The sequence below is a fragment of the Silene latifolia genome, unplaced genomic scaffold, assembly GCF_048544455.1.
Source record: "Silene latifolia isolate original U9 population unplaced genomic scaffold, ASM4854445v1 scaffold_20.1, whole genome shotgun sequence".
Lineage (NCBI taxonomy): Eukaryota > Viridiplantae > Streptophyta > Magnoliopsida > Caryophyllales > Caryophyllaceae > Silene > Silene latifolia.
The window spans coordinates 9,699,228-9,830,076 of NW_027413163.1; the positions used below are offsets into that span (position 1 = coordinate 9,699,228).

The 130,849-nt window shown below is 39.2% G+C and overlaps 6 protein-coding genes, 2 long non-coding RNA genes and 2 other non-coding genes across 11 annotated transcripts in view; 5 read left to right on the forward strand and 5 right to left on the reverse strand.

The window, feature by feature from the left end:
• LOC141638403 (uncharacterized) overlaps positions 1-160 on the forward strand; it is a 1,420-nt gene extending 1,260 nt beyond the window's left edge. The window contains exon 3 of the long non-coding RNA XR_012542082.1: positions 1-160. This exon is cut by the window's left edge and continues 99 nt beyond it. This is a non-coding gene — a long non-coding RNA (uncharacterized LOC141638403).
• Positions 161-14,155: 13,995 nt separating this feature from the next.
• On the forward strand, positions 14,156-21,820 carry LOC141638391 (mitogen-activated protein kinase kinase kinase YODA-like). Its single transcript, XM_074447803.1, has 12 exons — positions 14,156-14,270; positions 15,627-16,253; positions 16,554-17,177; positions 17,396-17,483; positions 17,641-17,703; positions 18,322-18,482; positions 18,658-18,733; positions 19,257-19,316; positions 19,406-19,513; positions 19,888-20,082; positions 20,906-20,997; positions 21,203-21,820. The coding sequence occupies exons 2-12, from the start codon at positions 15,742-15,744 to the stop codon at positions 21,576-21,578; spliced, it is 2,355 nt and encodes a 784-aa protein (XP_074303904.1). The 5' UTR covers positions 14,156-14,270; positions 15,627-15,741; the 3' UTR covers positions 21,579-21,820.
• Positions 21,821-22,068: 248 nt separating this feature from the next.
• LOC141638392 (short-chain dehydrogenase TIC 32, chloroplastic-like) lies at positions 22,069-25,263 on the reverse strand. Of its 2 annotated transcripts, none has more exons than XM_074447805.1 (8): positions 24,999-25,263; positions 24,447-24,678; positions 23,987-24,066; positions 23,701-23,854; positions 22,827-22,905; positions 22,604-22,688; positions 22,448-22,494; positions 22,069-22,368 (listed from the first exon to the last, which is right to left on the reverse strand). In XM_074447805.1, exons 1-8 carry the CDS (start codon positions 25,111-25,113, stop codon positions 22,207-22,209), a joined length of 954 nt encoding a protein of 317 aa, XP_074303906.1. In that variant the 5' UTR covers positions 25,114-25,263; the 3' UTR covers positions 22,069-22,206. The 2 variants fall into 2 exon arrangements, with proteins under 2 accessions (XP_074303906.1, XP_074303905.1); XM_074447804.1 differs by having other exon boundaries at positions 22,803-22,905; positions 24,999-25,244.
• Positions 25,264-27,537: 2,274 nt separating this feature from the next.
• On the reverse strand, positions 27,538-35,388 carry LOC141638369 (signal peptide peptidase-like 2). Its single transcript, XM_074447764.1, has 14 exons — positions 34,911-35,388; positions 33,842-34,000; positions 33,647-33,758; positions 32,500-32,619; positions 32,189-32,340; positions 31,679-31,852; positions 30,869-30,903; positions 30,606-30,762; positions 30,456-30,509; positions 30,090-30,182; positions 29,854-29,996; positions 28,707-28,777; positions 28,387-28,470; positions 27,538-28,110 (listed from the first exon to the last, which is right to left on the reverse strand). Exons 1-14 carry the CDS (start codon positions 35,040-35,042, stop codon positions 27,986-27,988), a joined length of 1,611 nt encoding a protein of 536 aa, XP_074303865.1. The 5' UTR covers positions 35,043-35,388; the 3' UTR covers positions 27,538-27,985.
• TRNAD-GUC (transfer RNA aspartic acid (anticodon GUC)) lies at positions 29,009-29,080 on the reverse strand. The gene has a single exon. It is a non-coding gene; the product is annotated as a tRNA-Asp (tRNA).
• A 1,454-nt stretch (positions 35,389-36,842) lies between the features above and the next one.
• TRNAA-CGC (transfer RNA alanine (anticodon CGC)) lies at positions 36,843-36,915 on the reverse strand. Its single transcript has one exon. It is a non-coding gene; the product is annotated as a tRNA-Ala (tRNA).
• Positions 36,916-40,363: 3,448 nt separating this feature from the next.
• Positions 40,364-41,107, forward strand: LOC141638304 (uncharacterized). Its single transcript, XM_074447707.1, has one exon. The coding sequence runs from the start codon at positions 40,364-40,366 to the stop codon at positions 41,105-41,107; it is 744 nt and encodes a 247-aa protein (XP_074303808.1).
• A 14,687-nt stretch (positions 41,108-55,794) lies between these two features.
• LOC141638305 (uncharacterized) lies at positions 55,795-57,462 on the forward strand. Its single transcript, XM_074447708.1, has 3 exons — positions 55,795-55,900; positions 55,982-56,166; positions 56,830-57,462. The coding sequence occupies exons 1-3, from the start codon at positions 55,795-55,797 to the stop codon at positions 57,460-57,462; spliced, it is 924 nt and encodes a 307-aa protein (XP_074303809.1).
• A 646-nt stretch (positions 57,463-58,108) lies between these two features.
• On the reverse strand, positions 58,109-69,448 carry LOC141638526 (kinesin-like protein KIN-14J). The gene is made up of 22 exons (XM_074447936.1): positions 69,228-69,448; positions 67,317-67,448; positions 67,001-67,143; positions 66,785-66,883; positions 65,723-65,966; positions 64,564-64,619; positions 64,385-64,468; positions 64,218-64,295; positions 64,051-64,140; positions 63,936-63,965; positions 63,278-63,619; positions 63,085-63,166; positions 62,914-63,009; positions 62,645-62,824; positions 62,416-62,522; positions 62,136-62,314; positions 61,264-61,428; positions 60,917-61,170; positions 60,621-60,784; positions 59,424-59,923; positions 59,014-59,114; positions 58,109-58,505 (listed from the first exon to the last, which is right to left on the reverse strand). Exons 2-22 carry the CDS (start codon positions 67,417-67,419, stop codon positions 58,423-58,425), a joined length of 3,180 nt encoding a protein of 1,059 aa, XP_074304037.1. The 5' UTR covers positions 67,420-67,448; positions 69,228-69,448; the 3' UTR covers positions 58,109-58,422.
• A 23,614-nt stretch (positions 69,449-93,062) lies between these two features.
• Positions 93,063-97,136, forward strand: LOC141638247 (uncharacterized). Its single transcript, XR_012542058.1, has 3 exons — positions 93,063-93,145; positions 93,606-93,656; positions 95,662-97,136. It is a non-coding gene; the product is annotated as an uncharacterized LOC141638247 (long non-coding RNA).
• Positions 97,137-130,849: the final 33,713 nt, after the last annotated feature.

The following is a 130,849-nucleotide window of genomic DNA, read 5'->3' on the forward strand; positions in this document are numbered from 1 at the left end:
TGTATATAATTTGAAGGGACATATGTCTCCCTTTTCTATTTTTGGTTTGTATCATTCTATTTTCTTATTTAGCTATGGCATGTAAAGTAGTTCATTAGCAATGCAGATTTTGGCACCCGCTTCTGGGAATGTTGGAAATGTTGTGATTGGTTTAGAAAAATTTTTGAAATTATAGGTTTTTGGCTAGTTGAACCAATTACAAACATATCCTACCAGTTTTTCTGTAGAATTTACGTAATTAATTAAGGCTAGATTTAAGGGTGTCACAGTTCATCTATTCTTTTAGTAAATAGGGTGTTTAAAAGGTAAAAGAGGGAAATAAAAATATCTAACCAATTTACGATTATGCCTCGGGGAACAAATAATATTAGCTTTACAATGAGGGAAAAAAACCCGACTTCTTACTCAGGATGTTCCCTAGAACTAGAAAGTATTTTTTAAAGGTTATTAATTTTTAAATTAAACCTATCAAATGGTAAAAACATTTATCTTATATAAGTAACCAAAATTTTAACCGATTTCACTTTGAAAAGACAAACTCTCATATATCACTTTGTTAGTAAGTATGTAATTTTGTTTTAATTATGAGACATTTGTTCTTGGCCAGTAGGTAGATTATGCCACAAGTTGTAATACAATTGTATCATAACTGGCGGTTTAGTTATTGAACTTCATAAGTACTTCGTATTTGAGCATAAGTGTAAGAATTATGAATTTTATTGTAAAGTTTATGAGCTCCTTTGTATATATAAAATTATAAATATTGAGTTCACAAAGTGAAAATTATAAATAATATATATGCATGATAATTATAATTATATACTTAGTTTTACCATAATTAGTGAGAATATTATATGAATCTTGCCATATTTGATTTATTAACGTGTGCCCTAAGGGCACATTAGAAAAACACATAATATATATATATATATATATATACTAGTATTGGTGCCCGGCTTCGCCCGGGCTACCTCTACTTACCATCAAAATTTTTTTCATTAAATAAAATTACTTAAAGTTGCATAACCCATAAATTTGTTATTAATATATTTTTTATAACATATCCTAAAATTACGATGAAATAAATTTTGAGTCAAATTCACTACTTCCGGCGCTATTAATATTTTACTCTTATTAATGAAACAATAGTAATAACATTTTACTACTTACCCGTAATCATTGTTACTTTCACTACTCCCGCCTTAATTATTGTTACTGTAACTACTGCCGCATTAATATTGATAATTTCACTACTTCCGCCGTAATTATTGTTACTTTCACTATTACCGCATTAATATTGATTATTATTTCACTACTCCCGTTGTTGTTTCTACCACTCTCACTAATCTCGTTGATAATATTGTTACTTTTACTATTCAAATGAGTGATTACTATCATATAACTATATCAAATGTTATTACAATTCTTTTCTTTACTGACGAAATTACTTTTACTACTTAGGCATGCAATTTTAAGAGGATTATATATTTATATAAATATATTACATATATGCATTAAATCAAATCGAAAGATTATGCAATATTATATATTTATGGAATCTAACTTTAATTATTTATAACCTACTTATTATATTTTTGTATGTTAAATAATTAACATCTCTATACATCTAATAAACTATAAAGTTTAATAAAATTGCATAGTTTTTAAATTTAATATATAATTTTATGATGATAATAACTAATACCATAAGTGTGCATGTTTATACTAATTAATTATTTTATTTTAACGAAATTGACCATCTTAATTAATTATTTTATTTTAAGGAAATTGACCATGTTTAGGAAAATTACCGAGCTTCTATATAATTTAGTTTTAACCCAAACTATATAATATTTGCATTGAAATCCCTTAATCGGGTCCATCACATAGTGCTATTGATTTAAGAGTAAGTCTTGCTTAAAACGGGTCGGATTTTAAGACGGGTTGTTGTGTGAGAGGAGATGGGTAGAGGGGACAAAGGTGGGACCTCCCATGTGCTTCTCCACTCACCCTAAATGGGTATTTTGTGAGAGAATATGGTATCCGTCTTATTAATAAGACGGATACCTTGGTCTGAAATAAGAATTGGGGTTGATTTAAAACTATATAGTATAATTAATTTGTATAACTTTCTTTAATTACATTGAAGACCCTTGGTTTCTGGATTTAATATATAGTATTGATAAGCCCAATTAGATTTTAGTCTTAATGTTAAAAAATTAAAATATAATCCAAAAAGTTTCAAAGTTGAAAAAAAATACATAAAAGCTCAATTAAATTTGATATATTTGTACAATGCTCCTATATAACTAATGATATAATCATTTTTCCTGATCTGGGCATTACAGGGAAAAAAAATGAAAAGGGCATGCAATTTTTTCATTTATTAGAGCAAGTCCAATGGTGTAGTTTAGGTACTTACTTGCAATTTCTTAAAATTGCAAGCTAGTTGCTAGACCTTGGAGAATGCCATGTATAATAGTTTGCCTTAAGCAACTAGCTTTATTAGAGCATCTCCAATGGTAAGTTAGTTTCTACTAACTTACCTTTACCACATAAGATTTTCAAGCTAGATTATTTTTAAGCTACAAACTACTACGATGGTAAGCTACTAGCTTATTGTTGTGGCTTAAATGCACCATATGTCAACTACCTTCCACAACACCCTTTTAATTAATACATTTACTTATTTTACTTAGAAAATAAAAATTAAAAATATTCAAGTAATGTTTTAATTGGTAGATTTTTTCTTGTAGGCCCATTTGAGCTACTAGCTCCATGGAGCTACTAGCTCAATTTAAGCTAGTATACGTAAAGTGCTCTAATGGTTAAGCAAGTAGCTTGAAAACTTTTTTATTTGCAAGCAAGTCCTTTTACTTAACCATTAGAGATGCTCTTAAGCTAGTTGCTTAAATTGGCCTATACAAAACAATCAATAGGAAAATTAGTTTCATAAATTAAGTTTGATTTATTTTTAATTTTTGATCTATTGGAATTTGTGATTCATCTCAAGCTAGTGTAAAAGATAGCTAAGCCATTGAAAGAGTTTAGTAGCTTCAAATGGTTATATAACTTAGGATATGACGTGGATTTATCAAGCTAGAAGATATCCACCTACCATTGAACTTGCTCTTAAGTGTTTGTTTATAGTACATTTTTGTTACTCATTTACATTTTTTAAGACTACTATTACCCCTTATTTCCACAAATAGATTCCTCTACCCTTATGGGTTTCAACCGTTACCCTTATTACCTTCATCACCAGCCACTACCCCTCTAATCATCGACACCCACCAACAATATCACTAGCATCGGGCCTCACCCTGGGTCGCCCCATGGAATATGGTATTTTGGGGGTTTTGACTTGTCCACTATTAACACCCTCGCTTTTCAAATGCCCAAAGATAATAATTAGGGATAATTGTGCGTGTTACGATAATATATAGGACTTGAACTTAACAAATAATTTACTACAAGTTCATTAAAAAGTAAAAAAGTAAATTTGAATCGAACTGAACTTATAAGAACTAAATCAAAGTAGATTTAGAGAAATTGGAATTAAGTCCATAAATTTAGGAGCATAGGGTTGAAAAACTTTTATCAACCATTGAGGAGCATATTGGAACAACATTTATAAAGATTTTTATGTAAACTAACCTAAGATAAAAAGTTAAAATAAAAAAAATAATAGATTTTGAGCTTTTTGTCCAATTCAGCGCGGATCGGAAAAAATCAGATCTGGACCGAAAACCAAAATCCTTAAAAAGCTTGGATGGAGTCATGGAGACTAGATCAGAACTTTTAATTTCAGTTTCGGTCCAGTCGATTCCGGTCCGGTTTCTAGACATGATTGTTGGAAATCCTATTTGTACATTTTGTAGGAAACTTAACTGTAAAAATCTTGTCCGTTAGATGAATTACTGTGTGACATCACCACCTCACATACACAAACGTCGGCGGTGATGTTACTACTTGCTCTTAATTACCAAATTGCCACTACACAATTACACATCGTCGTCTTTCTTACTTGGGGAAGGGTCTTCCTATTTTCAAATCAATTTCATTTTCATTTTTAATTACCATTTTTCCTTTTTCCTTCCTTTAACAATCATTTGACTACTGTTGCAGATATAAAGTTTCAATCTTTTTAACCTTTTACTTTTTCCAATCATCGAGTAATTATTATGTAAGACGGTCTAAAAACACCCATTTGTTGTGATGATTGGAATATAAAGTGGACCTGCCCTCTGGATATTGAGGAGGCTTTTCTATAGTGGAATGATTCCCATTTTTCTGGTTTTGAAAAAGGGATTTGGGAGGCGATGTTCGTTGCTATAGTGACCCTTATTTGGGAGGTGAGGAATGAAAGTATTTTTGAAAACAAAGCACCAAACTGGAGAGGTCTGTCGGACAAAGTAGTGTTAAGGGTGGAGATGTGGTGCAAAGCTTGGAAGGACAAAATGCCGTACTCGTTAGAAGTTTGGGTGAACAATTGGAAATCGTTAAGGTCGTGGAGAGGACAAAGGTCTTAGAGCCGAATAGCTTATGCTTTGTTAGGATGTTTTTGTGTTTGATTTTCTAGTTTTGTCGCTCTCTTTTAGAACTCTACTCACTGTAGGTCTCTGGGTTCGTCCCGTTTTTTATCAAAAAAAGGAGTGTAATTTGTACTAACCAAAGTTAGGGTAATCTAACAGAAATAACAATTATGAACTCAATGGTTAAATAAACAAGAAAGAATGTGGATGAATTATTCTCGTATAACAATACCAACAACGCCATATATCTAGTACGTATCACATCCATGGGAATGATTGTCTTTCACTTATTTTCTTTTTCCGCATAATAAATTTATGTTAAAAATATTTTGCAATCGAATTTAATATTAGTTAATTCATTCGCTTCTTTTATATTAAATTGATTGGCCTTCTTGAGTTAAAAGGGAAATAAAAAATTCCTAATTTACCCTTTATTATCAATTAATTTGAAACTAGTTTAGATCTCGCGCAATGAATGCGCGGTATTTATATTGTTTTTTTATTTTTGTATTACTTAATCATGTTAAATTAACACATCATTAATCTTTTTTTTATATTTCCCATCATTATATTTTGATATGAGGGAAAAAAATTGAACTATAAAATTATCCAACAAAATTGAGTAATATTCCAATGTAAAATAATAGTACTATCTCATTAGTTATTCATTTTTCTCGTTATGTATTTTGTTTCGAGCAAAAAAAAAAAATAAAACTGAAAATGAATCAAAGAGAATTGAGTAATGTGTTGAAATATATTATTTATATTTTAATTAAAATATTATAGTTTAATGTTTGGTGAAAATTATATAATTTGATGAATTGAATGCAATTAAATTATCAATAGCTTCCTTATTTAAAAAGATGTATTTTGGAGGAAAATTTGTGAGTTCATCTATTCTTTTAGTAAATAGGGTGTTTAAAAGGTAAAAGAGGGGAAATAAAAATATCTAACCAATTTACGATTATGCCTCGGGGAACAAATAATATTAGCTTTACAATGAGGGAAAAAACCCGACTTCTTACTCAGGATGTTCCCTAGAACTAGAAAGTATTTTTTAAAGGTTATTAATTTTTAAATTAAACCTATCAAATGGTAAAAACATTTATCTTATATAAGTAACCAAAATTTTAACCGATTTCACTTTGAAAAGACAAACTCTCATATATCACTTTGTTAGTAAGTATGTAATTTTGTTTTAATTATGAGACATTTGTTCTAGGCCAGTAGGTAGATTATGCCACAAGTTGTAATACAATTGTATCATAACTGGCGGTTTAGTTATTGAACTTCATAAGTACTTCGTATTTGAGCATAAGTGTAAGAATTATGAATTTTATTGTAAAGTTTATGAGCTCCTTTGTATATATAAAATTATAAATATTGAGTTCACAAAGTGAAAATTATAAATAATATATGCATGATAATTATAATTATATACTTAGTTTTACCATAATTAGTGAGAATATTATATGAATCTTGCCATATTTGATTTATTAACGTGTGCCCTAAGGGCACATTAGAAAAACACATAATATATATATATATATATATATATATATATATATATATATATATATATATATATATATATATATATATATATATATATATATATATATACTAGTATTGGTGCCCCGGCCGCCCGGGGCTACCTCTACTTACCATCAAAATTTTTTTCATTAAATAAAATTACTTAAAGTTGCATAACCCATAAATTTGTAATTAATATATTTTTTATAACATATCCTAAAATTACGATGAAATAAATTTTGAGACAAATTCACTACTTCCGGCGCTATTAATATTTTACTCTTATTAATGAAACAATAGTAATAACATTTTACTACTTGCCCGTAATCATTGTTACTTTCACTACTCCCGCCTTAATTATTGTTATCGTAACTCATCGCCGCATTAATATTGATAATTTCAGTACTTCCGCCGTAATTATTGTTACTTTCACTATTACCGCATTAATATTGATTATTTTTTCACTACTCCCGTTGTTGTTTCTACCACTCTCACTAATCTCGTTGATAATATTGTTACTTTTACTATTCAAATGAGTGATTACTATCATATAACTATATCAAATGTTACTACAATTCTTTTCTTTCTTGTGAAATTACTTTTACTACTTAGGCATGCAATTTTAAGAGGATTATATATTTATATAAATATATTACATATATGCATTAAATCAAATCGAAAGATTATGCAATATTATATATTATGGAATCTAACTTGAATTATTTATAACCTACTTATTATATTTTTGTATGTTAAATAATTAACATCTCTATACATCTAATAAACTATAAAGTTTAATAAAATTGCATAGATTTTAAATTTAATATATAATTTTATGATGATAATAAATAATACCATAAGTGTGCATGTTTATACTAATTAATTATTTTATTTTAAGGAAATTGACCATCTTAATTAATTATTTTATTTTAAGGAAATTGACCATGTTTAGGAAAATTACCAAGCTTCTATATAATTTAGTTTTAACCCAAACTATATAATATTTGCATTGAAATCCCTTAATCGGGTCCATCACATAGTGCTATTGATTTAAAACTATATAGTATAATTAATTTGTATAACTTTCTTTAATTACATTGAAGACCCTTGGTTTCTGGATTTAATATATAGTATTGATAAGCCCAATTAGATTTTAGTCTTGATGTTAAAAAATTAAAATATAATCCAAAAAGTTTCAAAGTTGAAAAAAAAAATACATAAAAGCTCAATTAAATTTGATATGTTTGTACAATGCTCCTATATAACTAATGATATAATCATTTTTCCTGATCTGGGCATTACAGGGAAAAAAAATGAAAAGGGCATGCAATTTTTTCGTTTATTAGAGCAAGTCCAATGGTGTAGTTTAGGTACTTACTTGCAATTTCTTAAAATTGCAAGCTAGTTGCTAGACCTTGGAGAATGCCATGTATAATAGTTTGCCTTAAGCAACTAGCTTTATTAGAGCATCTCCAATGGTAAGTTGGTTTCTACTAACTTACCTTTACCACATAAGATTTTCAAGCTAGATTATTTTTAAGCTACAAACTACTACAATGGTAAGCTACTAGCTTATTGTTGTGGCTTAAATGCACCATATGTCAACTACCTTCCACAACACCCTTTTAATTAATACATTTACTTATTTTACTTAGAAAATAAAAATTAAAAATATTCAAGTAATGTTTTAATTGGTAGATTTTTTCTTGTAGGCCCATTTGAGCTACTAGTTCCATGGAGCTACTAGCTCAATTTAAGCTAGTATACGTAAAGTGCTCTAATGGTTAAGCAAGTAGCTTGAAAACTTTTTTATTTGCAAGCAAGTCCTTTTACTTAACCATTAGAGATGCTCTTAAGCTAGTTGCTTAAATTGGCCTATACAAAACAATCAATAGGAAAATTAGTTTCATAAATTAAGTTTGATTTATTTTTAATTTTTGATCTATTGGAATTTGTGATTCATCTCAAGCTAGTGTAAAAGATAGCTAAGCCATTGAAAGAGTTTAGTAGCTTCAAATGGTTATATAACTTAGGATATGACGTGGATTTATCAAGCTAGAAGATATCCACCTACCATTGAACTTGCTCTTAAGTGTTTGTTTATAGTACATTTTTGTTACTCATTTACATTTTTTAAGACTACTATTACCCCTTATTTCCACAAATAGATTCCTCTACCCTTATGGGTTTCAACCGTTACCCTTATTACCTTCATCACCAGCCACTACCCCTCTAATCATCGACACCCACCAACACTATCACTAGCATCGGGCCTCACCCTCGGTCGCCCCCATGGAATATGGTATTTTGGGGGTTTTGACTTGTCCACTATTAACACCCTCGCTTTTCAAATGCCCAAAGATAATAATTTGGGATAATTGTGCGTGTTACGATAATATATAGGACTTGAACTTAACAAATAATTTACTACAAGTTCATTAAAAAGTAAAAAAAGTAAATTTGAATCGAACTGAACTTATAAGAACTAAATCAAAGTAGATTTAGAGAAATTGGAATTAAGTCCATAAATTTAGGAGCATAGGGTTGAAAAACTTTTATCAACCATTGAGGAGCATATTGGAACAACATTTATAAAGATTTTTATGTAAACTAACCTAAGATAAAAAGTTAAAATAAAAAAAATAATAGATTTTGAGCTTTTTGTCCAATTCAGCGCGGATCGGAAAAAATCAGATCTGGACCGAAAACCAAAATCCTTAAAAAGCTTGGATGGAGTCATGGTGACTGGATCAGAACTTTTAATTTCAGTTTCGGTCCAGTCGATTCCGGTCCGGTTTCTAGACATGATTGTTGGAAATCCTATTTGTACATTTTGTAGGAAACTTAACTGTAAAAATCCTGTCCGTTAGATGAATTACTGTGTGACATCACAACCTCACATACACAAACGTCGGCGGTGATGTTACTACTTGCTCTTAATTACCAAATTGCCACTACACAATTACACATCGTCGTCTTTCTTACTTGGGGAAGGGTCTTCCTATTTTCAAATCAATTTCATTTTCATTTTTAATTACCATTTTTCCTTTTTCCTTCCTTTAACAATCATTTGACTACTGTTGCAGATATAAAGTTTCAATCTTTTTAACCTTTTACTTTTTCCAATCATCGAGTAATTATTATGTAAGACGGTCTAAAAACACCCATTTGCTGTGATGATTGGAATATGAAGTGGACCTGCCCTCTGGATATTGAGGAGGCTTTTCTATAGTGGAATGATTCCCATTTTTCTGGTTTTGAAAAAGGGATTTGGGAGGCGATGTTCGTTGCTATAGTGACCCTTATTTGGGAGGTGAGGAATGAAAGTATTTTTGAAAACAAAGCACCAAACTGGAGAGGTCTGTCGGACAAAGTAGTGTTAAGGGTGGGGATGTGGTGCAAAGCTTGGAAGGACAAAATGCCGTACTCGTTAGAAGTTTGGGTGAACAATTGGAAATCGTTAAGGTCGTGGAGAGGACAAAGGTCTTAGAGCCGAATAGCTTATGCTTTGTTAGGATGTTTTTGTGTTTGATTTTCTAGTTTTGTCGCTCTCTTTTGGAACTCTACTCACTCTAGGTCTCTGGGTTCGTCCCGTTTTTTATCAAAAAAAAGGAGTGTAATTTGTACTAACCAAATTTAGGGTAATCTAACAGAAATAACAATTATGAACTCAATGGTTAAATAAACAAGAAAGAATGTGGATGAATTATTCTCGTATAACAATACCAACAACGCCATATATCTAGTACGTATCACATCCATGGGAATGATTGTCTTTCACTTATTTTCTTTTTCCGCATAATAAATTTATGTTAAAAATATTTTGCAATCGAATTTAATATTAGTTAATTCATTCGCTTCTTTTATATTAAATTGATTGGCCTTCTTGAGTTAAAAGGGAAATAAAAAATTCCTAATTTACCCTTTATTATCAATTAATTTGAAACTAGTTTAGATCTCGCGCAATGAATGCGCGGTATTTATATTGTTTTTTATTTTTGTATTACTTAATCATGTTAAATTAACACATCATTAATCTTTTTTTATATTTCCCATCATTATATTTTGATATGAGGGAAAAAAATTGAACTATAAAATTATCCAACAAAATTGAGTAAAATTCCAATGTAAAATAATAGTACTATCTCATTAGTTATTCATTTTTCTCGTTATGTATTTTGTTTCGAGCAAAAAAAAAAAATTAAAACTTAAAATGAATCAAAGAGAATTGGGTAATGTGTTGAAATATATTATTTATATTTTAATTAAAATATTATAGTTTAATGTTTGGTGAAAATTATATAGTTTGATGAATTGAATGCAATTAAATTATCAATAGCTTTCTTATTTAAAAAGATGTATTTTGGAGGAAAATTTGTGAGTTCATCTATTCTTTTAGTAAATAGGGTGTTTAAAAGGTAAAAGAGGGAAATAAAAATATCTAACCAATTTACGATTATGCCTCGGGGAACAAATAATATTAGCTTTACAATGAGGGAAAAAACCCGACTTCTTACTCAGGATGTTCCCTAGAACTAGAAAGTATTTTTTAAAGGTTATTAATTTTTAAATTAAACCTATCAAATGGTAAAAACATTTATCTTATATAAGTAACCAAAATTTTAACCGATTTCACTTTGAAAAGACAAACTCTCATATATCACTTTGTTAGTAAGTATGTAATTTTGTTTTAATTATGAGACATTTGTTCTAGGCCAGTAGGTAGATTATGCCACAAGTTGTAATACAATTGTATCATAACTGGCGGTTTAGTTATTGAACTTCATAAGTACTTCGTATTTGAGCATAAGTGTAAGAATTATGAATTTTATTGTAAAGTTTATGAGCTCCTTTGTATATATAAAATTATAAATATTGAGTTCACAAAGTGAAAATTATAAATAATATATGCATGATAATTATAATTATATACTTAGTTTTACCATAATTAGTGAGAATATTATATGAATCTTGCCATATTTGATTTATTAACGTGTGCCCTAAGGGCACATTAGAAAAACACATAATATATATATATATATATATATATATATATATATATATATATATATATATACTAGTATTGGTGCCGGCCGCCCGGGGCTACTCTACTTACCATCAAAAATTTTTTCATTAAATAAAATTACTTAAAGTTGCATAACCCATAAATTTGTAATTAATATATTTTTTATAACATATCCTAAAATTACGATGAAATAAATTTTGAGACAAATTCACTACTTCCGGCGCTATTAATATTTTACTCTTATTAATGAAACAATAGTAATAACATTTTACTACTTGCCCGTAATCATTGTTACTTTCACTACTCCCGCCTTAATTATTGTTACTGTAACTACTGCCGCATTAATATTGATAATTTCACTACTTCCGCCGTAATTATTGTTACTTTCACTATTACCGCATTAATATTGATTATTATTTCACTACTCCCGTTGTTGTTTCTACCACTCTCACTAATCTCGTTGATAATATTGTTACTTTTACTATTCAAATGAGTGATTACTATCATATAACTAAATCAAATGTTACTACAATTCTTTTCTTTACTGACGAAATTACTTTTACTACTTAGGCATGCAATTTTAAGAGGATTATATATTTATATAAATATATTACATATATGCATTAAATCAAATCGAAAGATTATGCAATATTATATATTATGGAATCTAACTTGAATTATTATTATTTTTTTTTGGTAGAATGTAAGAATTCTATTAATAATAATGAGCTATTACACACTAGTTTATCAACCCAACAACAATTTTAAGAATGCACATTGCACCTTTACAACACAATTCTGAGACGACAAAAAAACTCAACTATTTAGATTAGTCCATATCAATTTCTTCCTAGATTTGTTCTGACTCCCAATGCGAGCCTGAACCTCTTGCTTAATCCGAGCTCCAACCACCTCTGGTCGCCATATCACCTGCTGAAAACGACAGTGATTACGTGCCCACCAGATATGGTACACCAAAGCCATCACTACCAAAGAGGTGAATACCCCCTATTCTTGTCTTGAGCCTGCCACCAGCTCAAAACTTGCCTCTCAGGAATTGCCAACTTACTCCAGTCTTGTACTTGCTGCAAACATTTTCGACTGTAGGAGCAATGAAAGAAAAGATGATCATGGCTTTCATCCTCCTCACCCACGTAACACACTCGTATCACTTGCTCAAAAAAATGACCTATGAACCCTATCCTTGGTTAGAAGACGCTGTTGAACATACAACCAGTTGATAACTTGAATTATTTATAACCTACTTATTATATTTTTGTATGTTAAATAATTAACATCTCTATACATCTAATAAACTATAAAGTTTAATAAAATTGCATAGATTTTAAATTTAATATATAATTTTATGATGATAATAACTAATACCATAAGTGTGCATGTTTATACTAATTAATTATTTTATTTTAAGGAAATTGACCATCTTAATTAATTATTTTATTTTAAGGAAATTGACCATATTTATGAAAATTACCAAGCTTCTATATAATTTAGTTTTAACCCAAACTATATAATATTTGCATTGAAATCCCTTAATCGGGTCCATCACATAGTGCTATTGATTTAAAACTATATAGTATAATTAATTTGTATAACTTTCTTTAATTACATTGAAGTCCCTTGGTCTGGATTTAATATATAGTATTGATAAGCCCAATTAGATTTTAGTCTTGATGTTAAAAATTAAAATATAATCCAAAAAGTTTCAAAGTTGAAAAAAAAATACATAAAAGCTCAATTAAATTTGATATGTTTGTACAATGCTCCTATATAACTAATGATATAATCATTTTTCCTGATCTGGGCATTACAGGGAAAAAAAATGAAAAGGGCATGCAATTTTTTCATTTATTAGAGCAAGTCCAATGGTGTAGTTTAGGTACTTACTTGCAATTTCTTAAAATTGCAAGCTAGTTGCTAGACCTTGGAGAATGCCTTAAATTGGCCTATACAAAACAATCAATAGGAAAACTAGTTTCATAAATTAAGTTTGATTTATTTTTAATTTTTGATCTATTGGAATTTGTGATTCATCTCAAGCTAGTGTAAAAGATAGCTAAGCTATTGAAAGAGTTTAGTAGCTTCAAATGGTTATATAACTTAGGATATGACGTGGATTTATCAAGCTAGAAGATATCCACCTACCATTGAACTTGCTCTTAAGTGTTTGTTTATAGTACATTTTTGTTACTCATTTACATTTTTTAAGACTACTATTACCCCTTATTTCCACAAATAGATTCCTCTACCTTATGGGTTTCAACCGTTACCCTTATTACCTTCATCACCAGCCACTACCCCTCTAATCATCGACACCCACCAACACTATCACTAGCATCGGGCCTCACCCTCGGTCGCCCCCATGGAATATGGTATTTTGGGGGGTTTTGACTTGTCCACTATTAACACCCTCGCTTTTCAAATGTCCAAAGATAATAATTTGGGATAATTGTGCGTGTTACGATAATATATAGGACTTGAACTTAACAAATAATTTACTACAAGTTCATTAAAAAGTAAAAAAGTAAATTTGAATTGAACTGAACTTATAAGAACTAAATCAAAGTAGATTTAGAGAAATTGGAATTAAGTCCATAAATTTAGGAGCATAGGGTTGAAAAACTTTTATCAACCATTGAGGAGCATATTGGAACAACATTTATAAAGATTTTTATGTAAACTAACCTAAGATAAAAAGTTAAAATAAAAAAAATAATAGATTTTGAGCTTTTTGTCCATTTCAGCGCGGATCGGAAAAAATCAGATCTGGACCGAAAACCAAAATCCTTAAAAAGCTTGGATGGAGACATGGAGACCGGATTAGAACTTTTAATTTCAGTTTCGGTCCAGTCGATTCCGATCCGGTTTCTAGACATGATTGCTGGAAATCACCTATTTGTACATTTTGTAGGAAACTTAACTGTAAAAATCCTGTCCGTTAGATGAATTACTGTGTGACATCACAACCTCACATACACAAACGTCGGCGGTGATGTTACTACTTGCTCTTAATTACCAAATTGCCACTACACAATTACACATCGTCGTCTTTCTTACTTGGGGAAGGGTCTTCCGATTTTCAAATCAATTTCATTTTCATTTTTAATTACTATTTTTCCTTTTTCCTTCCTTTAACAGTCATTTGACCACTGTTGCAGGTATAAAGTTTCAATCTTTTTAACCTTTTACTTTTTCCAATCATCGAGTAATTATTATGTAAGACGGTCTAAAAACACCCATTTGTTGATAGTACTATATGAGTGTTTAAACAATGAAATGGCCGTCTCACATAATAAGACGGTCTTATTCTATAAATTGCATTTATAGTAAGTTTAGTTACATGGGTTCCTTATTATACTTGATAAAATTATGGGTTTGTGTCAGAATACAATGCTGTGTTTTCAATTGGTTGGATAATTATGTTGAAATTAGTCATAATTGAGATAATTAAGAGATCATAGGCTATTTAGTGTTTACTTGGTTTGTTGTTTGACTGAAATTAGTCAATATGGACCATTTTATATTTGTGTTTGTTGGGTGCTGACCAAGTCCTGTTATTTGATTTAAGGGTTTGTTTGAATTTGTCAATGTGATGCCCAATTTTTATTATTTTTTGTGTTTCTGTACTTGTATATAATAGGAGGAGTATTTATATGTCATTATGGGAAAAAAGTTTACTTATTGTGAAGCAGGTTCGTTTCGTATGGTTTATTAGTTAGGTATTTAGTGAATTCTGTTATAGTTTTAGTTGATTAGGTGCTAGTGCATTTGAGACATGTTTGGTAATATGGGTAGTTTGGTGATTAGATGTGAATTTTGAAGTGTTTAGCTTTGAACTCTCAATAGAATCAGAAATTGCATTACATAAGTCGGTACCAGTTCCGTTATCATATCAATGTAATGAAAAGCAACTGAGTTTAGTTTCTATCAGCTTTTCGCTTTTCGGGTGTTTCAGAAGCATTTTCACATTTAAGGGGGTTAATTTTTGTATACTTCGTAAATACGAGTAGTAGCTTAACACAGAGCAAGAAAGCTGAAGTAAACTACTCAAAACTTCCCCGAACAATGCATCCATTGAGCTTGGTGCCTTGGTTGGGGTTTTGTGGGATATAATGTGTGAGTGGGGTAATATAGCTGAATATTTGCTTTATTTTTGCATTTCTGAGTTTTTGATACTTAGATACTCGCGAGACCGTAGCAGTGCAACTGTGCTGAAATTCAGTATAGAGAGCTTTACCGTGCTAGTGGTCTTACCCAGCTATACTCCAGACTAAACTATTAACGATGGTTAGATGCTGGGTGCTAATTTGCTGCAAGGCTAATATGCCCCTTGAGTTGTGATCACTGTAAAATATTGTTTCACAGCTTATGCCTGTCTTTTTATATACCTCCAGTTATATCTGTATATGAAACATTTGGTGTAAAGTCTCCATGAATATTTTTTCTCAATTTCTCTTGTTATCTAACTAATATTCTGTTCAAACCGCGCTCATTCTCTTTTATTTGATGAACAGGCTCTTAAACAGTTGGCATGTATTGAAATCCCATTTCTCCTACGTCCCATCTTCTAATTTGCTGCCTACGACTCTTATTCGAGGTTCTTTATCGAATACTCCCCAAGACATAAATATGCGTTCATGGTGGGGGAAGCCTTCACCCAAAGAGGTTAAACAAAAGACCACCAGAGGACGTTTCTTTGATGCATTAATGCACAGGAAGTTTAAAAGTGGCTCGGAAGACAAGAAGACTGCCATGTCTGGAGGGGTTCCTAATGGTATACCTTCAGAAAAAGGGTCAACTTTATCAGTATCAATCTCACCCTCCTTAGAGGTATCACGGTGCCACAGTTTCGCTGAAGAGTCTCGTGCTCAACCTCTTCCCCTTCCGGTGCAACTTAGCAGCGTTGAAAATGCAAATTCTGACATTAGGACATCTAGCAGAGAGTTATTAATTTCTCCTGTTTCTGATGTGTATGATCGTAGAAAGCCAGATGCTGCCGATGTTTGGGAGGACTTGGAGATTGCCTCGGTCTCTACTAATAGCTCAATGGACACAAATGATCAAATTGACTCTCGCCTCTTCAGCCCTCAGGCATCTGACTATGAAAGTGGGAACGTAACTGCTATTAACAGCCCTTCTAGGTAAAGCATATACACCGCCCTAACTAATTCACAATCTTACATTACTCATTGTCCCATCTAGTTATTTCAAAAACACTAGTAATTATTATTCATTCCTTAATGGCTAACAAAACTGGTCACACTTGTTTTCATTGTGAAGTAGCATTCATTTAATTCAAGTATCGAGGCAGTTTCATTATGGGTCATTTGTAAAACAACCTCAGCCTCTTTGTGTTCTTAACATAAGGAGCCCTTGAGTCATTCGAGTGTTGTTGTTGTTGCTGTTGATTCATTCCATGATATTTCTTTTTTGTGTAAAAGGTTAAGGGACCATCCTCCAGTTGTTGTACGGAGACAGTTGAAGGACCAAAGGAAGCCACTTAATCAATCATCCAATAATACATTAAGAAGACGTAGACCTTTAAGCTCTCATGTTACAAAATTACAAATCCCTCCTCATGCTGGTTTTATCCGTGCTTCAGGCAATTCTGTATCATGTCCTTCACGCAGCCCAGTGAGAACTAGTGCCCAATATCAAGTGAATAAGCCTGATTCCCGTGTAAGGAGAACATGTTCAGATAACTCAATTGGAAATGAACTTTTCATTAGGCCAGGTTCTGGTCAGAATTTGGAACATGATCCAGTTGGAGATATGCATCTCCTATCGCCTCAAAATGGATGTAGTGCTGAGTGTTCACCGATACTTAGCCCAAAAATGACTAGCCCGGGTTGCAGGTCTCTGATGCAAAGTGGTTGTGTGACTCCATTACATCATTCTGCTGGCCCTAAGAGTCACAAGCTGCCTCTGCCTCCAGTATCATTATCTAGTTATTTCCCAAAAAGTCGTGGTCAAGGAGAAAGTTCGACGAGTCCTGTTTCACGTTGGAAGAAGGGGCGAATGATCGGAAGTGGCACATTTGGACACGTCTACCTGGGTTTTAATAGGTTTGTCAGTAAATCTTCCACGTAGTTATTTGAATTTGTGTGCTCTAGTGATACTTATCTGCTCATGTTCGTTATAATCTGTCAAATGTTTTTTTTTTTGCTCATTTAGTGTACATGTTTGATAGGACTTGGACAGTAATATACTTGTGTATTTCTCATTTAGTTATATATCTCAGATTCAATTGCATCTAAGTCTGTTCTCAAATGTTGAATCTCAGTGAAACTGGTGAGATGTGTGCTATGAAGGAGGTAACTCTGTTCTCAGATGATACCAAGTCTAAGGAATGCGCACAGCAGCTAGGGCAAGTATGTCTTCACACTATTAAATTTTGCTGAACTGAGTTTGCATGCTTTCTCCTTTTATTCTATACTCCTAGTTACTCTGGATCTCTTTACACTCTATTAATTTGAGCCATGTGATTCTAGTTCTGCCACTCAATTTGCGTATCTGATAACTTGACAGGAGGTCGCTTTACTGAGCCGCTTAAGACACCCAAACATCTTGCAGTATTATGGATCTGAGATGGTAGCGACATTTTGCCTTTATTTTTTATTGCTTCCTTAGAAGTAGTTCCTTTTATCATGAGCCTTACTGTTAATTTCGAAGTTATGTACATGTAAATGGAAAGGACAATTATGTGTTTTTTTTTTTTTTTTAATCGTGGCATCCTATAATGCACAAAAGAAGTTCGTTTTCCGCTGTCCCAAAACCCGGTTGCTATAACGTGCATCTGCCCCTAGAAAAGGATGATTTAGTGGTCTTATCATTACGGAGATGTTTCTTTTAGTTGTGAAGTACTTCCTCCGTCCCGGTCATTTGTTTACCTTTGGTTTTGGCACAAAGACTAAGGAAAGAGGAGATACCCCAATTACTAGATGACAACTGGACCAAAATTGAGTGTGGATGATCATTCGATGTGATTCTTGACGCAATTTTCATTTTGGGGCATTTGGAAAAAGCTTCTCCTTGTTTGAGAGTCTAGACTGCGTACATGTACGCCCTACCCCCTCCACCTCGCAACTTGTGGGTTCCCTTGTGGCATTTGGATAATGTTGTGGCTGTATTCGTCATGTATCTCGATGTGGGAAAGCAATTACAATTGTCTTCTGTACTCATCATTTGCGAGTTTTAAAATTTTTACAGGTTGAAAACAATCTGTATATATACTTGGAATATATCTCTGGTGGTTCCATCCATAAACTTCTTGGGGACTATGGGCAGTTTGGGGAATCAGCTATTCGTAGCTTTACACGGCAAATTCTGTCTGGATTAGCATACTTGCATGCTAGAAATACTGTTCACAGGTTAGTGTTGTTAGGCACGGTTAAATGCTTTCATTAGCTTGGTTGTGTGCTTCATAACACAAAAGATCTTGGATGAATTAGATTAATTCATTAGCTTGGTTTAGCTAGTTGCTTCTTGTCTATAAAGTGCTGTGCGTGCTCTCTCTCTGAAATATGTTACTGGTATGTCCTGCAGAGATATAAAAGGGGCGAATATACTCGTAGATCCAAATGGCCGGGTCAAATTGGCAGACTTTGGCATGGCAAAGCATGTGAGAACCTTACTCCCATACATTAGATACTTTGTATTTAATTTCCCTCCTGAAGGCAAATTAAAATCCTTTCAACATAGGAACGATTTGGAAGAAAAAGACATTGCTCAATTCCCCTCTCTTAACCATCCCTCACTTCCCCTCCTCTCCATCCTCCCTCCTCTCTTCATAACCAAACAAAGGGTAGAGTAGCAGATGTCCGAAAGTCAATGAAAGGTAATACTTATGACCCAAGGTCGAAACCCCTATCACGGCTATTAGTATCAAAATTGTCCATATAGGTTCCCTTTAGTCCTTTACATTAAAGAAAATGAATTTGAGTATGAAACTACATAATACTAATGTTTCAATTTTAGTTAGATGGCTCATAAACGTGAGTTTGATTACTTTGAAGTTTGAATGATTGGAGATCCTGTGCAATAATTTATGCCAATTTGGTCTTCATTTGGAAGGTCTGATTATGAATGTATATGCATGATAACCATGATGAATATGAGTTAACTCACTCCTGAAAATCTTGCAGATCACCGGACACTCTGGTCCATTGTCCTTCAAGGGAAGCCCGTACTGGATGGCTCCTGAGGTCAGCAAGCCGTGTATATTTCTGCCTCGTTAAAATATACAATTGGGGCATTAGCTCTTGATGTGATTTATTCTTGTTTATAAATTCAGGTAATAAGAAACTCAGATGGGAGCAATATTGCTGTTGATATATGGAGTCTTGGCTGTACTATCATAGAGATGGCAACAGCGAAACCTCCTTGGAGCCAATATGAAGGGGTAAGTAGCTACATGCTAAAGCTCGAGAGTTAAAGGCAATATATTTTAGAGAAATGTTTTTATATATAAGGATCTGGCATTGATTTTATTGATGTTACCTCTATTGTTGCATGGTTCGTCAAATTTGCGTTCATAGAACACTAGTAAGTCCAAATGCCAAAAACTGTGCTATCTTGTACTATATAGTTCACAAATGAACTCTCATATGATTCATTTCGAGGATCAACCTACCGATCCCTGAGCCATGCAACTGTAGTTATCATTTTTATGTATACAGTGAATACGTTATTAGAGTTAAACCAGAAAAATGGGCGTAAACCAAAAAACTTGACTTGTTAAGTCTAATATTTTTTTTCAATTTGATTTCTGTGAAGGTTGCAGCTCTCTTCAAGGTGGGGAACAGCAAAGAGATTCCTGCAATCCCTGATCATCTCTCAAAGGAAGGTAAGGACTTTGTGCTCAAGTGTTTGCAGCGAAACCCGCTTGATCGCCCCACAGCTGCCCAATTGTTGGACCATCCTTTCGTAAAAAATGTATCTCCTGCTGGAATCTACTTGTTGAATTCAGAGGTATGCATTTTTCTGTGTTAGTGGAAATATCTTACCTGCAAAATATTGAAGTCCGATAACAGTAGGTTTCATGAGAGTTCCTTTTCTTCAGAGATGAAATTTTATGGTTGTTTATGGATGTTCGGTGCTATTTATGAATGTCCCCCGCTCCCCAAATAAAAATAAATATAAATATAAAAGTTACTTTTGCAACTAGATCGAAGGCATAGGATTGGATCAAGACGACAGTTTGTTCTAGTTTATCTGAACAAGATGTTCACAAAATCACAATTCTTGGGGATACTAATGGGGAAGTAAACGCAGTACATCTAGCGGGTATGAGTAGTGTTTTGGCAAGTGGCGGAGTGGATATTCGATTAAACATTACACCTGCCATAAGTGGTGGGAGGAATGAATTCTGCATTGTACCCACTTCATCCCTACCTATCCCTCGCACATAATAAAACTCGATATCATTGATATTTAATTTTAAAGATTAAGATTGATTTAAGTTTCTTTTTAAAAATTAATAAAAATGATAAATCACACACTCTGTAGCAATTAGCAAAACCTAAGAAGTTATTTTACTTTTAAACAATCAATTTTGACTAAAAAAGTAGTTCATAATGTCGAAGATTAGATAGATAGTGGGAAGTCTGCCGCAATGGTTTCAAATCTTCACTCGCCGGGACTTGGAGGGTAAATGTGGTTTCCGACACTTTTACCTGGGGCGGGTATGAGTGGAAGCTTTGCTTTTTGGACGCTGATCCTAGCAACTTTGCTGGCTGCTTTTCTTTGTGTTGTCGATTGTGCTGTTGCTCATGTTTCCAAACACTGGTTTCAGGGCTCAGGCTATGTAAACAAAGTTGCAGGCTTAGATTTGGAAGGAGTTGCTGAACGGTTGCCTAAAGGTCTCAAATTTGCATCAAAATCCAGGTTGCTCTCTCACTCTCTCTCCTCCCGAGTTCTGAATAATTTTTTAAAAAAATTTCAAAATTATTTTTACAAAGCTATGAAAGCAAACAGACGATGTTGTGTTACTGGAAAGTTTCCTAGTTTTCTCTGGCGGATAATTTGCAGTCAAATCATGAATGCTAAAGTTCTGTGATTGCCATGTTCTTTTTTTTTTTTTTTGGTGCAGAGGTCCTTCAAAACATCTATCGTGCCCAGTTTCTCCTATCAGTAGCCCACTCCGGAGTCCAAAATCTTCACAAAAAACATGCACAAAGAGGCCGCCTTTTAATTCCAACCCTAGAACCGCTTCCAGCTCATCTGCACATATCGACTGTCCAAAGATCCAAAAGAGTCTATATGATGCCCCGGTTAACCATCGATCAAGACAAGAAACTTCAACTGGCACACCTGAAATCTCTCGCGCGAATCAGGGGACAAGTAAATGTCAAAGTAATTTAACTGGTTATCAAATTATGCATCTTGTTAACGGGACACAAGAATCCTTCAATCGACAAACTCGAATTAAACTGAAGTCCTCATTTGTCCGTCCTTTGACTTACTGACACGGCTTTTGTCATCATGGTCGATAATACTGTACGTATGTAGAGTTGTTCAGTTCTTTGGTAGATCATACTGTAGTACTTACTTCTTCCTCGTATCTTAGAAAGCAGATAGCCATTGTATATAAGCTGCAGAAGCGTGTTTAACAGATACTAGGTAGTATAGTTCTCTGATTCTAATGTTGGTTCATTGCTGATTCATAGACACTTTGATGAAATATATCATCTCAAAGGAAATCAGTCTTTTTTTCCGTGTTATTTATGATAAACTTTACGCGATAAGCAAACTAATATCCTACTATGTTGAAGTACTACGGAGTAATGAATTAACAAGAAGGCGTACCCCATATAACAAACTCGGAAAAACCGTAGTATAATTCCCTTGCAAACATGACCGACATTATCTCAGTACCTCAAGGGCTCTTGCAACTCGGAGAATAAAAAAGAGTGACAAAGATGAAAGATGGACATCAATAAACAAAAAAACAAAAAAAATCGTCGAATGAGTAGACTTTAAAAACAACAATGGTTGCGAATCTTGTTGCCTTTAAAACAAGAATATGACAGCTCCTTAGTAATCACATAGTTTACAGTCAGTTATCAAGACGGGAACTATGCGACTGTTCAAAAACTAAGCTTGTGTGAGATTAGAGCTGAAGTCCCATAGTTTCTTGGCCAACTCTGTATCTTGAGATTGCGAGGTCGGCTGAGCAATATTGCTGTCCATGAAATATTTGCCACTTACTCCCTGTATCTGAGGATGCAACGCCACAAAACACGTTGTTGCAGCTCCCTATAGTATGGACTTGTTAGTCATTGTTCACCAATTGTAAGATTTTTAAAAGGGTATATAAGAATCAAGATAAATTTACTTGCTCGACGTCTTTCAGAACAAGTTTGCCAACTGAGTGAACTATTCCTGCACAAGAAGAAAACTTGGCAGAATGCTTAAGAAATAAATAAGAAAAATACACAGATGAAAGACATCACCAACATGGCGAGTGGCAACAAGAATACTTGAAATTTACCGTTGATGAAACTGTGATGACGCAGGAGATTGGTTGAGATGGAGCCAGGGTGAAGTGAATTCACTATTATGTTGATATCTTCGTCCTAACATAGATAAATCAACAAGGAAAATCCAATTTATATGGCATTCCATCATGGTTTTTGACTCATAAGCTAAATTGTACGAACTAGTAATGATAATGCCAAGTGATGAACTACGTGATTGTTGACAAACACAAATACCTTTAGTCTCCTTGCGAGTTCATTAGCGTGCAAGATGTTCGCAAGCTTAGACTGGCCATAAGCCTGCAGGCTGCTGTATCTGCAACATTTATCAACTTCAGAGTTATAAATTCTACAATTACCACCAGTCCACTACTGGCGGATCTATATACAACTATACAAGTACTCTTTTTTGTGCATTTTGTCCAATTTTAACCTTCAAATATGTAAAGTATTTAGTTTCTATATAATAATAGCTTTGATATTTTTAATGGGACACTTGAAACAAAATTTATTAGGTCCATACTAATGCTCCCATTGTGTGGCAGAAGTAAGATGTTAAATGCTACGGAGATCTGTGAAAAATATTAGCATAACTCTTGAAGAGTTAAGAACGATAAACACCTAAGAGGGGGAGGGGGTGAATTAGGTGTACCTTTTAAAAATTTTCTCGTTTACTTGGTTAATGACTAACACAAGTAAGATCTATTAGGTACGAGTTTGAGAAACTTAATGGATTGTAAGTTCACAAACGGTACAAACAGTCTATGCAACAAGATGATGATGAATGCACAAAGACGGCATGAGATAGGTAGATAAAAATGCAAAGGATAAACGAATGTAAAAGTAATTAAACAAACAAGACGATGTTTTTAAAAATTGGTTCAGCTCCTACTCCGGAGCCTACGTCCAACCGTTATTTTATTGCTTGTTTAGAAATTTACTCAAACTTAACTAAACCCCTTACAATGAAAATAACTCGCCAACCTACTCCGGTTGCAATTGCTTGAAGCTACTAAGAAATGAAACTTGACATCATCAACCAAATGTGTTCTAACAACTCTCAACAAGTAAATGGAAATAGAATGCCAACATCAAGGGAGGTAATTGTTACCCTGACTCGTCATTTAATTTATCGAACTTAATCCCTTCACCATATGCAAAACGATGTGCCTCAGAAGAAACAATGACAATCCTTCCTTCCCTTTTGCTTTCTTGAGCAGTCTTTTTCATAACATCCAATAACAGATTTGTCAAATGAAAATGTCCTGGCAAGCAAATAACATTAAGTTGCCGATATTTGAGCTCCGTATAAAAATTCCAACACTCGGAACATTACTTGAAAAAGACTAACAAGCTATCAAGAATTCAGAAGGTAGAGTACAAAATATATCACCTACCTAAATGATTGGTAGCAAACTGGAGTTCTATATTGTCTTTGGATAACTGATATGGGACTGCCATAATACCTGCATTGTTGCTATAGCGAAAGTGGTCATCATCTACTAAAATTGCTCATCAAGTTCATTCTTAAAATAGAAAGAACAACAAATGACTGAGACACCCAAAATAGAAAAGGACAACAAATGACCGGGACGGAGGGAGTAATTGCAAATCACTTGAAAAACTTATCCCACTTAAGGTGATGCAAGATATGTTTTACAAACATTTTTACGGATATGCTGAAATAAATACTACTCCCTCCTATACGCTGAAATTACCCCTTTTTCCTTTCGTGTCCAATTTCAATAGAATTGGCCCATATCTTAATTTGGCCAATTTTCGGATTCAAAATCTTTATTACCCTAGTAGAGTTGCAGTTAAAATACGGAACGCGTTAATTTAGATGAGCATGCTCACATGAGAAGATTGAGAGGGAAGCTCAGTGACTTGTATTCAGATGCAAACTTCTCTACTGATGCTAGTGAGCTGAGATCCAACTCCATCACATCAATTTTAGCAGTTGGGATTTCTTCAAGTATTTTCTCTTTAACCATAGTGCCGGCACTCACATTTCTCACAGCCATAACAACATGAACACCACGCATAGCAAGAGTACGTGTTGTTTCCACCCCAATACCGCTTGATGCACCTGAAATTATAGACATGAAACCTCAACTCCTGGAGACTAACATCACCTACTTAAGAGTCACAATGAAATTCCGAAACTTTTAGTCAAAATTCTCGATTTTTCTTCTAGTTTACCACCATGGTATTACTTGTTAGCTCTTTTAAGTACAAGTCCTGGCTCCGCCCCAAAGTGGTTCAGCACTAATAGTAGACAATAGACATACTAGAATTAGAGTAAAGAAGAGCACTAGCCTATATATAAAGGTCCGTCTGAGGATAAATACGAGTAATAAGTTTATCACGAGACCGTCTCATAGAATTAATAAAAAGGAAAAAGAATACCAGTAACAATAGCAGTGAGGCCATGAGCATCAATCCCATGAGTAACTTGTGTAGCAGTTGATGCTGCTGAGAACCCAGATGCACCCTTTCTTGTAAATGGCCATATTTTCATCATTTTTATAATTCTTATTCCCAATTTCACAAAACCCTCGAAAATATTATGTTGATCCAAGCACAAAGTTTGTGGCTTTATGCTGTTTCACCAACTTTGAATGTGTATGCGATGTGATTGTGATTACACAACTGAATAATCAATGATTATTATAAAGAATAAATACACCAACGCCAGTGAGCATTTTAGGGAGAAAAAGGATTGTACCTCGGATGTAATACATCATATTTAGGCTCTGTTTGGTAGCGTATTTTAGGTACATTTTTTCATCGAAGTACTTTTTTCAAAAAAAATTCAGGTAGCTTATTTTCTTGAACGTGTTTGGCAAGTAGCATTTTATAGCAAAAAAGTACCTGAAATGAGGGTAGCATTTGGGATTTCAGGTACCTAATTGTATTTTGCTTACCTTTTTTACCCTTCAACTTTTTATATGTTACTCCAATATTATTATTTTTTATATTATGATCTCAAATAAACCCAATTAAATAGTTTTTACGGAAATGAAAAGCGTCCGTGATAATATCAATACTTTAATTTAGAGTGCAATTTAATTAACTATTTTTATGTATGGTTTAATAGAAAACTTACTTCGTATACATAAAATACATTTTTTTGATAAACTGTTTGATAGGAGTATTTTTTTTTTTACGTTATCGTGGTACTTTAATTATTGTTTCCGTCATTTTGAAACATGTTAAAGACTTGTGCAATTATAGTAAAAAAAAATTGCATTTTTTTCTAATTACTAACAATGCCAACGACAATAACACAATAATAATAATAAAAACATAAATGATAATAATAATAATAATAATAATAATAATAATAATAATAATAATAATAATAATAATAATAATAATAATAATAATAAGTCATGTCCTTTTACGTCATTTGACCAAATATTAGCTACCTTTTCAGCTAGTCTTCCAAACAGTTTTAATAAAAAATTAGGTACCTTTTCAGGTCATAATTTTCAGCTACCTTTTCAGTTACCTTTTCAGGTTTCAGCTACCTTTTCAGGTTTCAGGTAGTTTTTCAGCTAGTTTTACCAAACGGAGCCTTAATGACTTTTTAAGTTTTTGTGTATTTTTTTCGAGTATTATAGAGTTTATAAATTATATTTTAGTTTTATGATGTCAAAAATCAAATTTTTTTGAGCTTATATGTAATTTTTTTGAGTTATAATGTAACTTTTTGAGATTAAAGTTTAAGTAAATAAACTCAAAAACTTTAAAATAAAACTCAAAAATTTTAGATTAAAACTCAAAAATTTTATATTAATGCTCAAAAATTTTATACTACATCAGATGTATAATCCACTTAGACCCCGTTTGGATACTTGAATTTCATTTTAAATGACCAATTTGAAATTAGGAATGTGAAATCATGATTCTCAAATTCAAATTCTTTGTTTGGGAAACAAAGAATTTGAAATTTAGAATTTGAAATCCAATTTCTATGTTTGGCAATACAAAGAATTTGAAAATCCAAATTTGATACAAACTCAATTTCCAAGTAGTTAACTCATATTGCAAGGTTTTAGGCTAAAATTTTCCGCAACACAAAATAATCATTCGACATAGATTTTAATTACAAACGTGTTATTGCAGCAAATTGTCCAACTATAATCAAAATCGATGTATGGTTCCAACTAGAATGCTCTACTACGCTCATCAAGACAAAGCAAAAATCCAATCTAATTTTTGATCACTCGGAAGGTCTTTGAGAACTTGAAATTTCACCGGTGCCTCCACGAACATATTTACAGCTTGTAGAACTTGAGGACGGAGGATGCCAACAACTTTGGAAACCTCATCAAATATCTCTTTCCTCCCAAAGTTGGAGTTGCTTTAAGTCTAGCTTCAACTTAACATTTGAGTGTGTTAGCAACCTGAGTAACCGCATCCGCTAGACTGTCACTTTTTCGCTTCTTTTTGGAGCTTGTTGAAGTAGTATCAATGCTAGAAGTTGAACCATCACATGCTTCCTCATCCATCATAGTAGCACCCTACTAATTATTATTCACCTGTGACTGTCATTAGTCGCAGCTGGGTTGGCCCGACCAGTTTGACAGGTCTAATTGAGCGCGCATGGGTTTTCCTGTGCAATATCCATATATCCGAGTATAGGCACAGGGCGGTATCATACTCCTCGATTCACTTGTAATTGGAGCTTTTCGGCCATGGTCAATGCAAGGGTGGCGTGGTAGGCAACTAGGCATGAGTGCAGCGCGATGATGTATGTGTACTAACATATTGTGGTTTTAGCCTTGATAGAATTACTCATGGAGTCATGGTGTATTGGGGTGTAATTCGTATCTGGCTGAATTATTCACAAAAGTTTTCATGACGTATTCGTACGAGAACATCTCATGCAAGACCTAGAAAAAATCACAGCAACCAAAAGATACAGAAACAATAGAAGGTCTGCAAATTTCTTAATCTAGAAATACCTTACACAAGCTCATTTTCATGAAAAATAACAGCAAAATATTGTTCGGAAAATTAGGCAAACCGTATACATACTTTCCTAGGCCGAGGCACCATAAGATAAAAGCCTCGGGGGCCAGGACTAACGAGCTTAGTAGATCAGCTATACAAATACTATTAGAGCGCAACCGAATGATGCTCAGTTTTAGTACCTACAAATACTAATATAAGTGGAAGGGTCAAATTTATATTGATATAACATTATATTTCAGTTGCGGTACTGACTGCAGCACCACCCGACCACCCGGTGGCACAAACTCATCTTCCAATACTACAACAACATTACTCAAGCCTCAATGGCTCCCGCAAATTGCTGGGTAGGGAGGTCGGATGTACTAATTACATAAAATTGACCGCCTCTCCTGCAAGTTTCTGTGCAAGGCCGTCTACGAATCGTGGGAAGATTCATCAGCCATACGCAAATGCACATGAGGGCACGGTCTTTCAGGATCTCCTTTTGTCCATAGACGCTTGAGTTCGCCCCTCTTTCTTCCCAGCATCAGGAAAGTACCTGATAATCACATAAAATCATTTCATATGATATATACTTCTGTTTGTATGTCCAAATTGACCAAATTATGTTAATAGAACCCCCAAGCTTTATCAAAGGGTAGGAGGTTGATCTAGCTTAACAAGATGTCGCAAGTTCGGAGGAGGAGCATTGCCTCTCTTGTGGGCCTACCCGGCTTAATTCGGACTATACCAAATGGTGCAAAAAAAAAAATGCTAGTAGAACAGAATTCAGATACAAGCTTCTCCAGAAAACAAAAAAAAAAAGATAACTTGCCTAACGTAGCAGGCACGATGTAAAGTAGAGCAGGTTGGCCATGTCCGTCCATCAAATTCAGTGCGACATAAGTTATGAGAAGACCTGTTGATGAATTATGAAAACGGCTTCAGCCATAAGAGAAACAGGAGAATGATAAATTATGCAACTTGAGTCAAGGAACAGAAGAGAGCAAAATTACCATCTGAAGATATGCAATTTTTCTTTTTCAAGTATTGAAAAGTTTAGGTCAAACGGGTAGGCGTAGGCCTACCCCAGTCCGAGGCCGGGGCATACCACAGATGTCTAAAACGATAATACTAAAAAACTATCTTGTTTACCTAATCCATATGCAAGCATTGCCCACAAGAAGTATCCCGCTCTAAGACTCTTCTTGGCCAACCAGTCATACCTGTCAAACACATAATAGTAGGTACAGTATCAGATATAGTATCTTCTAGCTTACAGTGAAGAACTTTTATTCTTTTAAGCCAATTGCCCTCCTGGTAACGCCTGGTCACAAGTCGTTTTTAACTTCACTTGCATTAAAATGTCAAATTTATTAAGTTAATTCGCATCTTGCATGTGTTGTAAAATTGTGAGTTTAGCAGTTTGAGAGTCAATAATCAATATCATAAAAAAACGCCGTTGCCGGGGATCGAACCTGGGTCACCCGCGTGACAGGCGGGAATACTTACCACTATACTACAACGACCCTGTTGTCTATTTTATCACAAGGTATACATATATAGTGTCGTTGTATATAACTAGTCGTTCGTTGAACTAACACACGGGACTAACGTAAGATAATTTTGTAAAGGGTTTTAAGTTGAGTTTATATGTTTTCTAAAACTTGTATTGTAATTTATTATCGACACCCGATGATAAACTTGTATTCTAAAACTTGTATTGTAAGAAAGACAAAGACACATCTTTTGTTGCTAAAAGATGTGTAATTAACACCAACTTGGCCTAACAAAGTAACATTGAGTCACCCTTTTAATAAACTAGTTTAAATTAGACTTTGTCTTATCAAATACCACAAAAAGACATAAAAAAAATGTAAAGATACGGAGTATGTAGTATTTTATTGTAGAATACGTATTATACCTTAAATGTGATTCCATGTATGAGAGAATGTTTAAGATTTGCTTCTTCATGTAGTTGGTATGAAGGTATAAGGACTACGGAGTACGGAGTAATCCAATGGGGATTTTGAGGGGGTGGATGTGGTTTTGATGGTTGGGAGTTAACACTAGCTACAATGCAAGTTATATGATATGGGAAACATATGGTTGGGAGTTAACACTAGCTACAATAGCGATTGAAATTGAAAAATTATTTTTGAAACAAAAAATATATATATATATTTTTACAACTTGATTACTCCGTATTATTTAGTTCCCCAAATCATCAAGCATTGTCATAAGACTATAAGTTAAAAGTCCATGTTTCGCTCAAAGAAATGAATAGTTCATAGTTTCGTACCTGAGGGCAAAAGCTACAAGCAATCCTGGCAAAAGGATGTCACCAAAACCAACAATGCTATAACCACCCCAAGGGTCAAACATGCGCGGGATCTTTAGCAGCATTGGAATACCATCCTCTCCACTTTTATCGCCACGAGCTACCTAATAAAAAAGAGAGCTTGCAATTAAACCTTGGGTAATAGCAATTCAGAGATTTTTTTAATGTTGTTTTAACTAAATAAGAGGATAACTTACCACAATCATCACACTCTCATGGAACAACTTGTTTGAAGCAAATACCCAGAAGATGTCGTACAGAAAAGCACATGAGAGGAGAACTGTACCCACCTGATTCGCAGAACAAAAAGTATAATTTCAGTCACTTTCACTCACCGTAAAGTTACTCATGAACAGCACAGTGATAAACTAAAATTGTCGGTACATTTAAAAATAAAATACTCGCAATAACGCAAAACTCCTTGTCTCATAGTAATATTCATACTTTCTATTTTAGGTTGTCTCGCAAATAAAGTCCCGAACTTTTTTAGGTAACCTTTTGACAGTTTTGTACAAATAGAAAGGTAATGCCTCACATTCAGTATATTTGATGCAAGCAATTACCTTGAGATTGGGAATTCGAACAATTTGGATAACTGTCATTATCAGGGCAATTCCCTGTGACCAAGAAAAGAACCACAATTAAAAATTCACACTAATTGACAAAAGTATATGACCAATAGGTTTTACACATTTCAGGAATGAATTCCTTACAAGCACATCTTGACCAATCCAAGCAAAGTGACGGTTGCGATAAACTCCCCAAAGGACCGCAAATGTTATGCAGAAGGGCGAAACAGCCAAGGTAAGGTATGACACAGCTCCGAGAAGAGGTACTTTCACATATGACCGCGCAAAGGGTTCACACCATCTGCATCGTAAACAGTCAATTACTCATGTGATGACATTAAAGCTAGCAAGGATGAATTGCTCCCAGGTCGCATATAGTGATAAGCTCAAAGTTTTAGCAAATATACCTTGAAAGCAAAGCAATTAGACATGTTTGTAAACCCTGAAACATTCAAAAAAAACAAATCTACTTAGAATCAATGAGTTATTGAGTTTATCAATGAAGATAGGACATATTTCATCTTTGTTTTGTTTACAAATTATTTATTTGGCTATTGAACATCTGGTGACATCAGATACCTGACTATATTCATTTTAGACATAACCCAAACATACTCTGTATATTGTAATAGATGACAGAAAGAGTACAAGTCAACTACCATGCACAGCTACAAGCAGGACTCAGAATAACCGTCAGTCTCATGAAAATCTCAGCATTATACTGGTCTTGTTTTTTCTTGAAAATGAACGCAATTTGTGTTTGTAACAAGTAAATATGATATTCTACAGCACTCCAATTTTAATAAAGATGGCTTCCTTTATTTTAATGTAAATCAAATGACTTTCTAATTCCTGAGAAACTGTCTTAACATCTACATAGGGTCGAGTGACTTTCTAATTCCTTTATTTTAATGTTCGTAAAATGCAATATGGACATCTAAAATGCTACATTGCACAACGTTCCTATTTTAAAACGAGCTAAAATTTTAAAGTCGGCCATCATTATAGCTAACTTAAGATCACAACCTTCCTATTTCGACTTCTATATCAATGTAACCACAAGATCACAAGTCAAAATGATCCACATGGATGCCAAGAGCTAGCAAGTCAGCAAACTAAGTTTATGAAATCAACTCACAGAGAAGTGCTACAAATGTCTTATACAAGAGAGACACGAAGATTGCTCCTATAATAGGTTAGGAAAGCGAATTTCTCACCTCTGCACCGCCAATGCAAAACAGTACCACCAAAACCAAGATTAACCAGGACGACATCAGCTTATACAAAATAACAAGAAAGCACGAAGCCACAACAACAAACAGGACTGCTGACTTTGTGCTGATGATCACCGCGCCACCTGAGCCCACATTTGAGAGTTCTTCTGAAGCATCCTACAATTAATATTTAAAAGGTAAAATAAGCACAGACATCAGAAAGGCTATACTAAGGCTGGAACTTTTTCTATGCCTGCATGTTATGTTACTTCGATTCTTCACTTTGGCTGTGTGCCACATGCCCGACACTCTGATATGATCACACTTCATTTTCGGCCAAAGATGAGGAATTTTTCACAAAATCGTTGTGTCTGACACTCCAACACCATGTAGCGTACGACACTTACTGGCAAGTCGGAGTAACATAGTTGCATTCAAAAATACTCAGCCACTCAGCAGTAAATTCACCAATGTGAAATACTAGCCAATGACAATAAATGACTAACCACTTACCTTTAGTAGCTTCTCATGTTCAGTAGCGGCTTCCCTAGCACTCCAAGCAGACCAGTACGATGAACAGAGGATAGTGCCCACTGCCATTAGCCATAAGAAAACCTCGGCAATGTCGACTACTGGACGCTTCGGAGAGTACAGCTGCACAGATACTGGAAAAGGGCAAAATTGTAGAAATTCAGAAATGAATGCAACGTTATTCCTTTCCCCGAGTGGCTTAAGAAGAGCTTGGACACAACAGAAACATGATAAAGAAGAATAATTTATAGCTCAAATCGTAGCTCTTGCCAGACTAGGAAGGGGAAGCTAACCTGAGGAGTTATTTGATAGCATTTTTTCCAGCCTTGTACCGGCAACTTGTGGCAACATGACAGCCGGGATATGTATATCAAGATCAGTCTCATCCGGTTCACAAACCATCTTGTAAAGTTCTATGCGGTAAATAGAAAAGGAGAAAAGGTATTATAATATAATTCATTTGAAACTTGAAAAACTATATGGTCTTAGAGCATTCTTATTTCTTAGTGATCCGTTGGTTTACAACATGTACAAGATATGCAATCAACTATCCAAACCATCATAAAAATCAGCTAGCAACAGAACTGTCATAAGGGGTAAAGCCCACAAATTTGCCAAATGAAATCTTCCTCCTCCCAAACTAATACTTCGTACATATACTTTTCCACAAGAGGGTCATCTTACAATCACCATAGCATGTGCAGATCTACACCTTGTTCCTACTAGGATGTAACGGGAAGCCGAGACCAATAAAACTAATTCCTTATGTTGAACAATAACTGCCCCAATTAACTCCAGTTTCTATTAGCAACTCTTACAGTACCCTCTTGACAGCGTCATTAATTTCTCCTCTTCCCAACGCCCCAACGAAATTATAAGTAAATAACTGACAACTAACTTCTGTCTAAGCCAAAAGCTATTTCAGCGCCACAGATACCATAGGTAACAAATAGTCGTAGTAAACATTTGCTCATTCCAGCATTAGATCAATAAAAACATTAGCAACGACAACAACACGTCAAAGTCAAAGCAAATTTTTAGTATGACCACCTTAATCCTAACATTTTTTATCTTGAAATGAGCCCTTATGAGGTGGAAACATCAACCAACTAACTGCACGACCACTCAAGTTCAGTTGCATGCATACTAAGCGTCCAACACTTTTATCTTTGGCATACAACGGTAATTCAGTAATTGTGAGCAGTACCAGGGCATGTACAAATCATGTGTAAGCTACTAGCCTATATAACCTATGTTACCCTCATGCACCTGCGTTCAACACTTCCCACTTTGATATGACCGTGACTCTTGGACATTTCCTTTTAAACCAAAACCACGAAAAATTTTCACATAATAGCTGAGTCTAAGTAGCGAAGCCTATAACATGTTAACGCTTAGGAAATGTCTCAGCTAATTATGCATTAAAGACGTGTGTATTACCATTTTGGTCATTTATAATGAGAACTGCAGATGCACCAGCATCTTCTGCAATATTTGCTTTGGTGGTGAACTTGCAGTGCCCTCGGTGTACCATTATGACGTCTCCAGAAAGCTATTAGACAATAATATGGTCAGCCTAGAAAGATGAAAAGTGCATTTTCAAAGTGCAACGATAAATGGGTGATTGAAGGGAACCTTAGTCTTTGGTTTACTGCAACAATCGGGAGGGTTAGATAGAGTGAGGTGAGAGTAGTTAGCATTTTTTTCCTTGGAGACAATGGTCTTGCCAAATCTTGCACCAACACCTACAAATTCATCGGCTTCTTTCCCATCAACCCATGTTTGCACTTTCACCTAACAAGTAACAAAGAAACATAAGTGATCACTAGTATTCACCACCATCGAAGCGACTGCAACTCAGTTTTTAAATAGTCTAGAAAATTCCTCATCCTTTAGGGCAAACAGTCAACCAGCTTGTATTACAACAACAACAACATCAGAGCCTTAATCCCAAAATGATTTGGGGTCGGTTGACATGAATCATCCTTTAGAACCGTCCCTGGGTGAACGCACACCTCACAATGCGAAAAGAGAAGGGAAAATGAAAAACAAAAAGGAGAGCGAAAATGTAATACATACCAGCTTGTATTACAAAGAATATTAAATATGGGATTGCATAATATGAAATACACACTTGACATACATAGGACCACAATGATACTCATACTTAAATACAGGACCTCTGACATGATACATCAAAGAATATATGAAGCCATGAGTATACCACTTCCTCATTTCAGAAGTAAACAAACAGGTGTGGCACTCATGATCTAGGTTCGAAACTCGTAAACTAAAAACTGTCATCATATCTCCTTCTACAAAGCACCAGGAAAAAAGTATACAAACAGCCATCCAATACACAATACACAAAAATCAGGTTTTTGACAGAACTATCCAAACAACTATGGTGAATAATCAAAACCACAGCATGAAAACTAAATACTGCAACAATTCAACAATTATATTGTAAGACAGTCTTATTCTATAACTTATTGATACTAATAAATGAGTGTTTAACCAATAAACGACGGTTTCTTACCTTGAGACGGTCTTATTCTATAATTTGCGACAAACAATTATCAATTCACATCTCTAAAGCAGGAAAGTTCAAATTTTGAGAAACACCCAGATGAAAACTCACCAAAATAGCAACTGGGTACAGCATAAAACAAGGAAATTCCAGAAAATAAAAAGAAAAACTCACCAAAATAAAATCATTTTCACAACCAGGTTTTTTAGGAGTGTTATCATCCTGATGAACTATATCTCCAGCTCTAACAGTCACAAACAAAAGAGCAGAAAGAGTGATAAACAAGCTCACTCTCTGCAGATCCATTAACTTTGATTCTATCAATCCTCAGAAATCTGTAAGTTTGATGATAATTCAGCACAATTCTCTCAAGTTGCATACATAGTCTTGAAAAATGGGAAAATAGATAGATATGAAGCAACAGAAGTTGGAAATTTTGGTACAAAAAATGGTTAAAGTTTAAGAAACAACAATGAAAAGAGGAAAATAGAAAGATTAGGTATGTGAAATCACAATATTGCTTTTTGAGGGAAGTGTTACTTTTCCTTGGGTTATCAAGAATGCTGCTTTTTTGGAATACTGAATTTTTGGGATGTTTGGTGTTTGTCTACTTGTATCTTGTGTGTTTTCATTGTTTATTAGTATTTCAGTTGCCTGAAGAATAAACTTTGACTACAAAATCAAGACTTTTATCATTGTGTGTACTATGGACTAGTATAAAGATTGGAAAGGGTTGGGGTCAATTAAGGTTGTCACTTTATATCGAAGATAAAATGGTAGGATCGGAACGAAGAATTAGATTAAGATTCTACAAATAGATTGGATAAATAAGATTATGTAAAAAATTGGGTATAGTACGTGATGTATAACATTAAAAGTTTATTTCATGATATGAAAATCTTTATAATCGTATATACATTAGTATACCTATATTTAAAGTTGTAAGTACAAAACAACAATCTCTCAATTAGAACACAAATAAGCCTTTTACGAACCTACTATCGATCTTATGCGATCCTACCTGATTCTAAACGATCTAATAACATCCTACGATTGATTTTAACACCGAAGTCAGTAGTTGTACATTGCACAACATGGTTTTTGTCTATTTTGTAGAACTCATTATTTGAAATACTCTTCTATATTGGGTTGAAGCTCGAATTTGATCCCCTCTATAGCACTTGTACAACTTGTAATAAGGGTTCACTTTTATTTTAGCCGGTTTCTTGGGTTAATGAGAGACAATATCCAATAAACGGAAGATGCTAAGCATTATCCGCCTTAAGATGAAAACGGTCAAATATATTTCCACTTATATATAGGACAAACTTTTTGTTAATTCTTAAGTATCATATTTGACTCGTTTTCAATCTAAAACGGATATTGTAGTTTTAAATAAGGATAAAAAGGGTAATGTATGTAACAGAGCAAGAGCAGGCCCCAGAGGATAATGTCTCACATGGGATTGTGTCAGATCAAAGAAACACAAGAACATTTAATCAAATCTCCAGATCATACCCCTGTATAATCAATCAAGTTTACACACTATTTCTGGTGGATGGAGGAGAAAGCATTAAAGGCATGTTAAATCTAAATGGTGGTTAAAATCAAGATTTAGTTTAGTACTATTAGTTAGATGCTGCTAAACACACACTTAATTCAGTTGTTCTTCTGGTCCAAAATTGTTAGTTTTAGAATTATGTTAATTTATTTCAAACTCTGTGCTGAGATCACGGTCTGCAGATCATTCGAGGGATAAAGTAGGCAGTAGGCTGCTTATTTTACATTTCCCGACAATCTCATATCGCTCAGGGGTACGAATATACGACAAATTCTTGTATGTGACAGTTTTATAACCGTATTTTTATGACAATTGACAACTCTTGCCGGTAATCCAACCACGGTATGAGTATCAATCATTCCAATCGAGAATTGAGATGGAAATTAATGGAAGTTCAGAAGCCGTTTTTGTGTAAGTAACATTTATTTTTAGGCTTTAGCCCTGCATAAAAAGAAATTTGATAACGCATACACTACTCATTTAAACAAGATGTATCATCTGTAGACTGTATGTAGGGCTTCTGCATAAAATTTTCATTAAAAAAGTGGAGGTGCGGGGAATCGAACCCCGTGCCTCTCGCATGCGAAGCGAGCGCTCTACCATATGAGCTACACCCCCAGCTTGTTATCAGCATGATTTGTAATATAATTATTCTTTATAGTACAGTATAATATCAAACGTCCAACTGCAAATGTCAAATTATTCTTTTCTTGAACTCTTGATGTTTTAATACCAAAAACGAAATTGAACCAATGTATATTCGTTCTTTAATTTCCTTAATCCATATGTATTCGATCTTTCTTTTCTCTTGATATATTCGATCTTTCTCTTCTTCTGATATATTCGATCTTTCTTTATTCCTATAGTTTTTTTTTTTTTTTTCTGAAAAAGAAACTATTTTTCTTATCCAAAAGCAACATTTTAGTAAGAAATTAAATCACTAGGATCTCATTTTAAGAAATTACCAAAAGGAGACCAAAATCCAAAGAGATACATCTAAGGGTGTCCAACATAAATCACAATCTGAATCTTTTCAATTACTTTCCCTCTTTATTACCTTTCAACGATCTAGATATTATCCAAAAACGATCTAAACGGAGCTAACTTTAATAATGGTTGGTGATATATGGAGAAATAATATATAAAAATAAATTTATTAAAGATAATAAACCATCCATTACTTTTAAGGTAATGAAGAGGATCCTAACTACATAAATCACTAGACTATATATGTTGGCAATTGTATGCTAAACTTACACAAGTACCTTAACTTTTAAGAAAATGGATTCCTTAATTGTACTTGTATTAAGAATCCTTACTGTTTTATTAGTTAGTCTTGCTGAAGACAGGTCGGAGCAAGTGACGGGTAATACCACTCACAAAACGGATAGGGGAGATAAGGTGAGGGCACCCTCATGTGCTTCCATCTCTCCTCTATTTGGGTCATTTGTGAGAGAAAATGGTATCCGTCACTCCGAAGTGACGGATACGTGCCGTCTTCAATGAAATTTTGGGCTGTTTTATTAGCTATTAGCTTAGTACAAGTTTCGACACGAGTTCAACAAACGGAACTTGAGAAGCAACTACGAGTTATGAAGTCAAGTTTTTTCAGGCTTGCTTATGTGATTTTTAAATTACTCCCTTCAATTCATAATAAACCTCACATTTTATTTTGGCACAAAAATTAAATTTGGACCACACAAATACACTATCCCACCATACAATTAAATTTGGACCACACAAACACTTACCAAAAAAAGAAATAGGGAGGTTATTGTGAATAACCGAAAAAGGAAATAGGGAGGTTTATTGTGAATTGGAGGGAGTATTATTTTTTAAATAAAGTTAAAATTAAGCACGTACTTTTGAGTTCCTACTTTTTATATATTTGTAACGACGACGGTTGATTAGCAAGTTCAAAAGGTTTTTAAAAGTACACTAATAACGAAATTTTAAAGTAAAAGGAAATTCATCGCTTTGAGTGATTTTCTAATAATTTAGGACCTCAAATTGATATATTGAACAATGAACATGACCTCTCAAACTCATTAGACGACCTTGTTTCTGACGACCTGCGAAAACTAGTTGCATAGTTCCGTCAAATTTCAGAGCAGATCCTCTATCCCATTTTATGTCTCATCTTGTGTCCCATTACTTCTCCTAATGACACATTAGCACTTTAAGATATAATATTACCATTTTTATTATTTCAAGTATGATGTGTCAAGATCTTAAGAGAATATGACATAAGATGGGACATAAAAATGGGAGAGGTAATCTCTACCGGTCAAATTTGACCATTTCAAATAAAGAATAATCAATGTATTTTTCCTAATAAACAATAACTGATGTTTGTGATTAGGATGTTGAAAACGGAAATTGGTGGATCAACTTGGAGGCATAAATTTCGGATACTACCCAAAAGAACTTTTCAGAAGTTTAGCGGGTGGGGCGGAATTATTCAAACCTCTAAAACGGAACCTGCTCCACCCATGGGAAATGGACATTCATTTCCGTAAAGAAGGATTAACAAAAAGTTGTTATATTAGGTAGGGCTGAGCAAAATTATGTGTAAGTCTTGCTTGCGACGGGTCGCGGGTTGCGACGGGTAGTTTGTGAGAGGAAATGGGTAGAGGGGACAAAGGAGGGTCCCCCCATGTGCTTCCCCCACTCAAGGCAAATGGGTAATTTGTGAGGGGATATGGTATCCGTCTCTTATTTGTGACGGATACCTTCCGTCACAAATAAGAATTTGTGCAAAATTATACGATACGGTTTTATTATACGTATTCGATACGCTATACGAATTTAATTATACGGATTTCCGGATATCCGATACGAATTTCCGGATATACGATACGGTTCTTTAAAAACCGTAACAGCTAAGGATCGGCAAAATATAAAACCGGATATACGGTATCCGATACGGTTGCCTTTTTCTTAGAATAAAATATTAAAATATATACATAAATCACAAAATATCCAATCTGTTGGTGATTAAACCTTATTAGTATTAAATTTAATAACTTATTTACTCCTATAACTTTTTGAAACACTTTGAAGTTACTAAAAAAATCAACAATCACACATAGAAAAGAAATAAAAATATATTAAATTACATAACTGAGGTTGAAAACCAGATACCGGATATACGGTTTCCGTATATACGAAAAAAAACCGTATCGGATAAGGATACTAAAAAATGAGCTTTAAAAAACCGGATATCCGATACGGTTTCCAAAACCGTATCGGATATCCGGTTTTGCTCACCCCTATTAAGAGGTTACATTATTATTACAAGGCTCGCGAAAAACTCGATCCTGAAGGAAATCAAGTTAAAGCATTCAATATTAAGCCGGAATGTTATAAGGTCTCGGATCTTATAGGTGGTGGGAGTTATAAAGGGCAATACATTTTTGTTAGAGGGCCTCCTAATTGTAAACTTTGAAAAATAAGAGAATTGTTCATCTCTAATATTCGATTTAATAAAAGAAACCATCTTTTATTCGGTGTTATTAAACATATTTATAAGGACATTTCGCTTAATCGGATCAAAAACAGCCTTGCGCCAATTATTGTAAAACGGATTAGTTTGATAACTTCCTTTCCACAAATCTGCATTGATACAGAATAACTAAATAATAGACTTGAATAACAGACTTTGGGTTTGGCGCCAAAAGTTGTTATGAAAGTTGTTGGAAGTGAGCTGGCAGTTAGTTAGGAATTAGCTGTCAAATTGTGATATATAAGCGATACTCAGAAATTGTAATTGATTCATTCATCATTTTATACACAAACTCAATACAAACTTAATCTTTCAACTATTTCTATCTCTCTCTATAATTCTTCTATGACTGTTGAGTGTGTATAGAACCTCGAAACTCCTAATTCTTCCATCAATTCAAGGTAGTTTCCTGCATTCTATATCATTGGTATCAGCTTTTTGATCCTTTGTAATCGCTTCCGCACAATTCACATTACAATTACGATTTTTCCCCAAATTTGTTAGAACCCTAAACTGGCACCTGCAACTAGAAGATTGACAGTACAACAATTAAAAACAGCAATGGAGGGACGAATTTCGACTTTAGAGCAGAAATTGGAGCAGCAATCTTCGGTTCTTGGAGAAATCATGGCGTTGTTAAAGGCGCAGGAGCAAGAAAAGGGGATTAGTGGTCGAGATGTTGTAATTGAAAATGGCGAATCTTCTCACCACGGTAATCAAAATAATCTCAAATTCACTCCAAAACTTGAGTTTCCTTCTTTCGATGGTAATAATCCTCGTATTTGGATGAAAAAGTGTGAGAAATATTTCAATTTGTGCAAAATTCCTGAGAATCAACGTGTTGATTTAGCTAGTATGTACATGATAGGACGAGCTGAATCATGGTTTAACAGTTATATAGTTGTTAGACCTCATGTGGATTGGGATGATTTTATTGTGGATTTGTGTGCAAGATTTAAGGAAGAAATTGCTGGCAATGTTGTTGAAGAGTTTAATAAATTGCATCAAATTGGTTCCATTGATGATTATTTGGATGCATTCGAGAATTTGAAAGGTTTGATGTTGCAGAGAAACCCCTTGTTACCTGAACAATACTTTCTTGACAGTTTTGTGAGTGGTCTGAAAGCTTCTTTGAAACCCTTTGTGCGAGCCTTCAAACCAAGAACTTTAGCGTCTGTAGTTGAATATGCTAGGCTGCAGGAGGAGACCTTGTCTGCTTCAAAGTTTACCCCTAAAACTTTTTCACATACTGCAACGTCTGTCCCAAAGTCCATACCCTTCCAAAACTCTTTTGCGAGCAACTAAAGGGTTACTGCCTACCCCAACAACCCATAATTCACAGTCCAAACAACCTGCTCAGCCTCAAAGACCCACACGATTTATTAGTGCAGCAGATAGGGCGGAAAAACAGAAGAGTGGAGAATGTTATTTCTGTAGTGAGCCTTTTGACAGGAACCACAACTGCAAATTTAAAGGAACACAATTGTTTGCTGTGGAAATTGTGGGAGAGGATTGTGACGACCAATTAGAGGTAGGACTGGAAGAGGAAGCTGATGTGACACCCCGCGATAAAGCGGAAAATGTAACTAATAAATTAAAGCGGAAATTTATGAGATTTTAAAATATTTTTAAAATACTAGTTAAAGATTAGCACGCGGGTGCCACTAATGAAATAAAACCAATACGATACTAGGCAGACTTAGGTTATTACAACCAAAGTCTAGAAAACGGGAAAAAGATATCCCACGAATAAACATATAAAGGGTTTCTAAACTAGAAACTAAGGTCCAAGGGTTTAGTTCTCGCTAGCCCACACGTCTTCCCCACGTAAGCGTCTTCACCACCTACCATTCATGTAAACATGAACGCCACAGTCAGTGGGGAGTAACTCAAGGTTCTCCCAGCCACAATATGTCGAAATGCAAGTAACAAACACTTAATTAAACATATTAATTAGGCATCATATATGAACAATAACGAACAAGGAGATATAATGAATAATCAAGATGAGATAGACATAGTACTTTCTTAATGGGATAGGCATGGTAGGTTAGAATGAATATGCAATCAAGGGTGTAGAACAACCAAGTTAACCAACTCATATTGACACGACTCAACAAGTGTAAGACATATACTTAGTATGAACTCAAGACAAACCATCTAGACTCCAACCTCTTGGTAGGACGACGATCATAATACGGTCCTAGTCTAAACCTGGATCCAGACTCTCGGGATGGACGTCACCCGATTCGACAAACGATACATACCAATCGTATCCAAGACTCGAAACATGGCACACACTCGTAACCAAAGGTCGAGTAACCTCTAATCGGAAACATGGCACACACCCGTAACCAAAGGTCCGAAGAAAGGCGGAAGGATATCCTAATTCGGAAACATGGCACACACCCGTAACCAAAGGTCCGAAAGAGGAAAGATAACCCAATCCGGAAACATGGCACACACTCGTAACCAAAGGTCCGAAAGAGGTAAAGATAAGGAATGTCAAGTAGTCACACAATGTAAAACGTCACACTTGAGTCACAATAGGGGTAAGAATGATCATGCAAACATCATATGACACGGGATCTTTTAATGTCACATTCATACTCATGGCTTGCATCTCACCATGAGTACGGATGGGAACATCAATCCCGACGATCATATCGCAACTAGAGGGCTTATAGCTCGGCCCTAGTATCCGATAGGACCAAGACTCTCACAACAGAACAATACAAGGCATTATCAAGAATGTGACTCTTACAAGTACTTATAATGAATATCTCATACTCGTATTATATTAATGAATGTTCCATTTTATAATTTAACATGCCGGTTAAATAAAATATAATGAGTGATAATGCATAATTTACGTTATGTGAAATTTACGGGATAAAATGTGACAAGTCCAAGTGACCCATTCATGAGCCCAATAAAGAAACCATGTGAAATTCAATGAATGGACTAGAATAAGTCCAATTAAATAAATATTTGTCACAATAGTAATAACTATATATACTTGGTAATTCGAAGACGCAAATTGGGTCTTTTTCAATTCAAACATTGTAATTAAATACTCCGTAATAAGTAATCTAAATCAGTCTCAAATTCCACAGTCAAGCTCACGAACTCATTGATAGGCTTACTAACATACTCCTTAACTACTAAGAGATGAATATAGTATAATCGTCAAGAATATGGGTATATATAAAACGAGTAGTATATTTGCTAATTATGCTAAGATATGAATACAGTACTTCAGAGGGTCCTCATATTGGTAGCATAAAGGGATCCAATGTACACACCAGTAATGAAAGTTCCGTCAAGAATTATACCAACCAACTTCTATAAATATCGTTCTACTCCACGTTATATAAAATACGAGACGGAAATTAACTAGCTATTTCGAATATAACTCGAACTTGCGCCAAAACCATACTTGACGAGTCCCTAAAATGGCCCAACCAAACCTTAGCTCAACAATTATTTCACACCCCAAAACAAAGCCCCAAAACTGGTACCACACTGTCCCAAAATCAGTATCAACTCCACCATAACCACCTGCAAGCAACCTACTCACCCGCATACCCGTTCACATTAGACATGAACTACCAGGTACTCAAATCTTCGCAACACAGCCCACACCACCCCTATTCCAACTGCCCAGAACAGAGGACGAGACCGTCCCAAAAACAGACCATTCGACTCAAATTCCAGACGGAAAAAGGTACGACTATAGCATGAAAGACTACCACAATTCTACTATAATAAAACTCAGAATACCAGAGGAAGGGCAGCCAGCAAAAGCACAATTTCAGACGAAAACCAAAAGGCGAATTCGAGATGAAAAGAGTACGACTAGAACAGGGATAGCGCCATTAGTCTCTGCCATAAACGAGCCCAGAACCAGCAAGGAAAGCATATGGAAAATTCGAAATGACAACAGGCAATGCTCGTGTTTCGAAGACGACAAATTAAAACCACGACAAATAAGCCATGGGAGCGATTAATCACCAAATAAAATGACCACAAGCTTAACACAATTAATTCCACACATGAGAAAACATATAAAGGTTGAAACTTTACGATAAATGAAGGCAAAAACCGAGGAAGAAGGGCGAATTCCCGACATATTGTCGAGTAACCTATCACCGTTACCTGTTTATGAGCTCTTAAACGTCCAAGGAACCATCAAAGGGTGATTCTAAACCCAAAAATGGAAGATATTAGCCCAGAAACCGCATCCTTGAAAGATGGTCGAAATGAAACCGGACGAAAGCTGGGTTCTTTCTTGTATATAAAGGAGGAGGACGAGATGGGGAAGCTATTGGTGCAAAAATAATGAGATTTGGTTGAGGAATGAAGTCGGGATCTGAGGTGGGAGGAGCGTAAAAATGGCGGAGCTGCTATGTCTGGGTTGTTGTTGCTGCGTTTTTGTTGTTTGCTTTCCGGAAGAAGACGAAAAGTAGAGAGTAAAGAATGAGGAAATGTGGGTCACGCAGTATGACAAGTTGACAACCACAACAATATTAATAGTAATAATAATTGTTCCGGGTATAATTCCAGAGCAGATTTGTTACCACGTAAGCTTGTAGAATGATGGCTTTGCTTGACTCTTCCTTTCGGTCTCTCCTGAAACAATGAACAAACTGAGGGCTCAGCTTGGTACCGAGCGAACTCACTCCGACGCTCAAGTCAGTAAACTTAAAGGGGATTAAGTTGTGTGTTACTTGGCACAAAGTATATTGTAGAGAGATAAGGGACTTTATACCAGATTAGTGTGTTTAACTGATTATTTTCGGATCCTTTCCTCAATGAGGATTGAGGAGTATTTATAGGCTTTCACCTTTTGTCACGTAGTGGCCAAGTGGCCAAGTGACAGAGCAGGTGGAAAGACTGTTCTACCCTCGGCCGAGGGATCCATGGCAGGCCGGCGGGCCCTATTGACTCCATGCCGAGGGGTCTTGGATGTGAGTACGCGGATGTGCTTCCCGGCTGGCTAGTTGCCCAGCCCGGACCCAAGTGACAGGCCGACAGGCTGCGTCGGTTAGGCTGTCCAAGGTGTTGACTTGCTGTGGATATCTTTGACCTTGCTCAATATGTTGACTCGGTCAGCGGGTGCAGAATATGCCCCATCAATTTGCCCCCAGCGTAGTCTATGCCGTGGTATGGACCTTCGATGAGTGTTGAGCGTATTCTGCGCAAGTAAAATATTCTGCCCCGGCCTCTTCTTCTTCGGCTTGGTTCTGCTTAGGCCGTACCGCATCCCCCCTCCACATGGATGTGTAATGGACATCAAATGTGAAAAGAGAATGCCGCTGGCCGAGACCGAGGTTGTGAGTGCCGTCTGCTTTTGATTGCCCCCAGCCGGTGCTGCCAAGCTTGGTTGAACAGCGGGCCATTTGGCAAGTAGATACCAAGGATCGTGTTTGAAGAAGATACGTCGATTGGCATTCTGTCAAGGAGCGTGTTGAAGAAGTTTTGTAACTGTTTGTCGATTGACATTCCATGGCTGCATGCCTAACACGTGGCTCGGCGTTGATTGGTTGACGCTTCATGGGCTTTGCCCTGATTGGTCGGATTGAGTGGGCTTTGCTCTATAAATAGGGCAGTTAGCCCCTCATTTTGGCCTTCCACATTTTATTTTCAAAAAATTTTCTCTTGTTTAGCTTTTCTTTCGCAAAGTTCCTTTCTCTTTCTAATTTCTCGAAGCGTTACTTGGTGTAACATTTCTTTCCAAGGTAATCAAACAAATTCTTCAATCTTTTTTCTTGTTAAATATTCGTTGTCATGTCTTCTGCTGATGCCGGACATAGTAATCCTGCGCCGGGGGGTTCCCCGTCGCGCCCTGATGAAGAGGAGGCACTGGCCGCCATCTCGATAAGGTCCGGGGGCCCTAGGTCTCCTTCTCCTGAGGTTGATGATCAGTATTTGGAGGATTTCTCGGATGATGATGATGGTGATGATGACGGTGATGATGTTGATGATGATGGTGATGATGAGGAAAGGACTCATTCCGATGAGGAGAGGCCGCATCTCCTGGATCACGGCGATGCCTGTAAGATCGGCCCTGATCGTGCTTGGACCAACAAGTTCGCCAGTTGTTCTGGTGCTGAGCTTTTCGAACATCATTTCTCCTTCGACAAGGAGTATAGGATTGTTATTCCTAAAGAGGGTCAGGCCGTCTGTTGCCCTCCCCCGGGTTGTATCGGCGTATACATGAGACACCTGGAGTATGGGCTCCGGTTTCCGCTCAATGCATACGTTGCTGCCATAATTAAAGCAATGAACGTCGCTGTGGCACAGCTGCATCCGTTGGCCATCAGAACGATTGTTGGCTTTGTGTGGCTATGCCAGTTTAATGGGGAGGCCCCAACGGTGAACCTATTCCCCCGGCTTCATCACCTTCGACTGAAAGTCCAAGGTGGCAAGGGGTGGTATAGCATACAGACCGAGCCAGGTTATATCACCATCCCTAAGCTTACTTCCTGCAAGGACTGGAAGGCACGGTGGGTATATGTTGAGGTTCCAGGGGATTATCCACTGCCCCGGCCCTTCCAAAGCCGCGTCAATTTGCGGTGTGAGAGTCGGGGGGAGCGTGAGAAATATGTCTCCCGGCATAAGCTTAAGATGGACGCCTTTAGGGTCCATCTCAATGAGGACGAAAGGCGGGCGATGAAGCTGTTTGAGGCTGAGAAGGATGGGACGCCGAAGGGATGGATGCCCCCGACGCAGATCATTCTTCAGGATGAGCCGCTCTGCCACGTCGGCCTCATACCGGCCCTCGAACAGGGTGAGTGGGGTCGGTGTGAGGCCTATCTCTGCTTTTAATGTTGTTGTTTTTTAACCTTGATTTATTTCTTTTACTTAACTCTTGCTCCGTTTCTTTTACAGACCGTTTTGGCCCGGATCTGTCTGCGGATATTCTCAAGAGGATGGGACTTGACAAGGACAAAAAAGTTGTTGAGTTGCATCCGAAGGCCGATACACGTGATCGCAGACCGGCGCCAAATGACCTCATGGATCAGCAGTTGAAGGCCCTAGATGTGACGGCGGCCCAGGCGAAGGTTGCCGGTAATGTGCCGCGCCGGAAGCGAAAAGCAACGTCTTCGGCGGCGACGGCGTCAACTTCGGTTCAACCTCCAATCCCTGCAGTCCAAAAGGAGACGGTGGTGGTCGTCGATATTACCGATGAGGAGGTCACCGTGGCAGAGGAATCTCCTCTCTTACGTAAGAGGAAAGAGACAGCGTCTGCTTCTACCGCTGCCGCTGCTGCTACTGCTACTGCTGCTACTGCTACCGAGACCAGCAAAGAAATGGGTCCTCCGGCCAAGAAGGCCAAGCCTGGTACAGATCTAACCTGTGGTTCAGATTTAGCTGGTTCATTAGGCGTTCACGATGACAGGCTCTCGGCATGTCAATGAACGTTGACATGGATGTTTTGTCTCGAATTTTTGTAGATCAACCACCGCCGTCTCACCGGTCCCCACTGAACGGCGTATTGAGAAGCGACTGCGCAGACGGGTGATAAAGATGCCGCCATCGTCTCCTCCTCCCGAAGCCTTCCCCGCCCGATTAGAAAGATCTTTGGCGAAGTGGGTGATATGGCGGTGCTCATATTATGGAGCAAGAAAAGGTCATGGCGTCGCCCCTCGGCTTGAGCGGCTCAGCTTGAGCTCATTTGCTGCGAAGAAGGAAGCTGAGAGGGCCAAGGTTGAGGCTGAAAAGGCGGTCCTTACCGAGCGAAAACTTAGGGAGGACGCTGAAAAGGCGTCCTTCCGAGAGAGCCAAGGTTGAGGCCGGGGAGGCGATGCCGCTAAGATCTTTGGAGGAGCGTGACAAGCTTCGAAAGCATTTGACTTCTTTGTTAAGAAGAGGGAAGAATGGAAGTCTATGTATCGGCTTGATCGAAGTCACACAGAATACAAAGGCTATCCTCGCCTAGAGGGAGGAGGACATTGAGACGCTCCAAAGCGTCGTCCTCCTTAACATGTGCGCCCAATACCGGGACCTGGCCGAAGAAGCCACCAGGGAAGTGATCGGAGAGCTCTTTCCTGAAGGCTCTTTCCCGTGGCAAAAATTTGACGAGCTGTTTGATGATAAGCTTGATGCTAAGGCGAAGGCCGCGGAGGAGAAGGCTGCGGAGGAGGCAAAGGTGAAGAAGGAGGAAGAGGAGGTTGCGGAGAAGGCGGCCCATCGAAAAGGCGAAGGCTGTCGGGGAGGAAGCGAGAGGCTAAAGCGGTGAAAAGCCGAAGCCGCCAAGTCGGCTCGGGTCGCCCACCAAAGATGATCTGCCGATCTCGCCGGTGGCGAGCAAAGCAATAGGCATAGGGAGACGGGCGGTCGTCACGAGGTTCACCCGGCATCTCGGATAAGCCGGTGTTCGGGGCCAATTATTAAGCCTTTCCTCCCTGCCATCTTTTGGCACTTCATGTCTTATGTCTGTACCCTTTTGCTGTTCCTTCTTTTTTGTAAACTTTGGTAGGTAGTGTTTAGGCTATCCCTATGAGGACGGCCGTCGACTTCTTCCTTGTATTACCTGTAAACATTTTTAATAAGAGTTTGTTTATTTTGCCTCTGGCTTGGCCGAGGTCTTTTTCTCATTTTTGTCTGAGTTGTCTTCCTTCGTTATTAATTGAGCGCTTTTTCTTTCGTTTCTACCTTTGGTTTTGGCCGAGGCAGTTAGAATGCGTATCTCAACTGTACTTAACGTTTTTAAACATGTTGACGTGTCGGTCGCTTCCTCCACCGCCCGAGGCGGTCAGATTTGCGTTTCCCAACCGCTGTTGTGAACATGTTAGCGTATCGGTCGTTGTGTCCCCGTCACTCTCGGTTTGGCCGAGGCAATCGGGGTTACGGCGCGACAGCGTTCGTATCTGTAGACGTGTTGATCGCTTCCTCTTTCACTCTCGGCCATGCCGAGGCGTCCGATTTGCGCTTCTCAACCGTACTTATACGTTCCTAAGCATGTTGGATCAACTGCTGTGGGGCAAGTCGCGTTTCCCTCGTCACTCCCGTCTTTGGCCGAGGTGAACGAGTTTACGTTTTGACTGCTGTTGTAAATATCTTGGTATGACTATGGGAGGAACATTTCGTTTTGATAGAAAACTTGGAACAATTCTTCATTAGATATAATCAAGCGTTGGGGTGCCTACAACGGTCTCGGACACCTCCGCCGCTATACAAAGTATTTTCTAAGATTGTCGGTGTTCTAGTGGCTCATTAGAGGCACTCCCCCCATGTCTGTTAGCCGGTATGTACCCGACCTCATTTCTTCAACCACTTTGTAGGGTCCTTCCCAGTTGGCCGTCATTTTGCCATGGATGTTTCCTTTGTTGGTGGCGGCTGACTTTCTTAGGACTAGATCTCCTACTCTTAAGTCTCTTTTGTGGACCCTACGATTGTATGCTCTTCTCATTCGATTTTGATATACTGCCAAGTTAAGCCGTGCCGTGTCTCGGCTTTCTTCGACCAGGTCTAGGGAGACTCTCGGGCCTTCCTCATTCTCGATCGGGTCAAAGGTTTGCCTTCGAATGTCGGCACCGATGCTTCAATTGGCGGGACGGTTTGAGACCCATAGACTAGGTGGAATGGATGTACCCCGTTGCTTCTTTCTCCGTGGTTCTAAGGGACCACGGGGGCCGGACGGAGTAGTTCATCGGCCCGCCTTCCCTTTAGATCTTCAACCTTCTTTTTCAGCCCGTTTAGGATTGTTTTATTAGCTGCCTCCGCCTGCCCGTTGCTCTGAGGGTGGCAGACGAAGGAGTATGCAAACTTGATACCGAGCTCTTCTAGCCAGTTCATCACCGTGTCACTCCAAAACTCTCGGCCGTGGTCAAACACCATGACTTGGGGTAACCCAAATCGAGTTATGACGTTCTCCCAGACTACCTTTCTTACGGCCGCCGTGGTTTTGGCAGTACCGCGCTTGACGCCTCGACCCATTTGGTGAAGTAGTCAACGGCGACAATCAGGTACTTTCTTCCTCCGGAGGCCGTTGGAAATGGCCCTAATAAATCCATCCCCCACTGTGCAAAAGGAAGGGGACTAAGCACCGGTTGTAGGTCTCGGGAAGGTGCATGTATCACCGGAGCATGCATCTGACAATTTTTACACTTCTTGGTCTTAGCTCTGGAATCCTCAAGCATGGTAGGCCAGAAGTAGCCGGCTCGGAGAGCTTTGTGGGCTAGCGTTCTTGCCCCCATGTGATGTCCACAGATGCCTTCGTGAATCTCTGTCAGTATGAGCTCCGCGTCGGCTGGGCCGACACATTTCAAAAGTGGTCTTATCACAGACCTTCTGTATAGTTCTCCTTCGAACACCAAGTACCTTGCGGCGATCCTTCTAATCTTCTGGGAGAGACTGCGGTCCTCCGGTAACTCATTTGTAAGTTTGAATTTCATTATCGGAGTCATCCACGTCGTCTCGGCTTCGATGTCGCCCACCATGACGACGGTCTCAGTGATGCTTTTAGCATTCCTGATATCCACCAGCACGGTTCGACTGACATTCTTGATGCTTGAACTGGCAAGTTTTGAGAGAGCGTCGGCTCGGTTGTTCTCAGACCTGGGAATGCATTGGATTTGGAAAGATTTCAATTTTGCTGTGTCGGCTTTTACCCTTTCCAGGTATCTTACCATCCCGTCGTCCCGAGCCTCAAACTCTCCTCTGATTTGGTTAGTAACCAATAGTGAGTCTGTCTTGACAATGTGCTCTGCTCCGCAGACTCTAGCTAGCTCGACTCCAGTTATCACCGCCTCGTATTCGGATTCGTTGTTTGAGGCCGAGAAGGTAAACTTCAAGGCATACTCAAACTCGTCCCCGTTTGGGTTGATGATAAGGATGCCGGCTCTGAGTATTCGCCGTGGAGGACCGTCGGTGTATACTTCCCAAACTCCGGGGTTTGGTTCTTCTTGGTATGTGCACTCGGCGAGGAAGTCCGCAAGTGTACCGCCCTTTATCGAGGGCCTCGGCTGTATTGGATCCGAAGTTGGATAGCTCTCTTGCCCATTTGATGAGCCTGCCGGATTGTTCAAATTTTTCCAATGCTTTCTCCAATGGTTGGTCGGTTAAGACCGTCACGGGATGTGCGTCGAAGTAAGGTTTCGGTTTCCTTGCGGCAACGACGACAAAGAAAGGTGCTTTTTCAATCGGCGGGTAATTTCTTTCGGCGGCAACAGTGTATGGTGACAAAGTAGATTGGGTGTTCTTTGCTTGTCTTCTTCTCGATGATTACAAGACCGACCGTGGCCGAGGTAATCGCTATGTATAGATATAGCGTCTCCCCAAAGATCGGCACGGACAGGGTCGGGAGAGTTTGAAGATGATCTTTCAGTTGCTGAAAGCCGTGCTCTGTTCCTCCCCCAGTGAAGTCTTTATTCCCCTTCAACACTTTGAAGAATGGGGTGCTTTTGTCGGCTGACCGAGAGATGAAACGGGCGAGAGCCGCCATTCTCCCGGTCAGCATCATAACCTCTTTTCGATTCCTCGGCTCCGGTAGGTCCAGTATTGCTTGGACTTTCTCCGGATTGGCATCAATTCCCCTGGCGCCGACAAACGCCGAGGAACTTACCCTGCCCGGACACCGAAGTTGCATTTCATTGGGTTAAATTTCATCTTGTATTTCCTTAGTGAACAAAACGTTTCGCTCAAGTAGGCCAAGTGGTCATTCGGACTTGCTTTTTACAATAGCATCGTCGACGTAAGCCTCGATGTTTCGCCCTTTTTGATCTTGAAACACTTTGTCCACCAGCCTAGTGTAAGTTGCGCCAGCGTTTTTCAAACCGAACGGCATCATTTTATACATGTATGTGCCGTGTATGGTGATGAATGCGCACTTAGGCATGTCTTCTTCGGCCATGAATACCGATGGTACCTGAAAAGGCGTCGGCGAGGCTCAACATAGTGTAGCCTGCCGTTGCGTCTATTAAGCTATCTATTCGAGGCAAGGGATAGCAATCTTTAGGGCATGCTTTATTAAGATTTGTAAAATCAACAGACATCCTCCACCCCCCTGATGATTTCTTTACCATTACAACGTTTGCTAGCCATTCAGGGTAAGTACAAGGCATGATAAAGCCCGCCTCTAACAGTTTGTCTACCTCGGCCTTGATGGCCTCATCTTTCTCGGCCGAGGAGTTCCTCATCTTACGCTTGACGGGGCGGCGTTGGAGAGTACGTTCAGCTTGTGAACGATCACCTCTCGGCTCACACCTGGCATCTCGGCGGCTGAGTACGCGAAGACGTCTTTGTTCTTCCTCAGCAGGTCCAGGAGGTCGGCTTTGAACTTTGGCTCCAGACCGACACCGATAGTTACGGTGTGCCCTGGGTCAATTTCTATTTGTTCGGTTTCGGCCCCCTCGACCATGCTTACGCTGTTGGTGCTCATCGGATCATCATCCTGTTGTAAGGATGTGCTCTTCCCCTTCTCTGATTTCTTCGCCACTTTGAGGGATTGCATGTTACACCCTCTGGCAGATATTTGGACATTGACAGTTTTGTCTCTTTCGTCCTTTGAGACGAGCTTTTGCGCTTCCCTCCGGTCCGAGACATACATCAATGTCAGAGCCCGGATGGACATCACAGCATCGGCCTCACTCAAGGTGACTCGACCTATGGGGACGTTGTAGGCGGATGAACCGTCAATGACAACGAACTCGGAAAAAACATTCTTGGCCGCACCGTCTTGGCCAAACATCACCGGCAGTCTAATGGACCATTGGGGTACCAAACCGGCCCTCGAACAGGGTGAGTGGGGTCGGTGTGAGGCCCATCTCTGCTTTTAATGTTGTTGTTTTTGAACCTTGATTTATTTCTTTTACTTAACTCTTGCTCCATTTCTTTTACAGACCGTTTTGGCCCGGATCTGTCTGCGGATATTCTCAAGAGGATGGGACTTGACAAGGACAAGAAAGTTGTTGAGTTGCATCCGAAGGCCGATACACGTGATCGCAGACCGGCGCCAAACGACCTCATGGATCAGCAGTTGAAGGCCCTAGATGTGACGGCGGCCCAGGCGAAGGTTGCGTGAATGTGTGCCGCGCCGGAAGCTTAAAAGCAACGTCTTCGGCGGCGGACGGCGTCAACTTCGGTTCAACCTCCAATCCCTGCGGTCAAAAGGAGACGGTGGTGGTCGTCGATATTACAGATGAGGAGGTCACCGTGGCGGAGGAATCTCCTCTCTTACGTAAGAGGAAAAAGACGTACCGCTTCTACTACCATTTTGCCGCATGCTACTACTATCTCACTGCTCTCGCTACCGAGGCGGCAAAGAAATGGGTCCTCCGGCCAAGAAGGCCAAGCCTGGTACTGAGATCTAACCGTGGTTGATTTAGCCGGTTCATTAGGCGTTCCTAATGACGGGCTCTCCGGCATGTCAATGAACGTTGACATGGATGCTTTGTCCGAATTTTTTGTAGATCAACCACCGTCGTCTACCGGTCCTACTGAATGGCGTATTGAGAAGCGACCTGCGCAGACGGGTGATAAAGATGCCGCCATCGTCTCCTCTTCCCCGAAGCCTTCCCCGCCTTGATTAGAAAGATTGGCGAAGTGGCCGATATGGCGGTGCTCATATTATGGAGCAAGAAAAGGTCATGGCGAAGGCGCCCCTCGGCTTGAGCGGCTCGGGCTTGAGCTCGCTGCGAAGAAGGAAGCCGAGAGGGCCAAGGTTGAGGTGAAAAGGCGGTCCTTCTTTGAGCGAAAACTTAGGGAGGACGAATGAAAAGGCGATCCTTCTTTGAGAGAGCCAAGGTTGAGGCTGGGGAGGCTGATGCCGCTAAGATGCTGGAGGAGCGTGACAAGCTTCAGAAAGCATTTGACTTCACTGTTAAGAAGAGGGAAGAATGGAGTTGGTAGGGTGAGCTTGTTGTCAAATTCTGGTTGCTCCAGATTAAAGTGGGTACAAAGTGAAATGTGACGGTCTATAGCTAGACGGATGTTAAGACGAAGATTATTATTATTATTATTACTGTCACTATTATTATCCGACCAAAAATATGTATACATTTATTCTTACATAAATTATGCCTCACGAATATAATTTAATAATACGTATTTTTATATAAATGAGCTTTAAAATATTACTTTTATATAATACGTTTATAAAAATCGTGTTTGACATAAAATTAATTAAATTGAATAATTCAAATTCAAAAAATACATAATAAAGTGGTTAAACGGTTTAATAAATTTTTAATGTCAAAATGGGAAATTCGCGGGTGTTGCAGCTGAGGAGACTGATGTGGGATATGAAATGGTTGGATCTGATCCCTGCATTTCAATGCATGCACTGTCTGGAAGCCCTGGGTTTCAGACTATGAGGGTCACGGGTTATGTAGGAAAAAAAGTCATACATATTCTAATTGACTCAGGGAGTATACATAACTTCTTGGATCAAGGAATGGCAATGAAGTTGGGATGTAGGTTGGATACTATTGAACCACAGTCTGTGACAGTGGCTAATGGGAGCCAATTTCCATGTCAACTTATGAGTAAAAAAATTTCTTGGCAATTGCAAAATACCCAATTTGAGACGGATGTGCTAATTATACCATTAGGTGGTTGTGATATACTATTAGGGGTACAATGGCTCAGTACCCTAGGCACAGTTAGCTGGAATTTCAAAAAATTAAGAATGGATTTCACCTTTAATAACAGGAGACATGTACTGAGAGGGTTAGCTCCTCAGAAGGTTAGAGCAGTGGCAGGCACTCCCCCTGGAAAGTTGATGGATAATGCTGCTCACTTGTGTTTCTTACAAGTAAGCAACAATGGGGGAGAAGAGCCTTAGATTCTATGTGCAATCGGGAAATGACAACAGGGACTGAACAGCCTGTGGCACTCAAGAATTTGTTGCAAAAATATCAAGATATATTTGCAGAACCTACTAACTTACCACCAAGTAGAGGGATATATGATCACAGAATTCCTCTATTGACTAATGCACAACCAGTCAATATTAGGCCATATAGGTATCCCCTTAAGCAAAGGGATATCATTGAAAAATTGGTGCAAGAAATGCTAGACCAGGGTATCATACAATCCAGCTGCAGTCCATTTGCTTCTCCAGTAGTATTGGTGGGAAAAAAGGATGGGTCTTGGCGCTTGTGTGTTGACTACAGGGAATTAAACAAGAGGACTGTAAGGATAAATTCCCAATCCCAGTTGTGGATGAGTTGATTGATGAATTGGCAGGATCTATGGTCTTTTCAAAGTTAGATCTTAGAGCTGGTTATCACCAACTAAGCGTGCATGAGAGTGATGTGTTTAACACTGCATTTAAAACCCACGTTGGCCACTATGAATTCTTGGTTATGCCCTTTGGGTTGACAAATGCCCCCGCTTCTTTTCAAAATTGGATGAATAATGTGTTCAAACCCTTGTTGAGGAAATGTGTTCTTGTCTTCTTTGACGACATACTGGTGTATAGTAAGTCCTTGCAAGACCACTGGCATCATCTAGCTGTTGTGTTTGAATTAATGAGAGGAAACAATTTATTTGCCAAAGGAAGTAAGTGTTCCTTTGCTATTGATAAGGTGGAATATTTTGGGCATTTTATTTCTGGAAAAGGGGTGGAAACTGATGGAAATAAGGTATTGGCAGTGGCAAACTGGCCTGCACCCAAGAATGTCAAGGAGTTGAGGAGCTTCTTGGGTTTGGCAGGGTATTACAGAAAATTTGTGAGAAATTATGCAATAATCAGTCAACCCCTTACTCAGTTGTTGAAGAAAGGGGAATTTGCTTGGAATAGTGCAGCTACCATGACATTTCAGAAACTTAAAGATGCCCTTAGTAGTGCTCCTGTGTTAGCATTACCCGATTTTGATAAACCATTCATTGTGGAAACTGATGCATCAAACAGTGGTATTGGGGCTGTGTTGATGCAAGGGGGACATCCTTTGGCTTTCATTAGCAAAACCTTGAGTCCTAAATGGCAAACATTATCTCTCACGAAAAGGAGTTATTGGCCATAGTTTTTTCTTTGTTAAAAAATGGGAGCAATATCTCATGGGTCAAAAGTTTATCATAATGACAGATCAAAAAAGTTTAAAGTGGTTATTGCAACAAAAGATTTCTACACCATTTCAAAGAATTATGGTTATCCAAACTCGTGGGATTTAACTATGAAATACACTATAGATCTGGAAAAGAGAATGTAGCTGCTGATGCTCTGTCTAGGCTACCAGCACGAGTTGCTTTGTCTAGCTTTGTCGAGCCCAATCGATTTATCCGAAAGGATTCAACACGATTATGCACTTGATGGTTTTCTCGAGCAATATGATACATCAACGCAAAATGAACTTGCCACGATTGCCAATTATAAGTTGGTTAATGGTTTACTAAGGAAAAAAGGAAGAATTGTGGTTGGACCTCGATCGACTTGAGGACTAAAATTTTAGATTGGTTGCAGTTCATCTCAAAGTGGCCATTCGGGAAGGGATGCTACCACTAGGAGAGTCAAAGCATTGTTCATTTGGAAAGGGATCACCAGAGATATAAGTCACTATGTCGCATCGTGTTACATGCCAGGCAAATAAATATGATCATTTACGCTTATCCAGGGTTATGCAACCATTGCCCATCCCCTTTGAAGTGTGGTTAGACATTTCCATGAATTTTATCACATGGTTACCTAAATCTCAGGGAAAGGAAGTCATCTTTGTTGTGGTTGATAGGATGAGCAAATATACACACTTTATGGCTTTATCCCATCCTTTCTCAATTTGTGGATGTGGCTCGGTCTTATTTGGACAATGTGTTGATTACATGGTTGGCCAAGAAGCATAGTAAGTGATAGGGATGCAATCTTTACTAGCCGATTGGAAAGCTTTATTTAATTTTGCAAAGGGTCTGAATTGTTGTTATCATCTACTTACCACCCTCAAACAGACGGTCAAACAGAGGTAGTCAACAGATGCATAGAGTCATATTTGAGGTGTATGTGTGGAGAAAAACCAAAGGAATGGGTACTTTGGCTCCCTTTGGCTGAGTGGTGGTGTAATACCACTTACCATTCTGCAATTCAGTTAACCCCTTATGAGGCAGTATATAACCAACCCCCTCCCATTCATCTTCCTTACTTACCAGGAGAGTCTCCAGTGGAGTCTGTGGACAGGACTATGCAACGAAGAGAAGCTATGTTAGCTTTGCTCAGACAACAATTGACTAAAGCACAACACAGAATGAAAACTCGGGCTGATAAAGAAAGAACAGAAAGAATGTTTAAGGTTGGAGATTGGGTGTGGTTGAAATTACAATCCTACAAGCAAGGGTCAGTCCAACAAAGGATGAGTGAGAAGATATCACCCAAGTACTATGGACCTTTTCAGGTGGAAGACACTGTGGGCAAGGTTGCGTATAAATTGACTCTTCCTGGCACTGCTAAAATTCATAAAGTATTCCATGTGTCTCAGTTGAAAGCATTCAGAGGAAATCTTCCTGTTGCACCTCATATTCCAAACTGGATGCAAGAGCTTTCTAGTGATGATATTATTCAACCAGCAGATGTGTTGGAAAGGACTGTAAAGAGGCAAAACAAAGCTACAGTGCAGTACTTGGTACATTGGGAAGGGTTTCCAATACACGATGCCACCTGGAAATTTGCTGAAGTAATTGAGCAACAGTATCCTGAGTTTATCCAGAAGATAGCTGAGACTTGAGGACAAGTCTCTTCTGAAGGAGGAAGATATGATACAGAATAACTAAATAACAGACTTGAATAACAACTTTGGGTTTGGCGCCAAAAGTTGTTATAAAACTTGTTGGAAGTGAGCTGGCAGTTAGTTAGGAATTAGCTGTCAAATTGTGATATATAAGCAATACTCAGCAATTGTAATTGATTCATTCATCATTTTATACACAAACTCCATACAAACTTAATCTTTCAACTATTTCTATCTCTCTCTATAATTCTTCTATGACTGTTGAGTGTGTATAGAACCTCGAAACTCCTAATTCTTCCATCAATTCAAGGTAGTTTCCTGCATTCTATATCATGCATCATGACTTCTTGGTGATTAAATCCGCTTTATACACTGTAACACCGCCTTAGACAAGACCAACTACTCCATACTAGTTTGGCCAAGGCAGGATCGGAAAATATAAATCAATGGACGAAATAGAACAAGTGATTCAACAACTGTCAGTAGGCTTAGCATATCCCCAAAATTAAAATTGATTCACCCTAAATTACCTCGTGTGTTCATGCAGCATTTCCATCATTCTTCTGATCCTTTTGGTTGATAGCATCGTCACATCGTGACTGTTGTTTATCTATACAAAAATACTCTTAACAGTACAATATCATGATCTTAAACTACCAAAGCTTTCATGAAGACAATGATATGCATAAATTACAACAGTCCTGAAGCCTGTGTCAGGATTAAGTAGTAATGAACTCATAGCCTCATGCTTAGAGCACCAAATCGGCGGATAAATAAACCGCAATTAAATAACACCTATAATACACACAACTTGTTACAAGACAAGGAGTTGAAGGATTAACACTACTGGCATTATGCAAGAGAGACATAATTAAGACCAAGAAAGCTTAAGGTCGTTAGGTGACGGGTTAGCTACAGAACACAGGTTGCTGCAAGAGAATTGCATCATGAAGGTGCTCACTGCCACCGCTTGGAGCCGTTGGGAGGCCTGATTTTTGGCTTCACTGATGAAGAGCTTGTACTTGTAATCTTTTTAGCACCTGTTCAGCCGAATAGCAATCAATAGATTAACAGAGATGAAGTAATAGCTAACATGAAGACTAACATGACACCTTGACTGGGCAGTAATATTGCAGGATTTCTGTCAATCTTACGGAAACTAATACATAGAACATTCCATAGGAATTTCTAGTATGTTGATGACCTTAGAATTGATTATTCTCGAATTAATGCTTCAAAGGGATATTCTTTCTGAAAGCCAACTTCCAAGGTGATGTGAAAGCTCTAAACTTCCTCTCTGCTTACTCATCCACAATGATGGGACGGGTTAATCCTATATTAGGGTTACTTGCTTTTGTTGTTGAAGAAAAATATACCCGGGTTATATAATCTATTATAATTCTTCCCTTTTTCCAAAGAACAAGTCGCAACTCAGACAGGAAATAAAATGGCAAGCACCAAAGAACTTTAATAAGAAAGAAAAAAGCTCAGTTTGAATGAAGAACAAGCAAACAAATATCATATTTAAACTTTTGAATATAGACTTACTTGATACTACAGCTTTGGAAGGTGCTTTGCTAAGTGATAACCGAGAAGGCCCAGTTTGTTGTCTCAATGGAGGCTTGGGAAGTTTGGACGGTACAGTGGACCTGCAATATTCCAAAAAATATTGGTTAAATTGCTTTATGGCTGGATATGTTCTAATCGCCCTTGTCAGAATGCCATAATATCTGTCAAAACAGTGTAATATGTAAGTTGTGACCCTACTACCAGATGTCCAGATGTATTACTAGATTAAGATAACAGAAAAAATCAACTTCCTTATCTATGTTTCACATCCCGTCATGAAAACAAATGTGAATAAAATACAACGGTGTAACCTTGATTTAGTATCATGGTGTAATTTGTGCAATTTAAAACCAAACACAAATATAAACTTGAGTGATAGATGCACATACTTATCCGTATTTTCAGATGGTTTTGTCGCTTCGGGAAAAAGTGTATATTCCACGACACTGGAAATAGAACCATCAGTTTCAGTCCCCATAGAAAGGCCACTATCAGATATATCACTTAGCCTTTCTTCAGAATCCACATCACCAAATCCCAGAAGATCTATGTCATCATTAAGATTTTGACTTGCATCAGATAAAGGAAGATTGGAATGCCTCAGGATGTCCCTTTGATTTTTTAGTTCTTCAACTGACTGCTGTGAACCAGCTTCTGAATGTCTATCACTATGTTCTGAACAATAGTCTTGATCAGAAGCTGCTCTGGTACTCTGACCAGGTGATCTGCGCGTATTCCTCGCTGGCCCAACCGAGTGCCTTCTCGGAGAAGAAACCCCAATCCTGAGCGAGTTCATACCTCGTTTCTCGCTGCTTGCAGTGGCCTTGGCAAGACGCAAGCGCTCAATTTCCTCATCTTTCTTTGTAATAGTATCTTTTAGAGATGACACCTTCAAAATATTAAGAAAACAGAATAAAAAAAAATAATACTAACTGCAAAACAGGGTTCAAGGCCAACTTATCCTATCAGCCATGAACTTAAAATAAGTGCACTGATAGCTGACGAATATAAAATTAACCAAAGAATGCGGTAACATGAATCATATCAACCAAAGAGTATAGAAAGTGACATGATATACCATCAAATGTTGGCATAGTAACTTGGTGAAAGAGTTGTGTATGATAAGAATCATTTTTCTATTGATTACGCCAAAGCGGAGACAAATCTGATATCCCGAAATTATTTCAGTCATTTCAAAGGTGAAAAGTTGACAATTTCACCGCGATAGGTGATCCAGCATAGTATCAACTAACAAGCATTTAAAGCACGCAATGATGCTTTTAAATTTGCTTTTCACAAGTGTAACATTCATTTTTAAGATTTATCTTTTATAGTATACCTCGTAACTGCAAGCGAGTTGGTTACAATACCGCTTCTAATCTCCTAATCAAAAAGTCAATTTAACAACTTCACAAGACAGTAACCTAGATCAACTAAAATACAGTGTGAAAATTTAACATTTTCTTCAAAGTAATGTCTTCTAAAAATACTGAAACTGCATCACATCATTCACAAGTAACACTATATTTCAGGCTCACAGGTGTTCTAGATTAATTAAATGTAGTAGACATCATAACAAACAGAACCTGATCCATTAGTTCTCTGACATCTCTTCCCTCTTTGTTTGTCCGTGCTGCACCCAACTCCACCCCAGATACCCTCTCAGCAAACTTCAGAGTACTAACAGTTTCAGAATAAGACTCGGCGTCAGGATTAAGCTGGACGAACATCAATGTCTTTGCTTGCCCACCTATGTCACAAATATATATCCCAGCGTCAATATCTAACCAAAGGAAAAATGATCTCTGGATATACATTAATTAGTGTAGGATCATGAAATCATTTAGTAATAAGCAAAAGTGCAAAAGAGATCAGTGTATACCTAAAGAGCTTTGGAGAACTTGGGTAAGTTTGCTATTTCTATATGGCACATGAGAGTTCTTCTGGGCTAGCGCAAAAATGACATCTCCGAGAGCGGACAACGATTTGTTGATATGTTGAGCCTCCTTCAGCCTATCTCCTGTTGCTTCAGAACGATCAACCCTTTCACTTCCCGCCAGGTCAACCAAGTGAAGACAACCACGCAAAGCCGAGTTGCTTTTTAGATCAGTGCCACGGACATGGACGGTAAGAATGCTGCAAATATTACCGCAAATTAAATAAATAAATAAATAATAAATAATAAAAAAAAAATTGCAAGAAATTTTGACAAAAATCAGCAAACCAAACCTGTGAGATCTGCTGCTGCGTTCATTTAGAGCTGTGGCACCAACAGCTCTGTTCATGAATCCAATATTCATGAGTTCGAGCACATCACTAGTAGCCTTAACCGGATGCATACTTGCATCCGGTACAGCCAAGCCGTTGGGTTGTGTAGTGCTCCAAATCCCAAGCGTGTGCAAGTTAAAGAAAAATTCTCATATATGAAAAGACAAATAATAGTACCTTTTTAATCTAAAACATGGACACAAAAGATAAATTTGTGAAGTAACTTGTGTCAAAAACAGCATTCAATCAACATAAAAGCATGCAAAGCATGCAATAGAAAAATGTGTCATACTCTGTAAGTCTCAATTCTTAAAAGGTCAGTTCAACCAGATTCGCTATGAATATGCCCTTACTGATTCACGATTCGCTCTTACAGAATGTGTGTTACGTGTATTTTTATTGAAGTACAAAATAAAATTCGCTCTTAACGATTCGCGATTCGTAGGGTACCAAGCGAATCTGGTACACCCTGAGTTCAACACCTATGGCTCTATGTTAACATATAGGCTGAAATACAAGCACATGCTCAAAAGAATTCTCCACGCTTGCATTTGAGTAAAAAAAAAAAGAACAGTTAAATGATTATAAACCTTATTTTATTACACACACATTGCAAGTCATACACACACTTTTAACTAGCATAGTACCATCTCCTCCAGATGCACTAATAAGAAAAGGGTTTTTCGGACTTTCATGGACGCCAAAATGGTAAAAAAAAAAGTCGGAACCATTATATTTAAAAAATTGGAAAAAAAAAATTGGTTGTAATTTGTAAAAAAATAAACAAACTACCAAACAAATTCAGTTACAATGTTGTACAAACAAAAGGATATCTTTTTTGAGACCCGTCACAAATAAGCAAATCACGGACTTGCTCATTATAGATCTCAACCATTTGAACCCCAACCTCGTACAAGATGGAGCTTCTCCGATTTTGTGAAATCTGAAAAAGATCATGTAATGCTCTGTAGTTCACCCCCCAATCCTTCTTTGAGGTCATATCAGGTCCAGTCTAGATACAATAAAAAGGGGAAAATTGTGAGATGAATTTTTTTCACAAATGTAACATGTAATGCACTGAGCAAAGTAAATAATCCATATATAATTAATTACCATAGTGTATGTTTTGCCAGAGCCAGTTTGGCCATATGCAAAGATGCAGACATTATAGCCATCAAGTACAGATCGGATTAATGGTTGAGTATCCACAAACACCTCCTCTGACAGAAATAGAACCCAAGTCATTTAAGGATATCTTAAAATTTGCTAGTAATAAATTGTGTCTCACCAAACTAACCAAACTAAAAAGTCTGACATAGTTCTTTCTACCAACTTCAATTACCTTGACTGGCTGCAGGAGCAAAGATCTTGTTGAACTTGAACAATCGACGGGTGTCTTTTCCTTGTTTCAAAGGGTTTGCAACCACAAGTTCCCCATTGTCACCAATAAACTCTATAGTTGTCTGCTTTTCATTCTGGCCTCGGAGAAATGGCCTTATACGACAATACACTCTAATATTTCCTGCCAATAGTAGCGCAGTGTCGATAGTAGAACAAATAAATCTACTGTTTGAACAAAGCAGTGTCGATAGTAGAGCAGTACTGAATTACCTTTCAAGTCCTGAACTTCATTGTACAACTTTCGGTTTTCTCCAAGAACCACATGGTAGTTTTCTGCAGCATCCACCAGCTCCTTAAGCTTTGCACCTGCCCAGGATATAATTTCATAAGTAGATGATTGATGGGAAGCTTGTAAGAAGAACCACAAGGGACCAGAGGTACCTAAATGTTGGAATTCAAGAGGATAGCAATCTCTTGTTTTGAGAACATCTATCTTCAAGGAATCTAAGGTCATTCTTAGTCCCTGTGTGGTACAGTGATATATCACATAAATTAGATAAAATCTCAATTTATATATGCACACATTTGACACAACATTTAGCAAGGGGAGGGGGAGGAGGAGATAGTATCAAACCTGTATATCACTAAATTGGGAATCAATAAAGCAATTGTAACGAAGTTCTCTGCCTTTAAATTTCTGAATCTCTTGTTCTGAGATTTCCTCAAGTTGCTTCTCGTTCTTCCTTGAATCTTCTAGACTACACTGAAGTTCATTTATCTTATGCAGAAGCTCAGTTTCAGTGCTCTTTGCTTCGCTCTCTAAAGTAGAGACATGCTTCTCATATGACAATTTCACTATTTCCAGTTCTTGTTTTAATGCTCTGATTTCAGAATCACGCTCATCCCTTTCCCTTGCTAATCTTACCACATCTTGCTCACCATGTTTTTTCTTTTCTTCTAATCTAGATTTCTCCGTCTGAAACAGAAAATCAGGGATATATTTCACAAACAATTATAGTACTTATCTGATTCAATAGAATTCGCATGTTCTAGCTTCTCCTTAAATGGTATCTCTTAGGCATCTATTATTCCTTGTAATGGATTTATCCTATATAACATTAACACTAAAATCTTCTATGTTCTTATAACCCAACTGCAGCAGGCAGAGGACCTTTTGGAAACATGCATGCCATGAACCTTAATTAGCTTAGAAACGAGACAATACTGGCATATCCGATAATCAAATCACATTAAAATATAAAAAGCCACTAAAGATAAGATTAAGCATGCACCTTTATCCTCCTAAGATGGGTTACAGCAACCTAACAATGAACCCAGATAAAAACAAAGTCATTCGGAGTCCAGCACTACAAGAAATAACTGAGACCACAGCATCACAAGGGATACCTCACTTTCTTGTAGCTCAACAGCAAGTGTTTCAAGAGCTTTAACTTTAGACTGAAACTTTCCTTCACGTACTTTGCAGAGATTATTTTGCTGCAAACATTTCAATCATGAAAACCTCGCTTTAAGTAAACGGTGAACTTTTAAATTTAGGATTTTGAGTAACTTACACTTTTTATCTTTTCTGCTTGACAAGAAAATCGACGCTCTATCTCTCGTATAAGTTTTTTTAGGAGGCCTGCCACACGCTGCATTCAACAGATACGATGTTAAAAAACAAAGTAAAACATAGATTAATCAAGCATAAAACAAATACATTGTAAGAAACAACACATACATGTGGCACATCCCCACTTTTCCTGTCAAAACTTTCGTCCAAGACTCTGTCAACCATGCTAAACAGCAACTGTGTGGGTACTTTCTGCAATCACAAACAGCTATTGACAATGACAACACATACATTTGTAATAGTCAGTTAGTCACAACTGACTTGTGCTTGATAATCAGCAAGCTTACATCTAAGCTATTCCATTTCGTCAATTCTGATATTTTGATATCGGGGCCAAGGGTTCCTGGAACAAGAACATCATGCTCGGTCAGAGAGAACGGGGGTATAAAGCATAAAATATAATTTAAAAGGACATATTACCAACTGCGTGAAGTGATCTACTAACCATTCACTAATTCTACAATCATTTATAAACAACTTAATCATCTTTGAATATGGGTCGCACTTGACAATAACGATTCCATTTATAAACTCATGTTTAGCTTCCCACAAATCGTCTCTGAATAAAGGCTTTATTGTTATTGTAGTTGTTAAGTGAGCATTTATCAGGATATAGAACAATTATGCAACCACATAGCTAATTTACTGTACAATTCACATGCATCAATTATTCATTGTCTAATGTTACTTTCGCCTACAAATCGCATCCGTATATGTTGCTGATAGAAGAGCACAAACGCAAACAGCTACAGCTATAACTTCTCTTTTTCTGCCAAAATGACATTCTTACATCATTTTTCAGATGAAATAACTTATTTTTAATGCATCATAGGCATTCCAATTAAAGTTAATAATCAAAGGTATCAAGGATTAAACATCATCAGCAAAACCCACTGGCCTACCCAAACATGCAGTATTAGTTTCTCTACCCGGTGTTGTACTCCCGAATAGTTGAAGTGAGTAGTGTGACATTGCACACGGTGATAACTGATAAGGCACACAAGCAAGAAAGGGAGCCCAATAAATAGGATGTCACCAACCCCTTCCTCCCAGATAAGAGATGTCTAGGCCAACACAATATATCTTTATAAGTGCAGTGCAACACAAAGCAAATACAAAATGTTAACTGAAGCCCCAAAAGGTTATGTGAAGATAAGGGAAGCTAATCCTACTCTACTTTGAATTAGTCCAATTTAATGCGGAAGATACAGTCAAACATAACACGGCAAAAGTTGAAAGTAGCATGAAACGTATAACAGTTGCAGCATGGCAGAATCTAGTACAGACTACAGAGGAGGGAGAAAAGAGACTTTCAATATGGCGACAGATATTCAACAGCCAAAAATTATGCCTTTAATTGAGGATTTAACAGCCGAAAGTTTGTTCTCACTAGGTGAACTTACACTATCACGGAAAAACACAATTTTCCACAAACCATGACCATACCCGACAATGCAGTACTGCGAAGTACAGTTTGGAACTTTGACTCCCAGGAATTCCTTCGTTTATCTGGAGCAAGCTTTGTAGAGTGCTGAATATCTACTTGCACAGCATCAGTCCCCTTGGAACCTTCCATCTCTTGTAACTTCCATCTCTTTCTTTCACCATTATGATTAGTTTCAACACCATTATTACAACTATAACTACTTTTAAGCACCTGCAGGCACTTCAAAACATTGGCCATTGATCCCTGCATATTAATCACAATATAAGGTATGAGCTAAATGCTGGTGAACATCCTAATTTAAAAGGCGTGAGACGAATCTTGGCAACAAGGGGCCGCCGTGACGAGGCGTTAGGCAAAGGTGTGCACCTCATAGACATGAGATGCACTGTTTTATTTATTTTTTTGCAAACAATTTTGTATTTTTAAAACAAATATTCTGTGACATTCCTTTTCTTAATGGAATTACATTCTAAAATGCCTCGCTAGCTACGCGTTATCTACAAGGCACACTTTAGCCGAACCGAGGCGTTGTGGACTTGTGGCTAGTGCCGTACTGAGCCTTACGCTTAAGCGCTCCCGAAGCACGCTTATTTAAACTAAGGGCTGATCAACATTTAGAAGATAGAGTTGACCAGCATTCATCAAAAATATCAAGAAGCTGAATAGCAAAGATCGAATTTAAAACCATTGATATATAATACCAAAAAAAAAAAAAAAAAAAAAAAAAAAGGCATGTTGAGTCAGTAGCAAGAGGACAGATGTGACTGTTGCTCCCAACAAAAATGTCACAAGATTTAAGAAACATAGCAAAAAAAAAGACTCAGGGTACAATAATACTTGCTTTTACTTTTCTCTTTCTATCCTACTTAGGTAGTATGTAATATGTACGTAGTTTGGTCATTTTCACTGAATGTAGTAGTTTCTCAAAAATGCAAATGGAAGATATCAAAGAAAAAGAAGCAAAAGGTGTAACATGCTCGAAGACTTCTTTACTTTAATTACATAAAGTAGTAGACCACAAGATCAGAAGCACAAGCAAATATTACAGAAACCAAATATACCTGCTCTAAATCTGAAACTTCGAACTTGGTTAAGCCCATTCTATCTAAAGTTGATAGAAACCTTTCAACGTCAATTGATTCTCCCTCAGAATTCCCTTCCTGTAGCAGAAGTGCATTGAGGCATTCATGTCACAAGAAGCTAAAGATGACATAAGGATACCACTAATCGAAAGTATATATCTGGACAGCTATATAGTGAACACTCAAGAAGCAAACCATTTCAACTGCTCCGGGGATAAGATTGTTCAACAACTGACACAAGGCTGTTCCGTCTAGCAAGAAAGCTCTCAAATCCTCCACTGAAGACTCAGCTGGTACGTTTAGATCAGGAAGCTGCCTATTCAACCACTCGACCACACCTAAATAGACATACAAAGTAAATATCCGATTAGACAAGATAAAACACTAAGAGAATTGCAAGCAAAACATCAAAAAGGAAATACAGATTTGTACTACTCTTTTTTTAAGAAAATTAAAATATTACTTAAATCATTAATTAATCAAAAAAGGAGGTGTAATAGATTAGTCCTACTGTTGGCCACACTATTCAAGCTTTCCATTTCGCCATCATCTCCATTGCAAGATTCATCATATAAGTTTGATGACCCATGTTCTTCTGATTGTGTCATATCCATGAGCAGAATATCTTCAATAATGTTGTTATCTGGCCGAAATAACACCAATAATCAATATAACGTCATAACATTACCCTTTATAAAATACTTTTAGAAATTCTCTGACATGGAATATGGATACAGAAAACAGCAGAAGTAAACAGCCAACGCAATTAACATCCTCGTCATCAAACTCTCAATTATAGATACCATTGCCTTAGCAATTTAGCACTTTAGCTTACTATAGCCTCCGAGAGCTGTTAAGTCTTAACAATTTGACTATTACAACAACAACAATATGAGAGCCTTAATCCCAATATGATTTGGGGTCGGCTGACATGAATCGTCCTTTCGAACCGCCCATGGGTGAATGCACACCTCAAAATGCGAAAAAAAAAGGAAAAAAAGAAAGTGAAAAACAAAAGGGGAGTGAAACATAATACAAAAGTCAGGTAAACTTATAGGTTTTAAAATCGAAGTCCGGATTTCTTTTATAAAAACTTAGAATTTATATCAAGAATAAAGATTAAAACGATTTTGAAAACAAAAGTAAAACTTAAGGGTTCGAAAAACCTTAAAAGTAAACCAAGTATTAATATATAAGAAAGTTGTTGGTAAAAAGGTGTAATAAATCCGAAAAGAACAAATAAATTTTAATAAAATTAAATAAAAACATTAAATATTTCAAATAACGTCAAAATACTAAAAATCCACATTTATCATTGCCCTCCTTTGTGCACTCCCCGTCACCATTCCCTCATCAAGCCCGAGAAATCAGCCATGTCTGTTTTGGTCTCCCTCTACCCCTAGCAACCTTTTCTGTTCCCCAGGTCTCCAGCTTCCTAGCTTCCTAACTCAAACTCTTAACTGGTGCATCTATAGGTCTCCTTCTCACATGACCAAACCATTTTAGTCGGTTTTCCATCATCTTGTCCTCTATTGGCACCACTTTCACCTTTTTGCAATCACCTTATTCCTTAATCGATCTTTCCTTGTATGGCCGCACATCCACCTCAACATACACATCTCCGCCACACTCATCTTTTGAATGTGACAATGTTTCACGGCTCAACACTCGGAAATTTAACTTACAAAAAGACACACAAAACTTCAAACGATACTACCTAGTCTTGATTTTAGCAATGTCCTCATTGAGTCTCACAATAAGGTTCAGAGTTTACTTTTAACGCCGTCCCACAATAAGGTTCACACATTGTTTTATTCCTTCTTTGTTCCATTACTTGTGGTTACTATTATTCGTGACCCCAAATATTTCCGGCTTCACATTCTTACCCTCCTTAGAATGTTCTACCATGGGGGATGCAGACCTTATCCAGAAATGGAGGGAGTAGCTATTCCATTGTATAACTTTCGCTAACATGAAAAACATATCAAAGTGATTGATCATGCGCACATCAAAATATCAGTGAGTGCTTCCTTCGCAGCTAATCAACCACGTAATGCACACAACTAAACTAGCTGAAAAGAACACCCCTTTCCGCCGGAAGCTAGAATGTCATCATCCTATACCCCATAAGGCCATAAATATCACATTTTTCAAGCACCAGCTAAAATTTCCGCATTTTCGACATTTTCAACTCACTCAACACACCTATAAACTAACAAATTTGACAAATTTAACCCTAATTTAGCTCAATTTCGAAATTTAAACAACTTTCAGAGGATCCATTGACATATACTCGGTATACTATAATCAAAATAAACTCCATAAAAAATAATCCACGATAATTACCAGAAAATACACAACAACTAAATTAAAAACACATAAAAAAAACGTAAAAATCAGCGAAAATTGAAAATTAAAGTACCTGGATGAAAAAGGAATGGAAATGTTGGAGAGAGAGAAAATGAGAAGAAGAAAAAAGTAGGGATTTAGATCCGAAATGCAAAGCAAACCCGTTTCGTCTTCGATTTCTCTCTCTCTCTCTCGAAACGCCAAGCTTTTTCTCCCTCTTTTGCTGCAGTAAGGAAGAACAAAGAAAGGACTCAAGGAGTGGGAAGACGTGAGTACCCAGATTTTCCTGTTTTCTTTTTTAAAATTTTAAAATGCTTGTTAGATAAATCCATTACGGTCCGTCTCCATTATTTCTTTACCTTTTTTGAAATAAAAATATTTCTTTTTGTGCTAAAGTAGGCCAATACTAGTATAATAGCAAATGTTTAAACTCTTCATCTAGAATAAATGATCATCAGAATAAATGGGTAGGAGGAATAATTGGGTTTGCGAAGGAATTTAGTTGATGATGAAATAATATTAAAATATATAATTAGGTGGAGATAAAGGGAAAAAGGGAAATGAATAATTGAAGGTTTAAGGGGCCAATTTTATTTGGTTGGGGCCACTTTACCATGTTTGGAAATCATGTTCCCGCCTTTTTGGTCTTTGGTTTTTGTCTTTTTGTTGGGTTTTGAGTTTTTTGCCCCCATAATAAGATTAGGCCCGCCTGAGAATTTGTCTCCCTGATTCGGGTCACCGACTATCGTAGATTTTGAGAGGGCCGGACTTTTTCAAAGTCAAAACGCTTTGAGTTTCATTCACGTCCGGATATAATTAATGAGTTAGGTCCTGAAAGAGTTTAAGCGAATTGAATATAGTTGAATTGAATAAAGCTAAGCTAAAGTAAGACCTTGTTTTTTCGGCTTAATTTCAGTTCATTTCAATTCAGCTTAGTTCTATTTAGTTCAGTTTAATTTAGCTCGGCTCTATTTAGTTCAGTTTAATTCAGCTCAGCTTCATTCAGTTCAGTTCATCTTTTCACAAATTAACTCTTGAGTCAGTTCCATTCAGTTAAGCTCAGCTTCATCCAGATCGGTTCAGTTAAACCCAACTACATTCAGTTCAACTCCTTTCAGCTGAAAATAACAGGGTCTAAAAGTTAATTTGGGAAGAGATTAGCTGAACTGGACTGAAATTAAGACAAAAAAAAACATAGCTTTAATTTGGGAAGATATTAGCCGAACCGAACTGAAATTTAGTAAAAAAAAAAAAAAATGAGTTGAACTTAATTGAATTGAGCTGAACTGAAATTAAGTGCAAAAGAACATGGTCTTAGTCTTGTATAATTGGTTTTACACTAACTGACTTGTAAAACGGCTCTAAACACAACCTTATTAGTGGGTAAAATTGGATACTTGAGTATTACATAAGTATTTGCGATAATTAATAAAAATGAGTTAATGAGTTAAGTTAGGCTTGTTTATTTAACGGTCTGAGCCGAAAATGGAAGCAAATTCCATAGAGTACAATCAATCACAAACATGTTCTAAGGTAATAAATTTCTGTATTAATTACTATTATCATTAATTAGCATCAAATCGCATTAATTACCCTTAAATCGCATTAATTACCAAAACCCACAATTTCTAGGGTTTGGTCTCTTAAATGAAATTATTGAAAATAAAAGAATAAAGGTATAGAATTGCTCACTAGATGATGAGGAACAAGAATATGTGAGTGAAATCTTCGAATTCTTCAAGATGAGAGGTAGGTTTAGGATTTGGTGTAATGAGGGGTAGAGAGATGTGGGAGATAGTTTAGAGAGAGGAATTTAGGGTTTAGAAATGAATAAAAATCTGATTATAAGCAATATATACTAAAGCCCTGTAATACTCCGTATTTATAAGTCTTGGGGTACTCTATCGAGTAGCCCTTACTCTGTCGAGTAAGGGCAAGTTGCGAAATAAAATAGTTTCTGACCTGTTGGGTACTCGATCGAGTAGGTTGGGGTACTCGATCGAGTAGGGTACTCGATCGAGTACCTTGGGTACTCGATCGAGTGTCGGGTTTTACGGGGAGTTTTCTCGGGTTTTGTTAATTACGCGATTAAGGTATTTAAACCAATTCGTCTTTGTTCTAAATCACTTTTTACAAAACCTAAAACCTGTTTAAGAGAGAAAGCAACTTGTCTTCTTCCTAATCGCGTTCTTGACAATTCCGGAGTTGGACGGTCGGTTTGCATCGTAGTTTGTGTCGTTGGATTCCTTGCGTCGAGGGTAAGCTTTTAATGTAATTTATATAATGTTTTGTTAAGATTAGTGAAACCCTAATTTAGGAATTGGGGGTTTTTATGAATAGTAATTGAATAGTAGTATCTATGTGTTGTATGGTAGGAGGAGAGTTCATAGAAGAGGCGTTTTGAGACAAATTTGTAGATACCGTCTGCGTGTTGTGCTATCCGGGTAGGATTTCTACTCGGTATTAGTCCCATAATGGGATATTGGTGATGTCTTTGTAGTTAGTTGATTGATATGATGATTGTAATTGTAATTGTGATTGTGATTATGGTTGTGTTTGTGATGGTTCTCGAGATGCGTTCTCGGCTGAGTGGGGTCACTTGCGGGAGTGATCTCACGCCCTAGTTTCGCCCTTCGTGGAACCCGCCACGGAAGGGGATGTGCACATTAATGGACGGGGTTATCGCTCGTGCGATGGCGGGGCTTAGGTGGAAGCATTGCGGTCCCCAGCGTGGGTGGTCCGGTGGACGATCAGTAGTGAGACGATGGGAGTTGGTGGTGTGTGTGTGTGTGTGTGTGATTCAGATTCAATTTGTCTGTTTATCTTATTGTTGATATATGTATTGAATTGTGTGATTAATCGACCCGTTTAAATGTTTTAAAAGCTGTGGTGATCCATTCGGGGTGGTGGCGGTTATTGAAAGGTGTGATATGACGCGTATGGGATAGGCGGGATGAGTCATCACGTGGCGTTAGAAGTCTTCCATTTGTGTCGGACGAAGTCTAGTAGCTTTGATAGTTTTAATTTGTAGACCGTATGAGAACCTTGTAATTCCTTTTGTTAGCTTTGGTTTTATAATGTAATCACTTAAACTTATTTAATAAAGTATGTTTCTTCATTGTCTTATGATTATCATGCCTCGGGTAGCCGAGATGGTGGCATCCTTATACCTGAGTGGTCCTGGTAAGGCACTTGGAGTATGGGGGTGTTACAAATGGTATCAGAGCGACGATTTTGGAACTGTAACAAATGAACATAATGAACATAGGGAGTCTAATAAAATGAACCTGGTGTATGTGTAATGGGAGCCAGGTGATGCTAGGTTTTGGGTGAGTAGGCGCCCTCACTTCAAAATCTTGGCCCCATGATACTTAAGCCAATCACATGGTATGGGAACGTGGAGTCCGTGTGTAGATGTGCGACGTGTATGTTAATTGTCTTTGTATATGGTTTGTTGAAAGCATGTTGCATGATAGTTGGTTGACATGTTGGTTGGAATCGTTGGAAAAGTATATGAGAATGATGAATGATATGATAGAAAAAGAAAGTAGTTCGTATATGATGATGTGTGATGAAGTGGATTTGTAATGTTGTTGTATTAGCAACATGGAAATAGGATTTGTAGTGTATGGGTGTCGTTTGTGTTATGAAAAGTTATGAAAATTTAAAACATGCGAGTAATACATGATTGAAAGTTGAATGTTATATGAGCATGATAGATGGTAATGTTTGACTTTTGGTAAGTAGTAACATGAAGAATAGAGGTTCAATGATATGTGTTTTGTATAACGAATTGGATGAAAAGCATGATGGTTGTTTATAACGTGGCACTTAATAACACGAAGTAGATTATTTTGTTGATTGTATGAGGAGTCGCGCAGATTTGAATGCGTAGTTGTAATCATAATGTTGAAATAATAATGAATGCATAGTACGTTAGGGTATGTGAGATAACATGCGGGTAGTATTCACGAGTCTGCATGACTCGATCGAGTGGGTTTGATTCGATCGAGTGGGTACTTGTCGTTATTTTGACCGAGAATCGTGTTTACGGGCACTCGATCAGTACCTCGGGCACTCGATCGAGTATGGGGTCACTCGATCGAGTAGCCGGGCTACTCGATCGAGTAAGTTAGAGATCGGAAGGTCTATTTGGGTTAAGGTCGGGGCACTCGATCGAGCATGTTGGGCACTCGATCGAGTAGCCTCAACTCGATCGAGTAGGTTCGGGTACTCGATCGAGTGGGGTCTATCTGGTCATATGCGTATTTCGGGTCGTATGTTTGTCTTTTGACATTCGTTGCATATTACGTTTAATTCAAAGGTGTTGTATTACTTCTTTATGCATTGTTTTACGTATGTGTTGGTCCTGAAGCGTAAGTTACCCAATCTTATGTTGTAAAGAGTGGCACTATGATGAGTATGAGTTCGGTGGGGAGGACATGAATTATGAGTGATTATGATAGATGGTGGAAAAAGGAAAAGGAAGATTGGTATAGTTTATTGAGGCATGGCGCACGTTTTGCGAGACGGGATGAGTTATATGATTGTGTGTTGAGTAATGTAAAAATAAGTGAATATAGACAAGGGATGATGTGAGTATAATGAACGTCAGAATGAAAAGATTGAAAGTAAGAATGTGGATAGTGGCAGCTTGAGATGTGTAAAGAGTTAAGGAGGGAAATGGTTAGGAGTCGTGTGGGTTATGGATTTAGGTAGGGAAAGTTCGTTTAAAGGGGTTGAGGAGAGTAATATATAGTGAACTTTGTGGAGACATGTCGCGAGGTGTATTTATAGACAGTGTGAGTGAGTTTGGGAGGTTTATTAAAAGATGAAACTACTGTGTGAGTTCCTTGGGTAATTGGCGGTATGAAAGGAATTTTGATTTCTAGAGATGTAAGAAGGAGATGCAATTGTTGAACGAAGAACGTTGATTCTATGGATGTATTAGTGGCAAGGGTGATTGATGACATAATAAGAGAATATTTGTGGTAAGAAAGAGGGAGATGATATCGATATAAAATAATGGGATTTGAGTTTTGGAGCGATGAGAAGGTAATTGGTGCACAAAAGGGTTAGATAGAAGTAATAAGGAGTTGAGCTATTAAATTGGTATTATTGAGTGTAAAGAGAAAAGAAGGATAAAAGTAAGCTGAGGAAAATGTTCACCGGAGTTATGTGATGTAAAGGTAAGGAATCATCGAAATGTGTGATAGTATCACGAAGATGTTAGCTGAAGGTTATATAGGAGTTTCCGGACAACATGATTGATAATGAGTTTCGAGGAATTAAGGAAAGTAAGAAGTTAGAAGAATATCTGCATGATATGAGATTTTGGTGGAGAAATGGATGATGATTCAATTAAGGAAAATATTGGGAAGAATGTTGGGATAATTTTGTTCATGGATTCGATGTTCGTTGTTTGGGATGTTAACCAAGGATAGAAAAGAAATCATGATATTTAGAGATGAGTGAAGAGGTTTGATGTCCGGACAGTGGTAGTGTTATGGTCTTTGACTAGTGGTTAAGGAAAAGTGTATATTAGAAAAGTGGCAATTCTAAAGAGGCTGATTTTGTAAAGACTGAATTGATAAAAGTCTGGTTGTCAGGAAGTATAAGACATAGTCTTAGGAGGTGGTTTCTCATAATGAGTGTTAGTTGTATGGTTATGTATGGCGAGGAAGGTCTTGGTGATGCGAAGGGAAGAATGTTATAAGGGGCATATGAGTTAAACTCGGGGCGGGTAACCTTTGTTGAGTGGTAACTTACGTGGTGGGATTGACTAGTTGGTTGTGATTACGGGTCTATGATATGTGTAAATGTTTGTGTGAGGTTCTGACCTCACAAGAAGTGGTACGGTGTGATAATTATAGAGCTATTTTATGAATGTTCTGTAATATATATATGTTGGACACGGTAGTTTAATTGAATGATATCCAAAAAGGTAATAATTTGATTAATTTGACATGGCTAGTTATAATTTTATGTGTATTAATAACACACGTGTATTAGTGAAATGGTAGAGATGATGTTCATGAGATGCTTATCTGTTATTTCATATAATATGTTGCGTTGTGATAGAGTAAAGTGGATTGGAGTAAGTTTCCTTGTCCGAAAGGTTATTTCCGAGACAGTATTTATGGAATCTTATGTAGTTGTGATGTCTATCGATGTGGTTGTGGTGCCTCGGGTGGTGATCCGGGCTCGATATTTAGTGTTGTGATGCGGGTATTTTCGCACTACGGTGTGGCTGTTGGTGGCGGCGTTGTGATGCCGTCACCGGTTGTGGTGGAGTAGGCGGGGTGATTATGATTCGAGTTTTCGAAAGTACATACGATTATACATGGATTGTTGTTTTGTTTGATGTAGCTCTCTACGAGTTTCGATTTGTCTTTGATAGACAGTTGTCTTGCTTATTTATGTTTTCGTTACTAGGTTAAGTTGGGAATGAGGTAGAGTATGATGTGAAATAGAGTTGTATATGTTTCGTTGTTGTCATGGGATAGTGATAATCTGTTGATGGGACACGGTTGTGAGAGGTTGTTACGGTAAAGTTGATCTTGTTTTCAGATGAGACATCGTTGGACATGGTAATGGAAAATGATTCGTGGAACATGTGTTATAATGATCTGAAAGCGGCAGGTAGTTCATAATCTTTTGATGAGACAGTGAGTGTAGGGTGTTGGGGAAATTAGTGTCATGTTAAGTTGTGTATGAATTTTGCGGTAATGAAAGAAAGAACTTGAGGATCTAGTGTGCGTGTACGTAACGAGTGCGGATCGTGAGTTATGCTTCGGAAGATAAGTGCTTTACATAGCGAGGTATCTTTGGTTTGAAGTGATAATGGAGAGTTAGTATGGTGATTTTGCTACGAGCCTTATGGTATAGGTTAGGGGTGTGCAGATTGATTTGAAGTATGAGAAGTGTTGAAGTAAGAGAGCCTTGAGAAATAGGAGTGATTATGGAAATGAGGTTATAGGCGATTATCTTTGACATAGGGTGGTAATGAGGATAATGAGATAATATAGCTAAGGGTTTAGTATTAGCGAGTTACGAGGACGTAACATTTGTCTTAAGAGGAGTAGGATGCAATAAAAGAGAGTTTCATGGTGGTGCATGCGGTAATATAATTGGAAGTAGAGTGTTAGCGTAGCGTAAAGGAGGGATTTGTTTTGTGGACAATACTTATAAAAGGGCCATGGCCGTGCTCGTAGTAGTGTGATGCTTTAGAGTGGGGGAATATTTTATATAATGTTAACAGTTGGAGGATGATGTTATGAGTGTGAGTAAACTTCGAGGACGAAGTTCCTTTTAAGGGTGGTGGAATGTAACATTCCGTTTGATGTCTATGAGTGTCTTGGTATTGGATTTGATAGTTGATGATATTATGGAGCTAGCAGCATTAGAGGATGGTAGTTGGTTATGTATGGAGTTGGTGTCGTGAAAGATATATATGTGGTAGATACGATATAGTGAGTCATGTTGTGGAAGTAAACATAGTTGGTAGAATGGGGGTTAAGAGTTCATGTTCTATGTTCGGTCGAGTTCTCGAGTCCTTAGCTAAGTTGTTGTGTCTTGGTCGAGTCAGTATGGTTGTTTTTATGTATGGGTTGAACTTCGGGGACGAAGTTCCTTTTAAGGAGGGAAGACTGTAATACTCCGTATTTATAAGTCTTGGGGTACTCTATCGAGTAGCCCTTACTCTGTCGAGTAAGGGCAAGTTGCGAAATAAAATAGTTTCTGACCTGTTGGGTACTCGATCGAGTAGAAGGGGTACTCGATCGAGTAAGGGGTACTCGATCGAGTACCTTGGGTACTCGATCGAGTGTCAGGTTTACGGGGAGTTTTCTCGGGTTTTGTTAATTACGCGATTAAGGTATTTAAACCAATTCGTCTTTGTTCTAAATCACTTTTTACAAAACCTAAAACCTGTTTAAGAGAGAAAGCAACTTGTCTTCTTCCTAATCGCGTTCTTGACAATTCCCGGAGTTCAGACGGTCGGTTTGCATCGTAGTTTGTGTCGTTGGATTCCTTGCGTCGAGGGTAAGCTTTTAATGTAATTTATATAATGTTTTGTTAAGATTAGTGAAACCCTAATTTAGGAATTGGGGGTTTTTATGAATAGTAATTGAATAGTAGTATCTATGTGTTGTATGGTAGGAGGAGAGTTCATAGAAGAGGCGTTTTGAGGCAGTGTAGATACCGTCTGCGTGTTGTGCTATCCGGTAGGATTTCCTACTCGAGTATTAGTCCCATAATGGGATATTGGTGATGTCTTTGTAGTTAGTTGATTGATATGATGATTGTAATTGTAATTGTGATTGTGATTATGGTTGTGTTTGTGATGGTTCTCGAGATGCGTTCTCGGCTGAGTGGGGTCACTTGCGGGAGTGATCTCACGCCCTAGTTTCGCCCTTCGTGGAACCCGCCACGGAAGGGGATGTGCACATTAATGGACAGGGTTATCGCTCGTACGATGAGCGGGGCTTAGGTGGGAACGGCTGCGGTCCCCCACTGGCGGTGGTCGGTGGACGGTCGGTAGTGAGACGATGGGAGTTGGTGGTGTGTGTGTGTGTGTGTGACAGATTCAAATTGTATCTGTTTATCTTATTGTTGATATATGTATTGAATTGTGTGATTAGTCGACCCGTTTAAATGTTTTAAAAGCGTGGTGATCCATTCGGGGTGGTGAGCGATTATTGAGCGGGTGTGATATGACGCGTATGGGATAGCTGGGATGAGTCATCACGTGGCGGTTAGAAGTCTTCATTTTGTGTCGACGAAGTCTAGTAGCTTTGATAGTTTTAGTTTGTAGACCGTATAGTATGAGAACCTTGTAATTCCTTTTGTTAGCTTTGGTTTTATAATGTAATCACTTAAACTTATTTAATAAAGTATGTTTCTTCATTGTCTTATGATTATCATGCCTCGGGTAACCGAGATGGTGGCATCCTTATACCTGAGTGGTCCTGGTAAGGCACTTGGAGTATGGGGGTGTTACAAGCCCAACAAGGGAATCTGGCCCGCGTAAAATAGTGGACAGACAACTCGGTTGAGTGTGCAAGTCACTGGGCCGAGTGTCACCTAATCAGACGCTGACCATTACCACTCACTCTGTCGAGTAAGACAACACTTGGTCGAGTGGTACCTTACACTCGTTCGAGTGTGCTTCACAGAAAAAAGGGGTATTACATTTATACATGGAATGAATAGATTAATACACGAGAATTATAGGTAAGATACCAAGAGAACCCTCATAAATATACTGCAATACATTCAATCCGTGTATTTATGAGAGCCCTTTATCTATTAAGCATTTAAGCTCTATCATTAAAAATATGTGTGAGTGTAAATCCGGCCATTATAATGTTCAAAGTTTTTATGATGCCTTTTCAAATTAAAGTAGCGAATATAGTACGAACCGTTTATTTCACGTCTATAACAGGCGGTTTAGTGGTTTTTGAATGTCGGACTAATTCTATAACTTCTTATGGACCTACTCGACAATTTTTTGCACTAAGATTGAGCCAACCTTGAGAGAGTTTTATGTAATACAGACAATAGTATACTCGTGCGATGCACAGGCTTATTAGTAGAGTCCTATATAATATTTTAAATTATATAAGATAATGTTACTCTCATTAAAATGCCACGATATATAGTTGGTAAAACTTACTCCCTCCTATTCGGAATAACTGACTCATTTGGACAATGGCACGAAAATTAAGGAATAGAGAATAAATAATGAAAAGTATTGTATAAGGGTAAGAATATAGGAAGGAGGGTGTTAATTTAGATGGGTTAGGGGTGGTTCGGGTCGTAAATAAAGAAAAGAGTCAAGGGTAGGAAAGTCATTAAACCTGACCAAAAATGGTAAACGGGGATGTTATGTGAATAGACGGAAATGGCAAATAGGACAGTTATTCTGAATAGGAGGGAGTATTTAAGGTGCTTATAAGCAAAGTGATATAGTTTTAGACAAAATTTGGTGGTACTTACTTATAACTTTTAAGATAACTAAGGTTCAAACTCTCACAATACAGTAAATGTATAGTTAAATTCATATACGATCGCAATAATTGTATACAATTTTACCCTATAAGCGTTCAATGAGTGATGAGAATTTTATGAGCACTAAAACATTAATCAAAGCTACTTACTCGTATGTAGTTGCAGTTTTTTCGTAGTTAATGTTAGAATATATTAGAATATTGTGTAAATATTCCCTTTGATTGTGTATAATGTAATCCTAGCAAGTATCTCATGTAATTAGGATATCGTATCTTAGCATATCTTATCTCGCTCATGTATATATACTACCTTGGGTTATCAATAATAATTAAGCATTACATTCCTTCATGGTATCAGCTTCCTAGGTTACAACCGATTCCAAAATCGCTTCCGCAACCCTAGTTTCTTCTTTTTCCACGGCTGCTCTCTTCTTCTCACTCGACCTCACGTCACAAATTCCAGTCATGACGGGAAAGAAGAATACCTTTCATCCTGCTCTCGCCGTTACGCAAATTCGCAATCATGTCACCGTCACCCTCGGCATGGATAATGACCAATATCCGCTTTGGGTCGCTCTTCTCACGAATCACGCCAAAGCTACGCGCGTGCTTCATCATATCATCGAACCCAAGACAGGCAGTCCTCCTGCGCCTGTTACTGCCGATGAGAAGGAGCTATGGGAGACAGTCGATGCGACGGTCCTTCAATGGATTTATGCGACGGTAAGCACTGAACTTCTTGAAACTATTGTTGAAGCCGATTCCACCGCTAAGGAATGTTGGACTCGGGTTCAGAACATATTTCAAGATAATAAATATAGTCGTGCCGTTACTCTTGAGCAAGAATTCTCAGGCACGTCTATGGGGGATTTTTCCTCCGTCTCAGCCTATTGTCAACGGCTGAAAGCTCTCTCCGACCAGTTAAAGAACGTTGGTTCTCCTGTCACAAACAACCGACTCGTTCTTCAACTCGTTTCGGGTCTGACACCAGCATATCAAGGAGTCGGCACTCTCATTCGCCAAAGTGATCCGCTTCCCCAATTCTATCGCGCTCGGTCAATGCTCACTCTTGAAGAAGCGGGACTTGCTAAATCCGCGTCCTCTGCCTTGTATACAAAACAGAACGATGATGGGTCCAATTCGTCATCTCCGTCAATACTAGGTAAACCCCCTGTTTCCTCCAACAAAAATAATAATAAGAATAATAACAATAAAAAGAAAGGAGGAGGATACAAGGGAAATAAGGGTGGAAAGCAAAGTGAGGGCACTGGGAATTCGGGTACTGCTGCGTCGTCTGGTGCTGCTCCTGCTGCGCCGTGGACAGGATATGGCGGCTGGCCATGGGGACCTTCCTCTTGGCCATATCCACCGTGTCCATACCCCACTACTCCTGGTTATGGAAATTGGCCTCGACAGTCAGTCCCTCGTCCGTCGTTTGTACCGCGTCCACAAGCATACACAGCTGAGTCGCCACCTACTCCGACGGATATCGAGCAAGCAATGTACACACTCGGGTTGACTCCTCCTGACCCACGCTGGTTCATGGATACCGGAGCTACATCTCATTTAACGTCGGATGCAGGTAATCTCTCGTCTTATGTTCATTCGAGCATTAAAAACGGTATTATTGTCGGTAATGGTCAGTCAATCCCAATTAGTGGTCATGGTCATACTACCCTTGATAAACCACACCCTCCCCTTCACCTCAAAAATGTCATTCACGTGCCTAAAATTGTCAAAAATTTAGTCTCCGTACGAAAATTTACAGCTGATAATTCGGTCACCGTAGAATTTGACCCTTTTGGTTTTTCTGTGAAGGACTACAAGACGGGGACACGTCTCATGAGGTGTAATAGTCAGGGCGAGCTCTATCCCATTACTGTGTCATCGAGTCCTATCGCGCTTGCTGCTCTCGCACCATCGATTTGGCATGATCGCTTAGGACATCCAGGACCGCCTATTTTTAATTCCTTACGCATTAAAAATTTAATTCCATGTACTTCAAATAAATTGCCTTCTGTTTGTTCTACTTGTTCTATTGGAAAAATTGTTAAACAGCCATTTATTGCTTCTACTTCTCGTACTTTATTCCCTTTTGATATCATTCATTGCGATCTTTGGACATCTCCTGTCCTTAGCTCGTCGGGGCATCGTTATTACTTAGTACTAGTGGATGATTTTACAAATTTTGTCTGGACGTTTCCTTTGTCTCACAAATCTCACGTTTATGACACCTTTGTTAAATTTCGGAAATACATTAAAACTCAATTTGAACGAAATATCAAATCTATACAATGTGACAATGGTAAAGAGTTTGTTAATGACCCGTTTTGGAAGTGGTGTGCGGACCGTGGGACGATTTTTCGTCTTTCGTGTCCGTATTCCTCCTCTCAAAATGGAAAAGCTGAACGCAAACTTCGCACTATTAATAATGTTGTACGGACTTTACTACTTCGCTCGTCTATTCCAGCGTATTTCTGGCATCATGCGCTTCAAATGGCTACCTATTTATTAAACATTCTTCCCAATAAACTTTTAGAATACAAGTCACCTGTGTCTGCTCTTTATTTGAAATTGCCGTCTTATACGCACTTACGTATTTTCGGTTGCTTATGCTATCCTCTTATACCATCTTCTAAAATTCACAAGCTTCAACCTCGGTCCATGCCTTGTGTCTTTTTGGGTTTCCCGGATAACCATAGAGGGTACAAATGTTACGATCCTAAAACAAAGAAAATTCACATTTGTCGTCATGTTGTTTTTGATGAGTCTCGCTTTCCCTTTGCTGAAGCTCAACCATCTCGCACGCCTGACTATGAATTTCTTGATGACGTACCTCATTTAAGTGTCCTTCGACACCTCTTCGACAGCCCCTCACCGGACCCCACTATACCCCCTTCACCACCAACGTCCCCCTCTGGGCAGCCTGCCCCGACACCAGCCACGCCCTCCAACCCGAGCCCACCTACCACTTCCCATATTGACCAAGCTACATCAAATATACCGTCTCCTCAGCCCCACGTTCCTCTTGTCACTAAAGCAGTCACTCGAGGTGATCACGGCATTCGTAAACCGAAGCCCATCTTCGACTTACATACAGCTGTCTCCGTATCACCTTTACCTCGCAATCCCGTGTCTGCCCTTAAGGACCCTAATTGGAAACTGGCTATGGACGATGAGTACAATGCTCTTATTAGCAATAAGACGTGGAAATTAGTCCCGCGTCCGTCTAATGTTAATGTAATTCGGTCTATGTGGATTTTCCGTCATAAATTTAAATCTGACGGTTCTTTTGAAAGGTATAAAGCTCGTCTTGTAGGTGATGGAAAGACTCAGCAGGTTGGCATTGATTGCGGTGAAACTTTTAGCCCAGTTGTTAAACCGGCTACTATTCGCACCGTGTTAAGCATTGCTCTCGCTCATGGGTGGGTGATACATCAGCTAGATGTTAAGAATGCATTTTTGCATGGTGATCTTCATGAAACGGTATACATGTATCAACCGTTGGGGTACCGTGATACAAAATTTCCCGATCATGTATGTCTTCTTCATAAGTCACTCTATGGTCTTAAGCAAGCGCCTCGCGCGTGGTATACTCGGTTTGCTAATTTCGTCACTACCATCGGTTTTACCCATAGCAAATGCGATCACTCCTTATTTATTTTTAAGGATGGACCTAATATGGCTTTTCTCCTACTTTATGTTGATGATATTGTGCTCACCGCGTCATCTGATGCCTTACGTCAATCTATTATGGCTCGTCTCAGCTCCGAGTTTGCCATGAAAGATCTCGGCCCTCTCAGTTATTTTCTTGGTATTGCTGTTCAAAACAACTCATCCGGTTTATTTCTTTCTCAATCGAAGTATGCTAGTGAAGTTATTGAACGAGCAGGCATGAGTATGTGTAAGCCAGCAACTACTCCAGTCGACACAAACCCGAAGTTAAGTTCGGTCACCTCAACACCTTGTTCTGACCCGTCTTTGTATCGTAGTCTTGCTGGGCATTGCAATATCTCACGTTTACCCGTCCCGACATCTCCTATGCCGTTCAACAGGTATGTCTATTCATGCATAATCCTATGGAACAACATATGAATGCTCTCAAACGGGTTTTACGTTATGTTAAGGGTACTTTACCTTATGGTCTTTGGATTGGCAAATCCAAAGCTGACACTCTCACGGCATACACTGATGCCGACTGGGCCGGGTGTCCTGACACTCGTCGCTCGACTAGTGGGTACTGCGTGTTTCTAGGGGACAACCTCGTCTCATGGGCATCCAAGCGACAACCCACCCTTTCTCGTTCTAGCGCAGAAGCTGAATACAGGGGAGTAGCAAATGTTGTGTCCGAATCTTGTTGGCTTCGCAACCTGCTACTTGAACTTCATCACCCGTTGCCTAAGGCCACTCTTGTCTATTGCGATAATGTAAGCGCAATTTATCTTTCTGGCAACCCCGTCCAACATCAACGGACTAAGCACATCGAACTTGACATCCACTTTGTCCGTGAAAAGGTCACTCGTGGTGATGTCCGTGTGCATCATGTGCCATCTCGCTCTCAGGTGGCTGATATTTTCACCAAAGGGTTACCTCGTGTTCTCTTTGATGATTTTCGAACCAGTCTTCATGTTCGTAAACCTCCCGATTCGACTGCGGGGGTGTGTTAGAATATATTAGAATATTGTGTAAATATTCCCTTTGATTGTGTATAATGTAATCCTAGCAAGTATCTCATGTAATTAGGATATCGTATCTTAGCATATCTTATCTCGCTCATGTATATATACTACCTTGGGTTATCAATAATAATTAAGCATTACATTCCTTCAGTTAATTATTGAAGGACTTAAGACACCAAAAAAAATAATTGTTGTAAAACATTTTAGATTAATGAGTAGCACATAATAACACTCAAATGTATTTTATCAAAGCTAACTAAGGTGAATTTCTTGCTTACTAAAATGAGAGCAGAAGAATCAATATCAAATTATATGAGTATGTAAGACATGAAGGACTTCTTATCAATATGTGTGATCACTTAGCTTGTATGGCCGGATAAAAGTTTCGTTAGTAATTTTATAGATCGAGGGTGTACGGGTTGCATGCTACTCCGTATTACCTAACTCAATAACTCGTAATGCTACGACTAAGCAACTGTGAAAAACATTTGCTTTGAAAATTTATCAAAATGCTATGAATAACAGGAGTGTGTGAGACGTCAGGTAGAAGCACATGGGTTCTTGATTAATCACAAATACTATCCTATAACCAGTTGTATAGTAGCATTGTACAACCGCCTCAAAGTTGTTGAGCTCTTTGTTGGAGCTGGTGTCCTCCACAAATTAGTGTGATAACATTTGTAAATCTCTTACAGGTTTACAAGGGTATACTTCGTATATTTAATCAGTTGATTAACGTTTACCTAATAACGGTTGGCTTGCTAGAAAGTTTGACGTTATTATCATACAGATGGCGGTGATCAACTGGTCCCTAAAGGTCACACCTATAGGACGTGTTTGAGAAATGTGGTTATAGAAATATAATTACATTGATGCCCAAAATGACTAAAAAGTTAGTCAATGTGTTGATGAGATAATTATTTAATGAAAATTAAATAATATTAAGTTGAGACGAATTAATCATCAATTAAGTAAATTAAATATAATAAGTTATATTTAAATTAAATATATATAAGGTTAGTTTGGACGAATTAATCTGTTAATTCGTAGTTAAATATAATCAGTTGTATTTAATATCAACAAGTTGAATGTGTCATGGTGGTAATAGTGAGGGTACACAAGCCAAGAGGTCATGGGTTCGATCCTCACTAGATGATATACTCCTTATTTCGGTTCACTTGGCCGAAATTAGGGAAAGTTTTCCTTTTCCTAATTGACTCCAATTGGTCTGTATAAAAAGAAAAATTTTACAGAAAATTTAAGGTAGAGAATTATTTCTACCCTAATGCTTTTTCTTGACCTTGCCTCCTTTTTCTCATCACAAGAACACAAAGACAATTAAATTTTACAGAAAATTTTAGATTGATTTCTAGCATAATCAAAGGGCATATCTCAGATCGTCTTGGGTGCAACTGATATGCGAATATCAATTTTGATATTGTTCTTAGGCCATATTTGCTAGGACCAAAGGTTATTTCTGAATCTTTTACCTTTGTTTATGTATTTTATTTTATGACCTTTGATCATCTTTATTAAATCGTTATAATCCTTCTAAATTAAGGGAAGTATACAGATTATTTCCCACAAGTGGTATCAGAGCCCTAGGCCACGATTTTAATTTTGATGATTTTCATAAAATTGTATGTAAACTATAACCTAATTTTCGAGTAAATAAATTAGGGTTCGTTTTTTTTCGGTTAAAATTTTTTTGCCGATATTTTTTTTTTTATTTCGGCCTGTTTTTTTTTGTGTTTTGTTTTTCCTTTTGTTTGATGATTTATATCAAATTTCTTTTGATCATATCATTGTTTTAATCGGTTAAAATTATCATATGAAGAATTGGCGAATTTTGATTTAATGCAGACTAAGTTAGAATAAATATAGTATCATCATGTCATTGATACAAGAACTTGTTTTTGCTATATAGTTTTAGCATATAAGATTAATCATGCTTGTTAATCCATTTGCTAAACCATGTTCTATTAGCAACTGTAAACTTTGTTCTTCATCAATTTTGTTTTAGGGCTTAATGCCGCAAAAGGAAAAAATTTTGACGGCTCATATTTTTTTTGTTGCCGTGAAAAAAAAAACTGATTTTAGGTTATTTTTTTTACCGAATCTGAAAAAGAAAAGAAGGAAAGTTTTTTTTCGAAAAGAAAAATTATGGAAAGTTTGTTTTCTTCCTTTCTTAATTGCCGTATATATAAAAAAAAAAGGGAAGGGGCTGTTTTTTTATTATCAGCCGTGAAGTAGCTGTTAAAAATAAAAAAAAATAAAAAAATTTTTTGTTTATTTTTCCAGCCGAACCAATTTTAATTGGTTTTTGTTTTTTATTTTTGGCCAATTAGTTATTGTGAATCGGTTCACAATTTAAAGATACCGAGTTATTTTAAAGCGGTTTAAAATTTTGACGGATAGAATTCATATTACAAGTTTAATATGGATGGAGAATGAAATTAATGTGATTTAATTGCGAAATTGTCACTTAATTTAATTTAAATAGGTGGTTTGGATAAATTAATCAACATAATTAATGTATTGTATTATGTATGTTTAATTTATTTTAGTTGATGCTTTTAATTATGTTGAATGAATCGAATGAATGATTTTTATTTACGTATTTAATTTTGCAATCGGTTGTAATTTGTAATACTTAGTGTGGCCTTAGTCAAATTATGTTTTCGTAATGAAGGAAACATGATTTTTATGTAATTATGAGATCTCGAATCTCCTTTATTTTAGTTTTGGGTTTTTGAAATTAGAATGTAATTAATAGGTCAATTATGTGATTTTTATTTATTGTAATTTCAAAGAAGACTAAAGATGAAGATTGGAGCTCACTCCCACTACATGGATCAAGATGGAACATCAAGACAAGCTTCTCGGGTCCAAGGATGGATTCCAAACTTGTATTTATTGTTCATTTTGATAGGATAGGCCACACTAGGACTTTTACTGTTTTTACGTTTTTTTCATTCTTATTGTTTTTCATTCACATGTTAGTAATTGCATCATATTCCGCCTAAAACCAAACCACCTACTACTAAAATGCATGAAAATTGACTCATATAGTTGTATGTTAGTTTTCATAGACATGCAGATGTCACAGTCTTTAAGCCATCACCTTAGTTTAATCATTCTCGCATGCTAGATTATAGTTCACTTAAAATGAATTAAAATAAAGTTGATGGGATCTTCCTCTAAAACGAAAATTGAGATTAGTCTTTATAAGGGCAAACATCTATGAATCCCTTCTTCGTCGGTAGGCCTAATATGACCCCTTCTACGTTGGGTAAGTAGTTGTGTTGACTTAGTTTACCTCAACATCATAGTCCGAAGAGTTTCTCGTGATTATGATGGACTATAGATAGAATTTCGTAAATTTATCGACCAAGAATTCTAACGGTAGAATTAGCTAAAAGGTTAGCTTATCAATTTACAGAGAATTGAGTCTTGGGGTCATTTATATAATTCTTGAGGGAGGTCAATTGTATAAATGTTTTTTTTTTGAGTCTTCGCGTTATGACATTAGCTCATTAGACTTAAAATTAAAACGATGCACATGCTTATTATTTTATTCTTCTTTCGCAATGTAGAACACGTTTATTATCGATAATACTGTTACAACAAATGGCTGGAAATAACGCAATCCCAATGCCTAGTGCCACACTACATCGTTCATCCTGGCTAAAAGTGTTCATGGACCAAATGAATCAGTCCACGCGACTGAAGAATGATGGGTCCAACTTTATGGGATCGGGAGGCGGCACTACGGAATGCTGCCATTGCTGACGGTAAGCTCAGGTATTTAACTGAGCCAATACCGGTCAACCCAGGCCCAAATGCAGGAGCCGTCGAGTCATTCGATTATAGTGACTTCGTTATGGAAGCGGGTGCGATAAAGAACGTACTCATCTTTGCAATGGAAACCAATTTGCAGAGACGCTTCATTGCCTAAGGTGCAAACAAGATTTTCACCACGCTCACTAACGAGTTCTCAAAGGCACCGAGAATCGTCACATATGAGCATACCTGTCGCTTCTTTGATGCGAAACTCCAGAAGGGTCAACCGGTTAGCCCACACATTCTTCACATGATTGAGAATGTCGAGAAGCTGGAGACACTGAATTGTAAAATCAATGAGAGCATTGTCATTGACCGAATGCTTCATTCTCTTCACGGTGCTTTTGCCCTTTTCAGGGCGAACTACTACATGAATGACTTGAAAAAGAGTCCTCATGAGCTACACTCCCTTCTCGTACAGACCGAGAAGGATATGAAATTGAGTGGGAGCATGAAGCAGGAGCCAGTAAACCAAAGTTTAAGAAGCCAGTAAACGGTAAGAGTGCACCTGGTGAGACTAGTGGCTCAGGGCAAGACAAAGAGCAAGGGCAGTGAGATAGAGTGCCACCATTGTCACAAGACTGGACATTGGAGGAGGAACTGTCCCGTTTACCGTGAGGACATCAAGGCAGGCCGCGTCGTTCCTGTTGGTATGTCATCTTATATTCATATGATTGAGATTAACCATGCTAGTTTCAGAACTTGGGTACTAGATACTGGTTGTGGTTCTCATCTGTGTAATCATTTGCAGGACCTAAAGAACATCATACCTCTCGAAAAAGGTGATGTGGACCTGCGAGTCGGGAATGGAGCACGAGTTGCTGCTACCTCGAAGGGAACATATGTAATCCAACTCCCTAGTGGTTTTGAGTTATCTTTAAATAACTGTTACTATGTACCCAGTTTATCTAAGAATATTATTTCTGTTTCCGTACTTGCTAAAGACGGTTTTACATTTTCAATAAAGGATAATAGTTGTATTTTCTCTTTTAATGAAATGATTTATGGCAAAACAGTTTCCATGAATGGAATTTATATCTTAGATCAAACCACGAAAGTATTACACATGAATAATAAGAAATTAAAGGTTGGTAACAAAGATCAAACCTATCTATGGCATTGTCGAATGGGACACATAAATGAGAAACGCGTAAAGAAACTCGTCGATAATGGGACTATTCCCGCATTCGATTTTTCTACATATGGCACGTGTGAATCATGTCTCATTGGCAAGATGACTCGAATTTCCTTCAAAAGTGTTGGAATGCGCGCTAGTGACCTATTAGGACTCGTACATACGGACGTATGTGGACCTATGTCAATTACCGCTAGAGATGGCTATAGATATTTTATCACTTTTACAGACGATTTGAGTAGATACGGATACGTCTACTTAATGAAGCATAAAAGTGAATCCTTTGAGAAATTCAAGGAATACCAGAATAGGGTACAAAACCAACTGGGTAGAAAGGTTAAAGCACTCCGTTCAGATCGGGGTGGCGAATATCTTTCAAATGAGTTTGATCAACACCTGAAAGACTGTGGAATCGCTCTATAGTTAACTCCACCTGGAACACCTCAATTAAATGGTGTGTCCGAACGGAGAAATCGAACCTTACTTGATATGGTTCGATCCATAATGAGTCACACAGTAGTGCCTGAATCATTATGGGGTTATACTCTTTTGTCAGCCGCTCTTATACTTAACCGAAGTCCGTCTAAAGCTGTCGACAAGACTCCATATGAAATGTGGATGGGAACGGTACCCAACTTGTCATTTATTCGGGTTTGGGGCTGCGAGGCTTATGTCAAGTGGAGACACGAAGATAAGCTCGGCCCGCGATCGGTCAAGACATACTTTATAGGTTATCCAAAAGGAACATTTGGTCATTACTTCTATTCGCCTACCGAACATCGAGTTTTTGTTGCGGCTAGTGCGACGTTCTTAGAGAAAGAATTTCTCGAGAACAAGTCGAGTAATAGAACCTTCGAGTGTCGGAGATTCGGAACCAACAACCGAGGAACAGATGGAGGAAGCTGTACCTCCAACTGATGATACGGTTAATATTCCTGAGGAACCTAGAAGGTCGGGAAGAGTCTCTCATCCTCCGGACAGATACATTGGTATGGTCGAGGAGAATGACGTTTTACTTCTAGAAAGTAATGAACCCGCAACCTATAAAGGTGCTATGACCTGTTCCGACTCAAAGTTATGGCTTGAAGCCATGCAATCCGAGATGGACTCCATGTATGAGAATAACGTATGGGATCTAGTTGATTTACCTCATAAGGTAAAACCTCTACAGTGCAAATGGCTTTACAAAATAAAGCGTTCTGTAGACGCGCAACCAGAAATCTATAAGGCACGACTTGTGGCAAAAGGTTTCACTCAAGTGCAAGGATTGCATTATGATGGGATTTTTGCACCTGTAGTCATGCTACGTTCCATTCGGATAATCTTAGCGATTGCTGCATTTCATGACTATGAAATTTGGCAAATGGATGTGAAAATCGCCGTCTTAAACGGTTATTTGGAGGAAGAGTTGTACATGGTGCAACCCGAAGGTTTCATAGATCCTAAGCATCCTAAGAAAGTATGCAAGCTTAAGCGTTCCATTTATGGACTTAAGCAAGCTTCTCGGAGTTGGAATCATCGTTTCGACCAAGTGATAAAAGAGTATGGTTTCACTCGATCGGTCGAAGAACCATGCTTATATATCAAGTCGAGTGGGAGCAAGATTGTATTCTTGATATTGTATATCGATGACATACACTTGATTGGGAATGACATTCCTCTCCTATCTTCGGTTAAAGAATGGTTGAAGAACCATTTCCAGATGAAAGATCTGGGTGAGGCATAGCGTATTTTGGGAATCCGTATCTACCGAGATAGATCACGACGGACGTTATCACTTAGTCAGGAGTCTTATTTGGATAAGGTTCTTGAGAGGTTCAGCATGACCAACTCCAAGAAGGGGAACCTTCCTATGACGACTGGGATGCAGTTGAGCAAGTCTCAGTCACCCACGACGCCTGAAGGGATAAAGCGCATGAGTCTTGTTCCTTATGCATCTGCAATAGGATCGATCATGTATGCCATGATATGCACACGTCCAGACGTGGCATATGCATTGAGTATGACGAGTCGGTACCAAAATACTCCAGGTGAAACACACTGGATAGCAGTCAAAAATATCCTCAAGTATCTACGGAGGACTAAGGATTGGGTATTGACTTATGGAAGCGATACTAAGCTATGCGCAACCGGTTACGCAGATGCTAGCTTCCAAACGGATCGAGATGATTCAAAATCTCGATGCTGGGTTCGTCTTCACTCTTAATGGTGCTGCGGTCAGCTGGAAGAGTTCCAAACAGAGTGTTGTAGCAGATTCTACTACTGAATCCGAGTACTATGCCGCTTCGGAGGCAGCAAAGGAAGCGATATGGATGCGTCAATTCTTACAAGGGCTTTCTGTAGTTCCTAGTTCGAATGACCCGATCACCATCTATTGTGACAATAGAGGTGCCATCTTCCAGGCTAAGGAGCCAAAGTCTAGCAACAAATCTAGGTATGTACATCGGAAGGCTCACCTGATCCGTGATTACGTGGAGCAAGAAGAGATAGTGATTGACAAGATTGCGACGGATGATAACATCGCATATCCTCTCACCAAACCGTTGAATTATGATAAGCATGTAGGGCATGTTAATTCCATGGGAATTAAACGTGTTCCTGAGTTGTAGTACTTAATTATGGATTTGATATATTATCTTTTTCATATACTATTTATAACTTCATCGTTTTATATATAATATTTTGTTTTTTATGTGGATTGTACTGACAACATTGAACGCCACAAAGTGAACTGAATTACATTATATTTTGTTTTGGTCCGTAATCGCCAACGTGAGCTGATAAATCCGGCTATTATATTGTGCAGTCGATTGAGGGTGGGTTCAACGAGCCATAAGTCAAACGGTTGTCTGATCGATCACAGATGCGAGATTATGACGATACCTCGTAGGACAACTTTTTGTGACAACGTAATGGAGTCCTAAAATGTTTAATAACATTCGGTGCCAGGTCGTGGATAGGACATCCATTGTGTTCCTAGAGTCGATTCTTTTGACTATCGACTGTCTCTTGAGATTAAGGCTGTTTTTGGGTGACTTTGGTTTCTTTCTCACGGTCTACCGTAACTGGAGGCTAAGTAGATTTTTTCTGGGTCATTTCATACTGTGCTTACGTCTGCAGGATTCGAGTTGAGGAAAATATCCAACCCTTATCAGGTATAGTTATTTCTAAGGGCCACTCGAGAAGTTGTAACTGAAATGCATGGCCATGCTCGAATGATGATTCGTTTATCAGTTAAGTTACTCTCTAGTCGGGGAAACCACTCTTGATATTGATTGCTTGTAAAATACGACCTTTGTGAATTCGGATTTGCAAATTGTTTTACATTGAGTGGGAGAAATTTTATAGGATATGAGAATCGGTTATCGCACACGCACTTGTGAGGACAAGTGAGAGTTTGTTGGAGATGGTGTCCTCCACAAATTAGTGTGATAACATTTGTAAATCTCTTACAGGTTCACAAGGGTATACTTCGTATATTTAATCAGTTGATTAACGTTTACCTAATAACGGTTGGCTTGCTAGAAAGTTTGACGTTATTATCATACAGATGACGGTGATCAACTGGTCCCTAAAGGTCACACCTATAGGACGTGTTTGAGAAATGTGGTTATAGAAATATAATTACATTGATGCCCAAAATGACTAAAAAGTTAGTCAATGTGTTGATGAGATAATTATTTAATGAAAATTAAATAATATTAAGTTGAGACAATTAATCATCAATTCAGTAAATTAAATATAATAAGTTATATTTAAATTAAATATATATAAGGTTAGTTTGGACGAATTAATCTGTTAATTCGTAGTTAAATATAATCTGTTGTATTTAATATCAACAAGTTGAATGTGTCATAGTGGTAATAGTGAGGGTACACAAGCCAAGAGGTCATGGGTTCGATCCTCACTAGATGACAATTTAACACACTTTATATTTTTGGAAAGACCAAAATCTATACACCTTACTAAAATATGAGTAAGGCATGTTACTATTCCTAATGAATAGTGCTTTTTTGCTTGACTTTGCGGCAGGCTTAAACTAATGGACTGGACATGCGTAGATTTAAGGAAGTAGCCCAATAATTTTAGTCGTTTTATGACCCATTCTAAGCTTATCCTTTTTCTCTTACTTTTATTCTCGTCTCTCCCCACAGGCCACAAGTCCACAACCACACATTTCTCCTCCTTGTTTTTTTCTTTCCTGAACTCTTTTTATTTCATCTCTCGTTCTCTCCCCATAACCACACCTTTTCCCTGAAAACTTTCCAGAAAAAAATATGAATAGAAAACCTAATGTCAAGAAACTCGCGCAAGTAATCAGAAGGTATTTTTTTTACCACCCATGTTTCTTATTTTAATTTATGGGTTTGTTGTTTGATCTTTGAGTTTATTTATCTTGTTGGTAAGTATTGATTTTGATGGGTTTATTGTATGATCTTGGGTTTTGTTTAACTTCTCTAGATCACCTCCATGCTTTTGCAAACCTAATTTGCCACTAATTGATACCACGATACTTGCTCTATGTTCTTCTCACTTATCCCTTTATCTTTAACTCCCTATCCATTTTGCTCAGTATAGTTATATATCGATAATTATTTCGGTCCAATCAAAGTTCAGAATACCGCCTTTTTCCTTTATTTTATGCCAGATCTTAGCTATAGCCTGCTTGTGACTTTCTCCATTTTTTATTTTTGGTGTTTAATGTGAAGTTATCGTGTTGATGTTTTTTAGTTTAATGGGTGGTTTTGATTTTCTGTGCTAATTGATGTTAGTTATTATTTCAGATTACTCCCTACTCATAAGTCGGTCAACGATGTTCGTCGGGATCTACCGAGGTGTGTAATTAATTACTTTCTCCATGATTTAGATAATAGTTGATTAATTTGCACCTCTCTTCACCTTTTGAGTGTTCATTTGTTGATGATTAATGATCCAGTTTAGGCTCTGATTGATCAGTGTTCATTTGATTAATGTTTCGATTAGTCAACGTTTCTTGCAACTTTATTGCACTGCTAATTTGATATGTGCATTATAGCTTTCAGTTTACTTTGATTTTCGATTCCTTCGTTAGGTTATCTGGGTGCTTGACATCTGAAGACCTAAGCCTTCGTCATTATTTACGCTTTTATTGTTGTTTACTCTTTGCTCATAAAACCGCCTTCTATGGTTATATTCAGCAGGATCTTCACCCGGGGATTGATTTGTTTTATTTTGTGGCCCTTTTTTTAGCCATGATTTAGATAATAGCTCATTAATTTGCACCTCTCTTCAAAAATCGCTTAATTCAGCCCACGAAATCTATCATTGCATCACTTTGAAGGCTGACCTCTTTTGATTCTCCCTATTTGATTTGTTAGCCTATTGCATTTTGTCTACGTTTGCTTTATTTGACTGTAATTTCGAATTTGGTTTAGGGGGTTCGTGTTGTGCAGGATTTTAACTGCATTTTAAAATCGCGTTTTGATAATTATTTTTGTCAAATCTGCTTTCAATCTTCACCTTGCAGAAGTAATGTCTCTTTTTGTAGCATAGCTGTCATATCACTCACTTAGTCAAATTGTAAATCAAATCAAAATATTATGAAGTACGGAGTAGTATTTATCGTGTCGAAAGTGATTTGGGTATTAGGGAGATATAGGAGTCAGGACATATTTGCTTGTGGGAGTTGTTTGCGTTGTTTGGGGATTGACTTTTTTTTTTTTTTTGGTGATGGTAATGTATGTTTTGAATATTTATGATTAAGTGTCGAAAATGATTTGGGTATTAGGGAAATCGTAGCGATTATTTGATGTAATTTAGCCCATTTGTTTGTTTTTGAGGTTGTTACATTTTTGTGTGTGTGCGCTCGCGCTTGTGTAGATAGAGCGTCAACTGTTGAATGGAGTCCATTGCTTTAGTTTAGTGCAGTGTATTGTGTTTGATTCTCAAGACTCTCAACCATATTAACTATGTCATCGTGTTTTAGTAGTTATGTAGGGTAGAGATCAATCAGCTCAGTTCAACATTTTCTTACTTTTAGGTGAATACAGATAACTTTTGGCCATTTCTCTGATTTTGGTTCTTTTGATTTGATAAAGGGTGGATGTGATGCTTTGAGTGAAAATAAGAAAGGCGTCTTGTCGGTTACGAATTTTGAAATCTTTTAAATGGTGTTCCTCAGTGGGTTGTTTGCCTGTTTTTGGGACTTGTCGAATTTTGAAATCTTTTAAATGGTGTTCCTCAGTGGGTTGTTTGCCTGTTTTTGGGACTTGTCCACGTGAGATTTTTTTTTGAGCTATTGTTTGACCCTTTGTTTTGATGGCGGGAGGTGGGAAACAACTCCCTTTGTTTGGTAAGCAAATTGGGATGGGGAAAATGGAGGGATCAATTTTCCTGTCTAGAAGCCTAATTTAATCTATTCAGCACATAAAACATTTGGAAGGAAAATGACATAGTCCCATTTCTCCTCTTCAATCTTCATTCCCCCCACACCACCACCGCAGACTCCATCCCTCTCCCTTCCCTCCTTAAACCCTTTGTTTTAGAGAGAATATTTTCCCGAGAGTTTACTGAAAAACAAAGGATAGACTTCTCTTCATCAAGTCAGTGTTGTTTGTAGCTTGAGGAGGAGGAGGAAGCATGGTTTTTCTCTCTTTATTGCCTATGTTTTTTGTTTAACTTGAGATAATCAAGCATGGGTGACAGCACCATAATTCAGTTAACTTTTATGTTTGTTTCTTTCGTTTCTTCGCGCATCAGTACTCATTTGCACAGTTGAGCATTTTCAATCATTTCCTTCTCGGTTACACTGGCAGAAAATGATTACTCCTTTCTTTACTCTATCTTATTGCATATTTCCAGGCATGACGAATGCGCCAATGGACTCGACGCAAGCGACAAATGCGGGTCTTATTTTTCTCAGCCTATAAGGAGAAATGCTTTATGGTATCGTTGAGGGCTTGTTACCTTGTGTCTGGCTTCTTTTATGAGCTGGCGCTCTTATATCAATATTTAAAAGACATAAAAAACTTGAACTGTTACTGGATGCTAGGTACTGAAATTTACCAATTTGGTTGTTCAATTTATGCACATGATCATTAAGTGAACCGTCTTTTATCCACCTTTTTATGTGCATAAGTGCATTACAGAAACGGTATTGTGCTGACTGCCCTTTTCCTTGCTTGTGACCTGCTGTTCAATACTATAGGGAAAAAAGGGCTAAATGGATTCTTTAGAAGGTCTGTATTGGATTGCAAGATTTGCAACGTTGCTAATGTATTGTATTTCACCAAAGGGGAACTTTCGTGAAAAAAATTGACTGAAAATTGACAGATCATAGCGATTTGTGAAGGTGAAAAAAAGGTTTTCACTTCGCTTGTTTATGATTTCATTCCATTTTTCTTTTTGGCTTATTCCCGTTTGAATTGCACGTTGGTCAATGTGCAAAATGTGGCCTGGTAGTGCATGTATGGCGATATCAGTCTGGGCCAGTGATATGTTTGAGATGGTTGAAAAAGGGACAGATCTTCCACAACTAGCAACTCTTGTTGTAGTGTAAGCCTTCCTGTACTTGGATGCGTGTGCGATAAAGGACTGGTGAATCTCCAAAAGAAAAGGGAGTGCCTGTCTTTTCTTGTGGTCTTGCCTTCACATGTACACTGTTGGTTAGGTTGTTCAGAAGTTTTGGGTTAAAATAAGAATGTAACTTCAGAGAACACAGCTTGTAAGTCAAATGGAGTATAGCTTTTCCTACTTGTACCATTTTTTATGACCACCTGTTTATCCAAAATCCGAAAGGCGCATAGCTTTAGACATTTGATGTATCATGTTGTAGAAGAAATGTTTTACTTAATGTATCTCTTCTGTGTATCCGCAGTTTCGTATCCGACTCTGTTTCTTTTACTACCAAGTAAGATGCCAAATCTCGGATTCAGTTTTGATTTCAGCATTGCTCAAAGTGAATGTCGCTGATAACTGGCTCAAAATGAAAAGAAGTGTCAATTATCAAAACATTTGGAACTCAATTATGGTATAATGTTCGCTTTGCTTTAAAATGTTGTAATACAGTCATTGTTTGTGAGCCGGTCATATCAGTATACTAGCAGTTGTCGGATTATATATTGCGTTATTGAGAATGGGGTGTTGTTTGTTGAATTTGCTGCCTGATAAAAAAAATACACCTGTGTTATTGTTGGTTTTCTAGAACAGGAGCTGCTTCGTGGTTAATGGTTCGTGGAGTAAGGTGGTCAGAAAATGCTTGAATTAATAGGAGCAAAGTGCATGAATCATGTTTAACTTCTACAGTATTAATATACAAGACATAAGCAATGTGGCATTGGTGTTATAAGGAAAAACAGTATATTTGCTTATTTTATACTACATGCAGTAATGTTATATTAGACCGTTCTAAATATTTTTGTTTTCTCATTAGATTATAGTGAAGTTTAAACTTTGCTGATTTTATATGTGTTCCGGGCGTAATTCCAGAGCAAGTATTGTAACCACCCGTGGTTTGTAGAATGATGTCTTGAGTTGGATTCCTCACGTCTCTATCGTTCCTCTCGGCCTCTTCTGCAACAATGAACGAACTGAGGGCTTGGCTTTGTGCCAAGCGTACTCACTCCGACGCTCAAGTCAGTGAACTTAGTGGGATAAGTTGTTATTACTTGGCTAAGGGTATATTGTAGAGAGATAAGGAAGATATTACCAGATGAATAGTGATTCTTGGGTTAATTTATGGATCCTTTCCTCAATGAAGGTTGAGGAGTATTTATAGGCTTTCACCTTTTGTCACGTAGTGGCCAAGTGGCTAGCAGGTGGAAAGACCGTTCTACCCTCGGCCGATGGACCTATGGCAGGCCGGCCGAGGGCCTTGGATATGAGTACGCGGATATGTGTCCCATTTGGTGGTTGTCGCCGAGACCCAGATTGACAGCCGATAAGTCGCATCGCCAGACTGTCTAAGTCGTTGACTTGTTGTGGATATCTTTGACCTTGCTCAATATGTTGACTTGGTCAGCGGTGCAGAATATGCCCCATCAATATGTAATTGTGAATTATTTATAGTACTTGATCTATGAACATGAAATTTTGAACCATTTATATTTTTGCTGGATTAGTTGTAAAACTTGTGTGTTCCCCAGTTCCTCGGATACGACCTGTGTTACTCAGACACGGCGACAGGCGTGTCCGACACGAAATTTCTGAAATTTATGGACACGCCGACACGGTCAACAGTGTGTCTTGACCAACAAAGTGGACACGACACGACACGTTAATCTATAATAACATCCCTTGAATTTTAGTAACCAGTAAACAAATAGGCATGTGTAAAGACAAGAAGGACATTAAATACATCTCTTAGGCTGCCAACTAAGAGAAGCCCAATATAAATATGTAAAGCAGCCTAACCATTCACTTAAAACTTAAAACCCTAGCATAGGTTTACTACAATCACACCTCTTTTCATTTACTTTACTTTTTCATTTCTTTTACTTTTTTTCATTTCTTTTACTTCTTTCTCTGTCCCCGTGCTTCTTCAATGAAATCTAACTGGTAAGTCCTCTTCAATATAAAGATCCTTATTCTTCTCTCTCTTTTCTTTCTAAACCAAGCTTCACCCAATCAATGTTGATTTTGTCTGCGCGTGTTAGAGTCGTGTCAGATTTTGACGTGTCAGACACGTGTCACGTGTCGTGTCGGCCACCGTATCGTGTCCGATACGCCGCCTGACAGCCGTGTCGGAGTAACGCTGGATACGACAGTCTTAACTATAAGTAATGGGCTAAAGATGTGTGACAGTCTTATACTCCCTCCGTCCCGATCAATTGTTGTCCTTTGGTTTTGGCACAAAGACCAAGGAAAGAGGAGGGGCCAATTACTAAATGACAAGTGGACCCAATTGTGTGAATGATTAAATTATTTATCAAATTCATTCTTAAAATAGAAAAGACAACAATTGACTGAGACACCCCAAAATGGAATTGGAACACAAATGACCGGGACAAACGAGTATAAGTCTTGTTAATGGGTTGTCTCCAAATTTTAACAGCCTCATATAAATTAATGTGCAGCTCTGGTTATTTTCTCAATTCAGACACAGACAGCACTGCTCCACCATCCACCAAAAGGAAGTGCAACTGCTGCTGCAAGTCTTCGCCAGAGAAGGACATCGGGTGTAGGTGAGCTGGAGGGTGCTTCATGCTCCAATTTTATAAGGACGATTCCCCTGGTTTGAAGATATCTCCCATTGTTATACATATGATGAGCGTCCGGTTTATGGCCTTTTTCGCCTTGCTTCATAAAGTTGGCAAGCTCTGGTTGGTTGGTCCAGAAGAACCGAAGAACTCACATGCTATATGGATGTCTGCTTTAAGTTTTAGAGAATTTTCGTATTTCTTCTGTCGTGTATTTCACTTTGTACTCAAAGAGTAGATTACTCAGTTATGGAAAGGTCTGCTTTAAATTTTAGAGAATTTTCTTATTTCTTGTGTCGTGTATTTCACTTTTATACTCAAGAGTAGATTTACTCAGTTATGGAAATCGTTCTAAAAGACTACAACACACTGTGATACATCAACATTTTCATGCACCACCATTTTCATGCACCAGGCTGTTAAATTGAATGCACTTGTGAAATTTCATATTATTGCCCGAGAGTATTTTGGTGATAGGGAATTGTTCTCCTAGGTGAATTGTTTTTTTTTTAGTGAAAGAAAAGGGGATTTTTTTAATTTTGAGTGTAGTCCGACATGGAAATCGAAAAAAACAATATCTGCTAACATCTCCAGGCAGTCAGGCACATATCTACCCAAACACGAGTGAAGTAGTCAATAGGCATGTAGTGAGCCATACAATGGGCTGCCTCGTTCCGCTTCTCTGAACAAAAGAATAGCTACTGAACTCAAAACTACCAGCTATACTTAATATATCTCGTTAGCTAAGTTACCCGATTGAAGCATTTGGATGAGTTGGAGAGAGTCATACTCAACATTTATAATTCGTGTGTTTGAAAACTCTTCATTGAATATTAATTTTAAATATGATCACTACTGTGTTTTGATTTGTCGCTATTGTCTCCTTTCACAAACATACATACAAAACAACCGCACTCTATGCATGAATCAATACTAATCGAACTAAACGAGTAACAAAATCTTGGGGTATCACGCGCGAAACTTGCGGTGTAACAACTAGGATTTAGACCCAACATATCAATATTCATCTTTCTTTACGCGCATTATTAAACTAAACGAGTCACAATATCTTGAGGTATCGCGCGCACCGCGCGCGATACAACAACTAGTAAGGAGAAAAATACTCCTTATTTCGGTTCACTTGCCCGGGAAAGTTTTCCTTTTCCTAATTGACTCCAAGTTTCGGTCTGTATAAAAAGAAAGGTAATGCTTTTTCTTGACCTTGCCTCCTCTTTCTCATCACAAGAACACAAAGACAATTAAATTTTACAGAAAATTTTAGATTGATTTCTAGCATAATCAAAGGGCATATCTCAGATCGTCTTGGGTGCAACTGATAGGCGAATATCAATTTTGATATTGTTCTTAGGCCATATTTGCTAGGACCAAAGGTTATTTCTGAATCTTTTACCTTTGTTTATGTATTTTATTTTATGACCTTTGATCATCTTTATTAAATCGTTATAATCCTTCTAAATTAAGGGAAGTATACATATTATTTCCCACACTCTTATACAAAGTTGTTGAGCTATTTTACAAGTTATTGAGCTATTTTATGAAGTTATTGAGCTTAATAATTATTCTGTTAAGCACAGTAACTTTGTATCATAACTCGATAATTTTGTTAGGAGAGCTCGATAACTTTATAACAAAGCTCAACTACATTAAATAAGTTGTATATACAACCAGTTGTATATTATATTAACTGGACTAATCACAAATACTATCCTACAACCAGTTGTATAGTAGCATTGTACAACCGTCTCAAAGTTGTTGAGCTCTTACACAAAGTTGTTGAGCTATTTTACAAGTTATTGAGCTATTTTATGAAGTTATTGAGCTTAATAATTATTCTTTTAAGCACATTAAATTTGTATCATAACTCGATAATTTTGTTAGGAGAGCTCGATAACTTTATAACAAAGCTCAACTACATTAAATAAGTTGTATATACAACCAGTTGTATAATATATTAACTGACAAATACTATCCTACAACCAGTTGTATAGTAGCATTGTACAACCGTCTCAAAGTTGTTGAGCTCTTACACAAAGTTGTTGAGCTATTTTACAAGTTATTGAGCTATTTTATGAAGTTATTGAGCTTAATAATTATTCTGTTAAGCACAGTAACTTTGTATCATAACTCGATAATTTTGTTAGGAGAGCTCGATAACTTTATAACAAAGCTCAACTACATTAAATAAGTTGTATATACAACCAGTTGTATAATATATTAACTGCTTGATTAATGGATCACAACTTTTAAATTATGATATTTTCTTATAGTAGTTTATGCTTTTTATTTTAAGTATTTTTTCTATACAAACCATTAGATGTCATATCCCTATAAATTAATTCAGCATTACATGTGACTTTGAATATGGTTAGCTGCTTATCTAGATTATTGGTTTGATCAAATTGGATGCTCGAAATCTTTAAAAACCGAATAACTAAAAAATTTATTGCTAAGAGTGAGTACACTAGCCTGGTAGAATCGGTATGAGATTATTTATTCTTATACTTCTTTACTTTGGCTTCTCGTAGGCTATTTAGATAAAATCTCCTCTTTATGTTACTGATTACATGACGCTTGCAGATGTCTCCTCGCTACAAAATTTTCAACTCCTGTTGGTTGTCTTTGAAAGATGGTCCTTGAGAGGTTTGCTTCTAGCTGACGTTTTGTAATGATGTCGAGAATATGTTATAGAGAACTGCATGAGATAATGTGTGTGATCACATATTCTCAATTCTTTATTGTTCTTCCGACAGACTAGTTATAGGCTTGAGGAAGAGGATGGTATTGGGTGAGGGGGTGGGGGTGGGGGTGGGGAAGGTGTTATTCCATGGGCGTGGCTCGTGGGTTGGGAAAGATAAGAGAGGAGATGTTAGGAAATAGATTTGTGAGAGGGGGGAGATTAATATTACTCCATCTAATTATCTGGAAATCTGGAAATGCATACTTTATTCTTGTTACTAAAACCACCTAACTTTATTAGGGATACTTACCACTCCACTTACAACATTAATCTTTTTACAAAAAGTAAATGGATGGAGGGTCAAGTTAAAGCACACATATAGAGAAGCTAACACAGCGGTCGATTTACTTGCCAATAAGGGAGTTACATCGAGTACTTTAATTACGCACTTAGATTTTCTTTTTAATGAACTTCGTCCAATCCTTAGGGAGAACATTTTTGTGGTAGCTATTTCCCGTGTAATAGCTAGTAGTTAATTTCGGGGCTTTGCCCCTCTTTCGCAAAAAAAAAAAAAAAAAAAAAAAAAAGTAAATGGAAGCATTTCCAAAGAATGAGAGAGTAATAGGCAATTATTTTTGGATTGTTATAATTACAATACTATACAATAAGTTTTTTTTTTTGAAAGAAACTATACAATACAAGTTTTATGGTAAAACTAAAATTCTTATACAAGAGTTGCTATTTTTTTTACACTTTCACATCCCCTATTTACTAAATGAATAGGCGAAACTCCAACTTTTCCCGCCTAAAACATATTTCCTAGAATAGTGCTTAATATTTTTATCGTATACTATAGGTGTGAACATGATAAGTTATAAATTGATATAATCTTTTGTATTTAAGTATTTATAACATTTAATATTTCACATTCTGCACAAATTTATCTCCGATCTTTTTAGGATTAAGGAAATTCTTTTTTTAAAGAACTTATATTGATAAAAAATTATTGACTTTTTATGACAAGAAGTTGCGGCTAAAAAATATGGTATTAGTAAATATTTGTTAAAATTTATTTTTTTTATAATAAAAATTTGCAGCTAAAAAATATGTTATTAGTAAATATTTGTAAATTAACACCATTAATTTCTCGGTAAAAAAACAAAAAAAAAAACACTCATTTTATTACTTCTTACGATTTAATTTTTTATTTATTTCTCTAATCAAAATACATTAAGGAGAATCATGAAAAATAAGTGAATTGTCAATTTAAATTCTATAAATAATACACTAAAAAGTAAAACTCTATAAATACAGTGCATATATTGTACGAGATCTATATTAGTAACTCTATAAATACCGCGCATTCATTGCGCGGGATCTAAACTAGTTGATAAATAATTCATATTCAAACACACCATTTATATTTTACATACTTGGCAATGACAAATTGTAACGTAAATATCTTTAATTTTATATTATAAAAAATCTAAAATTTTGATATTTTTATTTCACCTGCAAAGGCGAATCAAACAAGATATTACACAATTATATACGCTCGATTCTTGCACCTAATATAGGATTGATGGTGATTTATGATTCGTGGTAGCTATCTAGCTAATATGTCAAATTAGTATAATAATTATTACTAGTATAGACCCCGTGCAATGTACGCACGGTATTTATAGAATTTCACCTTTTAGTATACTATATTATAGATTTTAAATTGACAATTCATTATTTTTTAACTTTTTTAATTATTGTATTTTGATTTGAGGTTTAAAAAAATAAAAATAAAGATTTAAGTAACGACGTGAAATATGTATTTTAATGAAAAATTTTTTAACACATATTTAGTGATATTGTTTTATCACTTTTTTAATAGCACATCTTTTAGCAACAACTTATCTTACCGAAAAAGAAATTGTTATCATAAAAAAACTTAGAAGCAAATCTTATAGGGAACTATATCAAAATAGGAAAGTAAATATAAGACATTATATCAAAATAGGGAAAATGTTTTAGGGGGGGGGGGGATTTTTAGTTTTTCCTATTCATTTAGTATATAGGGGATTAGTAATGTTCTTCTTCTTCTTCTTCTTCTTCCTCCAATAATAATAATAATAGTCATAGCCACCCGAGGGTGACAGACTCGAAGTCTATAAGTCATGGACTTAGATCAAGAATGCTCCACAAGATTTTGCTCTTGGGGAGGCTTGAACCTGAGTCTCCTGAAAATTTCACCAAAGTTTTAACCACTAGACTCCACCATTGCGGGCCATTATTATTATTATTATTATTATTATTATTATTATTATTATTTTTATTATTATTATTATAGGGATGCGCGCAGCTTTCATTAAAAGAAAAATAAAAGTTTACATGAAATTGGTGGGGAGCCGAGAAACAATCTGGGCCCCCACACCCTTAGCAATAGCAAAGCTAAGTCTAGTAAAAATGTAAGCGGCTACCCGAGCCCCCGCATCCTGAGATACCGAGAATTTCTGGATCCGCTTGAGCAAGGCAACAACATCCGAACCCAGCTCCCCAAGTGAAGAGAAAGAGAAAGGTAGGAAACCATAACCCGCCACCGCGCACAAATCCCCATACTTAGCACACTTTCGCTGAGCAGCATCAGCGACAACCCGGCCCGGCACAAAACCTGCCAACCCAGTTTGAGTCAAAGGTGAAGAACCTGTCAGGTCGACGCACACATCACGCCCCCTGTCCCAAGAATAAAGCAATAAATCCGCAGGACGAAGAGAGCCACCATGCCCATCAACCAAACCGATATCAACCTCCTTCCCAGAATAATACGGATCTATAGCAGATGTCGAAAAGAGTGTCCCGGACAAGGTTATGCCGATGTTTAACGCCCACAAGATTAAAGATAAGAAACAGCGTGGTCCCCAAAAACATCCCAAAGAAAAAACCCGAGAGCAAGCAGACAGGGCCTAGATACCGTGAATAACGGAACACCCGGACGATACCCCAAAGACACTACGGTAAGTCCTCCCGTTCATAGTCCGCCCCAACCCCGAGATAGGAACCGCACGTAACCAATCGAGGAGTGAGAACCCTGCTGAGACCGCCATAAAGCAAGCTTACGTGGTGTCAAAGAGAAAACAGACTCGAGGTAGCGAAAGAACCGTCGTGAAATAAATGTCTGCCAATTTCTTCATAAGTTTGGGGGCAGCAATTTCACTAGGGTGACCTAATATATCGAAAGCGTAGTCACAAGAAACACTGCGCGGCATCATCAAAAGCAGGGCCAGCTACAACACCGAGAAGGGCCGAGGAGCTTAGCCTTCAAACCAGCAGATCGCAAGCGGGACGCAATAAAAGCATAAAATAAAACATCTCCAGCCGCATAGACACCAAGACCACCAAGCTGAAAAGGGAACGAGCAGGCGCCACCGCCAATCCCCAAAACCCGGCCCCGACGCGGTGACAATACGTTCCAAGCTAGAACGAAGAGCGGCATCAAAAGGAAGATGGACAGACCCAAAAACACTAGGGGAGCAATTACGAAGGGAGAAGTAGAGCTTAGAAATACCAGTACAAGCTCGAAGAAGAAGCAACTCACACTGCGGGTCCTCAATCCTCGCAACCAAGTCCATTAGCTCAATGGTCTTAGTTACTCTCGTCGCCACAATCTCACCGCTAAAACCGGGGACAATCTTGTGGTCCTCCCAAAGCGTAACACCGCGCAAAGGCCGAGAAATAGAAGTGGGGAAAACCTCGGAGAAGCCGAGCTCGATCGTGGATCCTCAATGTGCCAAAAGACCTCCGTCTTGGAGACATTAAGATGTAGTCCCAAACGAGGGCCATCCACACTAATCAAGTCCAAAACCTTCCCCACCTCCAAAGTATCACCCACGATGATGCCATCATCTAAGTACCAAGCCTGCAAAGTGAGGTCAAAAGTGTCCCGGATCTTGCAAACCAAGGGATGCAAAACCAACGCGAAAAGCAAAGGCCCCAACGGATCACCCTGCTGAATACCCTGACAAGACCATAAACAAAGTGCTCCCCATAAAAAAGGCGGGTGGGTGGAATAACAAAACTCCACCCAACGGGGAGAGAGCGGCAACGACGGCGGACCTCTTGTAGCATGGTCGAACGGTCAACAAGATTGAACGCATTCTGGAAATCTACCAGCAACATAGAAAGCCCCACCTGGTCACCCCGAGCCTCAATGAGCCGGTTTAAGGCATGCAAGATAGCCTCTCCTCCACCGGACACACCCACCCCGAACTGAAGCCCATCAAAATAAGAAGATAAGGACGGACCAACCATAGAAGCACCAACCTTAGAGACAAGCCGTCTCCAAACCGTACCAACAAAGAATAGGACGAACTCCCCACCCGGTTTAACGAGCGGTGTGAGAGGGGCGCCGGCAATGTACTCACCGAGGAGGAAGAGGACACGGCCCTCAAGAAAAAGATTAACCACCCTAGTAATAGAAGTGATCAAATCGTCGGAGATAGCCACAGCAGCGCCACTCAAACGATCCATAAGGTCTTTGGGCACGAAAACCATCCCTCCCACGGGAAGTACCACGAGGAAAGCTCCGAATCATATCCAAGACCACCAGAAAAAAGTAACCGAGAGGATGATGATCCCCGGACATAGGAGGCAATGAAGGAGGCGGGCAAACGGGATGCTTCTCACGCAGGGCCACGAGAGTGGCATCGGAGTAGGGGGCGACCCCAGAGGAAGAAAGCACCAGACAAAGCCAGCTAAAGATATAATGGCCATCGGTAATCTTCCGCCGACATTGGCGGAGGTTAATCTCACTCAAATCCAGATCCTCATCCACAGAAAATGAAGAAGGACCTCATCCAAACACTCAGAATAACCGCAAACCCCCTGTGTGCCCCCAGTGCAAGGATAGCCCAGCAATACTCTCCTCCCGTGTTTGTCGCCGAATAGCGATCCGATACTCATGATTACTCCGAGGAGCGAAATTTCTGAGTAAACAGAGTGGTAGAACAAGCAAACGAACCCAGCGGGAGAGATCACTAGGGGCATCAAACACCGCATCCAAGGCCCCTTTCAAAGCCCGAGCAAACCCAAGACGGCACTTAGGAGGAATAGATTTCACGGTGCGAAGGCCTAAAGACAATAAACGATCCAACGAAGATATAGACCACTGAACGAGCTCTACACTAGCATCAGAAGAAACCGAAGTAGAAGGAGCCATAGGTCTCGGAATACCATGTATATGGAAGGTGTAAAGGCCATCAACACACTCCGGATGCATCACAGAATCACCCCGACTATGCCGACAGTTTGCTCTAATAGTACGGGTCATAAAACACACCCCACACAACCAGAGCCCCATCCGACTCAAAACACTCTCGACATTGGTATAAACAGTCAAACTATCAGTAAGAGTCTGACGCGTAAGAGCCAACGCACCAGCATGACAATGTCGGACCTGTAAATGTTTTTGCCAAGCTGCCTTTGTAATGCCCTTACCAGAACCATCCCGACATCCATGAAGACCCGAAAAAGGACAATGGTACCGCACAAGCTCGGGCATGAATGAAATACACCACCTGCACAAACACCAATGTAGCCACCAAAAGAAACACCCGCACGAAAAACCACCACACCGGCCACCGCACGAGCAAAAAGAGGCAAGACCCACTCCCGGTGAAGGTGACCACCAACACACCACCTACTCCCGTGATGGTTAACAACCAACCAAAAGAACCCTATCACTTGGCACTAAAAACCGCAACCCCCACCACAAACCACAACCACAACAATGTAGCAGCAGCTGACAGTGGCCGTTAACAGTACCAGCAACACCAGAGTCACCACCAGCAAAGACGCAGCAGAAACAGTAAAAACAGTCGGCAAAAACGTGAAGAAAAACAAAACGAAACTACAAGGAAACTCACCGGAGAGGAACCAAAGGTACGGCCGACAGGCACCACACCCTTGGCCGGCGACTTGAGGTCTAAAGGCCAATGAGAGGTGGCGCAGGCAACACTAAACACGAGGAATGCTAGTGCCCCTCGAAACAGCCGCACAAAACAACCGCACAAAACGGTAGCAGCAACCAACGACAACCGCACAAAACAACCAACGACAACCACCTAGGACTGGCGACGTGAGGTCTAAAAGTCGATGTAGGTGGAGGTTGGCCGTCGACGGTTGCCAGAAAACAGGAAAATCGAAGCCCTAGCCGCAAACACCTGCCGCGTTTTTGCCCTAAATCGCGAAAAAAAAAAGAAACAAAAAACGCAGCAAAGCAACACCAATACCAAAGAACCGCCGGCGTGAAAGGGCCGATGGTGGTGGCAGAAGCACGCAGGGATGGTGGCAGCAGAACTCCGGTGAAGCAATTCGCCTGGTTGGTCGCCTGATTGGTCGCCCTCACCTCTCCCTCTCAATATTATTATTATTATTATTATTATTTTATAAAAGGATGCGCGCGGCTTTCATTAAAAGGAAAATAAAAGTTTACATGAAATTGGTGGGGAGCCGAGAGACAATCTGGGCTCCCACACCCTTAGCAACAGCAAAGCTAAGTCTAGTAAAAATGTAAGCGGCCACCCGAGCCCCCGCATCCTGAGATACCGAGAATTTATGGATCCGCTTGAGCAATGCAACAGCATCCGAACCCAGCTCCCCAAGTGAAGAGAAAGAGAAAGGAAGGAAACCATTGTAATACTACGGTTTTATGAGTCTCTAGGTACTCTATCGAGAGGGCCTTACTCTGTCGAGTAAGGGTGTTTTGCAGTTTTAAATAGTTTCTGACCTGTTGGGTACTCGATCGAGTAACCTTGATACTCGATCGAGTAGGGGGCCACTCGATCGAGTATGTCAGCTACTCGATCGAGTAGCCGGTTTACGGGGAGATGATTTGTCGGGTTTTGTTAATAATGCGATTTAATATATATAAACTTCCGTCACTTTCTTTAAAACACTTTTACAACCTAATTACGTTCAAAGAGAAAACAAACTACGTTGTTCGCATCAATCGCATTATTGGTAAATCCCGGAGCTTGGAAGGTCGGAATTCGTCTTTCTTTTCATCTTTGTGATCCTTGCGTCGAGGGTAAGATCTACGTACTGTTTTTATGGTTTTTCGTTAAAGTTAGTTAAACCCTAGTTTGGGGTTTGGGGGTTTTGTTGTGTTTCTTGCTTGGTAGTAATGGTATGATCGTATGTTAGGAGGAGGATTCGTAGAGGAGGCCTTTTGATATCAGCTGTTGAGACCGTCTGACTGTATTGCATTCCAGGTAGGGTTTTCCTACTCAGTGTTAGTCACATGATGTGTTGTTTGTGATTGGTGATTGTTGAATATTATTACAGTCGTATTGAGAAGGTTGTTGGTGTTGATTGTTGTATAGTAGTTGTGATTGATTGTATCTGTCTGTGTTCTTCGGGGCGCGTCCCTGGCTGAGTGGAGTCACTTGCGATAGTGGCTTCACGCCCATTATTTGCCTTATGTGGAACCCGCCACAGAAGGGATGTGCACATTAAAGGATTTGGGTTTATCGCACGGATGAGATGAACGGGGATTTGGTGGGAACGGCTGCGGTCCCCCATTGGCTGCGAGGAGTGACCTGTTGCGATGGGCACTCTGGCAAGACTACACACTTTAGTGTGTAGTCGGAGTTGTGGAGTTGATAATGGAGGTTGGAGTATGTGTATGACGATTGAGTTGTGTACTTGTTGTATTCCTGGATTATATAGATTGTGTGATTAAGATCGACCCGTTTATTGTTTTAAAAACTGTGGTGATCCATTCGGGGATGGTGAGCAGTTGTTGAGCAGGTATGATAGAGATACATGGGCTAGCTGGGATGAGTCATCACTGCAGTTAGAAGAGTCTTCCGCTGTTGTCAAAGTTTATGTTTAGTTTTTAGACTTTTGATTTGGAGGACATGTATTCGTACTTTATCAGTTTGGTTTCCGGGTTGTAATCTTTCACGTAACTTTATTATATTTAAACTCTGTTTCGTTATTGTCTTATGATCATCATCGCCTCGGGCAACTGAGATGGTAATGTCTTCATACCTGAGTAGTCCTGGTAAGGCACTTGGAGTATGGGGGTGTTACAAATGGTATCAGAGCGACGATCCTGAAACCTGTAACCAATGAATCTAATGAACATAGGGAGTCAATTAAAATGAACCCGGGGTAAATTGTAGGAGCTAATGCAAAGGCTTGGGAGACGTCCTAAAGTCGCGAACTCGCCCTACAATTTTGAACCGGTAACATGGGGGGGTGTATGTCCAGGTCGTATGTGGCGTTTGATAGCTTGTATATGAATGTGGAGGTATATGTGTTAAGAATTGAAGGATGTTGGGAGTAGAAGATTGATATGGTGATTGAAAAGTTAGTAAGGTGTGTGTGTATGTTATTTGTATAAGAAGCATGATGGTTGTTTATTATGTGGCATTTGATCACATGAAATGGTTGTTTTATTGATTGAATGAGGAGTTGTGTAGAATCGCATGCTTAGTTATATTATAATGTTGAGTTATAAAGTTGCATAATATGTTGAGATATGAGAATAGCATGCGGGTAATGTATACGAGTTAGCATGACTCGATCGAGTAGGGGGTACTCGATCGAGTAGGCTAGGTACTCGGTCGAGTGTGTCTGACTCTATCGAGTGGGTAATTGACGTTTTTATAACCAGAATCGTGTTTTGGGGTACTCGATCGAGTATATAGGGCACTCGATCGAGTAGGGGGTCACTCGATCGAGTGGCTGTGCTACTCGATCGAGTATGTTAGAGATCAGAAGGTCTGTTTGGGGTCTGAAGTCGGGGCACTCGATCGAGTATGTTGGGCACTCGGTCGAGTAGCCTCTACTCGATCGAGTAGCCTCTACTTGATCAAGTAGGTTTAGGAACTCGATCGAGTGTGTTCTGGGCGGTCTGTTTTCGTGTTTTGGGGTTATAGTACGTATGTTTATATCTACCCCTTTTCTTATATAGTTTCAAGATGCCACCCAAGAGAAACGCGTTGTATGCGAGAGCTGAGAGCATGAACATCGATGATGTAGTTAAGATGTTGGAGCACCAAGATGCTCTTACGGACGCCCTGAAGAGAGTGGGGAAGGATAAAGATGTTGATCACTCTAAGATCAGTCTTTACATAGCAAGGTTTAACCCAAAAGAGTATAAGGGAACCGGGGAGCCAAATCTTCTTGATAGTTGGCATCGCGAGATGGAGAACATTCTGGAATTGGTACACTGTCCTGATGAGATGAAAGTAGAACAAGCTGCGTTCTACCTAAGGGAAGCGGCTGGTGAATGGTGGGATAAGGTGAAAGTGAGTGCTAGGGAGATGTACACGAAGCAGGGTCTACCTGCTATACCTTGGGAAGAGTTTCGGAGAGCTATGAGGAAGGAGTTTGTGCCTGAGCATGTGAGAAGTAAGCTGAGGGAGGAGTTCGATGGGTTTAAGATGACATCTGACATGTCGGTAACTGAGTACTACATGCAGTTTAATGAAAAGTCTAGATATGCTGAGGACATGGGTTTGAGTGAGGAGAACCTAACGCTGAGATTTGAGAGAGAGTTGACACCCAAGATCATGGACAAGTTACCCGTGGGAGTCCTTACTGATGTTAAGGAAGCCTATGAGAGGGCTGGGAGAGCTGAGAGATTGGTGGAGATGGCTCGGGAAAGAGGTAGTGAGAAAAGAAAGTCTGAAAGTGAAGGTGGTGGCCAGTCTAACTACAAGAAAGGCAACTACAGTCAGGCTAGAGCGTTTTCTTCTGGATCAGGGTTCAGTGCTGGGGCTTCCCTTGGGCGTGGCCGTGGGAGTGGTAGTGGTAGTTGAGGGGTGACCTGCTATGGTTGTGGTGGTGTAGGCCACAAGAGACATGAGTGCACGAGTGCATCTGGAGCCTTTCAGAGACCGGCTCAGGGGAGCTATTCTCAGGGTCCGACATAGAGTTATGCGAGTAACAGACCAGCTGGGTCATGGTCTAACCGGGGAGGTCAGAGTAACCAGGGTGGAGGTAACCGCAATGGCGGTAATTCTTATCAGAGACCAGCTACGAAGAACAACAACAATCAGGGGTCGGGTGCTAAGCCGACCACATCAGCCAGTACTGTGCAGGGAGGTGGACAGAAGTCCAGTGGAAAGTTGTTCATGATGGACAAGAAAGCAGCTGAGGACGACGCACATGTTATCACTGGTACTTTTCTTGTTAACGGTATTCATACCTTTGTTTTGTTTGATTCAGGGGCATCTCGGTCGTTTGTATCTTCGAGTCATGTTAAACGGTTGGGTTTGAGAGTATATGAGTCTGTAAATGAGAAAGTTTTTATACCTTCGGGTGAGTCTGTATCATGTGGGAGGTTGTACAGGGATGTATCTATGATAGTTGGGCAAGTTGACCTACCTGTTGACTTGCTAGAATTTCCTTTAGGTGGTTTTGAGATGATAGTCGGGATGGATTGGTTGGGGAAGTACAAAGCTAAGATAGACTATCATCAAAAGAAAGTGTCTTTGAGAGGTCCTAAGGGCGTTAGTGTGTCTTATCGTGGGTTTCTGGTGAAACCCAAAGTTGAGTTGATTGCAGCTGTGACCTTGAAGTCCTATCTGAGGAAGGGATGCCCTTTGATTTTGTGCCATGTGAGAGATGACCGGATAGAGAGTCCGACGGTTGAGCAGATACCAGTGGTGGGTGAGTTTGCAGATGTCTTTCCAGAGGAGATTCTGGGGTTACCACCAAGGAGGGAGATATATTTCACGGTTGAGTTGAAACCGGGGACGGGGCCAATCTCTAAGGCACCGTACCAGATGGGTCCTAAAGAGATGGAGGAGCTCAGGAAACATTTGGATGATATGATAGAGAAGGGATACATTAGACCTAGTGTATCACCGTGGGGAGCACCAGTTCTTTTTGTGAAAAAGAAAGATGGGAGCTTGAGGTTGTGCATAGACTACAGAGAGCTGAACCGAGTGACAATAAAGAACAAGTATCCTTTGCCATGGATAGATGACTTGTTTGATCAGTTGAGTGGTGCATCAGTCTTTTCTAAGATTGATTTGAGGCCGGGGTACGATCAGGTGAAGATTAAAGAGATGGACATACCAAAGACAGCTTTCACGTCGAGGTATGGCCATTATGAGTATGTGGTGATGCCGTTTGGGTTATCTAATGCACCGACTGTGTTTATGGACTTGATGAACAGAATCTTCAGACAATTTTTGGACAAGTTTGTGGTGGTGTTTATCGATGATATCTTAGTTTACTCCAAGACTAAGGGGGAGCATGAGGAGCATCTGAGGATTGTGTTACAGACCTTGAGGGAGCATGAGTTGTATGCTAAGTGTCCAAGTGTGAGTTCGGTTAGAGAGAGTTGCTTTTAAGGGCATGTGGTCTCTAAGGATGGGGTATTTGTGGATCCAGGCAAAGATCGAGGCAGTGACAAGGTGGGAAGCACCAAAGAATGTTGCTGAGATCAGGAGTTTCTTGGGTTTAGCTGGATATTATAGACGGTTCGTGAAGGATTTCTCCAAGATTGCTAGACCTATGACAGCTTTGATGAGGAAAGAGAACAGGTTTCGTTGGGATGCGAGTTGTGAGACGGCGTTCCAAACATTAAAGGAGCGTTTGACCACAGCTCCTATCCTAGCATTGCCTGAAGGGATCGAGAACTTTGAGGTTTGTACAGATGCCTCAAAGAATGGGTTGGGATGTGTGTTGATGCAGAACGGTAAAGTGATTGCCTATGCTTCTAGGCAATTGAAGTCTTATGAGGAGAACTACCCTACACATGATCTAGAGTTGGGTGCAGTGGTGTTTGCTCTCAAGATATGGAGATATTACCTTTATGGGGCAATCTTTAAGGTATTTTCTGATCACAAGAGTCTCAAGTACATCTTCACTCAAAAGGAGTTGAACATGAGACAGAGGAGGTGGATGGAGCTGATTGGCGATTATGACATGGAAATTATCTACCATGAAGGGAAAGCCAATGTTGTTGCAGATGCTTTGAGTAGAAAGAGTGTACATTCTTTGTGTACAGCTTTATCTTTGATGAGGTTGAGAGATGAGGTAGAGAAGTTTGGGATACATATGATGCAGAGAGGAGATGTCATGGGAGATTTGACGGTGCAGCATGATCTTTATGATGATATACGAGATAAACAGGCGTTGGATCCTAAGATAGTTGAGTGGAGAGCTGGAGTAGAGAAAAAAACAGTGTCTCGATTCTTTATTCATACAGATGGTAGTTTGAGGTTTAACGATCGATGGTGTGTACCTAATGATGAGGAGCTGAAAAAGACAATCATGACAGAGGCACATTGCACACCATATTCAGTACATCCAGGTGGTGACAAGCTATACAAGGATTTAAAGAACACGTTTTGGTGGTCTGGGATGAAGAAAGAGACAGCTGAGTTTGTGGCCCGTTGTTTGACATGCCAGAGAGTTAAAGGGGAACAGCGACGACCACAAGGTAAGATTCAGTCTTTAGAGGTACCTGAGTGGAAGTGGGAATCCATTTCTATGGATTTTATCGTGGGTTTGCCGAAGAGTCAACAGGGTAACAATATGTTGTGGGTTATAGTGGATCGACTGACCAAGTCAGCTCATTTTGTGCCAATGAAAGATACATGGACTAAGGCACAATTAGCTATGGCTTATCGAAAGAATGTGCTAAAGTTGCATGGAGTCCCTAAGGACATAGTATCTGACAGAGTTGCGAGATTTATCTCAAGGTTTTGGAAAGAGTTGCAGGAATCTTTGGGAACAACGTTAAAGATGAGTACAACATTTCATCCTGCGACAGACGGTCAGACTGAGAGAACGATCAAGACTCTAGAGGATATGTTACGAGCTTGTGTGATGGACTTTGGTGGTAGCTGGGAACAGAGGTTGGATTTGATAGAGTTTTCTTACAACAATAGCTATAACACTAGTATTGGTATGGCACCGTTTGAGGCCTTATATGGGAGGAGATGTAGGAGTCCGATTTGCTGGGACGACAGTGCTGAGGCAGTGGTTCTAGGACCAGAGATGGTACATGAGATGGTTGAACAGATTAAGATGATCAGGGAAAGGATGAGAGCGGCTCAGGATAGGCAAAAGAGTTATGCAGATATACATCGTCGGGATATAGAGTTTCAGGTTGGGGACAAGGTTCTTCTGAAAGTGTCTCCTATGCGTGGGGTTATGAGATTTGGGAAGAAAAGCAAGCTGAGTCAGAAGTTCATAGGGCCTTATGAGATCTTAGAGCGGGTTGGAGAGGTTGCTTATCATTTGGCTTTACCAGCTGTGTTAGAGAGAGTGCATAATGTGTTTCATGTATCTCAGTTGCGGAAGTATGTGAGTGACCCGTCACATGTGTTAGAGGCAGAGAGCTTAGAGCTAGATGAGTCCTTGTCATACCTTAAGGTGCCTAAGCAGATTCTTGACCGGAAAGTTAGGAAGACTAGGAGTGGAGAGACAGTTTTGCTCAAAATCCTTTGGTCTAACCACGAGACTGAGGAAGCTACATGGGAGGCAGAGGAGGCTATGAGAGAGCGTTACCCTTTCCTTTTTGAACAGGTATGTATGGTTACGGGGACGTAACCTTGTTTCTTTTAGGGGGGTAGGAGATGATCGTAAAGAGTTTTTAAGAGTTTTTACATCTTTTGTGTTGTGTCAGTATGGTTAGTAATGGTTTGAGTCGGGTTGAGTTTGGTTAGTAACATGTTTTTATGTTGAGTTTCGTTATGGGTGATGTGTCGGGAGTATGGGAGTATGCCTTTGTTTTGTTGTGGTTTGAACTTCGGGGACGAAGTTCTTTTTAAGGAGGGAAGACTGTAATACTACGGTTTTATGAGTCTCTGGGTACTCTATCGAGTGGGCCTTACTCTGTCGAGTAAGGGTGTTTTGCAGTTTTAAATAGTTTCTGACCTGTTGGTACTCGATCGAGTAACCTTGATACTCGATCGAGTAGGGGGCCACTCGATCGAGTATGTCAGCTACTCAATCGAGTAGCGGTTCTGAGGAGATGATTTGTCGGGTTTTGTTAATAATGCGATTTGATATATATAAACTTCCGTCACTTTCTTTAAAACACTTTTACAACCTAATTACGTTCAAAGAGAAAACAAACTACGTTGTTCGCATCAATCGCATTATTGGCAAATCCCGTAGCTTGGAAGGTCGGAATTCATCTTTCTTTTCATCTTTGTGATCCTTGCTTCGAGGGTAAGATCTACGTACTGTTTTTATGGTTTTTCGTTAAAGTTAGTTAAACCCTAGTTTGGGGTTTGGGGGTTTTGTTGTGTTTCTTGCTTGGTAGTAATGGTATGTTCGTATGTTAGGAGGAGGATTCGTAGAGGAGGCCTTTTGATATCAGTTGTTGAGACCGCCTGATCAGTATTGCATTCCGGTAGGGTTTCCTACTCGTATTAGTCACATGATGTGTTGTTTGTGATTGGTGATTGTTGAATATTATCATACTCGTATTGAGAAGGTTGTTGGTGTTGATTGCTGTATAGTAGTTGTGATTGATTGTATCTGTCTGTGTTCTTCGGGGCGCGTCCCTGGCTGAGTGGAGTCACTTGCGGGAGTGGCTTCACGCCCATTATTCGCCTTCTGTGGAACCCGCCACAGAAGAGATGTGCACATTAAGGGATTTGGGTTTATCGCTCGGATGAGATGAGCGGGGATTTGGTGGGAACGGCTGCGGTCCCCCACTGGCGGCGAGGAGTGACCTGTTGCGATGGGCACTCTGGCAGGACTACACACTTTAGTGTGTAGTCGGAGTTGTGGAGTTGATAATGGAGGTTGGAGTATGTGTATGACGATTGAGTTGTGTACTTGTTGTATTCCTGGATTATATAGATTGTGTGATTAGTACTGACCCCGTTTATTGTTTAAAAACTGTGGTGATCCATTCGGGGATGGTGAGCAGTTGTTGAGCAAGTATGATAGAGATACATGGGCTAGCTGGGATGAGTCATCACTGCAGTTAGAAGAGGCTTCCGCTGTTGTCAAAGTTTATGTTTAGTTTTTAGACTTTTGATTTGGAGAACATGTATTCGTACTTTATCAGTTTGGTTTCCGGGTTGTAATCTTTCACGTAACTTTATTATATTTAAACTCTATTTCGTTATTGTCTTATGATAATCATCGTCTCGGGCAACCGAGATGGTAATGTCTTCATACCTGAGTAGTCCTGGTAAGACACTTGGAGTATGGGGGTGTTACAACCATAACCTGCTGCCGCGCACAAATCCCCGTACTTAGCACACTTACGCTGAGCAGCATTAGCGACAACCCGGCCAGGCACAAAATCCGTCATCCCAGTCTGAGTCAAAGGAGAAGACCCTGTCAAGTCAACGCATACATCACGCCCTCTATCCCAAGAATAAAGCAACAAATCCGCAGGACGAAGAGAGCCCCCATGCCCATCAACCAAACCGATATCAACCTCCTTTCCCGCAGTAATACCAGATCTATAACAGTTGTCGAAAAGAGTGTCCCGGACGAGGTTATGCCGATGTTTAACGCCCACATTTTCAGTACAAGAAACAGCGTGGTCCCCAAAAACATCCTCACCAAAAACCCGAGAGCAAGTAGGACAGGGCCTAGATACCGTGAATAACGGAACACCCAGACGATACACCAAGCACACTACGGTAATTCCTCCCGTTCATAGTCTGACCCAACCCCGAGATAGGAACCGCACGTAACCAATCAGAGGAGTGAGAACCCTGCTGAGACTGCCATAAAGCAAGTTGGCGTGGTGTCAAAGAGAAAACAGACTCTGAGGCAGCAGCAACTATCGCGAAATAAATGCCTGCCAATCTCTTCATAAGTTTGGGGGCAGCAATATCACTAGGGTTACCTAAGATACCAAAGCTTGTAGTCGCAGTAAACACCCGCGCGACATCATCAAAAGCAGGGCCAGCAGCTACAATACCAGAAGGGCCGAGGAGCTTAGCCTGCAAACCAGCAGACTGCAAACGGGACGCAATAAAAGCATAAAATAAAACATCTCCCGCCGCATAGACACCAAGACCACCAAGATGAAAAGGGAATGTAGCAAGGCGCCAGTGCCAATCCCCAAAACCCGGCCCATACGCGGTGACAATACGTTCCAAGCTGGAACGAAGAGCGACATCAAAAGGAAGATGGGTGACCCAAAAACTAGGGGAGCAAGTACGAAGTGAGATATAGAGCTTAGAAATACCAGTACAAGCTCGAAGTAGAAGCAACTCACATTGCGGGTCCTCAATCCTCGCAACCAAGTCCATTAGCTCAATGGTCTTAGTTACTCTCTTCGCCATAGTCTCACTGCCAAAACCAGGACAAGTACTGACAGGTCCACCCAAAACTGTAACACCGCGCAATGGCCGAGAAATAGAAGGGGGGAAACCCCAGGAAGCCGACTATGAGGAGCCTCAACAGGCCAAAAGACCTCCGTCTTGGAGACATTAAGATGCAGTCCAAAACGAGGGCCATCCACCATAATCAAATCCAAGACCTTCCCCACCTCCAAAGTATCACCCACAATGGTGCCATCACTAAGTACCACGCCTGCATAGTGAGGTCAAAAGTATCCCGGATCTTGCATACTAAGGGATGCAAAACCAAAGCGAAAAGCAAAGAGCCCAACAGATCACCCTGCTGAACATCCTGACAAGACCACAAGCAGTGCTCCCCATAAAAAAGACGGGCAGAGCTGGAATAACAAAACTCCACCCAACGGGAAAGAACCGGGCAATGACGGCGGACCTCCTGAAGCATGGTCGCACGATCAAAAAGGTTGAACGCATTCTGGAAATCAACCAGCAACATAGAAAGCCCCACCTCAGCACCCCGAGCCTCAATGAGCCGGTTCAAGGCATGCAAGATAGCCTCTCCTCCACCGGACGCACCCACCCCAAACTGAAGTCCATCAAAATAAGAAGATAAAGAAGGACCAACCATAAAAGTAACAACCTTAAAGACAAGCCGTCTCTAGACCGTGCCAACAGCAATAGGACGAACCCCCCACCCGGTTTAACGAGTGGCGTGAGAGGGGCGCTGGAAATGTACTCACCCAGAGGAAGAGGACACCGACTCTCAAGAAAAAGATTAACCACCCTAGTAATAGAAGTGATCAAATCATCAGAGATAGCCACAGCAGCGCCACTCAAATAGTCCATAAGGTGCTGGGCACGAAAACCATCCCGCCCACAAGAAGTACCGCGTGGGAAGCTACGAATCATATCCAAAACCAACGTCGAAGAGGCAACCAGAGGATGATGATCCCTAGACAAAGGAGGCAATGAAGGAGGCGGGGTGACATGATGCTTCTCACGCAAGGCCACAAGAGTGGCATCGGAGTAGGGGGCGACCCCAGAGGAAGAAAGCACCGGACAAAGAGCGATATAGTGGCCATCACAAATCTTCCGCCGATATTGGCGGAGGTTAAGCTCACTCAAATCCAGATCCTCATCCACAGTAAATGAAGAAGGACCCTCATCGAAACACTCCAACAACAACCGCAACCCCCCGGGTACCCCAAGCAAGGATAGCACGGCAATACTCTCCCTCCCGATCGACGCCGAATAGCAGTCCGACACTCATGATTACTCCGAGGAGCAAAAGTCTTAAGCAAACAAAGTGGTAGAACAAGCAAACGAACCCAGCGGGAGAGATCACTAGGGGAATCAGCCACATCATCCATGGCCTCTTTCAAAGCCCGAGTAAACCCAAGACGACACTTAGGAGGAATAGATTTCACGGTGGGAAGGCTTAACGACAATAAACGATCAAGCGAAGATATAGACCACTGAACAAGCTCAACACTATCATCAGAAGAAACCGAAGTAGAAGGAGCCAAAGGTCTCGGAATACCATAAATATGAAAGGTGTAGAGGCCATCAACACACTCCGGATGCATCGCAATATCACCCTGACTATGCCGACATCTAGCTCGAGTAGTACGGGTTTTAAAACACACCCCACACAACCAGAGCCCCATCCGTCTCAAAGAACTCTCGGCATTGGAATAAACAGTCAAACTATCAGTAAGAGTCTGACGCGTAAGGTCCAACGCACCATCATGACAATGTCGGTCCTGTAAATGTTTCTGCCATGCAGCCTTAGTTAGGCCCTTACCAAAACCATCCCGACACGCATGAAGATCCGAAAAAGGACAATGGTACCGCACTAGCTCAGGCATGAAAGGACAAAAAACCCAACACCCTTCCTCGCACACAGCGGCGTTGAACAGCCGTGATCACCAACATCCAACCACACCGAATAGTTGACAAGTAGCCAACCACACTGAATAGTAGACAAGTAGCTCAACAACCCGCACAACCCGGACTCTACACACAACAAACCGCAACCCTCACTACAACCTGAACCCACACCCACAAGGCAGAGGGAAAGATGGCAGCGGCCGGACACAGGCAGGAGAACGGACCACCGCAGCAAAGCCCTAACAGCTTGTAAAGCAACGGAAAAAAAAAACGGCAAGAAAAAGGAAAACTCACCGGTGGAAGGAACCAAATGCGGCGCCGTCAGCCACCACTGAGATGACCGGCGACTTGAGGTCTGATGGTCACTTTGTGGTAGCGCAGGTTGTTAACGGTCGTAAAAGGGACGACAATCACACCTGAAAAGATAAAATACCGCAAAAGTTCTCCTCAACAGCGAAACACCGTAGGACAACCCACAACAACGTCCCCTGACCGACGACGTGAGGTCTAATGGTCGACGTGGGGTGGTTGTTGGCGGCCAACGGCGGAAAAAGGCAATCAGAAACCCACGACCCAGAAAAACCCGATGCCCTAATTCAACTAATCCTATAACCACAACCCTAAAAACCGACACCCACAACCCCAGCCGTCGCCGACGATGAGATGGCCGGCCTGAGATGATGACGACGGTGGGAACAGTGAGGGTGACGGAGAAGACAAGGGTGGCAGCCTGAGATCGCCTGAATCACACTCCCTCCCTCTCTCTCTATAGTAGATGTCGAATTATTATTATTATTATTATTATTATTATTATTATTATTATTATTATTTTTTTTTATAGGAAGATGTGCGCAGCTTTCATTAAAATAAAAGTAAAAGTTTACATGAAATTGGTGGGGAGCCGAGAGACAATCTGGGCTCCCACACCCTTAGCAATAGCAAAGCTAAGCCTAGTAAAAATGTAAGCGGCTACCCGAGCCCCCGTATCCTGAGATACCGAGAATTTCTGGATCCGCTTGAGCAAGGCAACAACATCCAAACCCAGCTCCCCAAGGGAAGAGAAAGAGAAAGGTAGGAAACCATAACCCGCTACCGCGCACAAATCCCCATATTTAGCACACTTTGCCCGAGGAGCATCGACAACCCGCCCAAGCACAAAATCACAACCCAGTCGAGTCAAAGGTGAAGAACCCGTCGGTCGACGCACACATCACGCCCCTGTCCCAAGAATAAAGCAATAAATCCGCAAGACGAAGAGAGCCACCATGCCCATCAACCAAACCGATATCAACCTCCTTCCCGCGTAAATACCAGATCTATAGCGCAGATGTCGAAAAGAGTGTCCCCGGACAAGGTTATGCCGATGTTTAACGCCCACAAGACCGAGACAAGAAACAGCGTGGTCCCCAAAAACATCCTCAAGAAAAAACCCGAGAGCAAGCAGACGGGGCCTAGATACCGCGAATAACGGAACACCAGCACGATACCCCAAAGACACTACGGTAAGTCCTCCCGTTCATAGTCCGCTTGGCCCGAGATAGGAACCGCACGTAACCAATCGAGGAGTGAGAACCTGCCGAGGCGCCATAAAGCAAGCGGGCGTGGTGTCAAAGAGAAAAGGACTACGAGGTAGCGAAGAACGTCGTGAAATAAATGTCGCCAATTTCTTCATAAGTTTGGGGCAGCAATCTCACTAGGTCGACCTAATATACGAGAACCCGTAGTCGCAGAAAACACATGCGCGACATCATCAAAAGCGGGGGGCGGCTATAATACGGAAGGGCCGAGGAGCTTAGCCTCGCAAAACCAAGGGCAAGCGGGACGCAATAAAAGCATAAAATAAAAAATCTCCCGCCGCATAGACACCAAGACCACCAAGATGAAAAGGGAATGTAGCAAAGGCGCCACCGCAATCCCCAAAACCCGGCCCGACGCGGTGACAATACGTTCCAAGCTAGAACGAAGAGCGGTATCAAAAGGAAGATGGACAGACCCAAAAACAGTAGGGGAGCAAGTACGAAGGGAGAAGTAGAGCTTAGAGATACCAGTACAAGCTCGAAGAAGAAGCAACTCACATTGCGGGTCCTCAATCCTCGCAACCAAGTCCATTAGCTCAATGGTCTTAGTTACTCTCGTCGCCACAATCTCACTGCTAAAACCAGGACAAGTACTGACAAGTCCTCCCAAAACTGTAACACCACGCAAAGGTCGAGAAATAGAAGTGGGGAAAACCCCCGGAAGCCGACTCCGTGGATCCTCAACAGGCCAAAAGACCTCCGTCTTGGAGACATTAAGATGCAATCCAAAACGAGGGCCATCCAACCTAATCAAGTCCAAAACCTTCCCCACCTCCAAAGTATCACCCACGATGGTGCCATCATCTAAGTACCATGCCTGTAAAGTGAGGTCAAAAGTGTCCCGGATCTTGCAAACCAAGGGATGCAAAACCAACGCGAAAAGCAAAGGCCCCAACGGATCACCCTGCTGAACACCCTGACAAGACCACAAGCAGTGCTCCCCATAAAAAAAGACGGGCCGGGCTGGAATAACAAAACTCCACCCAACGGGAGAGAGCCGGGCAACGACGGCGGACCTCCTGAAGCATGGTCGAACGGTCAACAAGGTTGAACGCATTCTGGAAATCAACCAGCAGCATAGAAAGCCCCACTCGAGCCCCCGAGCCTCAATGAGCCGGTTCAAGGCATGCAAGATAGCCTCTCCTCCACCGGACACACCCACCCCGAATTAAGCCCATCAAAATAAGAAGATAAAGATGGACCAACCATAGAAGCACCAACCTTAGAGACAAGCCGTCTCCAGACCGTACCAACAGCAATGGGACGAACTCCACCACCCGGTTTAACGAGTGGCGTGAGAGGGGCGCTGACAATGTACTCACCCAGAGGAAGAGGACATCGGCCCTCAAGAAAAAGATTAACCACCCTAGTAATAGAAGTGATCAAATCATCGGAGATAACCACAAAGAAAGCGCCACTCAAACGACCCATAAGGTGTCGGGCACTAAAACCATCCCGCCCACAGAAGTACCACGAGGAAGCTCCGTATCATATCCAAGACAACCGCCGAAGAGGCAACCAGAGGATGATGATCCCAGACGAGAGGAGGCAATGAAGGAGGCGGGGCGACAGGATGCTTTTCACGCGGGGGCCACGAGAGTGGCATCGGAGCAAGGGGCGACCCCAGAGGAAGAAAGCACCCGTACAAAGCCAGCAGAGATAATGGCCATCGAAATCTTCCGCCGGCATTGGCGGAGGTTAAGCTCACTCAAATCCAGATCCTCATCCACGTAAAAATGAAGAAGGACCCTCATCAAAACACTCACTCAGAATAACCGCAACCCCCCCCCCAGTGCCCCCAAGCAAGGATAGCCCTAGCAATACTCTCCTCCTGATGCTGACGCCGAATAGCAGTTTGACACTCATGATTAATCCGAGGAGCGAAAGTCCCGAGCAAACAAAGTGGTAGAACAAGCAAACGAATCCAGCGGGAAAGATCACTAGGGGCATCATACACCGCTTCCAAGGCCCCTTTCAAAGCCCGAGCAAACCCAAGACGGCACTTAGGAGGAATAGATTTCACGGTGCGCAGGCCCAAAGACAACAAACGATCCAGTGAAGATATAGACCACTGAACGAGCTCGACACTATCATCAGAAGGAACCGAAGCAGAAGGAGCCAAAGGTCTCGGAATACCATGAATATGGAAGGTGTAAATGCCATCAACACACCCCGGATGCTCCACAACATCACCCCGACTATGCCGACATCTTGCTCTAACAGTACGGGTCATAAAACACACCCCGCACAACCAGAGCCCCATCCGTATCAAAGAACTCTCGGCATTGGAATAAACAGTCAAACTATCAGAAAGAGTCTGACGCGTAAGGTCCAACGCACCATCATGACAATGTCGGACCTGTAAGTGTTTCTGCCAAGCTGCCTTTGTAAGACCCTTACCGAAACCATCCCGACACCCATGAAGACTCGAAAAAGGACAATGGTACCGTACAAGCTCGGGCATTAAAGGACAGTTTAACCCAACACCCTTCCTCGCACAAGGCGGTATTGAACAGCCTAGGGCGACCAACACACCAACCACCACAAAAATGGTTGACAAAAGCCCTAGAAGAACCGCACAACCCGGACCCCAAACCAACACCACTACACCTACACACAGGAGGAAAAGGATGCAGCGGCTGACCACAGTACCGGGGCACCACCGGACCACCGTCGGAAAACAGAAAACAGCGAGAAAACCAAAACGGAACACAAAAAGGCAAAGAAAACAGAAAAACTCACCGGCAGGGGGCAGCGCCGTCAACCACCACAGCAATGGCGGCGACTTTAGGTCAAAGAGCCAATGGGTGGTGGCGCAGGACGACAGTGGTCGCAGAGTAAACGACAAAGCCGCCTGAAAAAAAAAACGCTGCACGAAATGTTCCCCCGCAACCCCGAAAAGCACCGTGAAACAACCACCACTCCTTCCCCTGACCGGCGACGTGAGGTCCAAATGGTCGACGTGGGGTGGATGGCGGCAGTCAGCGGTGGAAGAGAGCACAACTAAGCCCTAGAGGAGAAAACACGATCACCTTCAACTACACAAAACCGCAATAAAACACCCACTTGAACCCTAACCTGAACCCTAAAGCCGACGATAAGAAAGGCCGGCGTGAGGCGGCAGTCCTGGTGGTGAAGAAAGGTGCGGCAGTGAAGAAGTTGACGGCAGATTGACGTGCGCTGTTGATCGCCTCTCCTCTCTCTCTCACTAACCTAATTATTATTATTATTTTTTTTTATTATTATAAAATGCGCGCAGCTTTCATTATAATAAAAATAAAAGGTTTACATGAAATTGGTGGGGAGCCGAGAGACAATCTGGGCTCCCACACCCTTAGCAATAGTAAAGCTAATACGAGTAAAAATGTAAGCGGCTACCCGAGCCCCAGCATCGTCGATTGAGGAATGCCACTCCTCTGATTGGTTACGTGCGGTTCCTATCTCAGGGTTGGGGCAGACTATGAACGGGAGGACTTACCGTAGTGTGCTGGGGTATCGCCTGGGTGTTTTGTTATTCTCGGTATCTAGGCCCTGTCCTGCTTGCTCTCGGGTTTTTGCTGGGGATGTTTTTGGGGACCACGATGTTTCCATTATTATTATTATTATTATTATTATTATTATTATTATTATTATTATTATTATTATTATTATTATTATTATTATTATTATTATTATTATTATTTATATATAAGGATGCGCGCAGCTTTCATAGATAGAAAAATAAAAGTTTACATGAAATTGGTGGGGAGCCGAGAGATAATCTGGACCCCCACATCCTTAGCAACAGCAAAGCTAAGTCTAGTAAAAATATAAGCAACCACCTGAGCCCTCGCATCCTGAGATACCGAGAATTTCTAGATCCGCTTGAGCAAGGCAACAACATCCGAACCCAGCTCCCCAAGCGAAGAGAAAGAGAAGGGAAGGAAACCATAACCAGCTGCCGCGCATAAATCCCCATACTTAGCACACTTACGCTGAGCAGCATCAGCGACAACCCGGTCGGGCACAAAATCCATCATTCCGGTCTGAGTCAAAGGAGAAGACCCTGTCAAATCGACGCACACATCACGCCCTCTGTCCCAGGAATAAAGCAACAAATCCGCAGGACGAAGAGAGCCACCATGTCCATCAACCAAACCAATATCAACCTCCTTACCCGTAGAAATACCAGACCTATAGCAGATGTCGAATAATAATAATTATTATTATTATTATTATTATTATTATTATTATTATTATTATTATTATTATTATTATTATTATTATTATTATTATTATTATTATTATTATTATTATTATTATTTTTGCAAGAAAGGTATTTCTCATATATTCCAAATAAAAAGGATTACATGAGTTTCTTACAAAGAATATCCACTATACAATATATGTCCTATAACTTTCTATTAGCTATACGAAAAGAATTCCTATGTTTTGAGAGCTTCAATCACATCCAAGTACACACGATCAGTGACTGAATGAAGGAGTAAGGTGCTAACAATGAACTGTATTTCCTTGAACAAAGCTTGGGTAGATCTCTCCCTTCCCCCAAAAATTCTGAGGTTCCTTTCCTGCCAGATAGTATAAACCAAACATCCTATGCTACAACTCATCCATTTGCCCCTCCAATGGTTCTTCTTGAAACTCTGAGTGTACCATAGCAGTAAGGAGGGAAGTTCTGTACTGCTCGAATTCATGTTAGTCCACTGTTTGATACAATGTAACAGCTCACCAATATATATAGCTGCAGTTGAAGAAGAGGTGGGTAGCATTCTCAGCAGCTTGTTTGCACAGGCTGCATCTGTTTACCATTGGGAAACCCCGAGCCATAAGCTTATCCACAATGGCTAATCTTTCCTGCACATCCAGCATAAGGAGGACCGTGTGTCTAGAAACCATGGTTCCATGTTGTATAGCTTTATAAACTGGTTGGGGGGAGCCACGTTGTCTGATGTGCTCATAAGCTTTCCTGATAGAAAACTTATCTCTGACAGTGAAACTGCGGAGCAAAAGCTGAAAAGAATTAACCCCTCCCATATTCTGAATGCAAATGTCTCGAATCTGGAGGATACCTCTGATGCTCTCAGAATGTTTTTCATGTGCAGCAACATCCCAGATGGAGATAGAGTTAGTGATATACTTGCCAATCCATTTCGTTCAAATGGCCCATGATTCTGATTAAGTTTCCATAGCCATTGAAGGAGGACAACAACATTCCAATCTTGCAAACTTTTGATGTGAAACCCACCTTCTTCCCAAGGGGTGCAAATACTTGTCCAGCTCTTGAAGACAGGTTTCCTGTCTGTGAGCTCATGCCCCCAGAAAATGTTCTTGCTTATTCTGCTAATACGTTTACAAATTTGCTTGGGCAGTAGTAAACTCATGCACCAGAAGTTATTTAATCCAAAAACAACAGAATTCAGCACTTTGATTCTTCCAGCATAAGAGAGGTGCTTAGTGGAGAACTTGGTAGCAATGTTTTGACTTTTCAAAATCAGTCAATCATACATGTCTTGAGTTAGCCTAAAGGAATGAATAGGGATCCCTAGATATCGAAAAGGGAAGCTCCCCTCATTGAGTCCAATAGTAGAGCAAATAAGGTGCTTGACAGAGGTAGCCACCCCTCCAAAATATGCTTCAGTCTTTTCCAGGTTGGCTTTGAGGCCTGACCAGGTGGAAAAAATGTCTAAAATGGTGACTGCCTGCTGAACAGAAGGCAAGTCTCCTCGAGTAAAGATCATTAGGTCGTCAGCAAAGACCAGATGAGTCAGCTTCAGTCTAGAGCATTTTGGGTGGTAAGAGACCCCTGGTATACTGCACATACCCCTTAAACTCCTGGATAGTACTTCCATACTTAGAACAAGTAGGAAAGGAGACAATGGGTCCCCTTGCCTCACTCCACTCTTGCCCTTGAAAAAGCCATGATGAGAGCCATTAATTTTTAAAGTAAACCATGAGCCAGTGACACACCCCATAATCCATTTGATGAACATGGGTGGAAACTTGAGCCCCTCAAGCATGCTCTGAATGAACTCCCATTGTAGGGTATCAAAAGCCTTGCTGATATCAATTTTTAGCATGCACCTAGGTGTTATATGTTTCCTAGTGTACCCTTTCACCAGGTTTTGGGTGAGCATGACATTCTCAAACAGGCTCCCGCCACTCACAAAAGCAGCCTGCTCAGGTCCAACCAGATGTGGCATAATGAGCATGAGCTTTATTATTATTTTTTTTTTGCAGAAAATGCAAGGGATCTTTCATTAATAAATAGGAAAATAATTACAGACCCACAAAATCCAAACAGCCAATAAAGACAACTACCAAGTAGCCATCTTAAGAAGAGAGAAAAACCACACAAGCCTACTTAGCTAGATGATACATTTGAGTAGCAACAATATAGCAAATTTTATGAGTTAAAGCCGTGGAATCAGTCCTCTTATCTTTGAAAATGCGGTCATTACGTTCCTTCCAAAGCATGTAGATAGTGCAAGCTAGCAAACATCGCCTCTGAACCTTCCCACGAGCAGCCCCACGGTTATACAGAGAAAACCAATTCAGAACCTAAGACAAATGGGCAGGGGGATCAAAATGACCCATCCTCCTACAAACAGCAGCCCAAACCTCAGTGGAGAAAGAGCAAGCAAAGAACAAGTGAGCCATTGTTTCCTCCTCACTCTCACAGAGCACACACCTATTAGCAAAATAGAACCCCCTTTTCTGAAAATTATCAATCGTAGAGAGCTTATTTTGACAGGCCAAAGTCCCAATAACGGCATGCTTGGGCAAAATAGCACGGTCATGAATAGCCCTATACCAGCCAACAACATCCCCTTTAGGCCTAATTCTTTGATAAAGCTGACTCACCTGAAATTTGCCATGTCTAGTACACTCTTCCAGCACCTCCTCCGCAGTTTTGGTCACCCCAGCAAGATGGACAAGCATATCTTTAGTATCAATGACAGACTTCCAAAACCAGGAATGGGATATGGTACTAGTAGCCTGCCATATAGACTCCCTCTTTAGCACATAATGCTTGAACCAAGCTGACCAAAGGCAGTCAGGCTTGTAAACAAGCTTCCAAACCCATCGAACCATTTGGCATTTGTAAATCTTCTGAAGCTTCTTAACAATACCCTTAGGCAAAAGAATGCTAGCCCCCCAGAAATTTTGTATGCCAAAAACCACAGAATTAATAAGGGTGACTTTCCCAGCATAGCTCAGAGTGTGGTTAGCCCAGTGCATAATTTTCCCACGGATTTTGTCCAACATAGGCTTAAACATAGCTGCAGTAAAACGAGAGGTAGAAAGGGGGAGACCCAAGTATCTAAATGGGAACTCTCCCTCACTAAACCCAGTAGCAGACATGATTAAACTTTTGACATTGCTGGTGACCCCTCCAAAATAAACACAGGTTTTAAGAGGGTTAGCAGCAAGACCTGAAATAGCAGCAAAATCATCAAGACAGGAAGCAACTGCAGTCACAGAAGGGAGATCACCCCTAGTAAACACAAGAAGGTCGTCAGCAAAACCAGGTGAGTGAGATGAAGCTGCACACATTTAGGGTGATAGGAGAACCCATGATAATAAGGGAGCTTCCTGAGCATCCTAGAGAGCACCTCCATTGAAAGGACAAAGAGGTAGGGTGACAAAGGATCCCCCTGACGAAGCCCTCTTTGACCCTTAAAGAAGCCCTCCACCCCTCCATTCACAGCAAGAGAGAAGAAATGAGTAGTAATACAAGCTTTAACCCACTTCACAAAAATCTCAGGAAAACCAAAGAGACCCAAACAGTTGCATAAAAACTCCCAATTGACTGAATCAAACGCCTTCCTGATATCAACTTCAGCAGGCATCTGGGTGTCAGGTGAGCTCTAGCTGCTATACTTGGCAGTGAGTTCATGAGCTAAAGCAGAGTTCTCAAACAGATCTCTATCCTTGACAAAGGCAGCTTGTTCCCATCCTACCAGATTAGGGAGCACATCCCTTAATCTATTGGCCAACATTTTACTGATGACCTTATAGAATGTGGTACAGCAGGCAATTGGTCGATAGTCCACAACAGAGGATGGTATGTCAGTCTTAGGAGCAAGCACAAGAAGAGTAGCATTAGCAGCTTTAGGTAGTGTTCTCTTCACAAAGAACTCATGGACAGATGCTTTAAAATCAGCTCCAATAGTATTCCAGGCATCCAGGAAAAATCCAGAGCTAAAGCCATCAACCCCTGGACTTTTATACCTATCAATAGACTTCAGGGCATCCATAAGCTCTTGATCAGAAAAAGGAAGCACCAGCTGCTGCTTTTGAGTGTAGTCCAAAACTGCATCATTAAAAAGATCAGGAGGAATAGGCTGAACAGGTGAAGAGGACCCAAGTAGGCTCTTGTAAAACCCAACAAAGGCACTCCCAATCTCCTCAGTTCCTTTGCAGATCTTGCCATCCACATCCTTAAGAGAGCCAATTGTATTCCTAGACTTTATCTCAGCAATCTTGGCATAGAAGTATCGCGTGTTATCATCACTAAAATTATTGTGCTCAACCTTAGCCCTATGCTTCAGAATGCCCATCTCAGCTTTTCTTAAGACAGTATAAGTATGGATCAAAAGCTTTTCCTGGTCAATCAAAGTGGGATTCAGGGGGTCAGCTTGAATTTGAGACTGCCAAGAGCATAAAGCTTCCTTAGCATCCCTAATCCTACCCCTAATTCCACTATACTCCTTCTTATGCAACTATTTAAGACCCAATTTCAGTGCCTTAAGCTTTTGGAACAGGACACTAATCTTACTTCCCCAGAACTGACCAGACCAGCATCTAAGAAGACAAGGAGTAAAGTGAGGAGAAAGAGACCAGCATTCTAGGTACCTGAAGGTACTCCTCCTCCTCTGAATGCCCAAGTCCACTTGAACTAGCATTGGGGAATGGTCAGAAATACCAGCAGGCAGAAAACTAGCAGTAGAACTTATAGTTGACAACCAGCTGTGATGGCCAAGAATCCTATCCAATTTAGCCCATCTCAACTGCTCCCCTTGCCTGTTAGACCAAGTATAGGAGCAACCTGTAGCAGGGTGATCAGCAAGCCCACACAAATCTAAACAATCCTTAAACTCCCCCATGTCCCCATAATGCACCTGCTCACTCCCAAGCCTCTCCTCAGCACTAAGGGTAACATTGAAATCCCCTAGACAGCACCAAGGGTGAGAGACAGCAAGGGCAATGAGCTTTATTATTATTATTATTATTATTATTATTATTATTTTATTAAAAATAATCAAAAATTTTAAAGAAATTAGTGGGCAACCGAGATACAATCTGGGCTCCTACTCCCTTAGCGATAAGCCGATAACAAAGCTAAGTCTAGTAGTAGTAGTAGTACATTAATATTATGACTATTACTATTATTAT

What these genes read in the sequence shown, in the direction of transcription:
- LOC141638391 (XM_074447803.1), top strand. Translation starts at nt 15,742, where the DNA reads ATGCGTTCATGGTGGGGGAAGCCTTCACCCAAAGAGGTTAAACAAAAG. An exon ending in AGTATTATGGATCTGAGATG is followed by an intron (nt 17,704 to 18,321) that starts GTAGCGACATTT and finishes AAATTTTTACAG; the next exon opens with GTTGAAAACAATCTGTATAT. An exon ending in TCTACTTGTTGAATTCAGAG is followed by an intron (nt 20,083 to 20,905) that starts GTATGCATTTTT and finishes CACTGGTTTCAG; the next exon opens with GGCTCAGGCTATGTAAACAA.
- LOC141638392 (XM_074447804.1), bottom strand. Translation starts at nt 25,113, where the DNA reads ATGATGAAAATATGGCCATTTACAAGAAAGGGTGCATCTGGGTTCTCA. An exon ending in GTTTGCTACCAATCATTTAG is followed by an intron (nt 23,855 to 23,986) that starts GTAGGTGATATA and finishes TTTGCTTGCCAG; the next exon opens with GACATTTTCATTTGACAAAT. An exon ending in TTCTGAAAGACGTCGAGCAA is followed by an intron (nt 22,369 to 22,447) that starts GTAAATTTATCT and finishes TCCATACTATAG; the next exon opens with GGAGCTGCAACAACGTGTTT.
- LOC141638369 (XM_074447764.1), bottom strand. Translation starts at nt 35,042, where the DNA reads ATGGATCTGCAGAGAGTGAGCTTGTTTATCACTCTTTCTGCTCTTTTG. An exon ending in GTGAAAATGATTTTATTTTG is followed by an intron (nt 34,001 to 34,910) that starts GTGAGTTTTTCT and finishes GTTACTTGTTAG; the next exon opens with GTGAAAGTGCAAACATGGGT. An exon ending in TTTGCATTGGCGGTGCAGAG is followed by an intron (nt 30,904 to 31,678) that starts GTGAGAAATTCG and finishes TGAATGTTTCAG; the next exon opens with GGTTTACAAACATGTCTAAT.
- LOC141638304 (XM_074447707.1), top strand. Translation starts at nt 40,364, where the DNA reads ATGGAGGGACGAATTTCGACTTTAGAGCAGAAATTGGAGCAGCAATCT.
- LOC141638305 (XM_074447708.1), top strand. Translation starts at nt 55,795, where the DNA reads ATGGGAGCAATATCTCATGGGTCAAAAGTTTATCATAATGACAGATCA. An exon ending in CACCATTTCAAAGAATTATG is followed by an intron (nt 55,901 to 55,981) that starts GTTATCCAAACT and finishes TGCTCTGTCTAG; the next exon opens with GCTACCAGCACGAGTTGCTT. An exon ending in GGAAAAAAGGAAGAATTGTG is followed by an intron (nt 56,167 to 56,829) that starts GTTGGACCTCGA and finishes TCTGCAATTCAG; the next exon opens with TTAACCCCTTATGAGGCAGT.
- LOC141638526 (XM_074447936.1), bottom strand. Translation starts at nt 67,419, where the DNA reads ATGGATATGACACAATCAGAAGAACATGGGTCATCAAACTTATATGAT. An exon ending in CTGGCAAAACATACACTATG is followed by an intron (nt 62,315 to 62,415) that starts GTAATTAATTAT and finishes TATTGTATCTAG; the next exon opens with ACTGGACCTGATATGACCTC. An exon ending in TTCCAAAGCTGTAGTATCAA is followed by an intron (nt 58,506 to 59,013) that starts GTAAGTCTATAT and finishes TCGGCTGAACAG; the next exon opens with GTGCTAAAAAGATTACAAGT.